General features: G+C 45.5%; 1 long non-coding RNA gene and 1 other non-coding gene across 2 annotated transcripts; both read right to left on the bottom strand.

The window, feature by feature from the left end:
- Positions 1–25258: 25258 nt before the first annotated feature.
- Positions 25259–122731, bottom strand: LOC130295576 (uncharacterized). Its single transcript, XR_008848917.1, has 4 exons — positions 122173–122731; positions 118367–118451; positions 54764–55153; positions 25259–26489 (listed from the first exon to the last, which is right to left on the bottom strand). It is a non-coding gene; the product is annotated as an uncharacterized LOC130295576 (long non-coding RNA).
- A 14270-nt stretch (positions 122732–137001) lies between these two features.
- LOC130295988 (U2 spliceosomal RNA) lies at positions 137002–137188 on the bottom strand. The gene has a single exon (XR_008849083.1). It is a non-coding gene; the product is annotated as a U2 spliceosomal RNA (small nuclear RNA).
- Positions 137189–144179: the final 6991 nt, after the last annotated feature.

Genomic DNA, 144179 nt, shown 5'->3' with positions numbered 1-144179 from the left:
ACAGTAAAGTTCCCAGATGCGGCCATCCTTTCATCCATTTGTCCTTCTGCATCTATTTTCCTGTTACTGTTATTATGTCGCCAAGTAATTAGACTACCTGGCCCAAAAATTATGGATTATAAAAGGGTAGCAGCATAAGGGAACATTACCGTATTTATCGGGGTGTACAACGCACCGGCCTATAACACGCACCCTCATTTTACCAAGGATATTTGGGTAAAAAAAGTTTTTACCCAAATATCCTTCATAAAATGAGGGTGCGTGTGTGTGCATGTGTGTACCCCGATACACTGCTTCTCAACCCACAGAGCCCCCAGGAAAGGCAGGGGGAGAGAGGCCATCGCTGCCTGCTTCTCTCCCCCAGCCTTTCCTGGGGTCTAGAGCCCTGCTACCGCCGCTTCTCTCCCCCTGCTATCGGCGCCGCTGCCCCTTCTCTCCCCCTGGCTATCGGTGCCGCTGTCCCATTGCCAGCGCCGATAGCCAGGGGGAGAGAAGCGGCGCCGGTAATGGGGCAACGGCACCGATAGCCAGGGGGGCTTAAGGGGCAGCGGCACCCATTGCCGTCGCCGCTGCCCCGTTGCCTCCCCCATCCCTAGTTGTATAATTACCTGTTGCCGGGGTCGGGTCCGCGCTGCTTCAGGCCTCCGGTGTGTGTCCCCTACATCATTGCTATGCGTTGCGAGACGCAATGACGAGTGATGTCACTCGTCATTGCGCCGCGCCATGCAGCGCATAGCAACGACGCAGGGAATGCACCCCGGAGGCCTGAAGCAGCGCTGACCCGACCCCAGCAACAGGTAATTATACAACCGGGGATGGGGGAGGCAACAGGGAAGCGGCGCCGGCAATGGGTGCCGCTGCCCCTTCTTTCTTTCTTTCTACCTCCTCCCCTACAGCCTGCCTGTCCATCTCCAAAAATAGCCTTTTAATAATTATACGTTCCTCCTTTGCATTGAAAAAAAGCAAACAGTAAAGTTGCCAGATGCGGCCATTCTTTCATCCATTTGTCCTTCTGCATCTATTTTCCCAAACCACGCACTCATACTGTTATTATGTCGCCAAGTAATTAGACTAACTGGCCCAAAAATTATGGATTATAAAAGGATAGCAGCATAAGGGAAAAATACACATTTTGAACCCAAAAACCCATTTGAGTTTTTAAGTTCAAAATACAGGCCTACCTTCTCCCCTACAGCCTGCCTGTCCATCTCCAAAAATACCCTTTTTAATAATTATACGCTCCTCCTTTGCATTGAAAAAAAGCAAACAGTAAAGGTGCCAGATGCGGCCATCCTTTCATCCATTTGTCCTTCTGCATCTATTTTCCCAAACCATGCACTCATACTGTTATTATGTCGCCAAGTAATTAGACTACCTTGCCCAAAAATTATGGATTATAAAAGGATAGCAGCATTAGTGAAAAATACACATTTTGAACCCAAAAACCCATTTGAGTTTTTAAGTTCAAAATACAGGCCTACCTCCTCCCCTACAGCCTGCCTGTCCATCTCCAAAAATACCCTTTTTAATAATTATACGCTCCTCCTTTGCATTGAAAAAAAGCAAACAGTAAAGTTGCCAGATGCGGCCATCCTTTCATCCATTTGTCCTTCTGAATCTATTTTACAAAACCATGCACTCATACTGTTATTATGTCGCCAAGTAATTAGACTACCTGGCCCAAAAATTATGGATTATAAAAGGATAGCAGCATAAGGGAAAAATACACATTTTGAACCCAAAAACCCATTTGAGTTTTTAAGTTCAAAATACAGGCCTACCTCCTCCCCTACAGCCTGCCTGTCCATCTCCAAAAATACCCTTTTTAATAATTATACGCTCCTCCTTTGCATTGAAAAAAAGCAAACAGTAAAGTTGCCAGATGCGGCCATCCTTTCATCCATTTGTCCTTCTGCATCTATTTTCCCAAACCATGCACTCATACTGTTATTATGTCGCCAAGTAATTAGACTACCTGGCCCAAAAATTATGGATTATAAAAGGATAGCAGCATTAGTGAAAAATACACATTTTGAACCCAAAAACCCATTTGAGTTTTTAAGTTCAAAATACAGGCCTACCTCCTCCCCATCAGCCTGCCTGTCCATCTCCAAAAATACCCTTTTTTAATAATTATGCACTCTTCATTTGCTTTGGAAAAACAAACAGTTAAGTTGCCATATGCTGCTATCCTTTCATCGATTTGTGCTTCTACACCTATGTTCCCAAACCATCATACACTCATACTGTTTTCACTTTGCCAAGTTATCGGACAACCTGGCCCCAAAATTATGGATTATAAAAGGATAGCAGCATAAGGGAAAAATACACATTTTGAACCCAAAAACCCATTTGAGTTTTTAAGTTCAAAATACAGGCCTACCTCCTCCCCTACAGCCTGCCTGTCCATCTCCAAAAATAGCCTTTTAATAATTATACGCTCCTCCTTTGCATTGAAAAAAAGCAAACAGTAAAGTTGCCAGATGCGGCCATCCTTTCATCCATTTGTCCTTCTGCATCTATTTTCCCAAACCACGCACTCATACTGTTATTATGTCGCCAAGTAATTAGACTACCTGGCCCAAAAATGATGGATTATAAAAGGATAGCAGCATAAGGGAAAAATACACATTTTGAACCCAAAAACCCATTTGAGTTTTTAAGTTCAAAATACAGGCCTACCTCCTCCCCTACAGCCTGCCTGTCCATCTCCAAAAATACCCTTTTTAATAATTATACGCTCCTCCTTTGCATTGAAAAAAAGCAAACAGTAAAGTTGCCAGATGCGGCCATCCTTTCATCCATTTGTCCTTCTGCATCTATTTTCCCAAACCATGCACTCATACTGTTATTATGTCGCCAAGTAATTAGACTACCTGGCCCAAAAATTATGGTTTATAAAAGGAGAGCAGCATTAGTGAAAAATACACATTTTGAACCCAAAAACCCATTTGAGTTTTTAAGTTCAAAATACAGGCCTACCTCCTCCCCTACAGCCTGCCTGTCCATCTCCAAAAATACCCTTTTTAATAATTATACGCTCCTCCTTTGCATTGAAAAAAAGCAAACAGTAACGTTGCCAGATGCGGCCATCCTTTCATCCATTTGTCCTTCTGCATCTATTTTCCCAAACCATGCACTCATACTGTTATTATGTCGCCAAGTAATTAGACTACCTGGCCCAAACATTATGAATTATAAAAGGATAGCAGCATTAGTGAAAAAAACACATTTTGAACCCAAAAACCCATTTGAGTTTTTAAGTTCAAAATACAGGCCTACCTCCTCCCCTACAGCCTGCCTGTCCATCTCCAAAAATACCCTTTTTAATAATTATACGCCTCTCCTTTGCATTGAAAAAAAGCAAACAGTAAAGTTGCCAGATGCGGCCATCCTTTCATCCATTTGTCCTTCTGCATCTATTTTCCCAAACCATGCACTCATACTGTTATTATGTCGCCAAGTAATTAGACTACCTGGCCCAAAAATTATGGTTTATAAAAGGATAGCAGCATTAGTGAAAGATACACATTTTGAACCCAAAAACCCATTTGAGTTTTTAAGTTCAAAATACAGGCCTACCTCCTCCCCTACAGCCTGCCTGTCCATCTCCAAAAATACCCTTTTTAATAATTATACGCTCCTCCTTTGCATTGAAAAAAAGCAAACAGTAAAGTTGCCAGATGCGGCCATCCTTTCATCCATTTGTCCTTCTGCATCTATTTTCCCAAACCATGCACTCATACTGTTATGTCGCCAAGTAATTAGACTACCTGGCCCAAAAATTATGGATTATAAAAGGGTAGCAGCATAAGGGAACATTACCGTATTTATCGGGGTGTACATCGCACCGGCCTGTAACACGCACCCTCATTTTACCAAGGATATTTGGGTAAAAAAAGTTTTTACCCAAATATCCTTCATAAAATGAGGGTGCGTGTGTGTGCATGTGTGTACCCCGATACACTGCTTCTCAACCCACAGAGCCCCCAGGAAAGGCAGGGGGAGAGAGGCCGTCGCTGCCTGCTTCTCTCCCCCTGCCTTTCCTGGGGTCTAGAGCCCTGCTACCGCCGCTTCTATCCCCCTGCTATCGGCTCCGCTGCCCCTTCTCTCCCCCTGGCTATCGGTGCCGCTGTCCCATTGCCAGCGCCGATAGCCAGGGGGAGAGAAGCGGCGCCGGTAATGGGGCAACGGCACCGATAGCCAGGGGGGCAGCGGCACCCATTGCCGGTGCCGCTGCCCCGTTGCCTCCCCCATCCCTAGTTGTATAATTACCTGTTGCCGGGGTCGGGTCCGAGCTGCTTCAGGCCTCTGTTGTGCGTCCCCTGCATCATTGCTATGCGTTGCGAGACGCAATGACGAGTGACGTCTCTCATCATTGCGCCGCGCCATGCAAAGCATAGCAACGACGCAGGGAATGCACACCGGAGGCCTGAAGCAGCGCTGACCCGACCCCAGCAACAGGTAATTATACAACCGGGGATGGGGGAAGCAACGGGGCAGCGGCGCCGGCAATGGGTGCTGCTGCCCCTTCTTTCCCCCTGTCTGTCGACATCGCTGCCCCATTGCCGGCGCCGTTTCTCTCCCCCTGGCTATCGGCGCCGGCAATGGGGCAGCGGCACTGATAGCCAGGGGGAGAGAAGGGGCAGCAGCGCCGATAGCAGGGGTAACCATCATACACTCATACTGTTTTCACTTTGCCGAGTTATCGGACAACCTGGCCCCAAAATTATGGATTATAAAAAGGATAGCAGCATAAGGGAAGAATACACATTTTGAACCCAAAAACCCATTTGAGTTTTTAAGTTCAAAATACAGGCCTACCTCCTCCCCTACAGCCTGCCTGTCCATCTCCAAAAATACCCTTTTAATAATTATACGCTCCTCCTTTGCATTGAAAAAAAGCAAACAGTAAAGTTGCCAGATGCGGCCATCCTTTCATCCATTTGTCCTTCTGCATCTATTTTCCCAAACCATGCACTCATACTGTTATTATGTCGCCAAGTAATTAGACTACCTGGCCCAAAAATTATCGATTATAAAAGGATAGCAGCATAAGGGAAAAATACATATTTTGAACCGAAAAACCCATTTGAGTTTTTAAGTTCAAAATACAGGCCTACCTCCTCCCCATCAGCCTGCCTGTCCATCTCCAAAAATACCCTTTTTTTAATAATTATGCACTCTTCATTTGCTTTGGAAAAACAAACAGTTAAGTTGCCATATGCTGCTATCCTTTCCTCGATTTGTGCTTCTACACCTATGTTCTCAAACCATCATACACTCAAACTGTTTTCACTTTGCCAAGTTATCGGACAACCTGGCCCCAAAATTATGGATTATAAAAGGATAGCAGCATAAGGGAAAAATACACATTTTGAACCCAAAAACCCATTTGAGTTTTTAAGTTCAAAATACAGGCCTACCTCCTCCCCTACAGCCTGCCTGTCCATCTCCAAAAATACTCTTTTTAATAATTATACGCTCCTCCTTTGCATTGAAAAAAAGCAAACAGTAAAGTTGCCAGATGCGGCCATCCTTTCATCCATTTGTCCTTCTGCATCTATTTTCCCAAACCATGCACTCATTTTGTTATTATGTCGCCAAGTAATTAGACTACCATGCCCAAAAATTATGGATTATAAAAGGATAGCAGCATTAGTGAAAAATACACATTTTGAACCCAAAAACCCATTTGAGTTTTTAAGTTCAAAATACAGGCCTACCTCCTCCCCTACAGCCTGCCTGTCCATCTCCAAAAATACCCTTTTTAATAATTATACGCTCCTCCTTTGCATTGAAAAAAAGCAAACAGTAAAGTTCCCAGATGCGGCCATCCTTTCATCCATTTGTCCTTCTGCATCTATTTTCCTGTTACTGTTATTATGTCGCCAAGTAATTAGACTACCTGGCCCAAAAATTATGGATTATAAAAGGGTAGCAGCATAAGGGAACATTACCATATTTATCGGGGTGTACAACGCACCGGCCTATAACAGGCACCCTCATTTTACCAAGGATATTTGGGTAAAAAAAGTTTTTACCCAAATATCCTTCATAAAATGAGGGTGCGTGTGTGTGCATGTGTGTACCCCGATACACTGCTTCTCAACCCACAGAGCCCCCAGGAAAGGCAGGGGGAGAGAGGCCATCGCTGCCTGCTTCTCTCCCCCTGCCTTTCCTGGGGTCTAGAGCCCTGCTACCGCCGCTTCTCTCCCCCTGCTATCGGCGCCGCTGCCCCTTCTCTCCCCCTGGCTATCGGTGCCGCTGTCCCATTGCCAGCGCCGATAGCCAGGGGGAGAGAAGCGGCGCCGGTAATGGGGCAACGGCACCGATAGCCAGGGGGGCTTAAGGGGCAGCGGCACCCATTGCCGTCGCCGCTGCCCCGTTGCCTCCCCCATCCCTAGTTGTATAATTACCTGTTGCCGGGGTCGGGTCCGCGCTGCTTCAGGCCTCCGGTGTGCGTCCCCTACATCATTGCTATGCGTTGCGAGACGCAATGACGAGTGATGTCACTCGTCATTGCGCCGCGCCATGCAGCGCATAGCAACGACGCAGGGAATGCACCCCGGAGGCCTGAAGCAGCGCTGACCCGACCCCAGCAACAGGTAATTATACAACCGGGGATGGGGAGGCAACAGGGAAGCGGCGCCGGCAATGGGTGCCGCTGCCCCTTCTTTCTTTCTTTCTACCTCCTCCCCTACAGCCTGCCTGTCCATCTCCAAAAATAGCCTTTTAATAATTATACGCTCCTCCTTTGCATTGAAAAAAAGCAAACAGTAAAGTTGCCAGATGCGGCCATCCTTTCATCCATTTGTCCTTCTGCATCTATTTTCCCAAACCACGCACTCATACTGTTATTATGTCGCCAAGTAATTAGACTACCTGGCCCAAAAATGATGGATTATAAAAGGATAGCAGCATTAGTGAAAAATACACATTTTGAACCCAAAAACCCATTTGAGTTTTTAAGTTCAAAATACAGGCCTACCTCCTCCCCTACAGCCTGCCTGTCCATCTCCAAAAATAGCCTTTTAATAATTAAACACTCCTCCTTTGCATTGAAAAAAAGCAAACAGTAAAGTTGCCAGATGCGGCCATCCTTTCATCCATTTGTCCTTCTGCATCTATTTTCCCAAACCATGCACTCATACTGTTATTATGTCGCCAAGTAATTAGACTACCTTGCCCAAAAATTATGGATTATAAAAGGATAGCAGCATTAGTGAAAAATACACATTTTGAACCCAAAAACCCATTTGAGTTTTTAAGTTCAAAATACAGGCCTACCTCCTCCCCTACAGCCTGCCTGTCCATCTCCAAAAATACCCTTTTTAATAATTATACGCTCCTCCTTTGCATTGAAAAAAAGCAAACAGTAAAGTTGCCATATGCGGCCATCCTTTCATCCATTTGTCCTTCTGCATCTATTTTCCCAAACCATGCACTCATACTGTTATTATGTCGCCAAGTAATTAGACTACCTGGCCCAAAAATTATGGATTATAAAAGGATAGCAGCATAAGGGAAAAATACATATTTTGAACCCAAAAACCCATTTGAGTTTTTAAGTTCAAAATACAGGCCTACCTCCTCCCCTACAGCCTGCCTGTCCATCTCCAAAAATACCCTTTTTAATAATTATACGCTCCTCCTTTGCATTGAAAAAAAGCAAACAGTAAAGTTGCCAGATGCGGCCATCCTTTCATCCATTTGTCCTTCTGCATCTATTTTCCCAAACCATGCACTCATACTGTTATTATGTCGCCAAGTAATTAGACTACCTGGCCCAAAAATTATGGTTTATAAAAGGAGAGCAGCATTAGTGAAAAATACACATTTTGAACCCAAAAACCCATTTGAGTTTTTAAGTTCAAATACAGGCCTACCTCCTCCCCTACAGCCTGCCTGTCCATCTCCAAAAATACCCTTTTTAATAATTATACGCTCCTCCTTTGCATTGAAAAAAAGCAAACAGTAAAGTTGCCAGATGCGGCCATCCTTTCATCCATTTGTTCTTCTGAATCTATTTTCCCAAACCATGCACTCATACTGTTATTATGTCGCCAAGTAATTAGACTACCTGGCCCAAAAATTATGGATTATAAAAGGATAGCAGCATAAGGGAAAAATACACATTTTGAACCCAAAAACCCACTTGAGTTTTTAAGTTCAAAATACAGGCCTACCTCCTCCCCTACAGCCTGCCTGTCCATCTCCAAAAATACCCTTTTTAATAATTATACGCTCCTCCTTTGCATTGAAAAAAAGCAAACAGTAAAGGTGCCAGATGCGGCCATCCTTTCATCCATTTGTCCTTCTGAATCTATTTTCCCAAACCATGCACTCATACTGTTATTATGTCGCCAAGTAATTAGACTACCTTGCCCAAAAATTATGGATTATAAAAGGATAGCAGCATTAGTGAAAAATACACATTTTGAACCCAAAAACCCATTTGAGTTTTTAAGTTCAAAATACAGGCCTACCTCCTCCCCATCAGCCTGCCTGTCCATCTCCAAAAATACCCTTTTTTAATAATTATGCACTCTTCATTTGCTTTGGAAAAACAAACAGTTAAGTTGCCATATGCTGCTATCCTTTCATCGATTTGTGCTTCTACACCTATGTTCCCAAACCATCATACACTCATACTGTTTTCACTTTGCCAAGTTATCGGACAACCTGGCCCCAAAATTATGGATTATAAAAGGATAGCAGCATAAGGGAAAAATACACATTTTGAACCCAAAAACCCATTTGAGTTTTTAAGTTCAAAATACAGGCCTACCTCCTCCCCTACAGCCTGCCTGTCCATCTCCAAAAATACCCTTTTAAATAATTATACGCTCCTCCTTTGCATTGAAAAAAAGCAAACAGTAAAGTTGCCAGATGCGGCCATCCTTTCATCCATTTGTCCTTCTGCATCTATTTTCCCAAACCATGCACTCATACTGTTATTATGTCGCCAAGTAATTAGACTACCTGGCCCAAAATTTATGGTTTATAAAAGGATAGCAGCATTAGTGAAAGATACACATTTTGAACCCAAAAACCCATTTGAGTTTTTAAGTTCAAAATACAGGCCTACCTCCTCCCCTACAGCCTGCCTGTCCATCTCCAAAAATACCCTTTTTAATAATTATACGCTCCTCCTTTGCATTGAAAAAAAGCAAACAGTAAAGTTGCCAGATGCGGCCATCCTTTCATCCATTTGTCCTTCTGCATCTATTTTCCCAAACCATGCACTCATACTGTTATTATGTCGCCAAGTAATTAGACTACCTGGCCCAAAAATTATGGATTATAAAAGGGTAGCAGCATAAGGGAACATTACCGTATTTATCGGGGTGTACATCGCACCGGCCTGTAACACGCACCCTCATTTTACCAAGGATATTTGGGTAAAAAAAGTTTTTACCCAAATATCCTTCATAAAATGAGGGTGCGTGTGTGTGCATGTGTGTACCCCGATACACTGCTTCTCAACCCACAGAGCCCCCAGGAAAGGCAGGGGGAGAGAGGCCGTCGCTGCCTGCTTCTCTCCCCCTGCCTTTCCTGGGGTCTAGAGCCCTGCTACCGCCGCTTCTATCCCCCTGCTATCGGCGCCGCTGCCCCTTCTCTCCCCCTGGCTATCGGTGCCGCTGTCCCATTGCCAGCGCCGATAGCCAGGGGGAGAGAAGCGGCGCCGGTAATGGGGCAACGGCACCGATAGCCAGGGGGGCTTAAGGGGCAGCGGCACCCATTGCCGTCGCCGCTGCCCCGTTGCCTCCCCCATCCCTAGTTGTATAATTACCTGTTGCCGGGGTCGGGTCCGCGCTGCTTCAGGCCTCCGGTGTGCGTCCCCTACATCATTGCTATGCGTTGCGAGACGCAATGACGAGTGATGTCACTCGTCATTGCGCCGCGCCATGCAGCGCATAGCAACGACGCAGGGAATGCACCCCGGAGGCCTGAAGCAGCGCTGACCCGACCCCAGCAACAGGTAATTATACAACCGGGGATGGGGAGGCAACAGGGAAGCGGCGCCGGCAATGGGTGCCGCTGCCCCTTCTTTCTTTCTTTCTACCTCCTCCCCAACAGCCTGCCTGTCCATCTCCAAAAATAGCCTTTTAATAATTATACGCTCCTCCTTTGCATTGAAAAAAAGCAAACAGTAAAGTTGCCAGATGCGGCCATCCTTTCATCCATTTGTCCTTCTGCATCTATTTTCCCAAACCACGCACTCATACTGTTATTATGTCGCCAAGTAATTAGACTACCTGGCCCAAAAATGATGGATTATAAAAGGATAGCAGCATTAGTGAAAAATACACATTTTGAACCCAAAAACCCATTTGAGTTTTTAAGTTCAAAATACAGGCCTACCTCCTCCCCTACAGCCTGCCTGTCCATCTCCAAAAATAGCCTTTTAATAATTAAACACTCCTCCTTTGCATTGAAAAAAAGCAAACAGTAAAGTTGCCAGATGCGGCCATCCTTTCATCCATTTGTCCTTCTGCATCTATTTTCCCAAACCATGCACTCATACTGTTATTATGTCGCCAAGTAATTAGACTACCTTGCCCAAAAATTATGGATTATAAAAGGATAGCAGCATTAGTGAAAAATACACATTTTGAACCCAAAAACCCATTTGAGTTTTTAAGTTCAAAATACAGGCCTACCTCCTCCCCTACAGCCTGCCTGTCCATCTCCAAAAATACCCTTTTTAATAATTATACGCTCCTCCTTTGCATTGAAAAAAAGCAAACAGTAAAGTTGCCATATGCGGCCATCCTTTCATCCATTTGTCCTTCTGCATCTATTTTCCCAAATCATGCACTCATACTGTTATTATGTCGCCAAGTAATTAGACTACCTGGCCCAAAAATTATGGATTATAAAAGGATAGCAGCATAAGGGAAAAATACATATTTTGAACCCAAAAACCCATTTGAGTTTTTAAGTTCAAAATACAGGCCTACCTCCTCCCCTACAGCCTGCCTGTCCATCTCCAAAAATACCCTTTTTAATAATTATACGCTCCTCCTTTGCATTGAAAAAAAGCAAACAGTAAAGTTGCCAGATGCGGCCATCCTTTCATCCATTTGTCCTTCTGCATCTATTTTCCCAAACCATGCACTCATACTGTTATTATGTCGCCAAGTAATTAGACTACCTGGCCCAAAAATTATGGTTTATAAAAGGAGAGCAGCATTAGTGAAAAATACACATTTTGAACCCAAAAACCCATTTGAGTTTTTAAGTTCAAAATACAGGCCTACCTCCTCCCCTACAGCCTGCCTGTCCATCTCCAAAAATACCCTTTTTAATAATTATACGCTCCTCCTTTGCATTGAAAAAAAGCAAACAGTAACGTTGCCAGATGCGGCCATCCTTTCATCCATTTGTCCTTCTGCATCTATTTTCCCAAACCATGCACTCATACTGTTATTATGTCGCCAAGTAATTAGACTACCTTGCCCAAAAATTATGGATTATAAAAGGATAGCAGCTTTAGTGAAAAATACACATTTTGAACCCAAAAACCCATTTGAGTTTTTAAGTTCAAAATACAGGCCTACCTCCTCCCCTACAGCCTGCCTGTCCATCTCCAAAAATACCCTTTTTAATAATTATACGCTCCTCCTTTGCATTGAAAAAAAGCAAACAGTAAAGTTGCCAGATGCGGCCATCCTTTCATCCATTTGTCCTTCTGCATCTATTTTCCCAAACCATGCACTCATACTGTTATTATGTCGCCAAGTAATTAGACTACCTGGCCCAAACATTATGAATTATAAAAGGATAGCAGCATTAGTGAAAAAAACACATTTTGAACCCAAAAACCCATTTGAGTTTTTAAGTTCAAAATACAGGCCTACCTCCTCCCCTACAGCCTGCCTGTCCATCTCCAAAAATACCCTTTTTAATAATTATACGCCTCTCCTTTGCATTGAAAAAAAGCAAACAGTAAAGTTGCCAGATGCGGCCATCCTTTCATCCATTTGTCCTTCTGCATCTATTTTCCCAAACCATGCACTCATACTGTTATTATGTCGCCAAGTAATTAGACTACCTGGCCCAAAAATTATGGTTTATAAAAGGATAGCAGCATTAGTGAAAGATACACATTTTGAACCCAAAAACCCATTTGAGTTTTTAAGTTCAAAATACAGGCCTACCTCCTCCCCTACAGCCTGCCTGTCCATCTCCAAAAATACCCTTTTTAATAATTATACGCTCCTCCTTTGCATTGAAAAAAAGCAAACAGTAAAGTTGCCAGATGCGGCCATCCTTTCATCCATTTGTCCTTCTGCATCTATTTTCCCAAACCATGCACTCATACTGTTATGTCGCCAAGTAATTAGACTACCTGGCCCAAAAATTATGGATTATAAAAGGGTAGCAGCATAAGGGAACATTACCGTATTTATCGAGGTGTACATCGCACCGGCCTGTAACACGCACCCTCATTTTACCAAGGATATTTGGGTAAAAAAAGCTTTTACCCAAATATCCTTCATAAAATGAGGGTGCGTGTGTGTGCATGTGTGTACCTCGATACACTGCTTCTCAACCCACAGAGCCCCCAGGAAAGGCAGGGGGAGAGAGGCCGTCGCTGCCTGCTTCTCTCCCCCTGCCTTTCCTGGGGTCTAGAGCCCTGCTACCGCCGCTTCTATCCCCCTGCTATCGGCTCCGCTGCCCCTTCTCTCCCCCTGGCTATCGGTGCCGCTGTCCCATTGCCAGCGCCGATAGCCAGGGGGAGAGAAGCGGCGCCGGTAATGGGGCAATGGCACCGATAGCCAGGGGGGCAGCGGCACCCATTGCCGGTGCCGCTGCCCCGTTGCCTCCCCCATCCCTAGTTGTATAATTACCTGTTGCCGGGTCGGGTCCGAGCTGCTTCAGGCCTCTGTTGTGCGTCCCCTGCATCATTGCTATGCGTTGCGAGACGCAATGACGAGTGACGTCTCTCATCATTGCGCCGCGCCATGCAAAGCATAGCAACGACGCAGGGAATGCACACCGGAGGCCTGAAGCAGCGCTGACCCGACCCCAGCAACAGGTAATTATACAACCGGGGATGGGGGAGGCAACGGGGCAGCGGCGCCGGCAATGGGTGCTGCTGCCCCTTCTTTCCCCCTGTCTGTCGACATCGCTGCCCCATTGCCGGCGCCGTTTCTCTCCCCCTGGCTATCGGCGCCGGCAATGGGGCAGCGGCACTGATAGCCAGGGGGAGAGAAGGGGCAGCAGCGCCGATAGCAGGGGTAACCATCATACACTCATACTGTTTTCACTTTGCCGAGTTATCGGACAACCTGGCCCCAAAATTATGGATTATAAAAAGGATAGCAGCATAAGGGAAGAATACACATTTTGAACCCAAAAACCCATTTGAGTTTTTAAGTTCAAAATACAGGCCTACCTCCTCCCCTACAGCCTGCCTGTCCATCTCCAAAAATACCCTTTTTTTAATAATTATGCACTCTTCATTTGCTTTGGAAAAACAAACAGTTAAGTTGCCATATGCTGCTATCCTTTCCTCGATTTGTGCTTCTACACCTATGTTCTCAAACCATCATACACTCATACTGTTTTCACTTTGCCAAGTTATCGGACAACCTGGCCCCAAAATTATGGATTATAAAAGGATAGCAGCATAAGGGAAAAATACACATTTTGAACCCAAAAACCCATTTGAGTTTTTAAGTTCAAAATACAGGCCTACCTCCTCCCCTACAGCCTGCCTGTCCATCTCCAAAAATACTCTTTTTAATAATTATACGCTCCTCCTTTGCATTGAAAAAAAGCAAACAGTAAAGTTGCCAGATGCGGCCATCCTTTCATCCATTTGTCCTTCTGCATCTATTTTCCCAAACCATGCACTCATTTTGTTATTATGTCGCCAAGTAATTAGACTACCATGCCCAAAAATTATGGATTATAAAAGGATAGCAGCATTAGTGAAAAATACACATTTTGAACCCAAAAACCCATTTGAGTTTTTAAGTTCAAAATACAGGCCTACCTCCTCCCCTACAGCCTGCCTGTCCATCTCCAAAAATACCCTTTTTAATAATTATACGCTCCTCCTTTGCATTGAAAAAAAGCAAACAGTAAAGTTCCCAGATGCGGCCATCCTTTCATCCATTTGTCCTTCTGCATCTATTTTCCTGTTACTGTTATTATGTCGCCAAGTAATTAGACTACCTGGCCCAAAAATTATGGATTATAAAAGGGTAGCAGCATAAGGGAACATTACCGTATTTATCGGGGTGTACAACGCACCGGCCTATAACACGCACCCTCATTTTACCAAGGATATTTGGGTAAAAAAAGTTTTTACCCAAATATCCTTCATAAAATGAGGGTGCGTGTGTGTGCATGTGTGTACCCCGATACACTGCTTCTCAACCCACAGAGCCCCCAGGAAAGGCAGGGGGAGAGAGGCCATCGCTGCCTGCTTCTCTCCCCCTGCCTTTCCTGGGGTCTAGAGCCCTGCTACCGCCGCTTCTCTCCCCCTGCTATCGGCGCCGCTGCCCCTTCTCTCCCCCTGGCTATCGGTGCCGCTGTCCCATTGCCAGCGCCGATAGCCAGGGGGAGAGAAGCGGCGCCGGTAATGGGGCAACGGCACCGATAGCCAGGGGGGCTTAAGGGGCAGCGGCACCCATTGCCGTCGCCGCTGCCCCGTTGCCTCCCCCATCCCTAGTTGTATAATTACCTGTTGCCGGGGTCGGGTCCGCGCTGCTTCAGGCCTCCGGTGTGTGTCCCCTACATCATTGCTATGCGTTGCGAGACGCAATGACGAGTGATGTCACTCGTCATTGCGCCCCGCCATGCAGCGCATAGCAACGACGCAGGGAATGCACCCCGGAGGCCTGAAGCAGCGCTGACCCGACCCCAGCAACAGGTAATTATACAACCGGGGATGGGGGAGGCAACAGGGAAGCGGCGCCGGCAATGGGTGCCGCTGCCCCTTCTTTCTTTCTTTCTACCTCCTCCCCTACAGCCTGCCTGTCCATCTCCAAAAATAGCCTTTTAATAATTATACGCTCCTCCTTTGCATTGAAAAAAAGCAAACAGTAAAGTTGCCAGATGCGGCCATCCTTTCATCCATTTGTCCTTCTGCATCTATTTTCCCAAACCACGCACTCATATTGTTATTATGTCGCCAAGTAATTAGACTACCTGGCCCAAAAATTATGGATTATAAAAGGATAGCAGCATAAGGGAAAAATACACATTTTGAACCCAAAAACCCATTTGAGTTTTTAAGTTCAAAATACAGGCCTACCTCCTCCCCTACAGCCTGCCTGTCCATCTCCAAAAATACCCTTTTTAATAATTATACGCTCCTCCTTTGCATTGAAAAAAAGCAAACAGTAAAGTTGCCAGATGCGGCCATCCTTTCATCCATTTGTCCTTCTGCATCTATTTTCCCAAACCATGCACTCATATTGTTATTATGTCGCCAAGTAATTAGACTACCTTGCCCAAAAATTATGGATTATAAAAGGATAGCAGCATTAGTGAAAAATACACATTTTGAACCCAAAAACCCATTTGAGTTTTTAAGTTCAAAATACAGGCCTACCTCCTCCCCATCAGCCTGCCTGTCCATCTCCAAAAATACCCTTTTTTAATAATTATGCACTCTTCATTTGCTTTGGAAAAACAAACAGTTAAGTTGCCATATGCTGCTATCCTTTCATCGATTTGTGCTTCTACACCTATGTTCCCAAACCATCATACACTCATACTGTTTTCACTTTGCCAAGTTATCGGACAACCTGGCCCCAAAATTATGGATTATAAAAGGATAGCAGCATAAGGGAAAAATACACATTTTGAACCCAAAAACCCATTTGAGTTTTTAAGTTCAAAATACAGGCCTACCTCCTCCCCTACAGCCTGCCTGTCCATCTCCAAAAATACCCTTTTAAATAATTATACGCTCCTCCTTTGCATTGAAAAAAAGCAAACAGTAAAGTTGCCAGATGCGGCCATCCTTTCATCCATTTGTCCTTCTGCATCTATTTTCCCAAACCATGCACTCATACTGTTATTATGTCGCCAAGTAATTAGACTACCTGGTCCAAACATTATGAATTATAAAAGGATAGCAGCATTAGTGAAAAAAACACATTTTGAACCCAAAAACCCATTTGAGTTTTTAAGTTCAAAATACAGGCCTACCTCCTCCCCTACAGCCTGCCTGTCCATCTCCAAAAATACCCTTTTTAATAATTATACGCCTCTCCTTTGCATTGAAAAAAAGCAAACAGTAAAGTTGCCAGATGCGGCCATCCTTTCATCCATTTGTCCTTCTGCATCTATTTTCCCAAACCATGCACTCATACTGTTATTATGTCGCCAAGTAATTAGACTACCTGGCCCAAAAATTATGGTTTATAAAAGGATAGCAGCATTAGTGAAAGATACACATTTTGAACCCAAAAACCCATTTGAGTTTTTAAGTTCAAAATACAGGCCTACCTCCTCCCCTACAGCCTGCCTGTCCATCTCCAAAAATACCCTTTTTAATAATTATACGCTCCTCCTTTGCATTGAAAAAAAGCAAACAGTAAAGTTGCCAGATGCGGCCATCCTTTCATCCATTTGTCCTTCTGCATCTATTTTCCCAAACCATGCACTCATACTATTATTATGTCGCCAAGTAATTAGACTACCTGGCCCAAAAATTATGGATTATAAAAGGGTAGCAGCATAAGGGAACATTACCGTATTTATCGGGGTGTACATCGCATCGGCCTGTAACACGCACCCTCATTTTACCAAGGATATTTGGGTAAAAAAAGTTTTTACCCAAATATCCTTCATAAAATGAGGGTGCGTGTGTGTGCATGTGTGTACCCCGATACACTGCTTCTCAACCCACAGAGCCCCCAGGAAAGGCAGGGGGAGAGAGGCCGTCGCTGCCTGCTTCTCTCCCCCTGCCTTTCCTGGGGTCTAGAGCCCTGCTACCGCCGCTTCTATCCCCCTGCTATCGGCGCCGCTGCCCCTTCTCTCCCCCTGGCTATCGGTGCCGCTGTCCCATTGCCAGCGCCGATAGCCAGGGGGAGAGAAGCGGCGCCGGTAATGGGGCAACGGCACCGATAGCCAGGGGGGCTTAAGGGGCAGCGGCACCCATTGCCGTCGCCGCTGCCCCGTTGCCTCCCCCATCCCTAGTTGTATAATTACCTGTTGCCGGGGTCGGGTCCGCGCTGCTTCAGGCCTCCGGTGTGCGTCCCCTACATCATTGCTATGCGTTGCGAGACGCAATGACGAGTGATGTCACTCGTCATTGCGCCGCGCCATGCAGCGCATAGCAACGACGCAGGGAATGCACCCCGGAGGCCTGAAGCAGCGCTGACCCGACCCCAGCAACAGGTAATTATACAACCGGGGATGGGGAGGCAACAGGGAAGCGGCGCCGGCAATGGGTGCCGCTGCCCCTTCTTTCTTTCTTTCTACCTCCTCCCCAACAGCCTGCCTGTCCATCTCCAAAAATAGCCTTTTAATAATTATACGCTCCTCCTTTGCATTGAAAAAAAGCAAACAGTAAAGTTGCCAGATGCGGCCATCCTTTCATCCATTTGTCCTTCTGCATCTATTTTCCCAAACCACGCACTCATACTGTTATTATGTCGCCAAGTAATTAGACTACCTGGCCCAAAAATGATGGATTATAAAAGGATAGCAGCATTAGTGAAAAATACACATTTTGAACCCAAAAACCCATTTGAGTTTTTAAGTTCAAAATACAGGCCTACCTCCTCCCCTACAGCCTGCCTGTCCATCTCCAAAAATACCCTTTTTAATAATTATACGCTCCTCCTTTGCATTGAAAAAAAGCAAACAGTAAAGTTGCCATATGCGGCCATCCTTTCATCCATTTGTCCTTCTGCATCTATTTTCCCAAACCATGCACTCATACTGTTATTATGTCGCCAAGTAATTAGACTACCTGGCCCAAAAATTATGGATTATAAAAGGATAGCAGCATAAGGGAAAAATACATATTTTGAACCCAAAAACCCATTTGAGTTTTTAAGTTCAAAATACAGGCCTACCTTCTCCCCATCAGCCTGCCTGTCCATCTCCAAAAATACCCTTTTTTTAATAATTATGCACTCTTCATTTGCTTTGGAAAAACAAACAGTTAAGTTGCCATATGCTGCTATCCTTTCCTCGATTTGTGCTTCTACACCTATGTTCTCAAACCATCATACACTCATACTGTTTTCACTTTGCCAAGTTATCGGACAACCTGGCCCCAAAATTATGGATTATAAAAGGATAGCAGCATAAGGGAAAAATACACATTTTGAACCCAAAAACCCATTTGAGTTTTTAAGTTCAAAATACAGGCCTACCTCCTCCCCTACAGCCTGCCTGTCCATCTCCAAAAATACTCTTTTTAATAATTATACGCTCCTCCTTTGCATTGAAAAAAAGCAAACAGTAAAGTTGCCAGATGCGGCCATCCTTTCATCCATTTGTCCTTCTGCATCTATTTTCCCAAACCATGCACTCATTTTGTTATTATGTCGCCAAGTAATTAGACTACCATGCCCAAAAATTATGGATTATAAAAGGATAGCAGCATTAGTGAAAAATACACATTTTGAACCCAAAAACCCATTTGAGTTTTTAAGTTCAAAATACAGGCCTACCTCCTCCCCTACAGCCTGACTGTCCATCTCCAAAAATACCCTTTTTAATAATTATACGCTCCTCCTTTGCATTGAAAAAAAGCAAACAGTAAAGTTCCCAGATGCGGCCATCCTTTCATCCATTTGTCCTTCTGCATCTATTTTCCTGTTACTGTTATTATGTCGCCAAGTAATTAGACTACCTGGCCCAAAAATTATGGATTATAAAAGGGTAGCAGCATAAGGGAACATTACCGTATTTATCGGCGTGTACAACGCACCGGCCTATAACACGCACCCTCATTTTACCAAGGATATTTGGGTAAAAAAAGTTTTTACCCAAATATCCTTCATAAAATGAGGGTGCGTGTGTGTGCATGTGTATACCCCGATACACTGCTTCTCACACCACAGAGCCCCCAGGAAAGGCAGGGGGAGAGAGGCCGTCGCTGCCTGCTTCTCTCCCCCTGCCTTTCCTGGGGTCTAGAGCCCTGCTACCGCTGCTTCTCTCCCCCTGCTATCGGCGCCGCTGCCCCTTCTCTCCCCCTGGCTATCAGTGCCACTGTCCCATTGCCAGCGCCGATAGCCAGGGGGAGAGAAGCGGCGCCGGCAATGGGGCAGCGGCACCGATAGCCAGGGGGAGATAAGGGGCAGCGGCACCCATTGCCGTCGCCGCTGCCCCGTTGCCTCCCACATCCCTAGTTGTATAATTACCTGTTGCCGGGGTCGGGTCCGCGCTGCTTCAGGCCTCCGGTGTGCGTCCCCTGCATCATTGCTATGCGTTGCGAGACGCAATGACGAGTGACGTCACTCGTCATTGCACCGCGCCATGCAGCACATAGCAACAACGCAGGGGATGCACACCGGAGGCCTGAAGCAGCGCTGACCCGACCCCAGCAACAGGTAATTATACAACCGGGGATGGGGGAGGCAACGGGGCAGCGGCGCCGGCAATGGGTGCCGCTGCCCCTTCTTTCTTTCTTTCTACCTCCTCCCCTACAGCCTGCCTGTCCATCTCCAAAAAATACCCTTTTTAATAATTATACGCTCCTCCTTTGCATTGAAAAAAAGCAAACAGTAAAGTTGCCAGATGCGGCCATCCTTTCATCCATTTGTCCTTCTGCATCTATTTTCCCAAACCATGCACTCATACTGTTATTATGTCGCCAAGTAATTAGACTACCTGGCCCAAAAATTATGGATTATAAAAGGATAGCAGCATTAGTGAGAAATACACATTTTGAACCCAAAAACCCATTTGAGTTCTTAAGTTCAAAATATAGGCCTACCTCCTCCCCATCAGCCTGCCTGTCCATCTCCAAAAATACCCTTTTTTAATAATTGTGCACTCTTCATTTGCTTTGGAAAAACAAACAGTTAAGTTGCCATATGCTGCTATCCTTTCATCGATTTGTGCCTCTACACCTATGTTCCCAAACCATCATACACTCATACTGTTTTCACTTTGCCAAGTTATCAGACAACCTGACCCCAAAATTATGGATTATAAAAGGATAGCAGCATAAGGGAAAAATACACATTTTGAACCCAAAAACCCATTTGAGTTTTTAAGTTCAAAATACAGGCCTACCTCCTCCCCTACATCCTGCCTGTCCATCTCCAAAAATACCCTTTTTAATAATTATACGCTCCTCCTTTGCATTAAAAAAAAGCAAACAGTAAAGTTGCCAGATGCGGCCATCCTTTCATCCATTTGTCCTTCTGCATCTATTTTCCCAAACCATGCACTCATACTGTTATTATGTCGCCAAGTAATTGGACTACCTGGCCCCAAAATTATGGATTCTAAAAGGATAGCAGCATAAGGGAAAAATACACATTTTGAACCCAAAAACCCATTTGAGTTTTTAAGTTCAAAATACAGGCCTACCTCCTCCCCTACAGCCTGCCTGTCCATCTCCAAAAATACTCTTTTTTAATAATTATACGCTCCTCCTTTGCATTGAAAAAAAGCAAACAGTAAAGTTGCCAGATGCGGCCATCCTTTCATCCATTTGTCCTTCTGCATCTATTTTCCCAAACCATGCACTCATACTGTTATTATGTCGCCAAGTAATTAGACTACCTGGCCCAAAAAATTATGGATTATAAAAGGGTAGCAGCATAAGGGAAAATTACCGTATTTATCGGGGTGTACCACGCAACGGCCTATAACACGCACCCTCATTTTACCAAGGATATTTGGGTAAAAAAAGTTTTTTACCCAAATATCCTTCATAAAATGAGGGTGCATGTGTGTGCATGTGTATACCCCGATACACTGCTTCTCACCCCACAGAGCCCCCAGGAAAGGCAGGGGGAGAGAGGCCGTCGCTGCCTGATTCTCTCCCCCTGCCTTTCCTGGGGTCTAGAGCCCTGCTACCGCCGCTTCTCTCCCCCTGCTATCGGCGCCACTGCCCCTTCTCTCCCCCTGGCTATTGGTGCCGCTGTCCCATTGCCAGCACCGATAGCCAGGGGGGGATAAGGGGCAGCGGCACCCATTGCCGGCGCCGCTGCCCCGTTGCCTCCCCCATCCCTAGTTGTATAATTACCTGTTGCCGGGGTCGGGTCCGCGCTGCTTCAGGCCTCCGGTGTGCGTCCCCTGCATCATTGCTATGCGTTGCGAGACGCAATGACGTCTTCCGTTATTGCGCCGCGCCATGCAAAGCATAGCAACGACGCAGGGAATGCACACCGGAGGCCTGAAGCAGCGCTGACCCGACCCCAGCAACAGGTAATTATACAACCGGGGATGGGGGAGGCAACGGGGCAGCGGCGCCGGCAATGGGTGCAGCTGCCCCTTTTTTTCCCCTGTCTGTCGACACCGCTGCCCCATTGCCGGCGCCGTTTCTCTCCCCCTGGCTATCGGCGCCGGCAATGGGGCAGCGGCACTGATAGCCAGGGGGAGAGAAGGGGCAGCAGCGCCGATAGCAGGGGTAACCATCATACACTCATACTGTTTTCACTTTGCCAAATTATCGGACAACCTGGCCCCAAAATTATGGATTATAAAAGGATAGCAGCATAAGGGAAAAATACACATTTTGAACCCAAAAACCCATTTGAGTTTTGAAATTCAAAATACAGGCCTAGCTACTCCCCTTCACCCTGCCTGTCCATCTTTAAAGGGGTACTCCGGTTAAAAACTTTTTTTTTTTTTAAATCAACTGGTGCCAGAATGTTAAACAGATTTGTAAATGACTTCTATTAAAAAATATTAATCCTTCCTGTACTTATTAGCTGCTGAATACTACAGCAAAAATTATTTTCTTTTTGAAACACAGAACTGTCTGCTGACATCACGAGCACAGTGCTCTCTGCTGACATCTCTGTCCATTTTATGAACTGTCCAGAACAGCATATGTTTGCTATGGGGATTTCCTTTTACCCTGGACAGTTCTTAAAATGGAAAGAGATGTCAGCAGAGACCACTGTGCTCATGATGTCAGCAGAATTTCCACTGTAGTATTCAGCAGTTGTCAGCAGAATTTCCACTGTAGTATTCAGCAGAAAAAAGTTTTTCACAGGAGTACCCCTTAAACTCCTTGGGGACGGAGCCCATTATAACCCTAAGGACGGGAGCATTTTTTGCAATTCTGACCACTGTTACTTTAAGCATTAATAACTCTGGGATGCCTTTACTTTTCTTTCTGATTCTGAGATTGTTTTTCGGGACATATTCTACTTTATGTTAGTGGTAATTTTTTGTCGATTCTTGCATCATTTCTTGGTGAAAAATTCAAAAATTTGATGAAAAAATTGAAAATGTTGCATTTTTCTAACTTTGAAGCTCTCTGCTTGTAAGGAAAACAGACATTCCAAATAAATTATATATTGATTTACAAATACAATATGTCTACTTTATGTTTGCATCATAAAGTTGACATGTTTTTACTTTTGGAAAAAATCAGAGGGCTTAAAAGTTCAGAAGCAATTTTTCAGGGGCCAGTTCAGTTTTGAAGTGGATTTGAAGGGCCCTCATATTAGAAATACCCCATAAATTACCCCATTATAAAAACTGCACCACTCAAAGTATTCAAAATGACATTTAGTAAGTTTGTTAACCCTTTAGGTGTTTCACCGGAATAGCAGCAAAGTGAAGGAGAAAATTCAAAATCTTCATTTTTTACACTCGCATGCTCTTGTAGACCCAGTTTTTGAAATTTTACAAGGGAGAATAGGAGAAAAAGCCCCCCAAAATGTGTAACCCAATTTCTCTCAAGTATGGAAATGTCTCATATGTGTATGTCAAGTGTTCGGCGGGCGCAGTAGAGGGCTCAGAATGGAAGGAGCGACAATGGGATTTTGGAGAGTGAATTTTGCTGAAATTGTTTTTGGGGGCATGTCACATTTAGGAAGCCCCTATGGTGCCAGAACAGCAAAAAAAAAAACAAAACACATGGCATACTATTTAGTAAACTACACACCTCAAGGCACGTAACAAGGGGTCCGGTGAGCCTTAACACCCCACAGGTGTTTGACGACTTTTTTGTTAAATTCGGATGTGTAAATGAAAAAAAAAAATTCACTAAAGTGCAGTTTTTTTCCCCAAATGTACCATTTCTACAAAGGGTAATGGGAGAAAAATCCCCCCAAAATTTGGAACACAATTTCTCCCGAGTATGGAGATACCCCATATGTGGCCCTAAACTGTTGCCTTGAAATACGACAGGGCTCTGAAGTGCGCATTTGAGGCCTGAATAAGGAATTTTCAATAGGGGCGGACGCGGTTACAAGGACGGGGCTTGTCTCCACCAAAACCCTACAGCAGTGTTTCCCAAACAGGGTGCCTCCAGCTGTTGCAAGACTCACAGCCTGTCAGGACAGTCTATGGCTGTCCGGCAACACTGGGAGTTGTGGTTTTGCAACAGCTGGTGGCGCCGTTTAGGAAACACTGCCGTATGAGACGTTTTTCATTTTTATTGGGGGGGGGGGCGACGTGCAAGGGAGTGTATATGTAGCGTTTTATTTTTTATTATTTGTTAGTGTAGTGTTTTTAGGGTACATTCACACAGGCAGGGGTTCACAATAAGTTTCCTTGAAGGAAACCCACTGTAGATCCGCCTGTGTGAATGTATCCTGTACATTCACATGGGGGGGGGGCGCCCCAAACCTTCAGCGGTGGCAAAATGACAACTCCCAGAATGCACTGACAGACCGTACATGCTGGGAGTTGTAGTTTTACAACAGCTGTAGGCACACTGGTGGGGAATCACTGAGTTAGAAAACAGACTCTAGCTCAGTGATTCCAACCCATGTGCCTCCAGCTGTTGCAAGACTACAACTCCCAGCATTTACGGTCTGTCAGTGCACTCTGGGAGTTGTAGTTTTGCAACAGCTGGATGCACACGGGTTGGAATCACTGAGTTAGGAAACAGACTCTTGCTCAGTGTTTCCCAACCAGTGTGCCTACAGCTGTTGCAAAACTACAATTCCCAGCGTGGCCAGACAGTCAGGGATGCTGGGCATGTAGTTCTGCAATATCTGGCCCTTCAGATGTTGCAGAACTACAACTCCCAGCATGCCTGGACAGTCTGGGCATGCTAGGAGTTGTAGTTCTGCAACAACTGGGGAAGAACAGTTTGGAGACCGCTAAGTAGTGGCCTCCAAACTGTAGCCCTCCAGATGTTGCAAAACTACAACTCCAAGCATGCCCAGACTGTCCAGGCATGTTGGGAGTTGTAGTTCTGCAACATCTGAAGGGCCAGATATTGCAGAACTACACGCCCAGCATCCCTGACTGTCTGGGCATGCTGGGAGTTGTAGTTTTGCAACATCTGGAGGGCTACAGTTTGGAGACCACCATATAGTGGTCTCCAAACTGTGTCACTTCAGATGTTGCAAAACTACAACTCCCAGCATGCCCAGACAGTCAGTGAATGCTGAAATTTGTAGTTTTGAAACATCTGGAGGACCACAGTTTAGAGACCACTACACAGTGGTCTCCAAACTGTGACCCTCCAGATGCTGCAAAACTACAACTCCCAGCATGCCCAGACAACCTTTGGCTGTGTGGGCTTGCTGGGAGTTGTAGTTTTGCAGCTTATAGAAGGCCACAGTGAAGATCACTTATAGCAATCTTCACTGCAGCCTTCTCCGCCGCACTTTCCGGCCGCCGTTCTTCCTGCTTGCGCCACTGCTACGGGATGCCGCCTCCGAAGGTCCGGGTAAGCCGGGCCATGCTCCCCCCTCTCCGCTCGTGTTCCCCCGCTCTGTACCGACTTCCGATCGGTGGCCAGGGCGGGGGAAATTAACTCTAACCCCCTAGCTCTGCTACATACACACACTCACACACCTGCCTCTGCTACATACACATACTAACACATATACATAGACCTAACAGCGATATCTTCTTGTCTCTCCCTGCACATACAGTGGTATATTCTTAGCTGTGGTCACCATGGTTACACTACACAGGTGCAATCTCCTGCACTCATCAAGAGCAGCTGGGGAGTTTGAATTTTACACAGTTTGAAGTCTGAACAGTGCCGGAAGTATTTCACCTGCACTATAACCTGATGTATTTTCCAGTTGAATCAGGTTAGACTGCGGGTGAAGGGGTGATCATAAGTGGTCTATAATCATTTCATTTTTTTTAAAAGGTACATGAAAAAGATTTTAAGTATCACAGAGATAATCTGACTGGCGACAAAAGCATAGTAATCTCCGCAATCCAAATGGAAAATTAAATGCATGATTTAGAGCATCTTGCTAAGTGCAGTCCAAGATGGCTTTAAAAATATGGTCATCCCGCAAGATTTCTGTCGGTAAATGAAATGTACGCAGTTAATAAATTTGTGTGTACTAAATATGTCACTCCAAGGTACACCAAAACTTACACATCTGGAGGAAATGTGCGCAAAAAAAGACGCAAAAAAAAACAGCTTGCGCAAAACTTTGCGCAAAAAATTAAACACAATGTGTGTAAGAACTCCCTTCTCCAATTTCCCCAAATAGCAGGGGGGTGAAAGATATTGTAGGGAAAGTGTATAAAGAAAAAAGGGGGAGGTGTAGAATGCATTTGACTGATTTCACATTGGGGTGACCAAAACTAGGCAACCAGTACTACTCGCCAAGTTCGCACAAAAAAAGTCCCCTCCAGGAGCTCACAATTTATCAAAACCTGTGCAGAGGAAATGTTGCCCAGTTGCCCATAGCAACCAATCAGCTTGCTTATTTTATTTTTAACAAGGCCTCTGCAAAATTAATTTTAATCTGACAATGAAAATTAATCTGATTGGTTGCTATTGGCAACTGGTCAACTTTTCCTTTGCACAGATTTTGATAAATCTCACCAAAAATCTCTAAAGGATGAAAGATGATACTCTTCCTGTACATAGGTTTTGATAAATATCCCATGTGTCTAGAAGTTCAGCACTGAGGCCATTGAAATGATTGTGTTAGTTACATGAATCTGGTGTTAATAGTGAGAAATGTATAGAAAAACATGTAGTGTCCTACCTGTGCCGTCCATCAGATGAATGTTGCTGCATCCTAGGAGTTTGTTAAAAGGGAATAGAAAACAGAGCTATTTGTTTCCAAAAACAGCACCATACCTGTCCTCATGTTGTATGTAATATTACAAGTTTTCTCCATTCCCTTTTGAAGAATTGAGCAGCGATATCACACACAACATTAGGACAGAGGTGGTGCAGTTTTCAGAAGAAATCAGCTCTGATTTTCTCATCCTGGATTACCCCTTTCAACTTCTCTTTGCTGAATGTTTTCTTTATCCTGTCCTAGGCATTTTGAAGGCATGCTAGGAACCAATCTTCTTGGTTTGTTGGTTGTATTCGGCTGCTCCTGGCCATCCTCCCTCTGATCCTTGAAATGTCTTGTCTTCTTTGTTGCCTGATTATAAGAAAGGCAAAGATATAGCTAATCCCTTGTGAGGTCACATGTGTGATGTCACCAACCTTGTCTCACAGTTCTATAAGCGAGGGAAGAAATGTAAAAAAACACACACACATATAATATATATATAGATAGATACTTGTCTCTATTGCTATGGAAAAGGGTAATTTTTGAATTTTTCTGCCATTTTCTTCTACATAGTAGTTCTATTCTGCATGCTTTAATATATATATATATATATATATATATATATATATATATATATATATATATATATATATATATATATATAACTCAATCTGGGAGATTTATCAAAACCTGTGCAGAGGAAAAGTTGCCCAGTTGCCCATAGCAACCAATCAGATCACTTATTTCATTTTGCAGAGGCCTTCCTAAAAATGAAAGAAGCGATCCGATTGGTTGCTATGGGCAACTCAGCAACTTTTCCTCTGGACAGGTTTTGATAAATCTCCCCCAATGTGTGTATGTGTGTACGTTCCGGCATCACGTCCAAACGGCTAAAGATATTAACATGAAACTTGGTACACATGTTACTTATATGTCAACAACAAACATAGGATAGGTGATTTAACCCTTACTCACCCCCATTTGCCAGGGGAGGGGTTTATGCTTAAAGTCCCATACAAGTCAATGGGAAATGTGTGTTCCCACATAACTTCAAGAGATATTTCAATACCTGGTACACATATTACTGGTCAGGATAGGAGGTCAGGATATGAGGACAGGAAAGGAGGATGGGATAGGAGGTCGGGATAGGAGGATGGGATAGGAGGACAAGGATAAGAGGTCGGGATAGGAGGTCGGGATAGGAGGTCGAGATAGGAGGACGAGATAGGAGGACGGGATATGAGGACAGGATAGGAGGATGGGATATGAGAACGAGATAGGAGGAAGGGATAGGGGACGGGATAGGAGGTCGAGATAGATGGACTGGATAGGAGGTCAGGATAGGAAGTCGGGATAGGAGGTCGAGATAGGAGGACGGGATAGGAGGACAAGATAGGAGGACGAGATAGGAGGACGGGATAGGAGGTCGAGATAGGAGGTCGGGATAGGAGGTTGGGATATGAGGATGGGATATGGGGTTGGGATATGACAACAATATATGAGGAGGGGATATGAAATCAAAAGCTTCCTCCTTTGTTTATTTTCCTCCCCAACAAGGATTAGAAAGGAAAAACCGGGCAATGCCGGGTATTCAGCTAGTATATATATATATATATATAAAACTCAATGGGAGAGATTTAACAAAACTTGTGCAGAGCAAGAGTGGTGCAGTTGCCCTTGGCAACCAATCAGATTGCTTCTTTCATTTTACAGAGGCCTTTTAAAAAAAGGAAAGAAGCAAGCTGATTGGTTGCTATGGGCAACTGGGCAACTTTTCCTGTGGACAGGTTTTGATAAATCTCCCCCAATGTGTGTGTGTGTATGTATGTGTGTATGTTCCAGCATCACGTCCAAACGGCAAAAGATATTAACATGAAACTTGGCACACATGTTACTTATATGTCAACAACAAAGATAGGATAGGTGATTTAACCCTTACTCAACCCCATTTGCCAGGGTCAGGGTTTTTGTTTAAAGTCCCATACAAGTCTATGGAAAATATATGTTACTGCATAACTTTTGAAATGGCTGGAGATATTTCGATAATACCCTTAACTACCCCATTTGTGAGGGTCAGGGTTTTTGTTTAAACCCCTCACGACGAGTGACGTACATGTACGGCGCCACGAAGTGTCACTTGGCATGCGGCGACGTACATGTACGGCGCGGGGTTCCGGGAGCGCCGCGTCACCGGTAGCGGTGATCGGGCCGGGATGACTGCTGTTATCCAACAGCAGGCATCCCGGCACATCGCCGAGGGGGTACTGAGACCCCCCCATGACCGCGATGGGCGCCAATCGCAGGTCAATTCAGACCTGCGATCTGCGCGATTCCGGGTCATACGGGTCACTGGTGACCCGGTGACCTGGAAAATAAGAGGGTTCGGGGGTGTCCGAGACACTCTTGATCCCCCTGAAGGGATAGGTGCCACCCCTCCTATCCCTGCTATTGGTCGGCCGAGCAACCGACCAATAGCAGACCGTGGGAAGAGGGGGGGGTTAAAGTTCGGTTTCCCCGCTTTGCCCACCTATCGGTGTCCGGGCAAAATGGGGGAACTGTCCAGGGACCGGCGCCGAAGGTCCCTTACCTGGATCCCGGAGCGCGATCCTCCATGCGGGGATCCACCACGTGCAGTGGCAGCAGCAATTCATCCGGGTCCTGCCAGGTGAGTTGTTGCCTAGCAACATCCGGAGGACCACAGTTTACAGAGGGGTTCAGGTTGTAGATCACTATACAGTGGTCTCAAACTGTAGACCTCCAGATGTTGCAAAACTACAACTCTCAGCATGCCCAGACAGCAGTTTGCTGTCTGGGCATGCTGCGAGTTGTAGTTTTGCAACATCTGGAGGGCCACCGTTTAGAGACCACTGGACAGTGATTTACAACCTGAACCCCTCTAAATCTTGCAAAACTACAACTCCCAGCATTCAGGAACAGCATAAGGCTGTCTTGGCATGCTGGGAGTTGTACTTGCGTGCCTCCAGCCGTTGCATAACTACATCTCCCAGCATGCCCTTCCGCAATCAGTACATGCTGGGAGTTGTAGTTTTACAACAGCTGGAGGCACACTGGTTGGAAAATACTGAGTTAGGTCATAGAACCTAATTCAAGGTTTTCCAACCAGTTTGCCTCCAGCTGTTGCAAAACTACAACTCCCCGCATGCATGGTCTATCAGTGCATGCTGGGAGTTGTAGTTTTGCCCCCCCTCCCATGTGAATGTACAGGCTACATTCACACTGGCGGCAGATTACAGTGAGTTCCCCGCTTCAAGTTTGAGCTGAGGCAAATTTTCTGCCACAGCTCAAACTCCTAGCGGGAGACTCAGTGTAATCTGCCTCCAGTGTGAATGTAGCCTGTACATTCACATGGGAGGGGGGGCAAAACTACAACTTCCAGCATGCACAGACAGATCATGCATGCTGGGAGTTGTAGTTTTGCAACAGCTGGAGGCACACTGGTTGGAAAATACTGAGTTAGGTCATAGAACCTAATTCAAGGTTTTTCAACCAGTGTGCCCCCAGCTGTTGCAAAACTACAACTCCCAGCATGAATGGTCTGTCAGTGTATGCTGGGAGTTGTAGTTTTGACCCCCCTCCCATGTGAATGTACAGGCTACATTCAGACTGGCGGCAGATTACAGTGAGTTCACCGCTTCAAGTTTGAGCTGCAGCAAATTTTCTGCCGCAGCTCAAACTCCCAGCGGGAGACTCAGTGTAATCTGCCTCCAGTGTGAATGCAACCTAAAAACACTACACTACACTAACATAAAATAAAGAGTAAAACACTACATATACACACATACACTGCCCCCCCTACCACCCCCCTTCCCCAATAAAAATGAAAAACTTATTGTACGGCAGTGTTTCTAAGATGGAGCCTCCAGCTGTTGCAAAACGAAAACTCCCAGCATTTCTGGACAGCAATTGACTGTCCAAGCATGCTGGGAGTTTTACAACAGCTGGAGGCACCCTGTTTGGGAATCACTGGCATAAAATACCCCTATGTCCCTAATTCAGGCCTCAAATGCGCATGGCGCTCTCACTTTGAAGCCCTGTTGTATTTCAAGGCAACAGTATAGGGTCACATATGGGGTATCCCTGTACTCGGGAGAAACTGCCTAACAAATTTTGGGGGGCTTTTTCTCCTTTTACCCCTTCTGAAAAGGAACAGTTGGGGTCTACACCAGCATGTTAGTGTAAAAAAATTAACATTTTTACACTAACATGCTGGTGTTGCCCTATACTTTTCATTTTCACAAGAGGTAAAAGGGAAAAACGCCCCCCAAAATTTGTAACGCAATTTCTCCCGAGTACGGAGATACCCCATATGTGGGCACAAAGTGCTCTGGGGCACACAACAAGGCCCAGAAGGGAGAGTGCGCCATGTACATTTGAGGTGATTTGCACAGGGGTGGCTGATTGTTACAGCGGTTCTGACAAAACACACCCACATGTGACCCCATTTTGGAAACTACACCCCTCACGGATTTTCCTTACAAGCAGAGAGCTTCAAAGTTAGAAAAATGCAAAATTTAAATTTTTTTCATCAAATTTGGGGATTTTTCACCAAGAAAGGTTGCAAGTTACCACAAAAATTTACCACTATGCTAAAGTAGAATATGTCACGAAAAAACAATCTCAGAATCAGAATGATAAGTAAAAGCATTCCAGAGTTATTAATGTTTAAAGTGACAGTGGTCAGATTTGCAAAAAAGGGCTTCGTCCTAGAGGTGAAAATGGGCTGCATTAAAGTCCCATGCAAATCATTGGGAAATGTATTCCCACATAACTTCCGTACAGCTGAATATATTTAAATAATACCTGGTACACATATTACTTGTATGTCAAATAAAAAGATATGATAGTTAAATTAACCCTTACATACACCCTTATATAAAAGATGGGTTTTTGTTTCAAGTCCGATGCAAGTATATGGAACTTCCAGTACCTTACTCCACAAGCTCCGTTCTGCATCTCCTGGTGAATGTGTCAATCCGGCTTGCAAGCCATACCCCATCTCACATAGACAAGCCCACATTTTAAGCCCCACTCCTTATATTATCTACCCTTATTGTGCATCGGTCTGGCTTGCAAATCACGCCCAGTCCCACAAAGCCACGTCCCCTTCTATTTTCAGCTTACAATATCTTCATCACAAATCAGTCCCATCTGAGGACAGGATATGAGGATGGGACATAAGGAAGGGATATGAGGTTGGCATATGAGGACAGGGTATGAGGATGGGATATAAGGATGGTATATGAGGTCGGGATACAAAGACGGGAAATGGGGACAGGATATGAGGATGGGATATAAGGTTGGGATATGAGGACAGAATATGAGAATGGAATATGAGGAAGGGATAGGAGGTCGAGATATGAGGACAGGATTTGAGGATGGGATATGAGGATAGCATATAAGGTTGGGATATGAGGACAGGATATGAAGTCGGGATATGAGGACAGGGTATGAGGTTTTTTTTACATAAGGACGGGATATGAGGTCAGATAGGAGGTGGGAATATGAGGACAGGATATAAGGATGGGATATGAGGTTGAGATATGAGGACAGAATAAGAGAATGGAATATGAGGACAGGATAGGAGGTCGAGATATGAGGACAGGATTTGAGGATGGGATATGAGGATAGCATATAAGGTCGGGATATGAGGACAGGATATGAAGTCGGGATATGAGGACGGGATATGAGGTTGGGACATAAGGACGGGATATGAGGTCAGCATATGAGTATGGGATATGAGGATAGCATATGAGGACAGGATATGAGGATGGGACATAAGGACGGGATATGAGGTTGTGATATGAGGATGGGATATGAGGACAGGATATGAGGTCGGGATATGAGGATGGGATGTGAGGACGGGATATGAGAATGGGATATGAGGTCAAGATAGGAGGTGGGAATATGAGGACAGGATATAAGGATGGGATATGAGGTTGAGATATGAGGACAGAATATGAGAATGAAATATGAGGACGGGATAGGAGGATGGGAGATAAGGACGGGATATGAGGATGGGATATGAGGACAGGATATGAGGTCGGGATAGGAGGACGGGATATTAGGTCTGGATAGGAGGACAGCATATGAGGAAGGCATACGAAGTCGGGATATGAGAATGGGATATGAAGACAGGATATGAGGTCGGGATATGAGGACAGGATAAGAGGATGGGATATAAGGTCGGGATATGAGGTAGGGATATGAAGACAAGATGTGAGGACGGGATGTGAGGTCGGGATATGAGGACAGGATATTAGGTTGTGATAAGAGGATGGATATGAGGACAGGATATGAGGTTGGGATACACTAATGCTCTTCTCACTTTGCCAAGTTATCGGACAACCTGGCCCAAAATTATAGATTATAGAAGGATAGCAGCATAAGGGAAAAATACACATTTTGAACCGAAAAACCCATTCAAAATACAGGCCTACGTCCTCCCCTTCAAGCTGCCTGTCCATCTCCAAATATACCCTTTTTAATAATAATAATACACTCCTCCTTTGCATTGAAAAAAAAGCAAACAGTAAAGTTGCCACATGCAGCCATCCTTTCATCTATTGGTCCTTCTGCACCTATTTTCCCAAACCATGCACTCATACTGTTCTAATTTTTAGGTTGTGATAAGAGGATGGATATGAGGACAGGATATGAGGTTGGGATACACTAATGCTCTTCTCACTTTGCCAAGTTATCGGACAACCTGGCCCCAAAATTATAGACTATCAAAGGATAGCAGCATAAGGGTAAAATACACATTTTGAACCCAAAAACCATTTGAGTTTTTAAGTTCAAAATACAGGCCTACCTCCTCCCCTTCAGCCTGCCTGTCCATCTCTAAAAATAACCTTTTTAATAATTATACGCTCCTCCTTTGCATTTAAAAAAGCAAACAGTAAAGTGGCCAGATGCAGCCATCCTTTCATCCATTTGTCCTTCTGGCACCTATTTTCCCAAACTATGCACTCATACTGTTATCATGTCGCCAAGTTATTAGACTACCTGGCCCAAAAATTATGGATTATAAAAGGGTAGCAGCATAAGGGGAAATTACCGTATTTATCGGGGTATACCACACACCGGCCTATAACACGCACCCTCATTATACCAAGGATATTTGGGTAAAATAAAGTTTTTTACCCAAATATCCTTCATAAAATGAGGGTGCTTGTGTATACCCCAATACACTGTTTCTGACCCCACAGAAGCCCCCAGGAAAGACAGGGGGAGAGAGGCCGTCGCTGCCCGCTTCTCTCCCCCTGCCTTTCCTGGGGTCTAGAGCCCTGCTACTGCCGCTTCTCTCCCCCTGCTATCGGCGCCGCTGCCCCTTCTCTCCCCCTGGCTATCGGTGCCGCTGCCCCATTGCCTGCGCCGATAGCCAGGGGAGAGAAGCGGCGCCGGCAATGGGGCAGCGGCACCGATAGCAAAGGGGAAAGAAGGGGCAGCGGCACCCATTGCCGGCGCCGCTGCCCTGTAGCCTTCCCCATCCCTGGTTGTGTAATTACCTGTTTCCAGGGTCAGGTCCACGCTGCTTCAGGCCTCCGGTGTGTGTCCCCTGCGTCATTGCTATGCGCTGCGAGACGCAATGACGAGTGACGTCACTCGTCATTGCGCCGCGCCATGCAACGCGCAGCAACGACGCAGGTTATGCACACCGGAGGCCTGAAGCAGCCCTGACCCGACCCCAGCAACAGGTAATTATACAACCGGGGATGGGGGAGGCAACGATGCAGCGGCGCCGGCAATGGGTGCCGCTGCCCCTTTTCTCCCCCTGTCTGTCGGCGCCGCTGCCTCATTACCGGCACCGCTTCTCTCCCCCTGGCTATCGGCGCCGGCAATGGGACAGCGGCACCGATAGCCAGGGGGAGAGAAGGGGCAGCGGCGCCGATAGCAGGGTCTCTGCACCTGCAAAAGCCGCTGCAATTCCATCATTTAAAGCGCCCGCTTTAAATCACTGAACTGCAGCGGCTTATCGGCGTATAACACGCAGATAGACTTTAGGCTAAAAATTTCAGCCTAAAAAATGTGTGTTATACGCCGATAAATACGGAACACATTTTGAACCGAAAAACCCATTTGAATTATTACGTTCAAAATACAGGCCTACCTCCTCCCCGCTGCCCCTTCTCTTCCCCTGGCTATCGGTGCCGCTGTCCCATTGCCAGCGCCGATAGCCAGGGGGAGAGAAGCGGAACCGGTAATGGGGCAACGGCAACGATAGCCAGGGGGGGATAAGGGGCAGCGGCACCCATTGCCGGCGCCGCTGCCCCGTTGCCTCCCCCATCCCTAGTTGTATAATTACCTGTTGCCGGGGTCGGGTCCGCGCTGCTTCAGGCCTCCGGTGTGCGTCCCCTGCATCATTGCTATGCGTTGCGAGACGCAATGACGTGTGACGTCTCTCGTCATTGCGCCGCGCCATGCAAAGCATAGCAACGACGGAGGCCTGAAGCAGCGCTGACCCGACCCCAGCAACAGGTAATTACACAACCGGGGATGGGGGAGGCAACGGGGCAATGGGTGCCGCTGCCCCTTCTTTCCCCTGTCTGTCGACGGTGCTGCCCCATTGCCGGCGCCGTTTCTCTCCCCCTGGCTATCGGTGCCGGCAATGGGGCAGCGGCACTGATAGCCAGGGGGAGAGAAGGGGCAGCAGCGCCGATAGCAGGGGTAACCATTATACACTCATACTGTTTTCACTCTGCCAAGTTATCGGACAACCTGGCCCCAAAATGATGGATTATAAAAGGATAGCAGCATTAGTGAAAAATACACATTTTGAACCCAAAAACCCATTTGAGTTTTTAAGTTCAAAATACAGGCCTACCTCCGCCCCTTCAGCCTGCCTGTCCATCTCCAAAAATACCTTTTTTTAATAATTATACACTCTTCGTTTGCTTTGGAAAACAAACAGTTGAGTTGCCATATGCTGCTATCCTTTCATCGATTTGTGCTTCTAAACCTATGTTCCCAAACCATCATACACTCATACTGTTTTCCCTTTGCCAAGTTATCGGACAACCTGGCCCCAAAATTATGGATTATAAAAGGATAGCAGCATAAGGGAAAAATACACATTTTGAACCCAAAAACCCATTTGAGTTTTTAAGTTCAAAATACAGGCCTACCTCCTCCCCTACAGCCTGCCTGTCCATCTCCAAAAATACCCTTTTTAATAATTATACGCTCCTCCTTTGCATTGAAAAAAAGCAAACAGTAAAGTTGCCAGATGCTGCCATCCTTTCATCCATTTGTCCTTCTGCATCTATTTTCCCAAACCATGCACTCATACTGTTATTATGTCGCCAAGTAATTAGACTACCTGGCCCAAAAATTATGGATTATAAAAGGGTAGCAGCATAAGGGAACATTACCGTATTTATCGGGGTGTACCACGCATCCGCCTATAACACACACCCTCATTTTATCAAGGATATTTGGGTAAAATAATTTTTTTACCCAAATATCCTTCATAAAATGAGGGTGCGTGTGTGTGCATGTGTATACCCCGATACACTGCTTCTCACCCCACAGAGCCCCCAGGAAAGGCAGGGGGAGAGAGGCCGTCGCTGCCTGCTTCTCTCCCCCTGCCTTTCCTGGGGTCTAGAGCCCTGCTACCGCCTCTTCTCTCCCTCTACTATCGGCGCCGCTGCCCCTTCTCTTCCCCTGGCTATCGGTGCCGCTGTCCCATTGCCAGCGCCGATAGCCAGGGGGAGAGAAGCGGAACCGGCAATGGGGCAACGGCAACGATAGCCAGGGGGGGATAAGGGGCAGCGGCACCCATTGCCGTCGCCGCTGCCCCGTTGCCTCCCCCATCCCTAGTTGTATAATTACCTGTTGCCGGGGTCGGGTCCGCGCTGCTTCAGGCCTCCGGTGTGCGTCCCCTACATCATTGCTATGCGTTGCGAGACGCAATGACGAGTGATGTCACTCGTCATTGCGCCGCGCCATGCAGCGCATAGCAACGACGCAGGGGATGCACCACGGAGTCCTGAAGCAGCACTGACCCGACCCCAGCAACAGGTAATTATACAACCGGGGATGGGGGAGGCAACAGGGAAGCGGCGCCGGCAATGGGTGCCGCTGCCCCTTCTTTCTTTCTTTCTACCTCCTCCCCTACAGCCTGCCTGTCCATCTCCAAAAATACCCTTTTTAATAATTATACGCTCCTCCTTTGCATTGAAAAAAAGCAAACAGTAAAGGTGCCAGATGCGGCCATCCTTTCATCCATTTGTCCTTCTGCATCTATTTTCCCAAACCATGCACTCATACTGTTATTATGTCGCCAAGTAATTAGACTACCTGTCCCAAAAATGATGGATTATAAAAGGATAGCAGCATAAGGGAAAAATACATATTTTGAACCCAAAAACCCATTTGAGTTTTTAAGTTCAAAATACAGGCCTACCTCCTCCCCATCAGCCTGCCTGTCCATCTCCAAAAATACCCTTTTTTAATAATTATGCACTCTTCATTTGCTTTGGAAAAACAAACAGTTAAGTTGCCATATACTGCTATCCTTTCATCGATTTGTGCTTCTACACCTATGTTCCCAAACCATCATACACTCATACTGTTTTCACTTTGCCCAGTTATCGGACAACCTGGCCCCAAAATTATGGATTATAAAAGGATAGCAGCATAAGGGAAAAATACACATTTTGAACCCAAAAACCCATTTGAGTTTTTAAGTTCAAAATACAGGCCTACCTCCTCCCCTACAGCCTGCCTGTCCATCTCCAAAAATACCCTTTTTAATAATTATACGCTCCTCCTTTGCATTGAAAAAAAGCAAGCAGTAAAGTTGCCAGATGCGGCCATCCTTTCATCCATTTGTCCTTCTGCATCTATTTTCCCAAACCACGCACTCATACTGTTATTATGTCGCCAAGTAATTAGACTACCTGGCCCAAAAATGATGGATTATAAAAGGATAGCAGCATAAGGGAAAAATACACATTTTGAACCCAAAAACCCATTTGAGTTTTTAAGTTCAAAATACAGGCCTACCTCCTCCCCTACAGCCTGCCTGTCCATCTCCAAAAATACCCTTTTTAATAATTATACGCTCCTCCTTTGCATTGAAAAAAAGCAAACAGTAAAGTTGCCAGATGCGGCCATCCTTTCATCCATTTGTCCTTCTGCATCTATTTTCCCAAACCATGCACTCATACTGTTATTAAGTCGCCAAGTAATTAGATTACCCTGCCCAAAAATTATGGATTATAAAAGGATAGCAGCATTAGTGAAAAAAAACACATTTTGAACCCAAAAACCCATTTGAGTTTTTAAGTTCAAAATACAGGCCTACCTCCTCCCCTACAGCCTGCCTGTCCATCTCCAAAAATACCCTTTTTAATAATTATACGCTCCTCCTTTGCATTGAAAAAAAGCAAACAGTAAAGTTGCCAGATGCGGCCATCCTTTCATCCATTTGTCCTTCTGCATCTATTTTCCCAAACCATGCACTCATACTGTTATTATGTCGCCAAGTAATTAGACTACCTGGCCCAAACATTATGAATTATAAAAGGATAGCAGCATTAGTGAAAAATACACATTTTGAACCCAAAAACCCATTTGAGTTTTTAAGTTCAAAATACAGGCCTACCTCCTCCCCTACAGCCTGCCTGTCCATCTCCAAAAATACCCTTTTTAATAATTATACGCTCCTCCTTTGCATTGAAAAAAAGCAAGCAGTAAAGTTGCCAGATGCGGCCATCCTTTCATTCATTTGTCCTTCTGCATCTATTTTCCCAAACCACGCACTCATACTGTTATTATGTCGCCAAGTAATTAGACTACCTGGCCCAAAAATGATGGATTATAAAAGGATAGCAGCATAAGGGAAAAATACACATTTTGAACCCAAAAACCCATTTGAGTTTTTAAGTTCAAAATACAGGCCTACCTCCTCCCCTACAGCCTGCCTGTCCATCTCCAAAAATACCCTTTTTAATAATTATACGCTCCTCCTTTGCATTGAAAAAAAGCAAACAGTAAAGTTGCCAGATGCGGCCATCCTTTCATCCATTTGTCCTTCTGCATCTATTTTCCCAAACCATGCACTCATACTGTTATTAAGTCGCCAAGTAATTAGATTACCCTGCCCAAAAATTATGGATTATAAAAGGATAGCAGCATTAGTGAAAAAAAACACATTTTGAACCCAAAAACCCATTTGAGTTTTTAAGTTCAAAATACAGGCCTACCTCCTCCCCTACAGCCTGCCTGTCCATCTCCAAAAATACCCTTTTTAATAATTATACGCTCCTCCTTTGCATTGAAAAAAAGCAAACAGTAAAGTTGCCAGATGCGGCCATCCTTTCATCCATTTGTCCTTCTGCATCTATTTTCCCAAACCATGCACTCATACTGTTATTATGTCGCCAAGTAATTAGACTACCTGGCCCAAACATTATGAATTATAAAAGGATAGCAGCATTAGTGAAAAATACACATTTTGAACCCAAAAACCCATTTGAGTTTTTAAGTTCAAAATACAGGCCTACCTCCTCCCCTACAGCCTGCCTGTCCATCTCCAAAAATACAATTTTTAATAATTATACGCTCCTCCTTTGCATTGAAAAAAAGCAAACAGTAAAGGTGCCAGATGCGGCCATCCTTTCATCCATTTGTCCTTCTGCATCTATTTTCCCAAACCATGCACTCATACTATTATTATGTCGCCAAGTAATTAGACTACCTGGAACAAAAATTATGGATTATAAAAGGATAGCAGCATAAGGGAACATTACCGTATTTATCGGGTGTACCACGCATCCGCCTATAACACACACCCTCATTTTATCAAGGATATTTGGGTAAAATAATTTTTTTACCCAAATATCCTTCATAAAATGAGGGTGCATGTGTGTGCATGTGTATACCCCGATACACTGCTTCTCACCCCACAGAGCCCCCAGGAAAGGCAGGGGGAGAGAGGCCGTCGCTGCCTGCTTCTCTCCCCCTGCCTTTCCTGGGGTCTAGAGCCCTGCTACCGCCGCTTCTCTCCCCCTGCTATCGGCGCCGCTGCCCCTTCTCTCCCCCTGGCTATCGGTGCCGCTGTACCATTGCCAGCGCCGATAGCCAGGGGGAGAGAAGCGGTGTCGGCAATGGGGCAGCTGCACCGATAGCCAGGGGGAGATAAGGGGCAGCGGCACCCATTGCCGTCGCCGCTGCCCCGTTGCCTCCCCCCATCCCTAGTTGTATAATTACCTGTTGCCGGGGTCGGGTCCGCGCTGCTTCAGGCCTCGGGTGTGCGTCCCCTACATCATTGCTATGCGTTGTGCGACGCAATGACGAGTGATGTCACTCGTCATTGCGCCGCGCCATGCAGCGCATAGCATTGACGAAGGGGATGCACTCCGGAGGCCTGAAGCAGCGCTGACCCGACCCCAGCAACAGGCAATTATACAACCGGGGATGGGGGAGGCAACAGGGAAGCGGCGCCGGCAATGGGTGCCGCTGCCCCTTCTTTCTTTCTTTCTACCTCCTCCCCTACAGCCTGCCTGTCCATCTCCAAAAATACCCTTTTTAATAATTATACGCTCCTCCTTTGCATTGAAAAAAAGCAAACAGTAAAGGTGCCAGATGCGGCCATCCTTTCATCCATTTGTCCTTCTGCATCTATTTTCCCAAACCATGCACTCATACTGTTATTATGTCGCCAAGTAATTAGACTACCTGGCGCAAAAATTATGGATTATAAAAGGATAGCAGCATAAGGGAAAAATACACATTTTGAACCCAAAAACCCATTTGAGTTTTTAAGTTCAAAATACAGGCCTACCTCCTCCCCTATAGCCTGCCTGTCCATCTCCAAAAATACCCTTTTTAATAATTATACGCTCCTCCTTTGCATTGAAAAAAAGCAAACAGTAAAGTTGCCAGATGCGGCCATCCTTTCATCCATTTGTCCTTCTGCATCTATTTTCCCAAACCATGCACTCATACTGTTATTATGTCGCCAAGTAATTAGACTACCTGGAACAAAAATTATGGATTATAAAAGGATAGCAGCATTAGTGAAAAATACACATTTTGAACCCAAAAACCCATTTGAGTTTTTAAGTTCAAAATACAGGCCTACCTCCTCCCCTACAGCCTGCCTGTCCATCTCCAAAAATACGATTTTTAATAATTATACGCTTCTCCTTTGCATTGAAAAAAAGCAAACAGTAAAGTTACCAGATGCGGCCATCCTTTCATCCATTTGTCCTTCTGCATCTATTTTCCCAAACCATGCACTCATACTGTTATTATGTTGCCAAGTAATTAGACTACCTGGCCCAAAAATTATGGATTATAAAAGGGTAGCAGCATAAGGGAACATTACCGTATTTATCGGGTGTACCACGCATCCGCCTATAACACACACCCTCATTTTATCAAGGATATTTGGGTAAAAGAATTTTTTTACCCAAATATCCTTCATAAAATGAGGGTGCGTGTGTGTGCATGTGTATACCCCGATACACTGCTTCTCACCCCACAGAGCCCCCAGGAAAGGCAGGGGGAGAGAGGCCGTCGCTGTCTGCTTCTCTCCCCCTGCCTTTCCTGGGGTCTAGAGCCCTGCTACCGCCGCTTCTCTCCCCCTGCTATCGGCGCCGCTGCCCCTTCTCTCCCCCTGGCTATCGGTGCCGCTGTACCATTGCCAGCGCCGATAGCCAGGGGGAGAGAAGCGGTGTCGGCAATGGGGCAGCTGCACCGATAGCCAGGGGGAGATAAGGGGCAGCGGCACCCATTGCCGTCGCCGCTGCCCCGTTGCCTCCCCCATCCCTAGTTGTATAATTACCTGTTGCCGGGGTCGGGTCCGCGCTGCTTCAGGCCTCTGGTGTGCGTCCCCTACATCATTGCTATGCGTTGTGCGACGCAATGACGAGTGATGTCACTCGTCATTGCGCCGCGCAATGCAGCGCATAGCATTGACGAAGGGGATGCACTCCGGAGGCCTGAAGCAGCGCTGACCCGACCCCAGCAACAGGTAATTATACAACCGGGGATGGGGGAGGCAACAGGGAAGCGGCGCCGGCAATGGGTGCCGCTGCCCCTTCTTTCTTTCTTTCTACCTCCTCCCCTACAGCCTGCCTGTCCATCTCCAAAAATACCCTTTTTAATAATTATACGCTCCTCCTTTGCATTGAAAAAAAGCAAACAGTAAAGGTGCCAGATGCGGCCATCCTTTCATCCATTTGTCCTTCTGCATCTATTTTCCCAAACCATGCACTCATACTGTTATTATGTCGCCAAGTAATTAGACTACCTGGCCCTAAAATTATGGATTATAAAAGGATAGCAGCATAAGGGAAAAATACATATTTTGAACCCAAAAACCCATTTGAGTTTTTAAGTTCAAAATACAGGCCTACCTCCTCCCCATCAGCCTGCCTGTCCATCTCCAAAAATACCCTTTTTTAATAATTATGCACTCTTCATTTGCTTTGGAAAAACAAACAGTTAAGTTGCCATATGCTGCTATCCTTTCATCCATTTGTGCTTCTACACCTATGTTCCCAAACCATCATACACTTATACTGTTTTCACTTTGCCAAGTTATCGGACAACTTGGCCCCAAAATTATGGATTATAAAAGGATAGCAGCATAAGGGAAAAATACACATTTTGAAACCAAAAACCCATTTGAGTTTTTAAGTTCAAAATACAGGCCTACCTCCTCCCCAACAGCCTGCCTGTCCATCTCCAAAAATACCCTTTTTAATAATTATACGCTCCTCCTTTGCATTGAAAAAAAGCAAACAGTAAAGTTGCCAGATGCGGCCATCCTTTCATCCATTTGTCCTTCTGCATCTACTTTCCCAAACCATGCACTCATACTGTTATTATGTCGCCAAGTAATTAGACTACCTGGCCCAAACATTATGAATTATAAAGGGATAGCAGCATTAGTGAAAAATACACATTTTGAACCCAAAAACCCATTTGAGTTTTTAAGTTCAAAATACAGGCCTACCTCCTCCCCTACAGCCTGCCTGTCCATCTCCAAAAATACCCTTTTTAATAATTATACGCTCCTCCTTTGCATTGAAAAAAAGCAAACAGTAAAGTTGCCAGATGCGGCCATCCTTTCATCCATTTGTCCTTCTGCATCTATTTTCCCAAACCATGCACTCATACTGTTATTATGTCGCCAAGTAATTAGACTACCTGGAACAAAAATTATGGATTATAAAAGGATAGCAGCATTAGTGAAAAATACACATTTTGAACCCAAAAACCCATTTGAGTTTTTAAGTTCAAAATACAGGCCTACCTCCTCCCCTACAGCCTGCCTGTCCATCTCCAAAAATACGATTTTTAATAATTATACGCTTCTCCTTTGCATTGAAAAAAAGCAAACAGTAAAGTTACCAGATGCGGCCATCCTTTCATCCATTTGTCCTTCTGCATCTATTTTCCCAAACCATGCACTCATACTGTTATTATGTCGCCAAGTAATTAGACTACCTGGCCCAAAAATTATGGATTATAAAAGGGTAGCAGCATAAGGGAACATTACCGTATTTATCGGGTGTACCACGCATCCGCCTATAACACACACCCTCATTTTATCAAGGATATTTGGGTAAAAGAATTTTTTTACCCAAATATCCTTCATAAAATGAGGGTGCGTGTGTGTGCATGTGTATACCCCGATACACTGCTTCTCACCCCACAGAGCCCCCAGGAAAGGCAGGGGGAGAGAGGCCGTCGCTGTCTGCTTCTCTCCCCCTGCCTTTCCTGGGGTCTAGAGCCCTGCTACCGCCGCTTCTCTCCCCCTGCTATCGGCGCCGCTGCCCCTTCTCTCCCCCTGGCTATCGGTGCCGCTGTACCATTGCCAGCGCCGATAGCCAGGGGGAGAGAAGCGGTGTCGGCAATGGGGCAGCTGCACCGATAGCCAGGGGGAGATAAGGGGCAGCGGCACCCATTGCCGTCGCCGCTGCCCCGTTGCCTCCCCCATCCCTAGTTGTATAATTACCTGTTGCCGGGGTCGGGTCCGCGCTGCTTCAGGCCTCTGGTGTGCGTCCCCTACATCATTGCTATGCGTTGTGCGACGCAATGACGAGTGATGTCACTCGTCATTGCGCCGCGCAATGCAGCGCATAGCATTGACGAAGGGGATGCACTCCGGAGGCCTGAAGCAGCGCTGACCCGACCCCAGCAACAGGTAATTATACAACCGGGGATGGGGGAGGCAACAGGGAAGCGGCGCCGGCAATGGGTGCCGCTGCCCCTTCTTTCTTTCTTTCTACCTCCTCCCCTACAGCCTGCCTGTCCATCTCCAAAAATACCCTTTTTAATAATTATACGCTCCTCCTTTGCATTGAAAAAAAGCAAACAGTAAAGGTGCCAGATGCGGCCATCCTTTCATCCATTTGTCCTTCTGCATCTATTTTCCCAAACCATGCACTCATACTGTTATTATGTCGCCAAGTAATTAGACTACCTGGCCCTAAAATTATGGATTATAAAAGGATAGCAGCATAAGGGAAAAATACATATTTTGAACCCAAAAACCCATTTGAGTTTTTAAGTTCAAAATACAGGCCTACCTCCTCCCCATCAGCCTGCCTGTCCATCTCCAAAAATACCCTTTTTTAATAATTATGCACTCTTCATTTGCTTTGGAAAAACAAACAGTTAAGTTGCCATATGCTGCTATCCTTTCATCCATTTGTGCTTCTACACCTATGTTCCCAAACCATCATACACTTATACTGTTTTCACTTTGCCAAGTTATCGGACAACTTGGCCCCAAAATTATGGATTATAAAAGGATAGCAGCATAAGGGAAAAATACACATTTTGAAACCAAAAACCCATTTGAGTTTTTAAGTTCAAAATACAGGCCTACCTCCTCCCCAACAGCCTGCCTGTCCATCTCCAAAAATACCCTTTTTAATAATTATACGCTCCTCCTTTGCATTGAAAAAAAGCAAACAGTAAAGTTGCCAGATGCGGCCATCCTTTCATCCATTTGTCCTTCTGCATCTACTTTCCCAAACCATGCACTCATACTGTTATTATGTCGCCAAGTAATTAGACTACCTGGCCCAAACATTATGAATTATAAAAGGATAGCAGCATTAGTGAAAAATACACATTTTGGACCCAAAAACCCATTTGAGTTTTTAAGTTCAAAATACAGGCCTACCTCCTCCCCTACAGCCTGCCTGTCCATCTCCAAAAATACCCTTTTTAATAATTATACGCTCCTCCTTTGCATTGAAAAAAAGCAAACAGTAAAGTTGCCAGATGCGGCCATCCTTTCATCCATTTGTCCTTCTGCATCTATTTTCCCAAACCATGCACTCATACTGTTATTATGTCGCCAAGTAATTAGACTACCTGGAACAAAAATTATGGATTATAAAAGGATAGCAGCATTAGTGAAAAATACACATTTTGAACCCAAAAACCCATTTGAGTTTTTAAGTTCAAAATACAGGCCTACCTCCTCCCCTACAGCCTGCCTGTCCATCTCCAAAAATACCCTTTTTAATAATTATACGCTCCTCCTTTGCATTGAAAAAAAGCAAACAGTAAAGTTGCCAGATGCGGCCATCCTTTCATCCATTTGTCCTTCTGCATCTATTTTCCCAAACCATGCACTCATACTGTTATTATGTCGCCAAGAAATTAGACTACCAGGCCCAAAAATTATGGATTATAAAAGGATAGCAGCATTAGTGAAAAATACACATTTTGAACTCAAAAACCCATTTGAGTTTTTAAGTTCAAAATACAGGCCTACCTCCTCCCCTTCAGCCTGCCTGTCCATCTCCAAAAATACCTTTTTTAATAATTATACACTCTTCGTTTGCTTTGGAAAACAAACAGTTAAGTTGCCATATGCTGCTATCCTTTAATCGATTTGTGCTTCTACACCTATGTTCCCAAACCATCATACACTCCTACTGTTTTCACTTTGCCAAGTTATCGGACAACCTGGCCCCAAAATTATGGATTATAAAAGGATAGCAGCATGAGGGAAAAATATACATTTTGAACCCAAAAGCCCATTTGAGTTTTTAAGTTCAAAATACAGGCCTACCTCCTCCCCTACAGCCTGCCTGTCCATCTCCAAAAATACCCTTTTTAATAATTATAAGCTACTTCACTGCATTGAAAAAAATCAAACAGTAAACTTGCCATATGCGGCCATCCTTTCATCGAATTGTGCTTCAACACCTATGTTCCAAAACCATCATACACTCATACTGTTCTCACTTTAACAAGTTATCGGAGTACCTAGCCCCAAAATTATGGATTTTAAAAGGATAGCAGCATAAGGGAAAAATACACATTTTGAACCCAAAAATCCATTTGAGTTTTTAAGTTCAAAATACAGGCCTACCTCCTCCCCTTCAGCCTGCCTGTCCATCTCTAAAAAATAGCCTTTTCCGAAATCATCCTACACTAATACTGTGCTCTTGCCGCAAAGTTTTTGGTCTACCTTTCCCAAAAATTATGGATTATATAAGGGTAGCAGCATATGGGAAAATTACACATTTTGAACCCAAAAACACATGAGGGTTTTCAAGTTCAAAATGTAGGCCTCCTCCTCCCCTTCAGCCTTCCTCTCCATCTCCAAAATTGGACTTTTTACCAATTTTACACTCCTTTGCTTTGAAAAAAGTATCCATATGTTGCCATCCTTTCATCCATTTGTCCTTCTACACAGATTTTCCCAAACCATCCTACACTCATACTCTTCTCATTTCATCAAATTATTAGAATACCTGGCCCAAAAAATTATGGATTATGAAAGGGTAGAAGCATAATGGAAAATTACATATTTTGAACACAAAAACCCATTTGAGTTTTTAAGTTCAAAATACAGGCCTACTTTCTCCCCGTCAGCCTGCCTGTCCATCTTTAAAGGGGTACTCCGGTGAAAAACTTTTTTTTTTTAAATCAACTGGTGCCAGAAAGTTAAACAGATTTGTAAATGACTTCTATTAAAAAAATATTAATCCTTCCTGTACTTATTAGCTGCTGAATACTACAGCAAAAATTATTTTCTTTTTGAAACACAGAACTGTCTGCTGACATCACGAGCACAGTGCTCTCTGCTGACATCTCTGTCCATTATGAACTGTCCAGAACAGCATATGTTTGCTATGGGGATTTCCTTTTACCCTGGACAGTTCCTAAAATGGAAAGAGATGTCAGCAGAGACCACTGTGCTCATGATGTCAGCAGAATTTTCACTGTAGTATTCAGCAGTTGTCAGCAGAATTTCCACCGTAGTATTCAGCAGAAAAAAGTTTTTCACCGGAGTACCCCTTTAACTCCTTGGGGTCGGAGCCCATTATAACCCTAAGGACGGGAGCATTTTTTGCAATTCTGACCACTGTCACTTTAAGCATTAATAACTCTGGGATGCCTTTACTTTTCATTCTGATTCTGAGATTGTTTTTTCGTGACATATTTTACTTTATGTTAGTGGTAATTTTTTGTCGATTCTTGCATCATTTCTTGGTGAAAAATTCCAAAATTTGATGAAAAAATTGAAAATGTAGCATTTTTCTAACTTTGAAGCTCTCTGCTTGTAAGGAAAACAGACATTCCAAATAAATTATATATTGATTTACAAATACAATATGTCTACTTTATGTTTGCATCATAAAGTTGACATGTTTTTACTTTTGGAAAACATCAGAGGGCTTAAAAGTTCAGAAGCAATTTTTCAGGGGCCAGTTCAGTTTTGAAGTGGATTTGAAGGGCCTTCATATTAGAAATACCCCATAAATAACCCCATTATAAAAACTGCACCCCTCAAAGTATTCAAAATGACATTCAGTAAGTTTGTTAACCCTTTATGTGTTTCACAGGAATAGCAGCAAAGTGAAGGAGAAAATTCAAAATCTTCATTTTTTACACTCGCATGTTCTTGTAGACCCAGTTTTTGAAATTTTACAAGGGGGAATAGGAGAAAAAGCCCCCCAAAATGTGTAACCCAATTTCTCTCAAGTATGGAAATGCCTCATATGTGTATGTCAAGTGTTCGGCGGGCGCAGTAGAGGGCTCAGAAGGGAAGGAGCGACAATGGGATTTTGGAGAGTGAATTTTGCTGAAATGGTTTTTGGGGGCATGTCACATTTAGGAAGCCCCTATGGTGCCAGAACAGCAAAAAAACAAAACACATGGCATACTATTTTGGAAACTACACCCCTCAAGGCACATAACAAGGGGTCCAGTGAGCCTTGACACCCCACAGGTGCTTGACGACTTTTTTGTTAAATTCGGATGTTTTAAAGAAAAAAAAAAAATTCCACTAAAGTGCAGTTTTTTCCCCCAAATGTACCAATTCTACAAAGGGTAATGGGAGAAAAATCCCCCCAAAATTTGTAACACAATTTCTCCCGAGCACAGACATACCCCATATGTGGCCCTAAACTGTTGCCTTGAAATACGACAGGGCTCTGAAGTGCGCATTTGAGGCCTGAATAAGGAATTTTAAATAGGGGCGGACCCGGTTACAAGGACGGGGCTTGTCTCCACCAAAACCCTACAGCAGTGTTTCCCAAACAGGGTGCCTCCAGCTGTTGCAAGACTCACAGCCTGTCAGGACAGTCTATGGCTGTCCGGCAACACTGGGAGTTGTGGTTTTGCAACAGCTGGAGGCGCCATTTAGGAAACACTGCCGTATGAGACGTTTTTCATTTTTATTGGGGGGGGGGGGGGGGGGGCGACGTGTAAGGGGGTGTATATGTAGTGTTTTATTTTTTATTATTTGTTAGTGTAGTGTTTTTAGGGTACATTCACACAGGCAGGGGTTCACAATAAGTTTCCTTGAAGGAAACCCACTGTAGATCCGCCTGTGTGAATGTACCCTGTACATTCACATGGGGGGGGGGGGCCCAAACCTTCAGCGGTGGCAAAATGACAACTCCCAGAATGCACTGACAGACCGTACATGCTGGGAGTTGTAGTTTTACAACAGCTGTAGGCACACTGGTGGGGAATCACTGAGTTAGGAAACAGACTCTAGCTCAGTGTTTCCCAACCAGTGTGCCTACAGCTGTTGCAAAACTACAATTCCCAGCGTGGCCAGACAGTCAGGGATGCTGGGCATGTAGTTCTGCAATATCTGGCCCTTCAGATGTTGCAGAACTACAACTCCCAGCATGCCTGGACAGTCTGGGCATGCTAGGAGTTGTAGTTATGCAACAACTGGGGAAGAACAGTTTGGAGACCGCTAAGTAGTGGCCTCCAAACTGTAGCCCTCCAGATGTTGCAAAACTACAACTCCAAGCATGCCCAGACTGTCCAGGCATGTTGGGAGTTGTAGTTCTGCAACATCTGAAGGGCTAGATATTGCAGAACTACACGCCCAGCATCCCTGACTGTCTGGGCATGCTGGGAGTTGTAGTTTTGCAACATCTGGAGGGCTACAGTTTGGAGACCACCATATAGTGGTCTCCAAACTGTGCCACTTCAGATGTTGCAAAACTACAACTCCCAGCATGCCCAGACAGTCAGTGCATGCTGAAAGTTGTAGTTTTGCAACATCTGGAGGACCACAGTTTAGAGACCACTACACAGTGGTCTCCCAACTGTGACCCTCCAGATGTTGCAAAACTACAACTCCCAGCATGCCCAGACAGCCTTTGGCTGTGTGGGCATGCTGGGAGTTGTAGTTTTGCAGCTAATAGAAGGCCACAGTGAAGATCACTTATCGCGATCTTCACTGCAGCCTTCTCCGCCGCACTTTCCGGCCGCCGCTCTTCCTGCTTGCGCCACTGCTACGGGATGCCGCCTCCGAAGGTCCGGGTAAGTCGGGTCATGCTCCCCCCTCTCCGCCCGTGTTCCCCCGCTCTGTACCGACTTCCGATCGGTGGCCAGAGCGGGGGAAATTAACTCTAACCCCCCGCCCCCCTCCTGCCATTGGTGGTCAGCCTGACCGACCAATGGCAGAGGATAGGAGGGGGTGGCAACACTGCCACCTCGCTCCTATCCTTTAGGCTGGTCGGAGTTGGCTTTGACAGCTCCGGTCAGTCTTATTTTACGGGAGATCGGGTCTGAATTGACTTGCGATTTGCTGCGATTGCCAATATGGGGGGGGTCTAAGGACCCCCCTAGGCATTGCCACGGGATGCCTGCTGATAGATATCAGCAGTCATCATGGTCCGATCACCGCCAGGCGAGCGGCAGTGATCGGAAATGCCGAGGGCGTATGGATACGCCCTCCGCTCTTAAGTGACGGGACACGAGGGCTTATGCATACGGAGTTAAAAATAGCCTTTTTCCCAAACCATCCTACACTCATACTTTTTTCGTGTAAACCGATGACCTGAACCTAAAAATTATCAATATTGCCAAGTCAAAAATGATAAAGATGGCTAAGTCATCGGACTACTTGGCCCAAAAATTATTGAATATAAAAGGATAGTAGCATAAGGGAAAATTACATATTTTGAACTCAATACTTATGTGGGTATTTGTATAATTTAACATATTGCTAAATAATTTAACAACATAAGCTTAAAAAGTGAAGTCAAATTTTCCAGTATGTTATTCCTCAAGAGGCACTGGTTTAACCAGTTGGAGACGCAGGGTGTACAAGTACGCTCCCATTCCTGGAAATGTCCACTAGCCCCACAAAGATTAAAGCGGTGGCTGCGCAGGTAATGGTACGTTCCATCCATTCTAGGAAAAAATGTGTCTACATTCCCGCAAGAATGTCTGGCTGGTTATCATGGCAACAGAAAGCTAGTGGATAGCTTTCTGTCTTCTCAGTATGGGAGCCTGTAAGGTCCAGTGCTAGCCTGGACCATACAGGGAACTGTCATAACAGTTATACCATACTGCAGTAAATTTGTACTGCAGTATAGTATAACAGGTGAAAAGTGTGAAAATAAAATGTTTTTCAATAAACAGTGTAAAAAATTATATAAATACCCCTTTTCTAATAAAGCCCTGTATTACTAAATAATAAAAAAAAAAACTATACATAATAGGTATTGCCACATTCATAATGACTTTTACTTTAAAATGATGTTATTTGTCCCGCACAGTAAACATTGGTAACAAAAAACCCTACATAAAAATGCAAAATTTGCTAATTTTGTTTTAAAAACTGGAATAAAAAGGATCAAAAGGTAACATGTGTCCCAACAATAATACTAATAAAAAGTATGGCTTGTCCTGCAAAAAATAAGCCCTTACACAATGAGGTTGGATGAAAATTAAAAAGTTATGGCCACACAAACAGGGAAACCACGTGATTTAATGAGATAAAAAGACATTCACCTACACCACTCTTGATGAATACCCCCCCCCCAGTAAATAGACCCAGAAGGGCATGACTCTGTTCATTACATAAGAAAAGAATTATAAAACGGGCAGCGCTTATCCAAACAGTCACTTATGCCATTTATGTAGTAGAACTCGGTATATAGAGAGGGACACAGTTGACACGACACCTGTTGAGCCAAGACAATGGGGGACATATATCATTAGGTGTCTATTGTAGACACAGTTCTACCCTTTACACTGCTTGTCTAATTTACACTCTTGCTCAAGATTTACTAAAGTTGTGCATGTACTTTGATAAATTTTGTGCAAATAAAGAAAGGCCCCCCTCGCTCTACTGTGCATCCTTCTCTACCTCACACGGTACACTGCTCACTGCTCATAGCTAGAAGTGCTGGAGCAGCAGTGTGCGCCGAACAAAACTTTGCAGAATAGTAAAATCATAATTCTTTATCAAGTACACAGAGGGGAAGATTATCAAAGAATTTTGCGTAAAAAAAACTATTTTGGCGCAAAAAGTATCGACCACATTTTCAAAGAGCTTTGTGCCGCGGTTTACGCTGTTCATGTCAGTTTTGTAAAAGTGGGTGTGTCCACGTATATTGTCTGCTTAATATGATATTTTCAAAGGGGTGAGAGTCCAGTTTACATCAAAACTTTCACACCAGCTTTTTGATGTGTAGAAATCAAAGAAATGGTTGTAGTTTTATTGTTTCGTTGACTTTTTTCTTTTTTTTGGGGGGGGGGGGGGGAGGTGTCATGTAAGTAATTATTAAAAATTTATATATATATATATATATATATATATATATATATATATACTTTTATATATTTTTTTCTTGGTCACTGCACCTGCACTCACATTTAAGCTCAGAAAGGTTTTATTTATACAGTTATTGCTTGTCTGGGCACTAGTAACCATGGAATATTTCGTGAGATGTTTCCACCAGAATTTTCTTGGATGTAAAAGTTGGCACAAAAATTGCCGATTTTGGCACCAAACTCGGCAATTTTGGCATAAAAAAATCTCATGGTTGCAACAAAAAAATATTTTGGTGCAAAAAAAATAAACAAAAGTGGCACAAAAATGAATTTTCACATATTTTCAAAGCAACAAAAGAGACCTTTGAAAATGTGAGGAGAAAAAAAAGGTGTGAATAATAACAGTAGTTTTTGAGAATCTCCCCCAGAATGTCTGGGTTTAAAAAATATGTAATTTTGCTGAATAATCTGTCCCCTTAACTCTAAATCAGTGTTTACCAACCAGAATGCCTCCAAGTTTTGCAATACTTGGCATGCTGGGAGTTGAAGTTCTGCAAAAGCTGGAGGCACCCTGTTAGCAGAAATTAGTGTGCAACATGGGTATGTAGCAGAGCTGAATGTGATTATGTGTAAGCATGACCACACACACACTCAACATTGTTACATACACCTGATCACACACTCAGGTCTGCTAAATACACCTGATCACACACTCAGCTCTGCCTAATATACACACTCACACACTCAACTCTGCTACATACACACAACCACTCAGCACTGCTACATGCACACATTCACATACTCAGCTCTGCTACATACATACATTCACACACTCAGCTCTGCTACATGCACACACACACTCAGCTTTGCTACATATACACACTCACACACTCAGATCTGCTACATACACACAATCACACACTCAACTTTGCTACATACACACACTTACACACTTAGCTCTGCTACATACACACACTCACACACTTAGCTCTGCTACACACGCACTTATACACTCAGTTCTGCTACATACACACTCACACACTCAACTTTGCTACATACACACACTTACACACTCAACTCTGCTACATACACACATTCACACACTCAAATCTGCTACATACACACACTCAACTTTGCTACATAAACACACTCAGCTCTGCTACATACACACATTTACACATTCAACTCTTCTACATACACACACTCACACTCAACTCTGCTCCATATACACACTCAGCTCTGCTACATACACACACTCACACACTCCACTCTGCTACATACACTCACACACTCAACTCTGCTACATACACACAACCAAACACTCAGCACTGCTACATACACACATTCACATACTCAGCTCTGCTACATACATACATTCACACACTCAGCTCTGCTACATGCACACTCACACACTCAGCTCTGCTACATATACACACTCACACACTCAACTTTGCTACATACACACACTTACACACATAGCTCTGCTACATACACACACTCACACACTTAGCTCTGCTACACACACTCTTATACAGTCAGTTCTGCTACATACACACTCACACACTCAACTTTGCTACATACACAAATTCACACACTCAAATCTGCTACATACACACACTCAACTTTGCTACATAAACACACTCAGCTCTGCTACATACACACATTTACACATTCAACTCTTCTACATACACACTCACACTCAACTCTGCTCCATATACACACTCAGCTCTGCTACATACACACACACTCCACTCTGCTACATACACACACTCACACATTCAACTCTGCTACATACACACACTCACACTCAACTATGCTGCATATACATACTCAGCTTTGCTACATACACACATTCACACTTAACTCTGCTACATACACACATTAACACACTCAACTCTGCTACATATACACACTCAGCTCTGCTACATACACACATTCACACACTCAGGTCTGCTACATTCACACTCTTACATACTCAGCTTTGCTACATACACACACTTACACACTCAGCTCTGCTACATGCACATACTCACACACTCATTTCTGCTACATACACACACTCGACTCTGCTACATACACTCACTCAACACTGCTACATACACACACTTACAAACTCAGCTCTATTACACACACTCAACTCTGCTACATACACACACTCAAACACTCAACTCTGCTACATACACACACTCACGCACTAAACTCTGCTACATACATTCACACACTAAACTCTGCTACATACACACACACTCAACTCTGCTACATACACACATTCACACACTCAACTCTGCTATATATACACACTCAGCTCTGCTACATATACACATTCACACACTCAACTCTGCTACATACACTCAGTCACACACTCAGCTCTGCTACATACACACACTTACACACTCAGCTCTGCTACATACACACACTCACACACCTGCCTCTGCTACATACACATACTAACACATATACATAGACCTAACAGCGATATCTTCTTGTCTCTCCCTGCACATACAGTGGTATATTCTTAGCTGTGGTCACCATGGTTACACTACACAGGTGATATCTCCTGCACTCATCAAGAGCAGCTGGGGAGTTTGAATTTTACACAGTTTGAAGTCTGAACTGTGCCGGAAGTATTTCACCTGCACTATAACCTGATGTATTTTCCAGTTGAATCAGGTTAGACTGCGGGTGAAGGGGTGATCATAAGTGGTCTATAATCATTAAATTTTTTTTAAAAGGTACATGAAAAAGATTTTAAGTATCACAGAGATAATCTGACTGGCGACAAAAGCATAGTAATCTCCGCAATCCAAATGGAAAATTAAATGCATGATTTAGAGCATCTTGCTAAGTGCAGTCCAAGATGGCTTTAAAAATATGGTCATCCCGCAAGATTTCTGTCGGTAAATGAAATGTACGCAGTTAATACATTTGTGTGTACTAAATATGTCACTCCAAGGTACACCAAAACTTACACATCTGGAGGAAATGCTCCACCAGAATGTGCGCAAAAAAAGACGCAAAAAAACAGCTTGCGCAAAACTTTGCGCAAAAAATTAAACACAATGTGTGTAAGCACTCCCTTCTCCAATTTCCCCAAATAGCAGGGGGGTGAAAGATATTGTAGGGAAAGAGTATAAAGAAAAAGGGGGGAGGTGTAGAATGTATTTGACTGATTTCACATTGGGGTGACCAAAACTAGGCAACCAGTACTACTCGCCAAGTTCGCACAAAAAAAGTCCCCTCCAGGAGCTCACAATTTATCAAAACCTGTGCAGAGGAAATGTTGCCCAGTTGCCCATAGCAACCAATCAGCTTGCTTATTTTATTTTTAACAAGGCCTCTGCAAAATTAATTTTAATCTGACAATGAAAATTAATCTGATTGGTTGCTATTGGCAATTTGTCAACTTTTCCTTTGCACAGATTTTGATAAATCTCACCAAAAATCTCTAAAGGATGAAAGATGATACTCTTCCTGTACATAGGTTTTGATAAATATCCCATGTGTCTAGAAGTTCAGCACTGAGGCCATTGAAATGATTGTGTTAGTTACATGAATCTGGTGTTAATAGTGAGAAATGTATAGAAAAACATGTAGTGTCCTACCTGTGCCGTCCATCAGATGAATGTTGCTGCATCCTAGGAGTTTGTTAAAAGGGAATAGAAAACAGAGCTATTTGTTTCCAAAAACAGCACCATACCTGTCCTCATGTTGTATGTAATATTACAAGTTTTCTCCATTCCCTTTTGAAGAATTGAGCAGCGATATCACACACAACATTAGGACAGAGGTGGTGCAGTTTTCAGAAGAAATCAGCTCGGATTTTCTCATCCTGGATTACCCCTTTCAACTTCTCTTTGCTGAATGTTTTCTTTATCCTGTCCTAGGCATTTTGAAGGCATGCTAGGAACCAATCTTCTTGGTTTGTTGGTTGTATTCGGCTGCTCCTGGCCATCCTCCCTCTGATCCTTGAAATGTCTTGTCTTCTTTGTTGCCTGATTATAAGAAAGGCAAAGATATAGCTAATCCCTTGTGAGGTCACATGTGTGATGTCACCAACCTTGTCTCACAGTTCTATAAGCGAGGGAAGAAATGTAAAAAACACACACACATATAATATATATATATAGATAGATACTTGTCTCTATTGCTATGGAAAAGGGTAATTTTTGAATTTTTCTGCCATTTTCTTCTACATAGCAGTTCTATTCTGCATGCTTTAATCTATATATCTATCTATATATATGTGTGTATGTGTGTACGTTCCGGCATCACGTCCAAACGGCTAAAGATATTAACATGAAACTTGGTACACATGTTACTTATATGTCAACAACAAACATAGGATAGGTGATTTAACCCTTACTCACCCCCATTTGCCAGGGGCGGGGTTTATGTTTAAAGTCCCATACAAGTCAATGGGAAATGTATGTTCCCACATAACTTCAAGAGATATTTCAATACCTGGTACACATATTACTGGTCAGGATAGGAGGTCGGGATATGAGGACTGGAAAGGAGGATGGGATAGAAGGTCGGGATAGGAGGACGGGATAGGAGGATGGGATATGAGAACGTGATAGGAGGAAGGGATAGGGGACTGGATAGGAGGTCGGGATAGGAGGTCGAGATAGGAGGACGGGATAGGAGGTCAAGATAGGAGGTCGAGATAGGAGGTCGAGATAAGAGGTCAAGATAGGAGGTCAAGATATGATGACGAGATAGGAGGTCGGGATAGGAGGTTGGGATATGAGGATGGGATATGGGGTTGGGATATGACAACAATATATGAGGAGGGGATATGAAATCAAAAGCTTCCTCCTTTGTTTATTTTCCTCCCCAACAAGGATTAGAAAGGAAAAACCGGGCAATGCCGGGTATTCAGCTAGTATATATATATAAAACTCAATGGGGGAGATTTAACAAAACTTGTGCAGAGCAAGAGTGGTGCAGTTGCCCTTGGCAACCAATCAGATTGCTTCTTTCATTTTACAGAGGCCTTTTAAAAAAAGGAAAGAAGCAAGCTGATTGGTTGCTATGGGCAACTGGGCAACTTTTCCTGTGGACAGGTTTTGATAAATCTCCCCCAATGTGAGTGTGTGTATGTATGTGTGTATGTTCCAGCATCACGTCCAAACGGCAAAAGATATTAACATGAAACTTGGCACACATGTTACTTATATGTCAACAACAAAGATAGGATAGGTGATTTAACCCTTACTCAACCCCATTTGCCAGGGTTAGGGTTTTTGTTTAAAGTCCCATACAAGTCTATGGAAAATACTGCATAACTTTTGAAATGGCTGGAGATATTTCGATAATACCCTTAACTACCCCCATTTGTGAGGGTCAGGGTTTTTGTTTAACCCCTTCACAACGAGTGATGTACATGTACGGCGCCACGAAGTGTCACTTGGCGCGCGGCGACGTACATGTACGCCGCGGGGTTCCGGGAGCGCCACGTCACCGGTAGCGGATGACGTCACCGGTTATCTAACAGCAGGCATCCCAGCACATCGCCGAGGGGGGTACTGAGACCCCCCCATGACCGCGATGGGCACAAATAGCAGGTCAATTCAGACCTGCGATCTGCGCGATTCCGGGTCATACGGGTCACTGGTGACCCGGAAAATAAGAGGGATCGGGGGTGTCTGAGACACTCTTGATCCCCCTGAAGGGATAGGAGTTTGGTGGCAAGGGTGCCACCCCTCCTATCCCTGCTATTGGTCGGCCGAGCAACCGACCAATAGCAGACTGGGGGAGGGGGGGTTAAAGTTTGGTTTCCCCGCTTTACCCACCTATCGGTGTCCGGGCAAAATGGGGGAACTGTCCAGGGACCGGCGCCGAAGGTCCCTTACCTGGATCCCGGAACCCGGAGCGCGATCCTCCATGCGGGGATCCCCCATGTGCGGCGGCGGCAACAATTCATCCAGGTCCTGCCAGGTGAGTTGTTGCCTAGCAACATCCGGAGGACCACAGTTTACAGAGGGGTTCAGGTTGTAGATCACTATGCAGTGGTCTCAAACTGTAGACCCCCAGATGTTGCAAAACTACAACTCTCAGCATGCCCAGAAAGCAGTTTGCTGTCTGTGCATGCTGCGAGTTGTAGTTTTGCAACATCTGGAGGGCCACAGTTTAGAGACCACTGGACAGTGATTTACAACCTGAACCCCTCTAAATCTTGCAAAACTACAACTCCCAGCATTCAGGAACAGCATAAGGCTGTCTTGGCATGCTGGGAGTTGTACTTGCGTGCCACCTGCCGTTGCATAACTACATCTCCCAGCATGCCCTTCCGCAATCAGTACATGCTGGGAGTTGTAGTTTTGCAACAGCTGGAGGCACACTGGTTGGAAAATACTGAGTTAGGTCATAGAACCTAATTCAAGGTTTTTCAACCAGTGTGCCCCCAGCTGTTGCAAAACTACAACTCCCAGCATGCATGGTCTGTCAGTGTATGCTGGGAGTTGTTGTTTTGACCCCCATCCCATGTGAATGTACAGGCCACATTCACACTGGAGGCAGATTACAGTGAGTTCCCCGCTTCAAGTTTGAGCTGCAGCAAATTTTCCGCCGCAGCTCAAACTCCTAGCGGGAGACTCAGTGTAATCTGCCTCCAGTGTGAATGCAACCTAAAAACACTACACTACACCAACATAAAATAAAGAGTAAAACACTACATATACACACATACACTACCCCCCCTACCACCCCCCTTCCCCAATAAAAATGAAAAACTTATTGTACGGCAGTGTTTCTAAGATGGAGCCTCCAGCTGTTGCAAAACAAAAACTCCCAGCATTTCTGGCCAGCAATTGACTGTCCAAGCATGCTGGGAGTTTTACAACAGCTGGAGGCACCCTGTTTGGGAATCACTGGCATAAAATACCCCTATGTCCCTAATTCAGGCCTCAAATGCGCATGGCACTCTTATTTTGAAGCCCTGTTGTATTTCAAGGCAACAGTATAGGGTCACATATGGGGTATCACTGTACTTGGGAGAAACTGCCTAACAAATTTTGGGGGGCTTTTTCTCCTTTTACCCCTTATGAAAAGGAACAGTTGGGGTCTACACCAGCATGTTAGTGTAAAAAAATAAACATTTTTACACTAACATGCTGGTGTTGCCCTATACTTTTCATTTTCACAAGAGGTAAAAGGGAAAAACGCCCCCCAAAATTTGTAACGCAATTTCTCCCGAGTACGGAGATACCCCTTATGTGGGCGCAAAGTGCTCTGGGGCACACAACAAGGCCCAGAAGGGAGAGTGCGCCATGTACATTTGAGGTGATTTGCACAGGTGTGGCTGATTGTTACAGCGGTTCTGACAAAACACACCCACATGTGACCCCATTTTGGAAACTACACCCCTCACAGATTTTCCTTACAAGCAGAGAGCTTCAAAGTTAGAAAAATGCGAAATTTAAAATTTTTTCATCAAATTTGGGGATTTTTCACCAAGAAAGGTTGCAAGTTACCACAAAAATTTACCACTATGCTAAAGTAGAATATGTCACGAAAAAACAATCTCAGAATCAGAATGATAAGTAAAAGCATTCCAGAGTTATTAATGTTTAAAGTGACAGTGGTCAGATTTGCAAAAAAGGGCTTCGTCCTAGAGGTGAAAATGGGCTGCATTAAAGTCCCATGCAAATCATTGGGAAATGTATGTTCCCACATAACTTCCGTACAGCTGAAGATATTTCAATAATACCTGGTACACATATTACTTGTATGTCAAATAAAAAGATATGATAGTTAAATTAACCCTTACATACACCCTTATATAAAAGATGGGTTTTTGTTTCAAGTCCCATGCAAGTATATGGGACTTCCAGTACCTTACTCCACAAGCTCCGTTCTGCATCTCCTGGTGAATGTGTCAATCTGGCTTGCAAGCCACACCCCATCTCACATAGACAAGCCCACATTTTAAGCCCCACTCCTTATATTATCTACCCTTATTGTGCATCGGTCTGGCTTGCAAATCACGCCCGGTCCCACAAAGCCACGTCCCCTTCTATTTTGAGCTTACAATATCTTCATCACAAATCAGTCTCATCTGAGGACAGGATAGGAGGATGGGACATAAGGAAGGGATATGAGGTCGGGATATGAGGACAGGATATGAGGATGGGCTATAAGGATGGTATATGAGGTCGGGATATAAAGAGGGGATGTGGGGATAGGATATGAGGATGGGATATAAGGTCGGGATATGAGGATGGGATATGAGGTCAAGATAGGAGGTGGGAATATGAGGACAGGATATAAGGATGGGATATGAGGTTGAGATATGAGGACAGAATATGAGAATGGAATATGAGGACGGGATAGGAGGTCGAGATATGAGGACAGGATTTGAGGATGGGATATGAGGATAGCATATAAGGTCGGGATATGAGGACAGGATATGAAGTCAGGATATGAGGACGGGATATGAGGTTGGGACATAAGGACGGGATATGAGGTCAGCATATGAGGATGGGATATGAGGATAGCATATGAGGACAGGATATGAGGATGGGACATAAGGACGGGATATGAGGTTGTGATATGAGGATGGGATATGAGGACAGAATATGAGGTCAGGATATGAGGATGGGATGTGGGGATGGGATAGGAGGATGGGATATTAGGTCTGAATAGGAGGACAGCATATGAGGATGGCATACAAGGTCGGGATATGAGAATGGGATATGAGGACAGGATAGGAGGTCGGGATAAGAGGATGGGATATAAGGTCGGGATATGAGGTAGGGATATGAGGACAAGATGTGAGGACGGGATGTGAGGTCGCGATATGAGGACAGGATATTAGGTCGTGATAAGAGGATGGATATGAGGACAGGATATGAGGTCGGGATATGAGGAAGGGATATGAGGATTGGATTGGAGGTCAAGATAGGAGGTCGGGATAGGAGGTCGAGATAGAAGGATGGGATATGGGGACGGGATATGAGGACGGGATAGGAGGACGGAATAGGAGGTCGGTATAAGAGGTCAGAATAGGAGGACGGGATAGGACGACGGGATAGGAGGCTGAGATATGATGACGGGATAGGAGATTGGGATATGAGGACGGGATATGGGGTTGGGATATGACAACAATATATGAGGACGGGATATGAAGTCAAAAGCTTCCTCCTTTGTTTATTTTCCTCCCCAACAAGGATTAGGAAGGAAAAACTGGGCAATGCTGGGTATTCATCTATTATATATATATAAAACTCAATGAGGGAGATTTATCAAAACTTGTGCAGAGCAAGAGTGGTGCAGTTGCCCATGGCAACCAATCAGATTGCTTCTTTCATTTTACAGAGGCCTTATTAAAAACGGAAAGAAGAAAGCTGATTGGTTGCTATGGGCAACTGAACAACTTTTCCTGTGGACAGGTTTTGATAAATCTCCCCCAATGTGTGTGTGTATGTATGTGTGTATATGTTCCAGTATCACGTTTAAACGGCAAAAGATATAAACATGAAACTTGGCACACACGTTACTTATATGTCAACAACAAAGATATGATAGGTGATTTAACCCTTACTCAACCCCATTTGCCAGGGTCAGGGTTTTTGTTTAACCCCTTCATGACCCAGCCCATTTTCACCTTCATGACCTGGGCATTTTTTGAAAATCTGACCACTGTCACTTTAAACATTAATAACTTTGGAATGCTTTTACTTATCATTCTGATTCCGAGATTGTTTTTTTGTGACATATTCTACTTTATGTTATTGGTAAAATTTCACTGATATTTGTATCCTTTCTTGGTAAAAAATCTAAAAATTTCATGAAAATTTTGAAAATTTAGCATTTTTCTAACTTTGAAAGTCTCTGCTTGAAAGGAAAATGGATATTCCAAATAAATTACATATTGATTCACATATACAATATGTCTACTTTGTGTTTGCATAAAAAAATTGACAAGTTTTTACTTTTGGAAGACACCAGAGGGCTTCAAAGTTCCGCAGCAATTTTCCAATTTTTCTCAAGATTTTCAAAATCGTAATTTTTCAGGGCCCAGTTCAGGTTGGAAGTGGATTTTAAGGGTCTTCATATTAGAAATACCCCATAAATGACCCCATTATAAAAACTGCACCCCCCAAAGTATTCAAAATGACATTCAGTAAGTGTTTTAACCCTTTAGGTGTTTCACAGGAATAGCAGCAAAGTGAAGAAGAAAATTCTAAATCTTCATTTTTTACACTCGCATTTTCTTGTAGACCCAATTTTTGAATTTTTACAAGGGGTAAAAGGAGAGAAATCACCCTAAAATTTGTAACCCAATTTCTCTCGAGTAAGGAAATACCTCATATGTGTATGTAAAGTGTTCGGCGGGCGCAGTAGAGGGCTCAGAAGGGAAGGAGCAACAGTGGGATTTTGGAGAGTGAGTTTTTCTGAAAGGGTTTTTGGGGGGCATGTCCCATTTAGGAAGCCCCTATGGTGCCAGAACAGTGGACCCCCCCCACATGTGACCCCATTTTGGAAACTATACCCCTCATGGAATTTAATAAGGGGTGCAGTGAGCATTTACACCCCACTGGCGTTTGACAGATATTTGAAACAGTGGACTGTGCAAATCAAAAATTTTATTTTTCATTTTCACAGACCACTGTTCCAAAAATCTGTCATACACCAGTGGGGTGTAAATGCTCACTGCACCCCTTATTAAATTCCGTGAGGGGTGTAGTTTCCAAAATGGGGTCACATATGGATATTTATTGTTTTGCGTTTGTCAGAACTGCTGTAACAATCAGCCACCCCTGTGCAAATCGCCTCAAATGTACATGGCGCACTCTCCCTTCTGGGCCTTGTTGTGCGCCCCCAGAGCACTTTGTGCCCACATATGGGGTATCTCCGTAGTCGGGAGAAATTGCGTTACAAATTTTGGGGGTCTTTTTTCCCTTTTACCTCTTGTGAAAATGAAAAGTATAGGGCAACACCAGCATGTCAGTGTAAAAAATTTATTTTTTTACACTAACATGCTGGTGTAGACCCCAACTTCACCTTTTCATAAGGGGTTAAAGAAGAAAAAGCCCCCCAAAATTTGTAAGGCAATTTCTCCCGAGTACGGCGATACCCCATATGTGTCCCAAAACTGTTGCCCTGAAATACGACAGGGCTCCAAAGTGAGAGAGCGCCATGCGCATTTGAGGCCTGAATTAGGGATTTGCATAGGGGTATTCTATGCCAATGATTCCCAAACAGGATGCCTCCAGCTGTTGCAAAACTCCCAGCATGCCTGGACAGTCAATGGCTGTCCGGCAATACTGGGAGTTATTATTTTGCAACAGCTGGAGGCTCCGTTTTGGAAACAGTAGCGTACCAGACGTTTTTCATTTTTTGGGGGGAGGGGGGCTGTGTAGGGGTATGTGTATATGTAGTGTTTTTAACTTTTTATTTTAGGTTAGTGTTAGTGTAGTGTAGTGTTTTTAGGGTACAGTCACATGGGCAGAGGTTCACAGCAAGTTTGCCGCTGGAAGTTTGAGCTGCAGTGCAAAATTTGCGCCATCTCAAACTTGCAGCACTCACTGTAAACCTCCGCCCATGTGAGTGTACCCTGTACATTCACATTGGGGGGGGGGGGGGGGGTCAAACATCCAGCTGTTGCAAACTCCGAGCATGCCCTTTGGCTGTCCGTGCATGCTGGGAGTTGTAGTTTTGCAACAGCTGGAGGAACGCTGGTTTGGAAACACTAAGTTAAGTAATAAACTTTCAAGTGTTTTGCAACCAAACTTATTGTTTCCAAACCAGTGTGCCTCCAGCTGTTGCAAAACTACAACTCCCAGCATGCATGGTCTGTCAGTGCATGCTGGAAGTTATAGTTTTGCAACAATTGCAACAGCTGGAGGCACTGAGGTAGGAAACGGACAATGTTTCCCAACTAGTGTGCCTCCAGTTGTTGCAAAACTACAACTCCCAGCATGCCCAGACTGCCCAGACTGCCCAGGCATGCTGGAAGTTGTAGTTCGGCAATATCTGAAGGATCAGATGTTGCCGAACTACAACTTCCAGCATGCTTGGGCAGTCTGGGCATGCTGGAAGTTGTAGTTTTGCAACATCTGGAGGTCCACAGTTTGGAGACCACTGTATAATGGTCTCCAATCTGTGCTCTTCCAGATGTTAGAGAACTACAACTCCCAGCATGCCTGGACAGACTGAGCATGCTGAGATTTGTAGTTTTGCAACATCTGGAAGAGCACAGATTGGAGACCATTATACAGTGGTCTCCAAACTGTGGACCTCCAGATGTTGCAAAACTACAACTCCCAGCATGCCCAGAAAGCCAAAGGCTGTCTGGGCATGCTGGGAGTTGCAGTTTTGAAACTCTCAGAGGCAGCAGTGAGATCGCTTTACGGCGATCTCACTGCTGCCAATGAAGATGCCGCCCTGCTGCCGGAAACTCACCTCCGGGACGCAGCGCAGCCAGGACCGCATGGAGGACGCCGGGACCGCCGGGACCGCTCGGGACACCGCTCGGACGGGTAAGTGATGCCGGGGGACGGGTCAGGGACACTTAGCAGAGCGGTGTGTGTCCCGATCCCCGTGATCGGGACTCACACACCGCGCTGCTAAGTATTTTCATAGCGAAACGCTTCTATCAGCTAGTCAGATTTGACCAGCTGATAGCAGCGATCGCTGGGGGGGGTGGGGGATGAAACCCCCCGTGGTCGCACGGTAAGATGGCTGGCTATCAGTGATAGCCACTATCTTTCCGGGCGCTGCGGGGTGCCGCGAGTAGCGGCAGTAATGTTCATGACGTACCTGTATGTCATGGGTCGGGAACACCTTGCCATCCATGACGTACAGGTATGTCATATGTCGGGAAGGGGTTAAAGTCCCATACAAGTCTATGGAAAATATATGTTACTGCATAACTTTCCAAAATCACGTGTTACTTTTATGACCACTTAAACTATAGGATAGTTAATTTATCCCTTAACTACCCCCATTTGTCAGGGTCGGGGTTTTTGTTTAAAGTCCCATGCAAATCATTGGGAAATGTATGTTCCGACATAACTTCCGTACAGCTGGAGATATTTCAATAATACCTGGTACACATATTACTTATATGTCAAATGAAAAGATATGATAGTTAAATTAACCCTTACATACACCCTTTTTTTTAAATAAAAGATGGGTTTTTGTTTTAAGACCCATTCAAGTATATGGGACTTCCAGTACCTTACTCCACAAGCATCTCCTGGTGAATGTGTCAATCTGGCTTGCAAGCCATACCCCATCTCACATAGACAAGCCCACATTTTAAGCCCCACTCCTTATATTATCTACCCTTTTATGTGCATCGGTCTGGCTTGCAAATCATGCCCAGTCCCACAAAGCCATGTCCCCTTCTATTTTCAGCTTACAATATCTTCATCACAAATCAGTCCCATCTGAGGATAGGATATGAGGATGGGATATAAGGTCGGGATATGAGGATGGGATATGAGGTCAAGATAGGAGGTGGGAATATGAGGACAGGATATAAGGATGGGATATGAGGTTGAGATATGAGGACAGAATATGAGAATGAAATATGAGGACGGGATAGGAGGATGGGACATAAGGACGGGATATGAGGTTGTGATATGAGGATGGGATATGAGGACTGGATTGGAGGACGGGATATTAGGTCTGGATAGGAGGACAGCATATGAGGATGGCCTATGAGGTCGGGATATGAGAATGGGATATGAGGACAGGATATGAGGTCGGGATATGAGGACAGGATAAGAGGAGGGGATATAAGGTCGGGATATGAGGTAGGGATATGAGGACAAGATGTGAGGACGGGATGTGAGGTCGGGATATGAGGACAGGATATTAGGTCGTGATAAGAGGATGGATATGAGGACAGAATATGAGGTTGGGATACACTAATACTGTTCTCACTTTGCCAAGTTATCGGACAACCTGGCCCCAAAATGATGGATTATAAAAGGATAGCAGCATAAGGGAAAAATACACATTTTGAACCCAAAAACTAGGAATCGACCGATATAGTTTTTTTAGGGCCGATACCGATAATCGGTGGAGGTTAGGGCCGATACCAGAATATCGGTATAAGTTATTGGCTATTTATCCCCCCTCGACACCGCTGCAGGTCATTGATTTAAAGCGGGCGCTTTAAATCAATGCACTGCAGTGGCTTTTGCGGTGCCATAGGCCGCCGCCACCCGCTTCTCTCCCCCTACCTGTCAGGGTGGTCCGGGCCATCCATCCTTCCTGTAGTGTCCGGTGTGAGGTGTTTTTTTGCGCCCCCGTGGATCCATGCGTCCGCTCCTCCCCCAGCTCTCCAAACATTTCCGAAGCTAGAACTGGGGGAGGGCAGAACAAGGGGAGGGAGGAGGTTTACGCCCCCTCCCTCATCTCCCCTCACTGAGCTCGGCTGGACGCAGATCTCTACGGCACGCCCCCTCCCTGAGTACATAGATCTCCACGGCAGGTCCCCTCCCTCATCTCCCCTCCCTGAGGACGTAAATCTCCACAGCAGGTCCCCTCCCTCATCTCCCCGAGCTGAGGACGTAGAGCAGTGCTCCCAATGTGCTCTATGTGTAAAGGGGGACATGCTGCACGGGCTAAAGGGGGACATACTGCACGGGCTAAAGGGGGATATACTGCATGGGCTAAAGGGGACATACTGTATGGGCTAAAGGGGACATACTGTATGGGCTAAAGGGGGACATACTGCATGGGCTAAAGGGGACATACTGCATGGGCTAAAGGGGACATACTGCATGGGCTAAAGGGGACATACTGCATGGGCTAAAGGGGACATACTGTATGGGCTAAAGGGGGACATACTGTTCAGGCTAAATGTTCCCCTTTAGCCCGTGCAGTATGTCCCCTTTTAGCCCATACAGTATGTCCCCCTTTAGCCGGTACAGTATGTCCCCCTTTAGCCCATACAGTATGTCCCCCTTTAGCCCATACAGTATGTCCCCCTTTAGCCCGTACAGTATGTCCCCCTTTAGCCCATACAGTATGTCCCCCTTTAGCCCGTACAGTATGTCCCCCTTTAGCCCGTGCAGTATGTCCCCCTTTAGCCCATACAGTATGTCCCCCTTTAGCCCATACAGTATGTCCCCCTTTAGCCCATACAGTATGTCCCCCTTTACACATAGAGCTCATTGGGAGCACTGCTCTATGTCCTCAGCTCGGGGAGATGAGGGAGGGGACCTGCCGTGGAGATTTACGTTCTCAGGGAGGGAAGATGAGGGAGGGGACCTGCCGTGGAGATCTATGTCCTCAGGGAGGGGGCGTGCCGTAGAGATCTGCGCCCAGCCGAGCTCAGGGAGTTGAGGGAGGGGGCGTGAACCTCCTCCCTCCCCTTGCTCTGCCCTCCCCCAGTTCTAGCTTCGGAAATGTTCGGAGAGCTGGGGGAGGAGCGGACGCATCGATCTACGGGGGCGTAAAAAACCACCTCACACCGGCGGCATTCCGGGTGGAGGGTGAACCGGTCCGGGCTGTCCTTCTCCGGCGGTCATCTTTTCCACTTCGGGCAGGCTCCGGCCTAGTACGCTGCATAGACGCCGCTGCGCAGTGACGCCCGTGCGCAGCGACGCACCTGACTTCACGGCGTAGCGGCGTCTATGCAGCTACTAGGCCGGAGCCTGCCCGGAGTGGAGAAGATGACCGCCGGAGAAGAAGGACAGCCCGGACCGGTTCACCCTTCACCCGGAACGCCCCCGGACACTACAGGAACGATGGATGGCCCGGACCACCACCATTACAGGTAAGTTGAATTTTTTTAATTGACTCGGAGGGTGGGGGAGGGGCCCGACCGGTATAGCGGTATGGGCTAAAATCCATATCGGTATACCGCCCAGCATCACGGTGGGGGTGAGACGCGGTGCGGTGGGTCGGGGGGGTGGTCGCGGTGCGGTGGGTCGGGGGGGCATTCGCTGTGCGGCGGGTCGGGGGGGGGGGGTGGTGGTCGCGGTGCGGTTGGGGCGGCGCGGGGGCGGGGCATTATCGGCTTATCGGCAAGGTATCGGCAAAATCGTGATTATCGGCCGATAATATCGGCCATACCGATAATCGGTCGATCCCTACCAAAAACCCATTCAAAATACAGGCCTACGTCCTCCCCTTCAACCTGCCTGTCCATCTCCAAATATACCCTTTTTAATAATAATAATACGCTCCTCCTTTGCATTGAAAAAAAGCAAACAGTAAAGTTGCCACATGCAGCCATCCTTTCATCCATTTGTCCTTCTCCACCTATTTTCCCAAACCATGCACTCATACTGTTCTCATTTTGCCAAGTTATCGGACAACCTGGCCCCAAAATTATGGACTATCAAAGGATAGCAGCATAAGGGAAAAATACACATTTTGAACCCAAAAACCCATTTGAGTTTTTAAGTTCAAAATACAGGCCTACCTCCTCCCCTACAGCCTGCCTGTCCATCTCCAAAAATAGCCTTTTAACAATTATATGCTCCTCTTTAGCTTTGAAAAAAAGCAAACAGTAAAGTTGCCATATGCTGCTATCCTTTCATCCATTTGTCCTTTTACACCTATTTTCCCAAACCATCATACACTCATACTGTTATCTTGTCGCCAAGTTATCGTACTACCTGGCCCAAAAATGATGGATTATAAGAGGGTAGCAGCATAAGGGAAAATTACACATTTTCAAACCGAAAAACCCATGAGGGTTTTCAGGTTCATAATGCAGGTCAGTAAAGTTGCCATATGCTGCCATCCTTTCATTTATTTGTCGGCACTGGTTTAACCAGTTGAAGACGTAGGGTGTACAGGTACGCTCCCATTCCTGGAAATGTCCACTAACCCCACAATGAGTAAAGCGGTGAATGCGTTCCATTCATTACAGGAAAAATTGTGTCTATATTCCCGCAATATTATCAACGCGACCTGGCTGATTACCATGGCAACAGAAAGCCAGTGGATAGCTTCCTATCTTCTCAGTATGGAAGCCTGTAAGGTCCAGTCCTAGCCTGAATTGTACAGGTGAACTGTCATAGCAGTTATACTATACTGCAGTTAAGTTGTACTGCAGTATAGTTTAACCCCTTAAGGACTGAGCCCTTTTTCACCTTAAGGACTCGGCCATTTTTTGCAAATCTGACCACTGTCACTTTAAACATTAATAACTATGGAATGCTTTTAGTTATCATTCTGATTCCGAGATTGTTTTTTCGTGACATATTCTACTTTAACGTAGTGGTAAAATTTTTTGGTAACTTGCATCCTTTCTTGGTGAAAAATCCCAAAATTTCATGAAAAATTTGAAAATTTTGCATTTTTCTGACTTTGAAGCTCTCTGCTTGTAAGGAAAATGGATATTCCAAATAATTTTTTTTTTATTCACATATACAATATGTCTACTTTATATTTGCATCATAAAATTGATGAGTTTTTACTTTTGGAAGACACCAGAGGGCTTCAAAGTTCAGCAGCAATTTTCAAATTTTTCACAAAATTTTGAAACTCGCTTTTTTTCAGGGACCAGTTCAGGTTTGAAGTGGATTTGAAGGGTATTAATATTAGAAATACCCCATAAATGACCCCATTATAAAAACTGCACCCCAAAGTATTCAAAATGACATTCAGTCAGCGTTTTAACCCTTTACGGGTTTCACAGGAATAGCAGCAAAGTGAAGGAGAAAATTCACAATCTTCATTTTTTACACTCGCATGTTCTTGTAGACCCAATTTTTTAATTTTTGCAAGGGGTAAAAAGGAGAAAATTTTTACTTGTATTTGAAACCCAATTTCTCTCGAGTAAGCACATACCTCATATGTCTATGTAAAGTGTTCGGCGGGCGCAGTAGAGGGCTCAGAAGGGAAGGAGCGTCAAATGGTTTTTGGGGGGCATGTCACATTTAGGAAGCCCCTATGGTGCCAGAACAGCAAAAAACCCCACATGGCATACCATTTTGGAAACTAGACCCCTCGGGGAACGTAACAAGGGGTAATGTAAACCTTAATACCCCACAGGTGATTCACAACTTTTGCATATGTAAAAAAAAAAAAAAAATTTTTACCTAAAATGCTTGGTTTCCCTAAAGTTTTACATTTTTAAAAAGGGTAATAGCAGAAAATACCCCCCAAAATTTGAAGCCCAATTTCTCCCGATTCAGAAAACACCCCATATGGGGGTGAAAAGTGCTCTGCTGGCGCACTACAGGTCTCAGAAGAGAAGGAGTCACATTTGGCTTTTTTGAAGGAAATTTTGCTCTGGGGGCATGCCGCATTTAGGAAGCCCCTATGGTGCCAGGACAGCAAAAAAAAAACACATGGCATACCATTTTGGAAACTAGACCCCTCGGGGAACGTAACAAGGGGTAAAGTGAACCTTAATACCCTACAGGTGTTTCACGACTTTTGCATATGTAAAAAAAAATAAAAAAATGTACCTAAAATGCTTGGTTTCCAAAAAAATTTACATTTATACAAAGGGTTAAAGCAGAAAATACCCCCCAAAATTTGAAGCCCAATTTCTCCCGATTCAGAAAACACCCCATATGGGGGTGAAAAGTGCTCTGCTGGCGCACTACAGGTCTCAGAAGAGAAGGAGTCACATTTGGCTTTTTGAAAGCAAATTTTGCTCTGGGGGCATGCCGCATTTAGGAAGCCCCTATGGTGCCAGGACCGCAAAAAAAGCCCACATGGCATACCATTTTGGAAACTAGAGCCCTCGGGGAATGTAACAAGGGGTTAAGTGAACCTTAATACCCTACAGGCGTTTCACAACTATTGCATATGTAAAAAAAATTAAAAAATTTTACCTAAAATGCTTCTTTTCCCAAAAACTTTACATTTTTAAAAAGGGTAAAAGCAGAAAATACCCCCCAAAATTTGAAGCCCAATTTCTCCCGAGTACGGCGATACCCCATATGTGACCCTTAACTGTTGCCTTGAAATACGACAGGGCTCCAAAGTGAGAGCGCCATGCGCATTTGAGGCCTAAATTAGGGATTGCATAGGGGTGGACATAGGGGTATTCTACGCCAGTGATTCCCAAACAGGGTGCCTCCAGCTGTTGCAAAACTCCCAGCATGCCTGGACAGTCAACGGCTGTCCGGCAATACTGGGAGTTGTTGTTTTGTAACAGCTAGAGGCTCCGTTTTGGAAACCGTGGCGTACCAGACGTTTTTCATTTTTATTGGGGAGGGGAGGGGGGCTGTGTAGGGGTATGTGTATATGTAGTGTTTTTTTACTTTTTATTTTATTTTTTGTGGTAGTGTAGTGTAGTGTTTTTAGGGTACAGTCACACGGGCGGGGGTTCACAGTAGTTTCTCGCTGGCAGTTTGAGCTGTTGCAGAAAATTTGCTGCAGCTCAAACTTGCAGCCCGATACTTACTGTAAGCCTCCGCCCATGTGAGTGTACCCTGTACATTCACATTGGGGGGGACATCCAGCTGTTGCAAAACTACAACTCCCAGCATGCGCTGACAGACTGTACATGCTGAGAGTTTTAGTTTTGCAACAGCTGTAGGCACACTGGTTATGTATCACGGAATTTGTGACCTTACTCAGTGTTTCAAAACCAGTGTGCCTCCAGCTGTTGCAAAACTACAACTCCTAGCATGTACGGTGCATGGTGTAAGGTGACTGCTGGGAGTTGTAGTTTGCAACAGCAGGAGGCACACCGGTCGTGAAACACTAAGTTAGGTAAAAAAAAAAAACTCTAAGTTTCACAACCAGTGTGCCTTCAGCTGTTGCAAAACTACAACTCTCAGCAGTCACCGACAGCCAACGGGCATGCTGGGAGTTGTAGTTATGCAACCAGCAGATGCACCACTACAACTCCCAGCATGCACTTTAGCTGTTTGTGCAAGCTGGGAGTTGTAGTTTATACAACAGCTGAAGGTACACTTTTCCATAGAAAAAATGTGCCTCCAGCTGTTGCAAAACCATAAGTCCCAGCATGCCCATAAGGGAATGCTGGGAGTTGTGGTGGTCTGCCTCCTGCTGTTGCATAACTACAGCTCCCAGCATGCCCTTTTTGCATGCTGGGAGCTGTTGCTAAGCAACAGCAGGAGGCTGTAACTCACCTCCTGCTGCTGCTTCATCACAGGATTGTCCCTCGCCGCCGCCGTCGCTCCTGGGGCCCTGATCCCAACAGGGGCGTCGGGGATCGGGGTCCCCAGCACCTGGGGTGCACGTCCCGCACCCGCTCACGTCCTCCGGAAGAGGGGCGGAGCGGGTGCGGGAGTGACACCCGCAGCAGGCGCCCTGATTGGTCGGCCGGTAATCCGGCCGACGAATCAGGGCGATCGTGAGGTGGCACCAGTGCCACCTCACCCCTGCACTCTCTGGCTGTTCGGGGCCGTCAGAGACGGCCCCGAACAGCCAGTAATTCCGGGTCACCGGGTCACTGGAGACCCGATTGACCCGGAATCGCCACAGATCGCTGGACTGAATTGTCCAGCGATCTGCGGCGATCGCCGACATGGGGGGGCATAATGACCCCCCTGGGCGATATGCCAGGATGCCTGCTGAACGATTTCGGCAGGCATCCGGCTCCAGTCCCCAACCGGCTAGCGGTGGGGACCAAAATTCCCACGGGCGTATGGATACGCCCTGCGTCCTTAAGGACTCGGGATGCAGGGCGTATCCATACGCCCTGCGTCCTTAAGAGGTTAACAGGTAAAAAGTGTGAAAATAAAATGTTTTTCAATAAAAAGTGTAAAAAACTATATAAATGTCCCTTTTCTAATAAAGCCCTGTATTATAAAATAATAATTAAATAAAGTTATTTATCCCGCACAGTTAACACTATTAAAAAAAAGAAAAACCCTACATAAAAAGACTCTCTCCTAGGACTGTATCCACCTTTTCCAGCCCACCTGAGCACCTGAAAGCTATGCTAATTTATGCAGGCTAAAGTCAGCACCTGAAAGCTGAACTAATTCATGCAGGCTAAAGTCAGCAACTGCCGAGCTGAGGAGTTTGTGACGAATGAAATCACTGTAAGTTCGCTCATCTCTACACATGATTTAATAAGGTAAAAAAACGTTCACCTACACCACTCTTGATGAATACCCCCCAGTAAATAGACCCAGAAGGGCATGACTCTGTTCATTATGTAAGAAAAGAATTACAAAACGGGCAGCGCTCATCCAAACAGTCACTAATGCCATTTATGTAGTAGAACTCACCTGGTGTATATGGAGGGACACAGTTGACACGACACCTGTTGAGCCAAGACAATGTATGTAGGCACTCCCTTCTCCAATTTCCCCAAATAGCAGGGGAGTGAAAGATATGGTAGGAAAAGAGTATGAAAAGGGGGAGGTGTAGAATGCATTTGACTGATTTCACATTGGGACTAACCGGCAGGCATCAGCGGAAGTAAGGAGGCGGCAAAGGAGCAGCGGTGGAGGCAGCCGTGAAGATCAGTGGTAAGTGATCTTCACTGCTGCCTTCTAGGAGTTGCCAAACTACAACTTCCAGCATGCCCAGAAAGCCAAAGGATGTCTGGGCATGCTGGAAGTTGTAGTTTTGCAACATCTGGAGGGCCACAGTTTGGAGACCACCATACAGTGGTGCCCAAGCTGTAGTCCTACAGATGTTGCAAAACTACCACTCCAAGCATGCCCAGACATGCTGGGAGTTATAGTTCTGTAACATCTGGCCCTTCAGATGTTGCAGAACTACAGCTTCCAGCATGCCTGGACAGTCTCACTACTTATATATACCGGCAGGGGGTATATATTTATTAATGCGCCGGCGGGGGGTATATATTTATTAATGCGCCGGCGGGGGGTATATATTTATTAAATGCGCCGGCAGGGGGTATATATTTATTAATGCGCCGGCGGGGGGTACATATGTATAAATGTGCCGGCAAGGGAATTTATGTATAAATGTGCCGGGGGGGTATATATGTATAAATGCACCGGCGGGGGTCATATCTTTATTAATGTGCTGCAGGGGGCATATTATAAATGCACTGGGGGGCTAGATATATAGGCTATATGTCTGCCCCCCCCCCCCTGCAGCACTATATATATCTTGCCCCCACAGCGCAATGGTAATTTTTAAATCTCTCGCTGCGAGCCCTGAATGGCCCCTCGGTATCGGCCGCAGGGTTGCAGAGTGCTATCAATCCCTCAGCCCCTGTACTACAACCCCATCATGGAACAGACTCTGTTCCATGATGGGGTAGTAGTACAAACACTAATGTAGCCTCCCCAGCTGTCTGCAGACTCCCGCAGCCGGGGAATTACTACTCCGATCATGGAAATAAGTCTGTTCCATAATGGGAGTAGTAGTAGTCCCTCAGCACTGCAGGAGTCTGCTGATGTCACCTCAGAAATAACGGATATTATAAACCAGGTGCAAACGGATGACATAAAGGCTCATCCGTTTGCCATAGACTTCAATGTTAAAAATAACGGCCGTTAATTTATCCGTTTCTTGTGACAGAAGAAAAATTAGTGCATGTGCCGTTAATTCTTCCATCACAATTAACGTCCGCTAGTCATGACGGACTATAATGGGTCATAACGGATAATCAAAAAATCCCGTAGACTTTAATGGGATTTTGTAATGGACGTTTAACATCCTTTTTTAAAGCTTTTCTAACGGACGTTTATAACAGATGAATTTTTATAGTGTGAAAGCAGCCTTAGTGTTAGCCCCAAAAACAGCTAGCGCTGACCTCCAAATATTACCCTGGTACCCATCGCCCCAGGGGTGCCGAGAAGCGACGGTACCAAAAGGGCCAGATCGTCAAACATGGCGCTCCTGGGCCTAGGCAATAACAGGCTGACATATCTTAGGCTGGGCAGGACCAATAATAATGGTCCTCGCCCACCCTGGTAATGTCAGGCTGTTGCTGCTTGGTTGGTATCTGGCTAATTTATTTATATTGGGGGGGGGGGGGGGGGGACTGAATTGCTAAACAATTTCATACATGTGAAGACAAGACCTACATAAAGGACTTGAAGGAGAAGGGGGCGGGGAAGGAACATAAAAGATACCAAAACTGAAGAGTGCATCAAAAATGCCAACAAATAATAATGGATTTTGGTCCACAATGAAATAAAATAAAGTACCCGCCGCGCCACCCCCCGACCCGCCGCACCGCACCCCCCACCGTGATGCTGGGCGGTATACCGGTATGGATTTTTGTCCATACCGCTATACCGGTCGGGCCCCTCCCCCACCCTCCGAGTCAATAAAAAAATTTAACTTAATGGGGGTGGTCCGGGCCATCCATCCTTCCTGTAGTGTCCGGGGGCATTCCGGGTGAAGAGTGAACCGGTCCGGGCTGTCCTTCTTCTCCGGCGGTTATCTTCTCCACTCCGGGCAGGCTCCGGCCTAGTACACTGCATAGACGCCGCTACGCCGTGACGTCAGGTGCGTCGCTGTGCACGGGCGTCACTGCGCAGCGGCGTCTATGCAGCGTACTAGGCCAGAGCCTGCCAGGAGTGGAGAAGATGACCGCCGGAGAAGGACAGCCCGGACCGGTTCACCCTCCACCCGGAACGCCCCCGGACACTACAGGAGGGAAGAATGGATGGCCCGGACCACCCTGACAGGTAGGGGGAGAGAAGCGGGTGGCGGCGGCGGCCTATGGCCCCGCAAAAGCCACTGCAGATCATTGATTTAATGCGCCCGCTTTAAATCAATGATCTGCAGCGGTGTCGCAGGGGGTAAATAGCCGATAACTTATACCGGAATATGGGTATAAGTTATCGGCTATGGGCCCTAACCTGCACCGATTATCGGTATCGGCCCTAAAAAAACGATATCGGTCGATCCCTAGTACCTAGCTTGAACCTCTTATATGGTATTAAAAAAACGATCATATACCAATGGTAATAAATGTATGGCAATTTAGTGTAGTACTATTTGCTGCATACTTTATTTCCCTCATTTGATGCCCTCTTTTTTCCCAATTTAGTGTAGTGTAGAGTACTGTTGTGTAAAAAGCAAAATAATATATTCTACAATCAGATATCAAAAACAAATGTTCACACAATGGAATTCCACACGGAGCATTGATATTAATGGGATTTTGCTGCATGGTTTACACAGCGGAATTTCCACTGCAGATGCTTCTGCTGCACAAATCCTGATTTTGCAGTCTGCAAAAAATGGGCGTGTCTATTCTTTCTGCAGAGTCTGCACAGAAATGCATTGCCATCTAGGAGATGCAGCATTTCCGAGCAGTCCTAGCGCTGGCTTGTTCTGCCAGCGTTCCGCTGTCGGGGAAATGTCTGCACAGAATTTTTCCATGTGGACATTGCCTGTGTGAACGTAGCCTTATGGTATAATGAAATTAGGGAGGTATTATCTTACAGAGTAATTAAAAAGTATGTAATATGGTATTATATGGTAAAAGATGATAATATGCACGCTCATATGGAGCGTGCGTGCATATGCCATAATTAACAAAAACAGAGTATATTCATGGTAAATATATATAAATATATATATATATATATATGAAACTCAATGTGTGTGTGTGTGTGTGTGTGTGTATGTATGTATGTTCCAGCATCACCAAATGGCTAAAAATATTAAAATGAAACTTGGTATACATGTTACTTGTATGTCAACAACAAACATAGGATAGGTAATTTAGGTTTTTGTTTAAAGTCCCATACAAGTCTATGAGAATTACGGTATATGTTACTGCATAACTTCCAGCTGGAGATATTTTGATGATACTTGGTCACATGTTACTTTGTTCACAAAAAATATAGGATAGTTAATTTAACCCTAACCTACCCTTATTGCGAGGGTCAGGGTTTTTGTTTAACCCCTTAAGGACACAGGGTTTTTCCATTTATGCACTTTCGTTTTTTCCTCATCACCTTCTAAAAACCAATTTTGCACATACAGACCCATATAAGGGCTTTTTTTTTGCGCCACCAAATGCAATTTATAATGACATCAATCACTTCACCACAACATTTTTGACGAAACCACAAAAAAAAAAATATTTGTGGGGCAAAATTGAAAAACAAAAAAGCAATTTTTGATAATTTTGTGGGCTTCCGATTCTATGTAGTGCACTTTTCGTTAAAAATGACACCATGGGGGAGATTTATCAAAACCTGTGCAGAGGAAAAGTTGCTGAGTTGCCCATAGCAACCAATCAGATCCCTTCTTTCATTTTGCAGAGGGCTTGTTAAAAATGAAACAAGAAATCTGATACGGGTACGCAAAGTGCAATTTTGGACTTTTGAATTTTTTTACGTGTACGCCAAGCATATCAAACCCAAAGGTTAACATGGGCCAAAAAAAACAAGGTTTAAGTTTATGTGGGCCGCATCAAAAAAAATAAAATTTAACTTTACTATATGTATCAAGACCCCAACCCCCCTGTACAATAACCCAACCCCCCCTGCACAAGACCCCATGTCCTCCCTGCACAACACCCCATGTCCCCTGTGCACAACAAGCCATGCCCCCCTGCACAAGACCTCATGCCCCCCTACACAAGATCCCATGCCCCCTTTGCACAAGATCCCATGCCCACCCTACACAAGACCCCATGCCTCCATGCACAACACCTCATGACCCCTTCACATGACCCCATGACCCCTTCACATGACCCCATGCCCCTTTTGTACAGCACTCCATGCCCCTTTGCACAAGACCCCTTGCCTCCCTGCACAAAAACCCATGCCCTCCTTTGCACAAGACCCCATGCTCACCCTACACAAGACCCCATGCCCCCCTGCAAAACACCCCAGGACCCCCTTCACAAGACCCCATGACCCCCCTTCACAAGACTCCATGCCCCTTTGCACAAGACCCCATGCCCCTCCTTCACAAGACCCCAGGCCCCTTTTGGACAACACCCCATGCCCCTTTTGCCCCCATGACCCCCCTGCACAAGACCCCATTCCCTGTTTAAAAAATAAATAAATAAAACAACAATATTAGCATTAATATTTACTTTTCTCACCTTGTCAATCTGGTGTCCTGTGTCTATAGCCGCAATGGTGCCGTCCGCAGCATGTGTCAGAACTCCTTTAAGGAGCAGCCTGATGACGTCACATCAGGACATGACGTTGACCTCTGCGCACCTCCATCCTCTCCTGGACCGCCTCCAACAGCTCCTTGACTGCCTCTGACAGCCTCCATCCTCTTCTGGACCGCTTGTCAGCTACTGGACTGCCTCCAACTTCTCTTGGACCGCCTCCACCATCCTTCAACCGCTCCTGGACAGCCTCTGACTTTTTTATTTTATCTCTGCCCGTTTCCAGGTAACCAGAGCAATGAATATCTTTGCCGGGCCAGAAAGATATTCATTGTGGGCCGCATGTTTGACACCCATGGTGTATGCTATTGATTGTGAAGTTTAATTAACATTATGTTTTATAGTTCGGACATTTACACACGCGGTAATACCACATATGTTTATTTTTATTATGTTTACGTATTTCTTATATGGAATTTTGGAAAAGGGGGTGATTCAAACTTTTAATATGGAAGTGGTTAATGGGTGTTTTTTAAAACTTTTTTTTTTTTTTTACACTTTTAGTCCCCTTAGGGGACTTTTAGGAGGAATCGGTAGATTCCTCATACAGATCAATGTGGTTTAGCCAGGCTATATCAATCACAGAAGAAGAAGAAGAAAACAGAATGCTCCAATGTGTAGAACGATTTGACGGTAAAAAAAGGGGGTGACCCTTTAATGAAAGGACTCACCAGATATAGTTGTGCTAGGATAGAGGCACAACAATCCGATGTGGACTGCAGCTATATCCCGCCCAGGCAACAGCGTGGGAATAAGAACGGCAGAGTTTTCACACCAGCCAGGTGTGAGGGGATGAGGGATAGATGATAGCGCTGTCCACAAGCTGGATGGGTAACTTTTATTCACATGTAACACGTTTCAAGGACGCTCCGTCCTTTTCCTCAGACATGCTAAATATACAAAAAAACAACACATATATACTCATTTGGTTATAGGAACCGGAAATGACATCACAAATTAATTAGCATAAAATGACGTTTTTCCATGTGATCCAAGATAATATAAAAAAAAAACTTTTCTTTAAAAATTCTTTATATACATGGATAAATAAATAAATAAGACTCCGAACCTATCATTGAAATGTTTTATCTATTGTCTCATTTAATCCCCTTGGCCACAAGGAGTTAAGGGAATAAATCCAAAAGGATTCCCTATTCACAAATTTTTGAAAGCGGTCATCATATTCTAAAGGGATACTTTCCAAGATAGTTAGTTTCAAACAATTGTGGTTACTGTTGTGTAAAGCTGTGGTGTGTCTTGATACACTATGTAGTATAACATTGTTTTTGATATTATATCTATGTTTATTTATGCGGGCACGTACAGTTTGTACCGTGCGGCCCACATACTGAAGCCCACACTCACATGTAAGGAGATAAATAACAAAGGAATCGGAGCAGTTAAATTTTTCTTTCAAAGAAAAAACTTTGCCTGTAGAGAAAGATGTTACTGAATCACAGGGAGGAAACGCAATCCATTCGCAGCACAGACAGCGTTTGTTATCGCAGCGGAATGTACCAATCATGGTAGGTTTACAAAAATTTGGTTTGATAATTTTATTTTTTAGTTTGCTTGGGGCTAAATGATTTCTTAATGTTTTTGATCGTCTGAATGTTAGGGTAGGACGTTTTGGGATTAATAATTTTAAAATAGGATCCGTCATATTAATTGGCCAGTATTTATTTAATATGTTTCTTATTTTGTTTGTGGCATTGTTAAAAGTAGTAATAAAATTAAATTTGGGTGTATTGTTTTGTTTTTGTTTTAGCTCATATTTAATTAAATCAGTCTGTTTTAGTCCCTCTACTCTTTTATATGTGTTTGTTAATATTCTTTTAGGGTATTTTTTTTTTCTTTAAAACACTTACCGTATATACTCGAGTATAAGCCGACCCGAGTATAAGCCGAGACCCCTAATTTCAACCCAAAATCCCAGGAAAAGTTATTGACTCGAGTATAAGCCTAGGGTGGGAAATACCTCATCCCCCCCTGTCATCATCCAGACCCGTCATTAACATCCTCATCATCCCCTTGTCATCATCCCACACATCCCCCCTTCATCATCCCCTTGTCATCATCCCACACATCCCCTTATCATCCCACACATCCCCCCTTCATCATCCCCTTGTCATCATCCCACACATCCCCTTATCATCCCACACATCCCCCCTTCATCATCCCCTTGTCATCATCCCACACATCCCCCCTTCATCATCCCCTTGTCATCATCCCACACATCCCCCCTTCATCATCCCCTTGTCATCATCCCACACATCCCCTTATCCCACACATCCCCCCTTCATCATCCCCTTGTCATCATCCCACACATCCCCTTATCATCCCACACATCCCCCCTTCATCATCCCCTTGTAATCATCCCACACCCCCCCCCTTCATCATCCCCACCCCCCTTCATCATCCCCACACCCCCCCCCCCCTTCATCATCCTCTTCTCATCATTCGCCCTCAGTGGTCTTCAACCTGCGGACCTCCAGAGGTTTCAAAACTACAACTCCCAGCAAGCCCGGGCAGCCATCGGCTGTCCGGGCTTGCTGGGAGTTGTAGTTTTGAAACCTCCGGAGGTCCGCAGGTTGAAGACCACTGCGGCCTTCAACATGCGGACCTCCAGAGGTTTCAAAACTACAACTCCCAGCAAGCCCGGGCAGCCATCGGCTGTCCGGGCTTGCTGGGAGTTGTAGTTTTGAAACCTCCGGAGGTCCGCAGGTTGAAGACCACTGCGGCCTTCAACATGCGGACCTCCAGAGGTTTCAAAACAACAACTCCCAGCAAGCCCGGGCAGCCATCGGCTGTCCGGGCTTGCTGGGAGTTGTAGTTTTGAAACCTCCGGAGGTCCGCAGGTTGAAGACCACTGCGGCCTTCAACATCATCCAGCCCCCTCTCACCCCCTTTTAGTTCTGTACAGTACTCACCTCCGCTCGGCGCTGGTCCGGTCCTGCAGGGCTGTCCGGTAAGGAGGTGGTCCGGGCTGCTATCTTCACCGGGGGCGCCTCTTCTCCGCGCTTCCGGCCCGGAATAGAGCCGTTGCCTTGACAACGACGTATCTGCGTCGTTGTCAAGGCAACGTGACTATTCTGAGGCCGGGCCCGAAGCGCTTAGAAGAGGCCTCCCCGGTGAAGATAGCAGCCCGGACCACCTCCTCACCGGACCACCTCCTTACCGGACAGCCCTGCAGGACCGGACCAGCGCCGAGCGGAGGTGAGTACTCAGAACTAAAGGGGGTGAGAGGGGGCTGGATGATGTTGAAGGCCGCAGTGGTCTTCAACCTGCGGACCTCCGGAGGTTTCAAAACTACAACTCCCAGCAAGCCCGGACAGCCGATGGCTGCCCTGGCTTGCTGGGAGTTGTAGTTTTGAAACCTCTGGAAGTCCGCAGGTTGAAGACCACTGCGGGTGGGGAAGTTCACTCGAGTATAAGCCGAGGGGGGTGTTTTCAGCACGAAAAATCGTGCTGAAAAACTCGGCTTATACTCGAGTATATACGGTATATGTAATTTTTGATTGTTCTTTAAAATCCTCGGAGGAAGTACAATTTTTTCTTATCCTCTGGTACTGTCCGTAGGGGATATTTGTAAGCCAAATGTGGTCTATCGCCAGACGAGAGGCTGTGCGATGGGCACACGTTTCGCACCAAGCTATGCAAATTTATATATGGGTCTATTTGAGAGTGTGTCCATCGCACAGTCTCCCTGGTATTTTAATAGTAATATTATGTATTTTAAGAGAATTATAGATGATCTGTTTATTTTGTGGAAGGGGTCACGGGAAGAAGCTTTTGAATTTGTTGAATTTTTAAACAAAAATGATTGGGGTCTTAACCCCTTAAGGACACATGACGTTCTCATACGTCTCCATTTCCAAGTCCTTAAGGACACATGACGTATGAGAACGTCATGTGTTTTACCGGCCCCCCGCAACCATCTGGAGCGGAGATGGTCCCCGATGCCTGCTGAAATCGTTCAGCAGGCATCGGGGCATATCGCCCAGGGGGGTCATGATGACCCCCCATGTCGGCGATGGCCGCAGATTGCTGGACAATTCAGTCCAGCGATCTGCGGCGGATTCCGGGTCAATCGGGTCTCCAGTGACCCGGTGACCAGGAATTATTGGCTGATCGGGGCCGTCAGAGACGGCCCCGAACAGCCAGAGCCAGCAGGGGTGAGGTGGCACTGGTGCCACCTCACGATCGCCCTGATTCGTCGGCCGGATTACCGGCCGACCAATCAGGGCGCCTGCTGCGGGTGTCACTCCCGCAACCCGCTCCGCCCCTCTTCCGGAGGACGTGAGCGGGTGCGGGACGTGCACCCCGGGTGCTGGGGACCCCGACCCCCGGGGCCCCTGTTGGGATCGGAGCTCCAGGAGCAGCGGCAGCGACGACGAGGGACTGACCTGTGCAGCGAGGATCGTTGGAGGTGAGTGACAGCCTCCTGCTGTTGCTTAGCAACAGCTCTCAGCATGCAAAAAGGGCATGCTGGGAGCTGTAGTTATGCAACAGCAGGAGGCAGACCACCACAACTCCCAGCATTCCCTTATGGGCATGCTGGGACTTGTAGTTTTGCAACAGCTGGAGGCACATTCTTTCTATGGAAAAGTGTACCTTCAGCTGTTGTGTAACTACAACTCCCAGCTTGCTCAATGAGCTAAAGTGCATGCTGGGAGTTGTAGTGGTGCATCTGGTGGTTGCATAACTACAACTCCCAGCATGCCCGTTGGCTGTCGGTGACTGCTGAGAGTTATAGTTTTGCAACAGCTGAAGGCACACTGAGTTAAGTAGCAAACCAGTGTGTCTCCAGCTGTTGCATAACTACAATCCCCAGCATCCCCAGCCAAAGTAGTATGCCTCCAGCTGTTGCATAACTACAAGACCCAGCATGCCCTTCCGCTGTCCGTACATGCTGGGGGTTGTAGCTTTTGCAACAGCTGAAGGCACACTGGTTGCAGAATACTGAGTTTGTTACCAAACTCGGTGTTTCACAACCAGTGTGCCTCCAGCTGTTGCAAAACTACAACTCCCAGCATGCACTGATAGACCGTACATGCTGGGAGTTGTAGTTTTGCAACAGCTGGATGTCCCCCCCCCCCCCCCCAATGTGAATGTACAGGGTACACTCACATGGGCGGAGGATTACAGTAAGTATCGGGCTGCAAGTTTGAAGTGCGGCAAAATTTCTGCCACAAGCCCAAACTGCCAGCGAGAAACTACTGTGAACCCCCCGCCCGTGCGACTGTACCCTAAAAACACTACACTAACACAAAATAAAATAAAAAGTAAAAAACACTACATATACACATACCCCTATACAGCCCCCCTCCCCTCCCCAATAAAAATGAAAAACGTCTGGTACGCCACTGTTTCCAAAACGGAGCCTCCAGCTGTTGCAAAACAACTACTCCCAGTATTGCCAGATAGCCGTTGACTGTCTAGGCATGCTGGGAGTTTTACAACAGCTGGAGGCACCCTGTTTGGGAATCACTGGCGTAGAATACCCCTATGTCCACCCCTATGCAAGTCCCTAATTTAGGCCTCAAATGCGCATGGCGCTCTCACTTTGGAGCCCTGTCGTATTTCAAGGCAACAGTTTAGGGTCACATATGGGGTATCGCCGTACTCGGGAGAAATTGCCTAACAAATTTTGGGGGGTATTTTCTGCTATTACCCTTTTTAAAAATGTAAAATTTTTGGGAAAAGAAGCATTTTAGGTAAAAAAAATATATATTTTTTTACATATGCAAAAGTCGTGAAACACCTGTAGGGTATTAAGGTTCAAACTACCCCTTGTTACGTTCCCCGAGGGGTCTAGTTTCCAAAATGGTATGCCATGTGTTTTTTTTTTTTGCTGTCCTGGCACCATAGGGGCTTCCTAAATGCGGCATGCCCCCAGAGCAAAATTCGCTTTCAAAATGCCAAATGTGACTTCTTCTCTTCTGAGACCTGTAGTGCGCCAGCAGAGCACTTTTCACCCCCATATGGGGTGTTTTCTGAATCGGGAGAAATTGGGCTTCAAATTTTGGGGGGGTATTTTCTGCTAATACCCTTTTTAAAAATGTAAACATTTTGGGAAAACAAGCATTTTAGGTAAAATTTTATTTTTTTTTTTTACATATGCAAAAGTCGTGAAACACCTGTAGGGCATTAAGGTTCACATTACCCCTTGTTACGTTCTCCGATGGGTCTAGTTTCCAAAATGGTATGCCATGTGTTTTTTTTTTGCTGTTCTGGCACCATAGGGGCTTCCTAAATGCGGCATGCCCCCAGAGCAAAATTTCCTTCAAAAAAGCCAAATGTGACTCCTTCTCTTCTGAGACCTGTAGTGCACCAGCAGAGCACTTTTCACCCCCATGCGAGGTGTTTTCTGTATCGGGAGAAATTGGGCTTCAAATTTTGGGGGGTATTTTCTGCTATTACCCTTTTTAAAAATGAAAAATTTTTGGGAAACCAAGCATTTTAGGTAAAAAATATATATAGTTTTTTTACATATGCAAAAGTCGTGAATCACCTGTAGGGTATTAAGGTTCACTTTACCCCTTGTTACATTCCCTGAGGGGTCTTGTTTCCAAAATGGTATGCCATGTGTTTTTTTTTTTTTGCTGTCCTGGCACCATAGGGGCTTCCTAAATGCGGCATGCCCCCCAAAAACCATTTGTCGCTCCTTCCCTTCTGAGCCCTCTACTGCGCCCGCCAAACAATTAACATAGACATATGAGGTATGTCCTTACTCGAGAGAAATTGGGTTTCAAATACAAGTAAAAATTTTCTCCTTTTTATCCCTTGCAAAAATTCAAAAATTGGGTCTACAAGAACATGCGAGTGTAAAAAATTAAGATTTTGAATTTTCTCCTTCACTTTGAGGCTATTCCTGTGAAACACCTAAAGGGTTAAAACAATTATTGAATGTCATTTTGAATACTTTGGGGTGTGTAGTTTTTATAATGGGGTCTTTTATGGGGTATTTCTAATATGAAGGCCCTTCAAATCCACTTCAAACCTGAACTGGTCCCTGAAAAATAGCGAGTTTGAAAATTTTGTGAAAAATCGGAAAATTGCTGCTGAACTTTGAAGCCCTCTGGTGTCTTCCAAAAGTAAAAACTCATAAATTTTATGATGCAAACATAAAGTAGACATATTGTATATGTGAACCCCAAAAAAATATATTTTGAATATCCATTTTCCTTACAAGCAGAGAGCTTCAAAGTTAGAAAAATGCAAAATTTTCATTTTTTTCATCAAATTTTGGGATTTTTCACCAAGAAAGGATGCAAGTTACCATAAAATTTTACCACTATGTTAAAGTAGAATATGTCACGAAAAAACAATCTCGGAATCGGAATGATAACTAAAAGCATTCCAGAGTTATTAATGTTTAAAGTGATAGTGGTCAGAATTGCAAAAAACGCTCCGGTCCTTAAGGTGTAAAATGGCCTGGTCCTTAAGGGGTTAATTTCACTATGAAATTTTCTTTTAATTCTACAGATGTCAGATCGCCGCGGTGCCGCTGCTGGGGAGCCCTGGGATCCCCGCTGCAGCACCGCGCTATCATTACAGCACAGAGAGAGTTCGCTCTGCACGTAATGATGTGCGGTACAGGGGCCGGAGCATCGTTAAGTCACGGCCCCGCCCCTCGTGATGTCACAGCCCGCCCCTTTCAATACAAGTCTATGGGAGGGGGCGTGGCGGTTGTCACGCCGCCTCCCATAGACTTGCATTAAGGGGACGGGGGGCGGCGCCATGACATCACGCGGCTCCGTCCCCTGTATCGCCCGTCATTACGCACTGAGCGAACTCGCTCTGTGCTGTAATGATAGCGCGGTGCCGCAGCGGGGATCCCGGGGGTCCCCAGCAGCGGGACCGCGGCGATCTGACATCTTATCCCCTATCCTTTGGATAGGGGATAAAATGTCTAGGGGCGGAATACCCCTTTAAGGACAATTTTATTTTTACGCTTTCGTTTTTTCCTCCTCCCCTTCAAAAAATCATAACTCTTTTATATTTTCATCCACAGACTAGTATGAGGGCTTGTTTTTTGCGCGACCAGTTGTCCGTTGTAATGCCATCACTCACTTTACCATAAAATGTATGGCGCAACCAAAAAAATACTATTTGTGTGAGGAAATTAAAAAGAAAACCGCAAATTTTGGAAGGTTTTGTTTTCACGCCGTACAATTTATGGTAAAAATGACATGTCTTTTTTATTCTCTGGGTCAATACAATTAAAATGATACCCATGATTATACACATTTCTATTACTGTTGCGCTTAAAAAAAATCGCAAACTTTTTAACCAAATTAGTACGTTTAAAATCCCCCTATTTTGAAGACCTATAAATTTTTCATTTTTCTGTATAAGCGGTGGTATGAGGGCTCATTTTTTGCGCCGTGATCTGTACTTTATTAATACCATATTTGCTTATAAAAAACTTTTTTTTACATTTTTTTATAATTATTTTTGGGAATAAAATGTTATAAAAAGCAGCTATTTTGAACTTTTTTTTTTTTACGTTCACGCCGTTCACCGTACGGGATCATTTAAATTTTATTTTAATAGATCGGATATTTACTCATGCGGCGATACCAAATATGTATATAAAATAATATTTTTTACACTTTTTGGGGGTAAAATAGGGAAAATGGGGCAATTTACGTTTTTATTGGGGGAGGGGGTTTTTCACATTTTTTTTAACTTAATTTTTTTACTTTTTTTACTTCTATTTTTACACTCATAGGGGACTATTTATAGAAACCATTCGATTGCTAATCCTGTTCAGTGCTATGTATAGGACATAGCACTGATCAGCATTATCGGTCATCTTCTGCTCTGGTCTGCAGGAAGGCAGATCAGAGCAGAAGACTCCCGGAAGGCAGCAGAGGCAGGTGAGGGGACCTCCATCTGCCGTGCAGGATGATCGGATCGCCGTGGCAGCGCTGCGGGCGATCCGATCGTCCTGTTAAGTGACCGCGATGCTGCAGATGCCGTGATCTGCATTGATCACGCATCTGAGGGGTTAATGGCGGACATCCGCGGGATTGCGGGTGTCCGCCATTACCGGCGGGTCCCTGGCTGCGATCCACAGCCGGGACCTGCCGCACATGATGCCGGCATCGCTCCGATGCCAGCGGCTATGCTCAGGACGTAAATGTACATCCTGGTGCGTTAAGTACCACATCACCAGGACGTACATTTACGTCCTGCATCGTTAAGGGGTTAAAGAAAAAAATTACCCCAAAAAATATTAACAAACGCATATAAAAGAGTAGAGGGACTAAAACAGACTGATTTAATTAAATATGAGGTAAAACAAAAACAAAAAAATACACCCAAATTAAATTTTATTACTACTTTTAACAATGCCACAAACAAAATAAGAAACATATTAAATAAACACTGGCCAATTATTATGACGGATCCTATTTTAAAATCATTAATCCCAAAACGTCCTACCCTAACATTCAGACGAGCAAAAACATCAAGAAATCATTTATTCCCAAGCAAACTAAAAAATAAAATTATCAAACCAAATATTTGTAAACCTACCATGATTGGTACATTCCGCTGCGCTAAAAAACGCTGTCTGTGCTGCGAATGGATTGCGTTTCCTCCCTGTGATTCAGTAACATCTTTCTCTACAGGCAAAGTTTTTTCTTTGAAAGAAAAATTTAACTGCTCCGATTCCTTTGTTATTTATCTCCTTACATGTGAGTGTGGGCTTCAGTATGTGGGCCGCACGGTACAAACTGTACGTGCCCGCATAAATAAACATAGATATAATATCAAAAACAATGTTATACTACATAGTGTATCAAGACACACCACAGCTTTACACAACAGTAACCACAATTGTTTGAAACTAACTATCTTGGAAAGTATCCCTTTAGAATATGATGACCGCTTTCAAAAATTAGTGAATAGGGAATCCTTTTGGATTTATTCCCTTAACTCCTTGTGGCCAAGGGGATTAAATGAGACAATAGATAAAACATTTCAATGGTAGGTTCGGAGTCTTATTTATTTATTTATTTATCCATGTATATAAAGAATTTTTAAAGAATTTTTTTTTTTATATTATCTTGGATCACATGGAAAAACGTCATTTTATGCAAATTAATTTGTGATGTCATTTCCGGTTCCTATAACCAAATGAGTATATATGTGTTGTTTTTATGTATATTTAGCATGTCTGAGGAAAAGGACGGAGCGTCCTTGAAACGCGTTACATGTGAATAAAAGTTACCCATCCAGCTTGTGGACAGCGCTGTCATCTATCCCTCAGCCCCTCACACCTGGCTGGTGTGAAAATTCTGCCATATCAATCACAGAGCCGGGACAGCCTCAGAAGGGGAGGCAAGCCCTACGGGTACGCCCACAGTGTATTGCACTCCGGGGGGGGGGGGGCAATCCACTCCACTGGACCACCAGGGATGGTTTAAATGTCCCTTTAGACGCTGCTGTCAACTTTGACAGAGGCGATCTAAAGGGTTAATAGCCGCCTGCGGCTATGTCGGTTAATAACGGCAGCCCCCAGCTACAGGAATCAGCTGGTGGCCGGCCGTTATGATGCAGCCTGAGTCATACACCGCTTGCGGTCTCATGACAAGCCGGCTCGTCCTTAGACAGCAACCGGTTAAAGTCCAGTAAAAATAATACTTGGTCACATGTTACTTATATGTCAAATAAAAATATATAATAGTTAAATTAACCCCTACCCCGATATGTGAAGGATGGGGATTTTGTTTCAATTCCCATGCATGTATTTAGGACTTCTGGTACCTTACTCCACAATCTCCGCTCTGCATCTCCTGAAAAATGCGTCAGTCCGGCTGGCAGGCCACATTCCATACCCCATCTTGCTCTAGACACGCCCACCATTTAAGCCACACCCATTTTATTTTCAGCTTACAATATCTTAACCACAACGCAGCCCCCCCTGAGGACAAGATATGAGGATTAGAAATGAGGATTAGATATAAGGACAGGATATGGGTCGGCATATGAGGTCGGGATATGGGGATGGGATATGAGGTCGGGATATGGGGACAGCATATGAGGTCGAGATATGAGGGCGGGATACGAGGTCGGAAAATGGAGACGGGATCTGAGGACGGGATATGAGGTCAGGATATGAGGACAGGATATGAGGTTGGGATATGGGGACGAGATATGGGGACAGGATATAGGGATGGGATATAAGGACAGAATATGGAGGTCAGGATATGGGGACAAGATATGGTAACAGGATATGAGGTTGGAATAGGAGGAAGGGATTTGGGGTCGGCATATGAGGAGGGGATATGGGGTCAGGATTTAAGGATGGGATATGAGGACAAAAGCTTCCTCCTATGTTACTTTTCCTCCCCCACAAGGATAAGGTAGGAAAAACTGGGCAGCACCGGGTACTCAGCTAGTTAATACCAGGAATGGCATGTATGACATTATTTCACTATAGGCTGCTTTTTTTCCCGGCACATCGCCTAGGGGTGGCCTGAGACCCACCCATAACAGCAATCGCTGTTTTTCAGGGCCAAGCTGGTGACCCAATGGATCGGAAAATAAGGGTGACCGGTGCTGTCTGAGACAGCACCTATTACCCTGAAGGGATTGGAGTGAGGTGGCAGGGGTGCCACCCCTCCTATCCTTGGCATTGGTTAGTCAGGAGGGAGCGGGGGCAAAATTTAGTCCCTCCACTGGTAGTCCAGGAAGAGCAGGGGAGGGTGAAGATCAGCGGCAGGCAGCTCAACCCTGGCAGGCAAAGATCAGCGGCACTGCCATCCTGACAGGAGGCGTCGTTGATGCGGAAGAGGTCCTCAAAGATCTGGGAGCCACAGTTTGGAGACAACTGTGCATAGTATCTAAACTGTGGCCCTCCAGATTTTTCAAAACTACAACTCCCAGCATGTCCAGACAGCCATTTACTCTCTGAATATGCTGGGATTTGTAGTTTTGCAAGATCTGAAGGGCCAGAGTTTGGAGATCACTGTGCAGTGGTCTCTAAACTGTGGCTGTCCAGATCTTGCAAAACTACAAATCCAAGCATGCCCAGACAGCCGTTTGTTGTCTTCGCATGCTGAGATTTATAGTTTTGCAAGATCTGGAGGGCTACAGTTTGCAGATCACCGTACGGTGGTCTATAAACTGTAGCCCTCCAGATCTTGCATAACTACAACTCCAAGCATGCACAAACAGCAAACGGCTGTCTGAGCATGCTGGAAGTTGTAGATGCGTGCCTCCAGCCTATTGCATATCTAAAAATCCCGAAATTAGGTCTCAAATGCACATGGCACTCTCTCAAATCTAAGCCTTGTCATATTTCAAGGCAACAGTTTAGGGCCACATATGAGGTATTTCCAGACTCGGGAGAAATTGCCTTAAAAATGTTGGTAGCTTTTTCTTCTATTACCCCTTATGAAAAGGAAAAGTTTTTACACTAACATGCTGGTGTTGCCCCATACTTTTTATTTACACAAGAAGTAAAAGGGAAAAAAAGACCCCAAAATTTGAAACACAATTTCTCCTAAGTACGGAAATACCCAATATGTGGACGTAAAGCGATCTGCGAGCACACAACAAGGCTCAGGAGTGAGAGCGCACCATATACATTTGAGGCCTAAATTGATGATTTGCACAGGGGTGGCTGATCATTACAGCGCTTCTGACATAAATGCAAAAAACAAAACACCCACATGTGGCCTATCTGTCGGGGACATTTTATGCCGCACATAAAGCTCTCTCAACTGTGCCAACAGCCGGAAAGCTGGGCTGCCCTAGCTCTTTTAATACGGACACCATGCTTCACTAATATATGCCTAACCATGCATTTATGAGCTTCCCTTGAGTAGGGACATTTTCTGTTACATTTTTCTTAAAAGAATTGTCCAGGGTGGATTTAATATCTTCCACCACCACTACATCATTCAGAAGGGATGGATTCATTCTCCATTGCCACTGCAGCGCATATGAAGAGGGAATCAGAATAGTGATGGTTACCAATGCATGATCTGAGAAACTTATCATATCAATAGTAGCGCATTGCATTATCTTGAGGTCATGATGCTTCCGAAAAAAATAATCTAACCTAGAGTACATATGTATCATATCATGTGCATAGGCCTCTGCACTGGAGTCTGAGTGAATTTGGGGAGGGTACCCTGATTCTGGGGGGAGATTTTAATGTAGCTCTTGAGCCTCACGAGTCAGACTTTCAACGTTGAGGCGTATTGGTACACTTCTCCATGAACATCGATTTATGGACGCGTGGCGCATTTGACATCCTGGAGAGCGTAATTATTCTTTATATTCTACGATACATGATATGTACTCTAGGTTAGATATTTTTTTTCTGAAGCATCACGACCTCCAGATATTACAATGCGTTACTATTAATACCATAAGTTTCTCGGATCATACATTGGTAAGAATCAGAGGGGAATTAGCTCAGAAGAGGCAGGAGGTCCGCTCTCTGATGCTGGATAAGGACAAAGCTACGCTTACCAAATGCAGACGGCAATTTTATGAGTACGGAAATAAATGTGGGAGGACCCTGCCAGGGGCACTACAAAAACAACAAGCAAGATCTTATATACCTTCTATAGGCACTCGCTCACACTCTGTGGTGCATCTCTCTATGGAAATCCCTAATTTTCGGGATATAGTACAAGACTATATTGCTTCTTCGGGTATGCTTCCTCTTTGTGAATAGGATGTAATCAACTTGGAGAATCCGATATCTGCAGAAGAATTACAAAGGGCAGTTGAATTTTCTCAGTTAAATATTCCCCTGGGATACTATCAGACTTTTCTTGATATTCTCTCACCACACTTTCTACGGGCTTTTAATGCACTGGCTAAGGGAACCAACTTACCAGCTGATTCTACGCGTGCTCACGTGGTGGTGTTACCAAAAGAGGGAAAGGATACGTCCACATGTGCTGGGTTTTGCCCTATATTCCTGCTTAATGTGGACCTAAATCTTTTTGCTAAAGGTACTGGCGACGCTTATGGGAGTAGTTCACTCAGACCAAGCAGGGTTTATGATGAGAGGGAAGCATGGGATAATACCATGAAAGCAATTAATCCGGATCCACATTGCAAAATCGGCAGCTATACCTGCCATGTTACTTTCAACAGACGCCGAAAAGGCATTTGATCGTGTTCATTTTTTAAAATTTTTTTTGGGAAGAGACACTCAGATTTATACAGTCGTGTTTTTAAATTGGATAATGGCTCTATACTCCTCACCAACAGCATGTGTAAGGATGAACCACATACTCTCAGGGGACTTCTCAATACATAACGGCACTGGACAGGGGTGTCCCCTGTCCCCACTGATTTTTATTCTCACCATGGGACCACTAGTGTAAAATCAGGTGGTCGCCTGATATTGCAAGGATACAGATAAGGCATCCTATCCCCTTAAGGACTCAGACCATTTTGGCCTTAAGGACTCAGACAATTTAATTTTTACGTTTTCATTTTTTCCTCCTCGCCTTCTAAAAATCATAACTCTTTTATATTTTGATCCACAGACTAGTATGAGGGCTTGTTTTTTGCGCGACCAGTTGTCCTTTGTAATGACATCACTCATTATATCATAAAATGTATGGCGCAACCAAAAAACACTATTTTTATGGGGAAATTAAAACGAAAAACGCAATTTTGCTAATTTTGGAAGGTTTTGTTTTCACGCCGTACAATTTATGGTAAAAATGACATGTGTTCTTTATTCTGAGGGTCAATACGATTAAAATGATACCCATTATTATATACTTTTATATTATTGTTGCGCTTAAAATAAATCACAAACTTTTTAACCAAATTAGTACGTTTATAATCCCTTTATTTTGATGACCTCTAACTTTTTTATTTTTCCGTATAAGTGGCGGTATGGGGGCTCATTTTTTGCGCCATGATCTGTACTTTTTTTTGATACCACATTTGCATATAAAAAACTTTTAATACATTTTTTATAATTTTTTTTTAAATAAAATGTATTAAAAAAGTAGGAATTTTGGACTTTTTTTTTTTTTTCGTTCACGTCGTTCACCGTACGGGATCATTAACATTTTATTTTAATAGTTCGGACATTTACGCACGCGGTGATACCAAATATGTCTATAAAAAATGTTTTTTACGCTTTTTGGGGGTAAAATAGGAAAAAACGGACGTTTTACTTTTTTATTGGGGGAGGGGATTTTTCACTTTTTTTTTACTTTTACTTTTACATTTTTTTACATTTTTTTTTACACTTGAATAGTCCCCATAGGGGACTATTCATAGCAATACCATGATTGCTAATACTGATCTGTTCTATGTATAGGACATAGAACAGATCGGTATTATCGGTCATCTCCTGCTCTGGTCTGCTCGATCACAGACCAGAGCAGGAGACGCCGGGAGCCGGACGGAGGAAGGAGAGGGGACCTCCGTCCGGCGTTCTGAATGATCGGATCCCCGCAGCAGCGCTGCGGGCGATCCGATCGTTCATTTAAATCGCGAACTGCCGCAGATGCCGGGATCTGTATTGATCCCGGCACCTGAGGGGTTAATGGCGGACGCCCGCGAGATCGCGGGCGTCAGCCATTGCCGGCGGGTCCCTGGCTGCGATCAGCAGCCGGGATCAGCCGCGCATGACACGGGCATCGCTCCGATGCCCGCGGTTATGCACAGGACGTAAATGTACGTCCTGGTGCGTTAAGTACCACCTCACCAGGACGTACATTTACGTCCTGCGTCCTTAAGGGGTTATGCTGATGACCTTTTGTTTTTAATCACCAAACCACGGATTTCCCATCCTGTCCTCATGAAAGAACTGGAATGTTTTTCAAAGCTCCCGAATTTTAAGATAAACTATTCTAAATCAGAGCCATTAAATGTATCCCTTAGAAGATGATGATCTTACCAAAATTTCTTCACGCTTTCCAATGACTCCCAATTCTGCTCTTGAATCTCTTCAAAATAAGTTTGTATGGGGAGGGAAAGTGGTGAGATTGAAAAGGGCTGCTCTCTGTAGCCCAAAGGCGGCTGGAGGGATTGGCTTTCTGGACATGCGGTCCTATTTTTAAGCTGTATTGTTAACACGAGGGGTTGACTGGTGTTGCCATGCTCACAGCAAGCCATGGGTGGAGCTAGAACAATCATTTACTAAAATCCTGCTTTGCTGTTTGCCTTGTGTCCTACCAACAAAGTACGGCCATTGCGTTTGACCCCCATTTTGGGTCCCACATTGGGGGCATGCGCAGATAGAAAAAGCAGGGTTTGTTTGTTTACTACAAATTCCCTTATCACGCCAGTGTTGGGCAGTCCTTCATTCTCCCCGAGCTTGAATGACCCGGTCTTTCAAGCCTGGATAACAGCGGGTAAATTTCGGGTTGGACATCTTTTGCACGAACAGGATTGGTTGACCAGCTCCGCTTCGATGGAGGTGGTGGACCCATGCCCGCTGGGATAATGGAGGACTGCCTAACTGCGCCATTGTTTGTTGACTTTTCCCTTGCCTTCTGCATTTGTTTCCCTATTAACAGTGATGGAGGTGCTTTGCTCAGGGGATGGCTCTGTGAGACACTCGGTGTCCAGAATTTATGAGGTGTTGATGTTTCCCCCGGACCGGGGACCCCTGAGTTTTATTTCTAAGTGGGAGGTGGACCTACAGATCTCTCTGACCCCCGTGCAGAGGTCTCAGTTTTACACCAGTCCACGATTAGTTCCCAATCCTAGGAAGCTAGATATAAAATCTTATCTAGGTGGTACAGAGTGCCAACTCAACCTCATGCCATGTGGTCACATGTAGAGTCTGCTTTCTGGCGTTGTGGGGACGCAGAGGGCTTTTTTGGTCATGTCCTCTGTTGACCCAATTTTGGGAGGGGGTAACACGAATCATAAAGGCTGCAACAGGCATGAAAATAGATCTGTCCCCAGCTCTTTTTCTTCTTCATCACTGTGAGGTACCCATTAAGATATATAAGAAGCCTCTTTTGAGGTTTCTAGTTATGTCCGCTAGAGCCTGTGTTCCAATTCTTTGTAAAAAAAATCTAATGCTCCATCTTTGTCTCTCTGGGTTTCCAAGTTAAATGATTTAATGACTCTTTAAAATTTGACTTCTTTTATCCATGATGCCGGTGAACAGTTTCAGCAAACATGGTATGCCTGGAGGGAATTCTGTGAGACGTCAGAATATAAGAATATAGAGGGTTTTCCCTGACAAGCTTTTCTATAAGGATGCTCTTTATGAGTTAAGCAAGTATGAGATTAGGTCCTAGCGTCCTCCTTTTTCTTTGCGATATATGATAAGCTGGACCTAGTGCTGAGGGAGAAGAGGGGTTTGGGGTGGGGTTTTTTTTCGGGGCCTAACTGGGCATGGGGGGGGTTAGGGATTGGGGTTGGTTATTTATATGTCTTCAGAGGGGTGGAATAGGGAAGAGAGTGGCGATTATATTTCATCAAGTTGTTGTTGAGGAGATTGCTGTATTGTTTTATTTCTCTGAAATGGAATGTTTTGTCTTGGATTATTCCTTTATTGATGTTATAGGGGAGGCCCTTCTGGCCTAGTGTACCACCCTTTTGGAGACTAAAAAGTTACATAAAGATAAAAAAAAAAAAGATATGATAGCTGCAGATGACGTTACACACCTGAAGGATGGCGGATGAACCCTTTGGATCATAGGAGCACAGGTAATGTTAAGACATACCTGTGCATTGGACTACTAAACAGGCAGGAGAGATTGGCTGATTGTCTGGCACCTAATGATGAGTTAATCTACCTAGGGCATGTTTGACCGGGAGGACCACGAGGAAGGGTGTTGCCTTATTATCCTCCTGAGGACGGTGCTGCTGCACCGAAAACTAGTAGAGGGGGTCAATATTATTGGTTTTAATTCACAATACAGCAATCATAGAACAGTGACTGCAGACCCCAGTACCTAAGATTTGTGGGTATATCCCAACTGTATATACATAAATAAATGGAGCAGTCCTGCCATGCTAGGGGTATAAGATGAAAGATGAAGAATAGAATATTAAAGAGATAGTAGATGAAGAGTTGTGTCAAATATTAAACATTTATTAGTAGGGATCGACCGATTATCTGTTTGGCCGATATTATCAGCCGATAATCACGATTTTGGGCATTATCGGTAATTACCTTGCCGATAAGCCGATAATGCCCCGCCCCCGCACCGCCCCCCTACCCGCCGCAACGCACTGCGACGGCCCCCCACCCCCCACCCACCGCATCGCGTCGCACCCCCCATCGCACCACCCGGCCCCATTGCCTCCCCCATCCCGGTTTTATAATTACCTGTTCCCGGGGACCATGCTACTTCTGGCTCCTGCTGCATCCTGCGTTACACTGTGCGCAATGACGAGTGACGTGACGTGTGCGACGTCACCGTCAGTGCGCACAGTGACAGCTCAGGAGGACGCCACCGGAGCCAGACGTAGAGTGGACCCCGGGCCCCGGGAACAGGTAATTATAAAACTGGGGATGGATGAGGCAATGGGGCCGGGGCGGAGCGGTGGGGGGTCGCGGTGCGGCGGGTCGGGGGGCGGTCGCGTTGCGGTGGGTCGGGGGGGCGGTCGCGGTGCGGCGGGTCGGGGGGCGGTCGCGGTGCGGCGGGTCGGGGGGGGCGGTCGCGGTGCGGCAGTGGGGGGAGCGATGGCGGTGACAGGACTCAGGACCCCCGGACAGGCAGGGGGAGAGAAGCGGGTGGCGGCGGCGGCCTATGGCACCGCAAAAGCCACTACAGTTCATTGATTTAAATCGCCCACTTTAAATCAATGATCTGCAGCGGTGTCGCGGGGGGATAAATAGCCGATAACTCATACCGGAATATCGGTATAAGTTATCGGCTATCGGCACTAACCTCCACCGATTATCGGCCCTAAAAAAACGATATCGGTTGATCCCTATTTATTTGATTACATTAATTACAATAGTTTCATAGTGAGGTCCTCGGCAGTGCCCTTGCTTCGGACGACACACAAATAATATTAACCATATATTAAAAAATGAGTAAAATACAATTGGGGCTAATATTGCACTAGAGGGATATATGGGAGAGAAGGTGTCAAGCAATAGTCCAGGGGATGACGGTGACCTATTTCTGTGGATGATAGGTAATGAAAGTAATAGTCTTGTAATAGTCACATAGCATACATAGCACTGATAGGGTTAATCCACAGTAGTTTTGGCGCTCGGCGGCGCTGTAGGCTTTCAGAAATTAGACCACTTTCCCTGTCTGCGCAGGGTTTACTTAAAATAGATGCGCGTAATAGCGCTGCAGGCGTATCAGGTTATATACAGTTGTGCAAGATGCGCTCTCCTATACCCCGGCGGCACGGGGACAAAATACAAGAAGAGGTCAATGAAGAACGGGCACTATGTGCCTCTTACCGGCTCCTCTGAATTTGAATGCGCGTGTCAGCGCTGGAGGTCCTCCGGTGCCTGCCATCTGTGACCCGGCAGCATGGGGAAACAGGAGCAGGAGAGGGATGGAGGTCCGATGTGAGATGACGTTGCTGGCTGTAGCGCTGGGAGCCGGTGCTGTCTGCGGCTGATTAGCGGTGACTGTTCGGGACTCTGCTGTGGTAATAGAATGCTCTGATGTGTCCCGGTCTCTGTGCAAGTAAGCAGTCTGTACCAGACGCGTTTCAGGGAGCCACGGTAGGGATAAAAGACTGAATCAGTCTTTTATCCCTACCAGTTTCTTCTGCTTCCAGAGGAATTTAGAGAACAGAGGCAGTATAGAGGCAAAAAATGCTTCCGGCAGGGCTTTTTTTCAGGAGAACATTACATTGAAGCCATGATATGAGGGTGATATCGTACTCCTCCAGTAAGGATGGTATGTCATGTAAAAGTGGTTTGTAGTTGGCATCATAGAGAGTGCCCATCTCTGCTGTGATGTGGACACCTAGATATTTGAGGGAAGTGGGAGCCCAGGCAAACTGAGACTGAGATTTGAGCATGGAGGTTTTAGAAGATGGGAAGGAGACATTCAGAAGCTCCGACTTTTATTAGACACCCCCCCCCCAACCCACCGAAACCCCCAGCCCCCCCCCCCTCCGCACGCGACACCGCTGCAGATCATTGATTTAAAGCGGGCGCTTTAAATCAATGAACTGCAGCAGCTTTTGCAGTGTCAGAGACTGCCTCCGCCACCCACTTCTATCCCCCTGCCTGTCCGGGGGTCCTCCTGAGTCGTATCACCGCAACCGCCGCACCTCCCACCGCACCGCCCCGGTCCCATTGCCTCCCCCATCCCCGGTTTTATAATTACCTGTTCCCGGGGCCCGGGGTCCACACTACATCTGGCTCCGGTGGCGTCCTCCTGAGCTGTCACTGTGCGTGCTGACAGAGAGGTCGCGTTGAGGACGTCACTCGTCATTGCACAGCGTAACACAGGACGCAGCAGGAGCCAGAAGTAGCGTGGACCCCGGGAACAGGTAATTATAAAACCGGGGATGGGGGAGGCCATGGGGCCGGGGCGGTGCGGCGGGTGGTGCGGCGCGGTGTGGGCGGGGGCCATTATAGGATTGTCGGCAAGGTAATTGCCGATACCAGTAACGCCCAAAATCATGAATATCGGACGATAAAATCGGCCAAACCGATAATCGATCGATCCCTACTTCTAGAGACTGCTTAGGGAGAGGGGTACCCTGGAACAGTGAGGAGCACAGGATTTGTGAGATGGGGGTAGTAAGATATCTTGAAACTCCTTGTAATAAAGTAGTCGTAGTCTGTCTGGACTAGGGCTTTTTCCGGGGGGGGGGGGGGGGGAGGAGAGCACTACTTTTACCTCTTCTGGTGTAAAAGGGGTGAGAAGCTCTGCAGACATGTCCTCATGCAGTTGAGGAAGCGATAGAACTTTAAGGAACTGCTCAATCAGCAAATTCCGCTCACTCACTTTGGATGGAGGACTTTTATCGTTAAGGTTGTATAATTTGGAGTAGATCCGCTGGAAAGCAAATTCAATGTCTGGTGTGGAGGTGCTAAGAGCGCCACCAGTGGTTCTCACCTCATGAATGTGTTGCTTATTGTCATGAGCGTAGATGCGGTGCCTGAAATGTAAGTATGCTTTGGATGATTTATGGTTGAGAAGTTTTTCTCAGAGGAAGCATAGTTCTTTCTGGGTGTCTGCTGTATGTGAGGCTTTGTGGATCCTCTCCAATGCAGCTATTTATTGCAAAAGGGAGTCATTCTCATGCTGGCTAGCTTTCGTTAGTTTAGAGCCCCAGGATATGAAAATTCCCATAATGCAGGCTTTGTGGGCCTCCCATATGACTGGTACAGGCGGGCCAGAGTCACAATTCAGCTTGAAATAGGAATCAAGATGAGACTGAATATCTGAGACGGCCTGTGGGTTCTCTAGAATGTGTTCATTTAGGCACCATCTCCAGGTTTAGAGGTGGTTTTAGAAAGGAGAAGACAGAGGTGAACAGGAGCATGGTCAGAGAAATAACATCAATACCTGTGGCTGTGAGGTGTGGTAAGAGAGAAGAATGGACAAACAAGTAGTCCAGTCTCTGGTAAGAGTTATGAGCTGCTGAAAAGTGCAAGTAGTCTTTGACGGAAGGATTCTGCAGGTGCCAGGCATCTATGAGAGATGAAACTGAAACCAAAACCATAATTTAGCAACTTATTCTGTAGGTCCATACGATTACAGAGATACCAAATGTTTATGTAAACATTTGTTAACCCCTTTAGGCCAATTTTCATTTTTACATATTCATGTTTTTTTGTTTTCTCCATATTTAGTTATTAACCCCTTAAGGACCATGCCCGTTTGACCTTAAGGACCAGGCCAATTTTAGTTTTGCATTTTCGTTTTTTCCTCCTCTCCTTCTAAAAATCGTAACTCTTTTATATTTTCATCCGCAGACTATATTATGAGGGCTTGTTTTTTGCACGACCAGTTGTCCTTTGTAATAACATCACTCATTTTACCATAAAATATATGGCGCAACCAAAAAACTACTATTTATGTGGTGAAATGAAAAAGAAAAACGCAATTTTGGTAATTTTGGAAGGTTTCGTTTTTACGCCGTACAATTTATGGTAAAAATGACATGTGTTCTTTATTCTGTGGGTCGATACGATTAAAAAGATAACCATGATTACATACTTTTCTTTTATTTTTGTGCTTAAAAACAAATAGCAAACTTTTAAAACCAAATTAGTACGTTTAATCACGGCATCTGAGGGGTTAATGGCAGACATCCGTGCGATCACAGATGTCGGCCATTACCAGAGGCTCCTTGGCTGCTATCAGCAGCCAGGACCTGCCGCGCATGACCCGAGCATCGATCCAATGTTCGCGGTCATGTACAGGACTTAAATGTACATCCTGGTGCATCAAGTACCGCCGCACCAGGACGTACATTTACGTCCTTGGTCGTTAAGGGGTTAAAGTGTACCTGTTGTCAACAAAAACTTTTTAGACAATGTAGATAATACCATTATATGCGTATTTGTAATATACATTGGTTAAAAAATAAGGAGATTTTTTAATGCTTACCGTAAAATCTCTTTCTCGAAGGATCCATTGGGGGACACAGACCATGGGTGTATGATGATGTCTCTAGGAGGTATGACACTATGGCAACAAAAAAAGTCGGCTCCTCCCAGCAGGATATACCCGCCTCCAGGCCCTGAGCTAATCAGTTTTAGTACCAGAGCAATAGGAGAGGACCGACAGGTCAAGGAAAAAACACGAACTGTTCAAGAACCAGAAGAAGAAGCATAACTAAACACACCCTTGGAGAGAGAACCAAAGAGAAACCCAAAAGGGTGGGAGCTGTGTCTCCCAATGGATCCTTCGAGAGAGAGATTTTACGGTAAGCATTAAAAAATCTCCTTTTCTCTATCGACTCCATTGGGGGACACAGACCATGGGATGTACCAAAGCCGTCCCTTGGGTGGGCAGATAATCAGTCAGGCAGGCGGCTGTTCCACTGCCGCCTGCAGCACTTTACGGCCCAGACTAGCATCAGCCGATGCAAAGGTATGAACCTGGTAGAACCTCGAGAAAGTGTGCAAAGATGACCAAGTAGCCGCCTTGCAAATCTGCGAGGCCGAGGCTTTGTTCTGGAGAGCCCAGGATGCACCAACAGAACGGGTAGAATGAGCCACAACCCTGATGGGAGGAATCTTCCCCATACAGCGATAGGCTTCCAAAATGGCAGACCGGATCCACCAAGAAATGGTGGCCTTGGAAGCAGGTTGTCCCTTACGACCTTCCGTAAGGACGAAAAAGGAATCGCACTGACGAAATGAAGAAGTGATAGAGAGATAGGACCTAACAGTGAATCACTAGAAACGGAGAACAGCAGGAGAGAGCTGCCAATTCAGACACTCTCCGAATGGAGGTGATCGCAACAAGAAACGCCACTTTCCAAGAAAGGAGGCGCAGGGACACCTCCCTAAGGGGTTCAAAAGGTTCACCTTGGAGGACACCCAGAACCAGATTCAAGTCCCAAGGGGGAGAAGGTGACCGATAAGGAGGGGCAGCATGCGCCACTCCTTGAATGAAGGTCTGGACATGAAAATTAGAAGCCAGAGGACGCTGGAAAAGAATAGAAAGGGCCGAAACCTGACCCTTAAGGGAACTGAGAGACAACCCAATCCCGACTGCAAGAAGGAGATAAGACGGGGAACAGAAAAAGTAACAGGAGAGACAGAGGAGATCTGTCCCATCGAGAGAGAATCGCCAGTTGAAGGGGGCGGTAATGAAACTGGGCAAAGGGTACGGCCTCCATGGCCGCTACCATCCGACCCAAGACTTCCATGCAAATGTGGATGGAAACTGGGACCTGGGCCCGAAGGGAGAGGACTACTGACAGGAGAGTCAGACGTTTGTCCGGCAGAAGGCAAATCCGGGCAGATGGCCGTGTTGAATTGAAGTCCCAAGAAGATCAGAGACTGGGTGGGATAGAGGTCAGACTTGTCCCGGTTGACCATCCACCCGAAGCGATCCAAGGTCTGTAGAGTGAGATCCACATTCTCCAGAGTCTGGGAGCCTTGATGAGAAGGTCGTCCAGGTAAGGGATCACTGAGACTCCTCTCGACCGCAACAGGGCTATCACTGGCGCAAGGATCTTGGTAAAGACCCGAGGAGCAGTGGCCAGACCAAAGGGGAGGTCTACGAATTGAAAATACCCCTCCGGAACCGCAAAGCGGAGGTACCGCTGATGGCCGGGAAATATTGGAACATGGAGGTAGGCATCCTTGATGTCCACCGAAGAAAGAAACTCCCCTTGTTTGATGGATGCCACTACTGAATGGAGATATTCCATTCGGAAGTGGCGGATGAGAAGATGACGGTTGAGACGCTTGAGGTCCAAGATTGGCCACACAGAACCGCCCTTCTTGGGGACCACAAAAAGATTGGAATAGAAACCCCAAAAACGTTCCCCTGGAGGGACGGGGACAATAACTACTTGGAGAAGTAGGGACTGGAGGGCCTCCCGAAACTGCTTCGCCAGAGAAGGAGACCGGGGGGCCCGGGACTGAAAAAAATCGATCCCTCGGAAGGGAGGCAAATTCGATTCGGTATCCGTTGGACACCACGTCCCTGACCCAAGAGTCCTGAATGTGTGTGGTCCAGATGTCTCGAAGAAGTAAGAGACGACCTTACACCGGAGAAAAAAATCTGCGGGTGGGGGCATCACTTCATGCGGAAGTGGGTTTGCGGTTGCCCTATTTGGCCACAAAACGTCCGGAACGGTTGGTGTCTGATTTCCAAGACGGGCGCGCCCGGAACGAGGGAGCAGTCTTGTTCCGCGAAGGCGCCTGCCCAGACCCCTTATAGGGGCCAAAAGTCCGGCATTAACCCTCTAGACACCGCAATCAAAGTTGATTGCGGCATCTAAAATGAAATTGAAAGCATCCTGGCAGCTCAGCGGAGCTGATCGGGACTATTGCGATGAAATCGCGATGTCTCAATCAGCTAAATGGACAGTGGAGGGTCCTTACCTGCCTCCTCGCTGGACGATCGGTCCTCTGTTGCTCCCAGCCGTCCATGCAGGCTGAAGCAGTAGAGCACTGATAACACTGATAGATGCTATGCTATTGCATTGCATTGAACAGTGTATGCAATCAAAAGATTGCATGGTATAGCCCCCTATGGGGCTTAAAAAAAAGTTAATATATGTGAATAAGCCCCTCCCCTAATATGAGCCCTCATGTAGCCCTGTGTGTATGTAGCCCCTATGGGGGCTATAACATTGCAAAAAAAAAAAAGTGGATAAAGATGATTTAACCCTTTCCCTAATAAAATCATCCCCCTTTACCCATAAAAAAAACAAAAACTGTGTAACTAAAAATATTTATGGAATAAAAACTGATGGAATAAAGACTTTCTGCACGGATACACAGGTGAGTGCGGTTCCTCTCTCTGCATATTACAGTAGCGCTTTGTGCTCTTCTACCTGCACTACGAGTTTTAGCAGCCTCTTTAACCTCACGCCAATCAAACTGTGTGTGCTACCAGTGCAATCTACGCACTACACCCTTGCAGTGCCGGACACGACAGTCTGTATCTCCTACAAACACAATAATAGAAAGGTATGTAAAGATGGGCATCATTTTAATTGTATTGACCCAAAGAATGAAGAAACTTAATTTTTACTGTAAAGTGTACAATGTGAAAACTAAACCCTCCAAAATTAGCAAAATTGTGTTTTTTATTAAAATTTCCTCACTAAAAAACTGTATTTTTGGGTTCATCGTACATTTTATGGTAAAATGAGAGGAGCTTTTATAAGTACAATTGGTCACGCAGAAAAACAAGCCCTCATATGGGACTGTGGATGGAAATATAAAAGAGTTATGGATTTTAGAAGGCGAGGAGGAAAAAAATGAAAATGCAAAAACAAAATTAGCATTGTTCTTAAGGTCAAACTGGACTTGGTCCTTAAAAGGGGTTAAACATACTAATTTTGGTGCATGTAATTATAATTTTTTTTAAGGGTGTCTTTTTTACCGAAAGGTGCACTGCGTAGAAACGAAAGCCTTAAAAAGTTGCTAAATGGTCTTTTTTTTTATTTTTTATTTCACCCCACAAATAAGTTTTTTTTTTGTTTTGCCGCAGATTATGTTACAAAATAAGTGATGTCATTATAAAGTAAACTTATTGGCGCAAATAAAAAGCCCTCATATGGGTCTGTAGGTGCAAAATTGAACGCGTTATGATTTTTAGAAGGGGAGGAGGAAAGAACGAAAATTGCCCTTAAGAGTTCTTAACCCCTTAAGGACATAGGGCGTATCCATACGCCCCCGTTTCCAAGTGCTTAAGGACCGAGGGATGGATACGCCCTGAGCATTTCCGGCCCCCGCCGCTAGCCAGAGGGGAGCCGGGGCCGGATGCCTGCTGAAATCGTTCAGAAGGCATCCCGGCATATCGCCCAGGGGGGTCATTATGTCCCCCCATGTCGGCGATTGCCGCAGATCGCTGGAAAATTCAGTCCAGCGATCTGCGGCGGATTCCGGGTCAATGGGGTCTCCAGTGACCCGATGACCCGGAATTACTGGCTGATCAGCCAGAGCCAGCAGGGGTGAGGTGGCACTGGTGCCACCTCACGATCGCCCTGATTCGTCGGCCGGATTCCCGGCCGACCAATCAGGGCGCCTGCTGCGGGTGTCACTCCCGCACCCGCTCCGCCCCTCTTCCGGAGGACATGAGCGGGTGCGGGCAGAAGACCCCGGGTGCTGGGGACCCCGATCCCCGGCGTCCCTGTTGGGATCGGGGCCCCAGGAACGACAGCGGCGGCGGGACTGACCTGTTCCCTGAGCAGCAGCAGGAGGTGAGTGACAGCCTCCTGCTGTTGCTTAGCAACAGATCCCAGCATGCAAAAAGGGCATGCTGGGAGCTGTAGTTATGCAACAGCAGGAGGCAGACCACCACAACTCCCAGCATGCCCTTATGGGCATGCTGGGACTTGTAGTTTTGCAACAGCTGTAGGCACATTCTTTCTATGGAAAAGTGTACCTTCAGCTGTTGTATAACTACAACTCCCAGCTTGCACAATCAGCTAAAGTGCATGCTGGGAGTTGTAGTGGTGCATCTGGTGGTTGCATAACTACAACTCCCAGCATGCCCGTTGGCTGTCGTGACTGCTGAGAGTTGTAGTTTTGCAACAGCTGAAGGCACACTGAGTTAAGTAGCAAACCAGTGTGTCTCCAGCTGTTGCATAACTACAATCCCCAGCATCCCCAGCCAATGTAGTATGCCTCCGACTGTTGCATAACTACAAGACCCAGCATGCCCTTCCGCTGTCCGTACATGCTGGGGGTTGTAGCTTTTGCAACAGCTGAAGGCACACTGGTTGCAAAACACTGAGTTTGTTACCAAACTCGGTGTTTCACAACCTGTGTGTCTCCAGCTGTTGCAAAACTACAACTCCCAGCATGCACTGATAGACCGTACATGCTGGGAGTTGTAGTTTTGCAACAGCTGGATGTCCCCCCCCCCCCAATGTGTACACTCACATGGGCGGAGGATTACAGTAAGTATCCGGCTGCAAGTTTGGGCTGCGGCAAATTTTCTGCCGCTGCTCAAACTGCCAGCGAGAAACTACTGTGAACCCCCAGCCCGTGTGACTGTACCCTAAAAACACTACACTACCACAAAATAAAATAAAAAGTAAAAAACACTACATATACACATACCCCTACACAGCCCCCCTCCCCAATAAAGATGAAAAAAGTCTGGTACGTCACTGTTTCCAAAACTGAGCCTCCAGCTGTTGCAAAACTACAACTCCCAGCATGCACTGCTAGCCCGTACATGCTGGGAGTTGTAATTTTGCAACAGCTGGATGTTCCCCCCCCCCCCCCCCCAATGTGAACGTACAGGGTACACTCACATGGGCGGAGGATTACAGTAAGTATCCGGCTGCAAGTTTGAGCTGCGGCAAATTTTCTGCTGCAGCTCAAGCTGCCAGCGAGAAACTACTGTGAACCCCCGCCCGTGCGACTGTACCCTAAAAACACTAAAAGCATTCCAGAGTTATTAATGTTTATAGTGACAGTGGTCAGAATTGCAAAAAATGCTCTGGTCCTTAAGGTGAAAAAGGGCTCGGTCCTTAAGGGGTTAAGGTTTCAAATTATGTGGTATCACTGTGTGCGTAAATGTCTGAACTATTAAAATATGACATTAAGAAAACCGTAAGGTCAGTGTCATTGAATGTGTCATTATTAGAAACAGAAGCCCCCAAAATTTACAAAATAGAATTTATTTGCCCCACAAATATTTATTTTTTTGTTTCACAATAGATTTTGTGATAACATTTGTGATGTTATTACAAAGTACAGTTAGTGAAGCCAAAAAAGGAGCCTTTTATGAGTTTGTAGGTGTAAAATGTAAAAGGCTATTACAAAGCAAAGAGGAAAAAAATCAAAAATCCCAATGTCCTTAAGGGGGGTTACATTTTATTTTAATAGTTTGGACATTTCCACACGCGGCAATACCAAATATTTTTGTTAATCTAATTTTTTTCACTTGTAAAATGGAAAAGAGGGTTATTTATTATTTCATTGGGGTGGAAGCTTTTTTACTTATATAAACATTTTTTTTTCCTCTTAACTCCATTGGAGAATATTTATAGCAGTCATTAGATTATGCATAGGCATAGTAGTGATAAGTAATATCGGAGATCTGCTTCTATGGTCTGCCAGAAAAAGATTGCCAAAGTGGGCCAGGAGCAGGTGAGAGGAGATTTGGCTGCCATCTTGACTCATTATACCCCAGAGATTGTGCAGTGGGTGGTCTGATGGTGATATGGTGGCCTCATATTTTCTGTTATGCTTCAGAAGCCGTGATCAGTATTGATCATGGCATCTGAAGGGTTAATATAGGGTATCAGCATGATGGCTGATGTCTGCCATTAGCCGCAGCTCTATAAAGTAAACAGCTACTGCGCTCGATTCATAATCCAGTAGAGACTCAGGACATACATGTACGTCCTGGTGCGCCAAGTACCATGCAGCCAGAGTGTACAGTAACGTCCTCTGTTCTCTAGGACCTGTGGCCTCCCCAGACATTGTGACTTTTTAATACCCCTTAAAATCTTAGGGCGCCCTAAATCTACCAATGTTCTTAGTTAAAAAAAATTCTTCCTCCCCCATTCTTGAGATATGAAGGTTTTTGGATCCTCTCTGACTGACAGTGAATCTGTCAGATGAGCATACCCTTCATTACAATACTGTGTTCTGATGCTGCAGTGAGGGGCTGTGATTTACATAGGGGGTGAGCTGGAGCTGATTGTGTGATTTCAGAGTAGGATGTTGTCAGATCTCTTACAGCACCCTGCAAGTGTAAGGGATGACTACTTGAATGTACACAACATGGGCTCTAAACTGCCAAGACCAAAGAATGATTTGTAGTGTAAGGGTCCTGGCACTGTGGAGTCCACGGTTTGTACATTCCAGTGCAGAGCTATTGCTCCTGTTCTGTACACCTGCCAGGACCTGCAGCCTACAATACAAGTCTTTTAGTGCACAGGACTGGGAGCCGGGATCTGGTGCTGCACTCGCTCCTTCTTGGGGAGCTGAAACAACATGGAGGAGCACAACGGATCACAAATCCCCCCTTACCCCATCCTGCAATCACCCTGCTGTGATGCTATCTAGTCCCCCACTACTTTACCTACTTCCTACTTAAGGGAAACACTCTTCCCCCTAGTGTCGAGGCTCAGACAATCAGATTCAAGAAGAGCTTGTCTCAGAATTAGGTAGATAGAGCTGAGGGAGACCAGATGACAGGGAGTCAGGTACATAAATATATGAGGAAGAGAGCGCATGCTCTTGAAACGCGTATGACAAGGGAGGGTGTCGGTTTTACCGTGGAAAGTTTGTTTGTCGGATTCGGACAAAAATAAAGCTGCAACTTTTTATCCAAGTGCTGGATCAGTTTCTACTTTCTTCGTTGACATAAATATATGTTTTGTTTTACTTTCATGTCACCCCTAACAATATATAAAGTTTTTTTTAGCATCTGGATAACCCCTTAAAGGGGTATTCCGGGATTTTTTTTTTATTTGACTATGCTACAGGGGCTGTAAAGTTAGTGTAGTTCATAATATATAGGTTTTCTTATTTGATTTATTTTTAAACAGCATACAAAATGACTGTTGTCTCAGATTTTTCCCAGGTTGCAATCACTAGTCAGCTGATGACAGGGAGCCTGTCTGCTTCAATGGCTTGAGCAATCGCTTGGTGGGAGTGAGCTCAATCTGCAACTAATGCAACAGCTGTAGGCACCCTGATTGAAAACACAGGTCTTTTGAATGGATGCAGCTCATTTATGTTTTAATGGGTCGGGTGGCTGATGTGTGGGAGGGAAGAAAATGGAATTATAGGATTTGTAGGCAAAGAAGAAAACTCAAACAGGAAATACCAGTTCACAAAAAGCTAGCCACAGTGTTATGGTAATCTCACAACATAGCCATTTAGCCCCAAGACAAGCGCAGATCCTTCCTAAGCATGTCCATTACTGTCTGGCAGGTACGTACTAAAATCACCTTATGGTGGATAACCCCTTTAATTCTTTTAGAATGCTGTGCATTTCTTGTGCTTCTCCTTTTATTTTCTATATTAAATCTCCATATTCTGAGCCCTATAACCATACCTCCCAACCATCCCAGATCCGGCAGGACATTCCCGCTATTGGCCCCCACATGTCCCGCATTTAACTGTAAATGCCTCTTAATGAGGCGTCTGTAGTTAAATGCGGTGCTCGGTGGAAGGTTTGACAGAGCCATTGGCTCCTCACCCTGTCAATCACTCTTGTGCTCGCTGGCTCAAGTTAGCCAGAGAACACAAGAGGCCAGGCTGAGCTCTTCCTGCTTCTGCGAACGAGTGACTTCATCAGATGCCGGAGCACAGAGGAAGAGAAAGGAAGAGCCCATGCTAAGGAAGCCCCCGCCGCCGGAGCCGCTGGGAAGAGGGTTAAAGAGTCGCAGAAGGTAAGCATCCAGGAGGGGGAGGGGAAGGGCACTGCTACTGACTACCATGTGGGGGAAACTGTCTGGTACCATGAATGGCTTCCAGAGGAATGTGTTTCCCAACCAGGGTGCCTCCAGCTGTGCAAAACTACAACTCCCAGCATGCCCAGACAGCCAAAGGCTGTCCATGCATGCTGGGAGTTGTAGTTTTGCAACAGCTGGAGGCACCCTGGTTGGGAAACACTGATCTAGGAGCACAAAGTCTGAGCTAAACTTTCAGGCCATAATATTAGTCAATGTATAGAATATTTCTTCGAAGCTAGATGGCTAAAGCTGATGAATAAGGGGAAAGAATTCTGCATCTTTATGCCACAATCTCATCATGTCATACTGAGGAGCGCCTAAGGTCCTGGCAAATGCCCACCTACAGCTCCATGCATATGTTGAGGCCAGTTGGTGCAACACCTGATGGTAGTGGTGTAAGTGCAATCTTTAAAAGTTATCCTCTATATATAGGGTAGGAGACAGGGCTGCCATCAGAGATTTCTGGCCCCCTTACACAGGTAAAGGCCGGGGTTCGCTTCAACCTAGTGGCCTGTCCCTGAGTCTGCCCCCAGGGACCCCCCCCCCCCCCAATTGATTTTTCTAATTATACATTTTTAATTAGATTACAGCAGAGGGTAGTGCAGTAAAACACTGTGCTGCAAAGTATGTAACTGCGCCACACTCTGCTATAATCAAATATACCCTATTCTGAATACTGTAAAACTGCCCTAAAAATTTGTGAATATTCCCACATACTGGGGGAGATTTATGAAAACCTGTGAGAGGAAAAGTAGAGAAGTTGTCCATAGCAACCAATCAGGTGGCTTTTTTAACCTGTTGGGGACCACGGGCGTATGGGTACGCCTTTGAGTCCTGGTACTTAATCTGTTGGGGACGAAGGGCGTATGCATACGCCCTTGCGTCCTGTTACTTAAGGACAAAGGGTGTATGCATACGCCCTTGCGTCCTGGTACTTAAGGACAAAGGGCGTATCTATACGCCTGTGGGAATTTTGGTCCCTGCCGTGCGCCGGGTGGGGACCGGACCGGGGTGACTGCTGATATCAATCAGCAGGCACTCCGTGCAAATGCCCAGGGGATCATTAGACCCCCCCCATGTCGGCAATCGGCGCAAATCGCAAGTGAATTCACACTTGCGATTTGCGCCGATTCCGGGTCATACAGGTCTATGGTGACTAAGACACCTGCGATCCCCCTGAAGTGATAGGAGTGAGGTGGCAGGGGTGCCACCCCTCCTATCCCTGCTATTGGTGGTCACCAATATTGGTGGCGACCACCATTAGCAGATCGGGGGCGGGGGGGTTAACTTTCGTTTTCCCCGTCCTGCCCACCCACAATAAGCGGCGCAGAACGGAGAAACCGGCGGGGACCGGCGCCGAAGATCCACTTACCGATCCGGAGGCTGCGGGCGACGGTGATCGGCGATGTCGTGCGGCAGAAGAGGACGGCTCCCTGGATCCTACGGAAGCCGGTAAGTTGCCTAGCAACATCTGGAGGGCTACAGTCTGAGACCATTATACAGTGGTCTCTAACCTGTAGCCCTCCAGATGTTGCAAAACTACAACTCCCAGCATGCCCAGACAGCTGTTTGGGCATGCTGGAATATCTAGTTTTGCAACAGCTGGAGGACTGAAGTTTGAGACCATTATACAGTGGTCTCTAAACTGTATCCCTCCAGATCTTGCAAAACTACAACTCCTAGCATTCCCAAACAGCTGTTTGCTGTCTGGGCATGCTGGGATTTGTAGTTTTGCAACATCTGGAGGGTCACAGTTTGGAGCTCACTGTGCAGTGTTCTATAAACTGTAGCACTCCAGATGTTGCAAAACTGCAAATCCCAGCATGCCCAAACAGCAAACAGCTGTCTCAGCATGCCGGAAGTTGTAGTTAAGTACCTCCAGCTGTTGCATAACTACATCTCCCAGCATGCTCTTCGGTGATCAGTACATGCTGGGGAGTTGTAGTTTTGCAACAGCTGGAGGCACACTGGTTGGAAAATCCTGAGTTAGGTAACAAAACCTAACTGAAGGTTTTCCAATCAGTGTGCCTCCAGCTGTTAAAAAAATACAACTCCCAGCATGCACGGTCTGTCAGTGCATGCTGGGAGTTGTAGTTTAGAAACAGCTGGAGGTTTGCCCCCCCCCCCCCCCATGTGAACGTACAGGGTACATGGGCAGGTTTACAGTAAGTTTCCTGCTTCAAGTTTGGGCTGCGGCTAATTTTTCGCCGCAGCGCAAACTCCTAGCGGGAACTCACAGTAACACGCCAGTGCGAATGTACCCTAAAAACACTACACTATACTACCACATAATAAAGGGTAAAACACTACATATACACCCCCTTACACTGCCCCCCCCCCCCAATAAAAATTTAAAACGTATTGTACCGCAGTGTTTCCAAAACGGAGCCTCCAGCTGTTGCAAAACAACAACTCCCAGCATTTCTGGACAGCCACTGACTGTCCAGGCATGCTGGGAGTTTAGCAACAGCTAGAGGCACCCTGTTTGGGAATCACTGGCGTAGAATACCCCTATGTCCACCCCTATGCAATCCCTAATTTAGTACTCAAATGCGCATGGCGCTCTCTCATTTTGGAGCCCTGTCGTATTTCAAGGAAACAGTTTAGTGCCACATATGGGGTATTTCCGTACTCGGGAGAAATTGCACTACAAATTTTGGGGGGCTTTTTCTCCTTTTACCCCTTATGAAAAGGAAAAGTTGGGGGTTACACCAGCCTGTTAGTGTAAAAAAAAAAAGAAAATTTACACTAACATGCTGGTGTTGCCCCATACTTTTTATTTTCACAAGCAGTAAAAGGAAAAAAAGACCCCCAAAATTTGTAACGCAATTTCTCCTGAGTACGGAAATACCTCATATGTGGGGCGTAAAGTGCTCTGCGGGTGCACGACAAGGCTCAGGATTGAGAGCGCACTATGTACATTTGAGGCCTAAATTGGTGATTTGCACAGGGGTGGCTGATTTTACAGCTGTTCTGACATAAACGCAAAAAAATAAATACCAACATGTGACCCCATTTTGGAAACTACACTCCTCACGGAACGTGACAAGGGGTATAGTGAGCATTAACAACCCACAGGTGTTTGCCAAATTTTCCTGAAAATTGGATGGGAAAAAGGAAAAAAATAATTTTTTCACTAAAATGCTGGTGTTACCTTAAATTTTTCATGTTCACAAGAGAAAATAGGAAAAAAGCCCCCCAAAATTTGTAACCCCATTTCTTCTGAGTAAGAAAATACCCCATAGGTGGATGTAAAGTGCTCTGCGGGCAAACTACAATGCTCAGAAGAGAAGGAGCACCATTGGGATTTTGAAGAGAAAATTTGTCTGGAATTGAAGGCAACGTGTTTACAAAGCCCCCATAGTGCCAGGACAATGGACCCCCCCCACATGTGACCCCATTTTGGAAACTAAACCCCTCACGTAATGTATTAAGGGGTGCAGTGAGCATTTACGCCCCACAGGTGTCTGACAGATTTTTGGAACAGTGGTCTGTGAAAATGAAAAATTGTATTTTTCATTTGCACAGCCCACTGTTCCAAAGATCTGTCAAACGCCAGTGGGGTGTAAATACTCACTGCACCCCTTATTAAATTCTGTGAGGGGTGTAGTTTCCAAAATGGGGTCACATGTGGGGGGGTCCACCGTTCTGGCTCCACGGGGGGCTTTGTAAACGCACACGGCCCCTGACTACCATTCCAAACTAATTCTCTTTCCAAAAGCTCAATGGCGCTCCTTCTCTTCTGAGCATTGTAGTTCGCCAGCAGAGCATTTTACGTCCTAACGTAGGGTATTTCCATACTCAGAAGAGATGGGGTTACAAATTTTGGGGGGCATTTTCTCCCATTACCCTTTGTAAAAATGGTAAATTTGAGGAAAAAACTGCACTTTAGTGAAAACATTTTTTTTTTTCATTTACACATCCGATTTTAACGAAAAGTCGTCAAACACCTGTGGGATGTTAAGGCTAACTGGACCCCTTGTTACGTGCCTTGAGGGGTAAAGTTTCCAAAATGGTATGCCATGTGGGGTTTTCTGCTGTTCTGGCACCATAGGGGCTTTCTAAATATGACATGCCCCCAAAAACCATTTCAGCAAAATTCACTTTCCAAAATCCCATTGTCGCTCCTTCCCTTCTGAGCCCTCTACTGCGCCTGCCGAACACTTGACATACACATATGAGGTATTTCCTTACTCGAGAGAAATTGGGTTACAAATTTTGTGGGACTTTTTCTCCTATTACCACTTGTAAAAATTCAAAAACTGAGTCTACAAGAACATGCGACTGAAAAAAATGATTTTGAATTTTCTCCTACACTTTGCTGCTATTCCTGTGAAACACCTAAAGGGTTAACACACTTACTGAATGTCATTTTGGAAACGTTGAGGGGTGCAGTTTTTATAATTGGGTCATTTATGGGGTATTTCTAATATGAAGGCCCTTCAAATCCACTTCAAAACTGAACTGGTCCCTGAAAAATTCAGATTTTGAAAATTTTGCAAAAAATTGAAAAATTGCTGCTGAACTTTGAAGCCCTCTGATGTCTTCCAAAAGTAAAAACATGTCAACTTTATGATGAAAATATAAAGTAGACATATTGTATATGCGAATCAATATATAATGTATTTGGAATGTCTATTTTCCTTACAAGCAGAGAGCTTCAAAGTTAGAAAAATGCAAAATGTTCAAATTTTTCATCAAATTTTCAAATTTTTCACCAAGAAATGATGCAAGTATCGACGAAAATTTACCACTACCATGAAGTAGAATATGGAATCAAAAGCGAATGACCAGGGAGTCAGGAGTTTGTCTGGCGCAGAGAGGAACCATCAGACAGCCAAGTAAAATCAATGGATTTATTAGATGCAACGCGTTTCGCTGCGCATGCGCAGCTTCCTCAGGCATGATGCCTGAGGAAGCTGCGCATGCGCAGCGAAACGCGTTGCATCTAATAAATCCATTGATTTTACTTGGCTGTCTGATGGTTCCTCTCTGCGCCAGACAAACTCCTGACTCCCTGGTCATTCGCTTTTGATTCCACACCTATCCAGGAGGGCTGCAGTGGACCTGCCTTCATATCTCTTCTGCTCCTAACCTTGTTGTGTGTGGGCGCACAACCAACTTTGGTAAGCGGCTTGGGAATCACCTTCCCCTACCCCCACCTGCAAGATCTACTGATCCCGCACATGAGGCGCCTTCCTTCCTTTCTCTAGATGAAGTAGAATATGTCACGTAAAAACAAATTTATAAGTAAAAGCATCCCAGAGTTATTAATGCTTAAAGTGACAGTGGTCAGGGGGGGGGTTAAGGACCAAGGGCGTACCTGTACGCCTGTGAGAATTTCGACCCCTGCCTCTAGCCAGACGGGGATCGGAACGGGATGCCTGCTGAAATCATTCAGCAGGCATCCTGTGCAAATGCCTGGGGGGTCCTTAGACCCCCCATGTCGGCTATCGCCGCAAATCGCCAATCGATTCAGATCGTCGATTTGCGGCGATTCCGGGCTGATCGGGTCTTTGATGACCCGAAAGCCCGGAAAATAGGGATGATCGGAGCTGTCAGAGACAGCCCCGATCATCCTAAAGGATAGGAGCGAGGTGGCAGGGGTGCCACCTCCTCCTATCCCCTGCGATTGGCCGGTCAGGACTGACCGGCGAATCGCAGGGGCGGGGGTGAAAGTTAATTCCCCCCGCTCTGCCCGCCCCTGGATGTCGGGGCAGAGCGGGGAAAGATGGCGGCAAAGTGCGGGGGCAGTGGATGCAGCGGGGAATGCCGGCGCTGGTTACCTGGGTTCACGCGGGGGCCAGGGACGATGGACCAGTGGTTGACAGGAGACGGCAGGCAAGTGGAGGCAGGCAAGTGGCGGCAATGTCCCAGATGCAGCAGTGAAGATTGCCGTAAAGTGATCTTCACTGTTGCTTTTAGGAGTTTCAAAACTACAACTTCCAGCCTTTGGCTGTCTGGGCATGCTGGGAGTTGTAGTTTTGCGACCACTGTCCTTCCAGAGGTTGCAAAACTACAACTCTCAGCATGCCCAGACTGTCCAGGCATACTGGGAGTTGTAGTTCTGTAACATCTGGCCCTTCAGATGTTTAAGAACTACAACTCCCATCATGCCTGGGCAGTCTCAGCATGCTGGAAGTTGTAGTTTTGCAACATCTGGAAGGGCACTGTTTGGAGACCACTATACAGTGGTGTCCAAACTGTAGCGCTCCAGATGTCAATTCAAAGCATGCCAAGATTGTCCATGCATGCTAGGAGTTGTAGTTCGGCAACATCTGGCCCTTCAGATGTTGCCAAACTACAACTCCCAGCATGCCTGGGCAGTCTGGGCATGCTTGGAGTTGAAGTCTTGCAACATCTGGAGGGATATAGTTGGAGACCACTACATAGTGGTCTCCAAATTGTTCTCCTCCAGTTCTTGCATAACTACGACTCCCAACATGCCCTTCGGCTGTCTGTGCATGCTGGGAGTTGTAGTATTGCAACAACTGGAGGCACACTGGTTGGGAAACATTGTCTGTATCCTAACTCAGTGTTTCCCAACCTGTGTGCCTCCTGCTGTTGCAAAACTATAACTGCCAGCATGCACTGACAGACCATGCATGCTGGGAGTTGTAGTTTTGCAACAACTGAAGGCACATGGGTTAGGAAACACTGAGTTAGGAAACAGACAGTGGTGCGGAAACACTTCGTTAGTCTGTTACCTAACTCAGTGTTTCCCAATCCCAGCTTCCAGCTGTTGCATACAACTACAACTCCCAGCATGCACGGTATGTCAGTGCATGCTGGGAGTCGTAGTTTCCCCCCCCCCCCCACGTGACTGTACAGTGTACATTCAAACGGGCGGGGGTATACAGCAAGTTTCTTGCTTCAAGTTTGAGATGCGGCACATTTTCCGCTGTAGCGGGAAACTCACTGTAAATTCCCGCCTGGGTGAACGTACATTAAAAACACTACACTACACTAACCCTAAATGAAGAGTAAAACACTACATATACACTACACCCTTACACTGTCTCCGACCCCCCCCCCCCCCCCAATAAAAATAAAAAACGCCTTGTACGGCAATTTTTCAAAAACGGAGCCTCCAGCTTCCAGTATTCCCGGACAGCCATTGACTGTCATGTTGGGAGTTTTGCAACAGCTGGGGCACCCTGTTTGGGGAAAACTGACGTACAGCATTTTTGGTGGAGGAGACAAGTGAAACGATTGCATCCGGGTACACCCTTATGAAAATCCCTAATCCAGGCCTCAAATGCGCATGGCGCTCTCTCACTACAGATCCGTCGTATTTCAAGGAAACAGTTTACGGCCACATATGGAGTATCTCCGTACTCGGAAGAAATTGCACTACCAATTTTCCCCTTATGAAATGGTAAAGTTGGGGTCTACACCAGTATGTTAGCGCAATTTTTTTTTTTTTTACACTAACATGCTGGTGTTGCCCCATACTTTTCATTTTCATAAGAGGTAAAAGGAAATAAAGATCCCCAAAATTTGTAACACAATTTCTCCCCCACAGCCCCCACACACACACATACACAGCCCCCATATACACAACCGCCATATACACATACACAGCCCCCTATACTCATACACAGCCCCATATACACATACACAACCGCCATATACACATACACAACCCCCATATACACATACACAACCCCCCATATACACATCCCCCATATACACATACACAGCCCCCACACACACATGCACAGACCAATATACACATACACAACCCTCATATACACATATACAGCCCCCATATACACACATACACAGCTCCCACACACACACATACACAGCCCTCACACACACATACACAGCCCCCATATTCACATACACAGCCACCACACACATACACAGCCCCCACACACACACATACACAGCCCCCATATTCACATACACAGCCCCCACACACATACACAGCCCCCACACACACACATACACAGCCCCATATACACATACACAGCCCCCATATACACATACACAGCCCCCACACACACACATACACAGCCCCCATATACACATACACAGCCCACACACACACATACACAGCCCACACACACACATACACAGCCCCCATATTCACATACACAGCCCCCATATACACATACACAGCCCCCATATACACATACACAGCCCCCATAAACACATACACAGCCCACACACACACATACACAGCCCCCATATTCACATACACAGCCCCCATATACACATACACAGCCCCCATATACACATACACAGCCCCCACTCACACATACACAGCCCCCATATTCACATACACAGCCCCCACACACATACACAGCCCCCACACACACACATACACAGCCCCCATATACACATACACAGCCCCCACACACACATACACAGCCCCATATACACATACACAGCCCCCATATACACATACACAGCCCACACACACACATACACAGCCCCCATATTCACATACACAGCCCCCACACAAACATACACAGCCCCCATATACACATACACAGCCCCCTATACTCATACACAGCCCCATATACACAGCCCCCATATACACATACACAGCCCACACACACACATACACAGCCCCCATATTCACATACACAGCCCCCACACAAACACACACAGCCCCCATATACACATACACAGCCCCCATATACACATACACAGCCCCCACTCACACATACACAGCCCCATATACTCATACACAGCCCCCATCTACACATCCCCCCAAACACACACATACACAGCCCCCATATACACATACACAGCCCCCATACACACATACACAGCCCCCACACACACATACACAGCCCCATATACTCATACATAGCCCCCATATACACATACACAGCCCCCACATACACAGCCCCCATACACACATACACAGCCCCCACACACACATACACAGCCCCATACACATATACACTGCCCCATACACATATACACTGCCCCATACACATACACTGCCCCCATACACATACACTGCCATACCAGAACAGAACAAAACCCCATACCGCGACTGAATAAAAACGCTATACCAGAACAGAAACATACCACCATACCGTGACTGAATAACACTGCCATACCAAAACAGAACAATATCGCCATACCGTGACTAAATAACAATGCCATACCAAAACACAACAATACTGCCATACCTTGACTAACACTGCAATAACATACCGTGACTGAAGATGCAGTAGATATTTCTCACACATGCACGTTTTATATATTTATATATATATATATATATATATATATATATACATACATACACACACACACACACACACACATCAGCGTTTCCCAACCAGGGTGCCTCCAGCTGTTGCAAATCTACAACTCCCAGCATGCCCAATTGCAGTTTTACAACAGCTAGAGGCACCCTGAGAAACATTGGTCTATGTGTGTGTCTGTGTGTGTAAATATCAGTGTTTCCCAACCAGTGTGCCTACAGCTGTTGCAAAACTACAACTCCCACCATGCCCAATTGCAGTTTTGCAACTGCTTGGGGCACCCTGAGAAACAATGGTGTGTATATGTGTATATATATATATATATATATATATATATATATATATATATATGAATCACCGTGAAAATTCTAGCACAGGACGACTTCTAGTGCGGTGCAAAGTGTCCCCCAGTATGCCACACTGGATCCCCATAAAACTTCCTCCTCTAGGAAACAGCACCCAACACGAAGTCCAGGTATTATGCAGGCTACAAGGTTTTTATTTGCATCAGAGCATAAAGTGCGATGTTTCGGCTAGCAAGCCTTTTTCAAGCAATGCTTGTAGTCTGCATAATACCTGGACTTCGTGTTGGGTGCTGTTTCCTAGAGGAGGACGTTTTATGTGTGTGTGTGTGTGTATATATATATATATATATATATATATATATATATATATATACACATACATCCATACATACATACATACACAGAAAATCTGCAGCACTCCAGGCCCAATAATTAAGATTCTACCATATGTGACTGAACTTGCATCTCCATCTCAAACAGGCAGCGCCACAGAAGATCACAACTTTTTTCCTGCACCTTTCTCATAGTGAGGAAGAATACACAATGACATCAGTGACTACAGGTGACGTCTTCTCTATAGTGAGGAGAATACACAATGACATCAGTGACTACAGGTGACGTCTTCTCTATAGTCTTCCCTTATCTAATTCAGATGGTACATACCAGTGGGTCCAGCTAAATCTTCTCTTTGCAGAACTTGACGCCCAGATGGCATTGGTTCATTACTTTGTCAGCGGAGTCTGATCCTCTATATGAAAATGATAATTAATATAATGCTGCCAAACACGGACTTCTCTGAAAATAATACTACCACACACTTTATCCTCTGAATAGAATACAATCGCACACTGTACCCTCAAGATATATAATACTACTACACACTGTGCTCTCTGAATATAATACTACTGAACACTGCGCTCTCTGAAAATAAACATGCCACACACTGTACTCTCTGAATATAATACTACTGAACACTGCACTCTCTGAAAATAAACCTGCCACACACTGTACTCTCTGAATATAATACTACTGCACACTGTGCTCTCTGAATATAAACCTGGCACACACTGTACTCTCTGAATATAATACTACTGCACACTCTGCTCTCTGAATATGATACTACTGCACACTGCACTCTCTGAATATGATACTACTGCACACTGTGCTCTCTGAATATAAACCTGGCACACACTGCACTCTCTGAATATTAAACTACTGCACACTCTGCTCTCTGAATATGGTACTACTGCACACTGCACTCTCTGAATATGATACTACTGCACACTGCGCTCTCTCAATATAATACTACTGCACACTGTGCTCTCTGAATATAAACCTGGCACACACTGTACTCTCTGAATATAATACTACTGCACACTGCACTCTCTGAATATGATACTACTGCACACTGCGCTCTCTGAATATAAACCTGGCACACACTGTACTCTCTGAATATAATACTACTGCACACTCTGCTCTCTGAATATGATACTACTGCACACTGCACTCTCTGAATATGATACTACTACACACTCTGCTCTCTGAATATAAACCTGGCACACACTGCACTCTCTGAATATTAAACTACTGCACACTCTGCTCTCTGAATATGGTACTACTGCACACTGCACTCTCTGAATATGATACTACTGCACACTGCGCTCTCTCAATATAATACTACTGCACACTGTGCTCTCTGAATATAAACCTGGCACACACTGTACTCTCTGAATATAATACTACTGCACACTGCACTCTCTGAATATGATACTACTGCACACTGCGCTCTCTGAATATAAACCTGGCACACACTGTACTCTCTGAATATAATACTACTGCACACTCTGCTCTCTGAATATGATACTACTGCACACTGCACTCTCTGAATATGATACTACTACACACTCTGCTCTCTGAATATAAACCTGGCGCACACTGCACTCTCTGAATATTAAACTACTGCACACTCTGCTCTCTGAATATGGTACTACTGCACACTGCACTCTCTGAATATGATACTACTGCACACTGCGCTCTCTGAATATAATACTACTGCACACTGTGCTCTCTGAATATAAACCTGGCACACACTGTACTCTCTGAATATAATACTACTGCACACTGCACTCTCTGAATATGATACTACTGCACACTGCGCTCTCTGAATATAAACCTGGCACACACTGTACTCTCTGAATATGATACTACTTCACACTCTGCTCTCTGAATATGATACTACTGCACACTGCGCTCTCTGAATATGATACTACTGCACACTGCGCTCTCTGAATATGATACTACTGCACACTGTGCTCTCTGAATATAATACTACTGCACACTGCGCTCTCTGAATATGATACTGCTGCACACTGCGCTCTCTGAATATGATACTACTGCACACTGCGCTCTCTGAATATGATACTACTGCACACTGCACTCTCTGAATATGATACTACTGCACATTGTACCCTCTGAATGGTACTACTGCACAATGTACCTTTGGAATATAATAATACCACACACTATACCCTCTGAGTATAATACTGCCACAGATTGTATCCCCTATATATAACACTACCACACACTGCGCTCTCTGAATATGATACTACTGCACATTGTACCCTCTGAATATGATACTACCACACAATGTACCTTTGGAATATAATAATACCACACACTATACCCTCTGAGTATAATACTGCCACAGATTGTATCCTCTATATATAACACTACCACACACTGCACTCTCTGAATATGATACTATTACATACTGCGCCTCTGAATATAACCTTGTCATACATTAAACCTTATATGATACACCATACCTCACCCTCACATATAGTGATAATGCCTCCTGACCTGTGCAGGGGTAATACGCACAGTGATGTCACAGTACAGCGATGAAACACCCAATAATGTCACAATACAGGGATAATATATACAGTGATGTCACAGTGCAGGGATAATACACACAGTGATGTCACCGTACAGAGATAATACACACAGTGATGTCACAGTACAGCGATGAAACACCCAATAATGTAACAATACTGGGATAATATATACAGTGATGTCACAATACAGGGATAATACAAACAGTGATGTCACAGTACATGGATTATACACACAGTGATGTCACAGTACAGGGATAATACACACGATGATGTCACAGTACAGGGATAATACACACAGCAACATCACAGTACAGGGATAATACACACAGCAATATCACAGTACAGGGATAATACACAGTGATGTCACCGTACAGAGATAATACACACAGTGATGTCACAGTACAGGGATAATACAAACGATGATGTCACAGTACAGGGATAATACACACAGTGATGTCACAGTACAGTGATAATGCACACAGTGATGTCACAGTACAGTGATAATGCGCACAGTGATGTTACAGTACAGTGATAATGCACACAGTGATGTCACAGTACAGTGATAATGCACACAGTGATGTCACAGTACAGGGATAATACACACAGTGATGTCACAGTACAGGGATAATACACACAGTGATGTCACCGTACAGAGATAATACACACATTGAGGTCACAGTACAGGGATAATACACACGATGATGTCACAGTAGAGGGATAATACACACAGTGATGTCACAGTACAGTATAATGCACACAGTGATGTCACAGTACAGTGATAATGCACACAGTGATGTCACAGTGCAGGGATAATACAAACAGTGATGTCACAGTACAGGGATAATACACACAGTGATGTCACAGTGCAAGGATAATACACACAGTGATGTCACCGTACAGAGATAATACACACATTGGGGGAGATTTATCAAAACCTGTGCAAAGGAAAAGTTGACCAGTTGCCCATAGCAACCAATCAAATCGCTTCTTTCATTTTGCAGAGGCCTTGTTAAAAATGAAAGAAGTGATCTGATTGGTTGCTATGGGCAACTGGGCAACTTTTCCTCTGCACAGGTTTTGATAAATCTCCCCCATTGAGGTCACAGTACAGGGATAATACACATGATGATGTCACAGTACAGGGATAATACACACAGTGATGTCATAGTACAGGGAAACTGCACACAGTGATGTCACAGTACAGGGATAATACCCACAGTGATGTCACCATACAGAGATAATACACACAGTGATGTCACAGTACAGGGATAATACACACAGTGATGTCACAGTACAGGGATAATACCCACAGTGATGTCACCATACAGAGATAATACACACAGTGATGTCACAGTACAGGGATAATACACACAGTGATGTCATAGTACAGGGAAACTGCACACAGTGATGTCACAGTACAGGGATAATACACACATTGATGTCACCATACAGAGATAATACACACAGTGATGTCATAGTACAGGGATAATACCCACAGTGATGTCACCATACAGAGATAATACACACAGTGATGTCATAGTAGAGGGATATACACAGTACAGGGTTAGAACTCACAATGGGGTGAGGATTGGCAGGGGTCAGGGCACAGTATTTATAGTGTTACCTATGTAACCTGCCTGTCATGCCATCATCCACTGTTCACCTGCACTCTGGTCCTTCCTCTGACCCCAGCAGGCCTCCGTATGAGTCTATGATCACATGACCAGCAGGGGAGGAGCTGAGCTGGAGGTTGAGATCGCTGTGTGTATGGCAGTGTTTCCCAAGCAGGTGCATACAGATATAGCAAAACTACAACTCCCAGCATATCCAGACAGCTTTTGGCTATCTGGGCATGCTGGGAGCTGTGGTTTTCAACAGCTGGATGCACACTGCTTGGGAAACACTGCTATAGGAAGGCAGTGAAGGGGTCCATATGTGTACACATAGGACACAACAGAGCAGGTATATTTCCCCTCCCCTGGATCTCCACTGATGGCAGGAGCGGCTCACAGTTGGGGGCCCGGCTGTATGAGTCATCTGTGACTGTGGGGACTCATAATGATGCGCACAGTCCTGAAGCCGCCGGCCACCGCGGTGCCTGTCACAGGAGGGGGGGGAGGGGTGTTCAGCGGTCGGGATTGCTGCCCCCATGAAAAGTGCCTTATAGGAAAAACCGGCCCTGGCTGCAGCGCAGTGGACCGGTGGGGCTAAAGGGCTAGCTGCTTTGGGCCCCCAGGAATACCCCATACACATACACTGCCCCAGGGGTCAAGTCCTGGAAAAAAAAGGGGGGGGGGGGTTGTATGCACAGCCGAGATCGCAGGGGTCCCCAATGGCGGGACCCCTGCGATCAGACATCTTATCCCATATCCTTTGGATAGAGGATAAGATGTCTAGAGGAGGAGTACCCTTTTAAAGGAGTACTCTGGGGCAGTATTCCTGCTCCGTCCTGCCCGGGCTGCAAAAAAAAATGAAAATAAACCATCTCTCACCTTCCTGGGTTCCCGCGGAGCGCCACTACAGCTGATCGGTCCTCCGGTCCATCCTCTTCATACTTCCGGGTGTAACGAAGCGTCACATGGCGCTCAGCCAATCGCCGCCGCGATGTTCTGCCTCGGCCCATAATAGGCTGAGCGCCATGTGACGATTCGTTCACACGGAAGTATGAATAAGATGGACCGGAGGACCCATCAGCTGTAGTGGCGCTCCGCGGGAACCCAGGAAGGTGAGAGATGGTTTATTTTCATTTTTTTGCAGCCCGGGCAGGACGGAGCAGGAAAACTCTGCACCAGAGTACTCCTTTAAGTACCAGGGCACCAAGATGTATATTTACATCCAATGGGGGAGATTTATTAAAACCTGTGCAGAGGATAAGTTGACCAGTTGCCCATAGCAGCCAATCAGATCGCTTGTTTATTTTTTTAAAAGGCCTCTGAAAATGAAAGCAGCGATCTGATTGGTTGCTATGGGCAACTGCTCCACTTTTCCTCTGCACAGGTCTTTATATATCTCCCCCAATGTTCTTAAGGGGTTATCATTCTGATAATACACTGTAACAAAAACCTCCTCATGTCCCTATCATCATGATAACACACTGTAAGAAACCTCCTCATGTAATCTTCTTAGAATTGGGGTGACACACTGTAACATGCCTCCTCCTCATGTAATCACCTTACTACTGGGGTGACACACTGTAACAAACCTCCTCCTCATGTAATCACCTTACTACTGGGGTGACACACTGTAACAAACCTCCTCCTCATGTAATCACCTTACTACTGGGGTGACACACTGTAACAAACCTCCTCCTCATGTAATCACCTTACTACTGGGGTGACACACTGTAACAAACCTCCTCATCATGTAATCTCCTTACTACTGGGGTGACACACTGTAACAAACCTCCTCATGTAATCTCCTTACTACTGGGGTGACACACTGTAACAAACCTCCTCATCATGTAATCTCCTTACTACTGGGGTGACACACTGTGACAAAACTCCTCCTCATGTAATCTCCTTACTACTGGGGTGACACACTGTAACAAACCTCCTCCTCATGTAATTACCTTACTACTGGGGTGACACGCTGTAACAAACCTCCTCCTCCTGTAATCACTTTACTACTGGGGTGACACACTGTAACAAACCTCCTCCTCCTGTAATCACTTTACTACTGGGGTGACACACTGTAACAAATCTTCCATGTAATTACCTTACTGGGGTGACATGTCTCCTCCAGCTCCGCCCCGCCTCCTCCACAGCATCACACAGGTCCTTCAACCACGATCTTCCCTCTCCACCACAGCTAAGCTCCGCCCCAACATGTGATGGTGACATCATCACAGGTCCTACATCTCCAGCATCTAGCAGTCTGGGCCAGGGGAGGAGACGGAGGGAGGGTAAGAACAGAGAGGATGGTCCTGCAGGACTAATGTAAGGAACAGCATTCCTCCTGTGGAAAATGCAAAGGAACGCTGTTCCTGCAGGACTCGAGCCCTCCACTGCCCCCATACACATACACTGCCCCATACCATACACACTGCCCCCATACACACACACTGCCCCATACCATACACACTGCACCATACACATACTCTGCCCCATACACATACACTGCCCCATACCATACACACTGCCCCCATACACAGCCCCCATACACATACACTGCCCCATACCATACACACTGCCCCATACCATACACACTGCACCATACACATACACTGCCCCATACACATACACTGCCCCATACCATACACACTGCCCCATACCATACACACTGCACCATACACATACTCTGCCCCATACACATACACTGCCCCATACCATACACACTGCCCCCATACACAGCCCCCATACACATACACTGCCCCATACCATACACACTGCCCCATACCATACACACTGCACCATACACATACACTGCCCCATACACATACACTGCCCCATACCATACACACTGCCCCATACCATACACACTGCCCCCATACACATACACTGCCCCCATACACCGCCCCATACACATACACTGCCCCCATATACATACACTGCCCCCATACTCATACACTGCCCCCATACTCATACACTGCCCCATACACATGTACTGCCCCCATATACTCACATGCACTGCCCCCCATACACAGCCCCCATACACATACACTGCCCCATACCATACACTGCCCCATACCATACACACTGCCCCATACACATACACTGCCCCATACACATACACTGCCCCATACCATACACTGCCCCCAAATACACACACATACAGAGCCCCCATATACACACATACACAGCCCCATAGAAAATACACTGCCCCATACACATACACTGCCCCCATCTACACACACATACACAGCCCCCATATACACTGCCCCATACACATGTACTGCCCCCATATACTCACATGCACTGCCCCCCATACACTGCCCCTATGTACACGCACATACACAGCCCACATATATACTGCCTCATACACATACACTGCACCATACACATATACTGCCCCTATATACACACATACACTGCCCCATACCATACACACTGCCCCATACACATACACTGCCCCATACACATACACTGCCACATACACATACACACTGCCCCGTACCATACACTGCCCCATACACATACACTGCCCCATACCATACACTGCCACATACACATACACTGCCCCATACACATACACTGCCCCCATATACATACACTGCCCCCATACACATACACTGCCCCATACCATACACACTGCCCCCATACACAGCCCCATACCATACACTGCTACATACACATACACTGCCCCATACCATACACACTGCCCCATACCATACACACTGCCCCATACCATACACTGCCCCATACACATACACTGCACCCATACACATATACTGCCCCATACCATACACTGCCCCAATACACATACAATGCCCCCCATAAGCATACAATGCCCCCCATACACATACACTGCCCCCATACACATGCACTGCCCCCATACACATACACCGCCCCCATACACATACACTGCAACATACACAGACACTGCCCCCATACACAGACACTTCCCCCATACTCATACACTGCCCCCATACTCATACACTGCCCCATACCATACACACTGCCCCATACACATACACTGCCCCCATACACATACACTGCCCACATACACTGCCCCCATACACATACACTGCCCCATACACATAAACTGACGACATACACTGTCCCATACACATACACTGCCCCCATACCTTACACACAGCCCCATACATATGCACTGCCCCATACACATATACTGCCCCTATATACACACACGTACACAACCCCATGCACACATACACTGCCCCTATAAACACACACGTACACAACCCCATACACACATACACAGTCCCATACCATATAAACTGCCCCATACACATGCACTGCCCCATACACATACACTGCCCCATACACATACACAGCCACCATATACACACATACACAGCCCCCATACACAAAAACAGCCCCATACCATATACACTGCCCCTATATACACACATAGACACAGCCCCCACACACAGTCCACCATACACACAAACACAGCCCCCCACACACACATACAGCCCTGTACCATATACACTGCCCCATACATATACACTGCCCCCATACACTGCCCCATACACATACACTGCCCCCATACACATACACTGCCCCATACCATACACACTGCCCCATACACTTACACATACACCCATACAAATATACTCGCATACACAGCCCCATATACTCACCTACACTGCCCCATACACATGCACTGCTCCCATACACATACACTGCCCCCATATACACACACATACAGAGCCCCCATATACACACATACACAGCCCCATACAAAATACACTGCCCCATACACATACACTGCCCCCATCTACACACACATACACAGCCCCCATATACACTGCCCCATACACATGTACTGCCCCCATATACTCACATGCACTGCCCCCCATACACTGCCCCTATGTACACGCACATACACAGCCCACATATATACTGCCTCATACACATACACTGCACCATACACATATACTGCCCCTATATACACACATACACAGCCCCATACCATATACATAGCCTCATACACATACACTGCCCCTATATACACACACAGCCATACACATACACTCAGGACCAGTTTTAGATTTAATGTGGCGCTGGGCAAAATTAAAAGTGGGGCCGCAAAAGCCAAACAAGTTAGATTTTATTGTGAAACGACTGATGTCATTACAAAGTAAAATTGGTAGTGCATAAAACAAGCGCTTGTAGGGGTCTGTAGGTGGAAAACTGAAAGCGTTATGGTTTTTAGAAGGTGGGGAGGAAAAAACAAAAGTGCAAAAACGGAAAAACGCTGAGTCCTGAAAGGGTTAAATGATCAGGAGCACAAGCCACAAAGCGTATGTCCCTGTAGACACAATATTTGCTAGACACACAATACCGCTATATTGTTCCAAATTAAAAACCACAATAAAAAGACCAATATTCTGACATACAATAACATATACTGTAGTGGTAGATACCAACTATACACTGGCACCCTGCAGATCGAATGAGGCCGGGTTCACATATGTCAGGCGTGCACTGGAGGGAAACTAATGCTAGAACTGATCCCATTTATTTGAATGGGGCAGTTCACAATCATCCAGCGTCTTAATTTTGACACCGGATTGTTGGACACACCGGAGAGGGAGGTTTGGATTACACCCCCTGAAAAACACTACTGTGCGTGTGTGTATGTATATATATGTATCATAGGAAAGAAAAATAAAAAAAATATATATATATATATATATATATATTTCCCAACCAGAGTGTATCCAGCTGTTGCAAAACTACAACTCTCAGCATGCTGGGATTTGTAGTATTCCAACAGCTGGAGGCACCCTGGTTGCGAAACATTGATATATACACACACATGCATAAATCAGTGTTTCCCAACCAGGATGCCCCCAGCTATTACAAAACTATCAATCCCAGCATGCCCAAATAGCCTAAACAGCTGGAGGCACCCTGTTTGGGAAACACTGTTAACAATATATATATATATATATATATATACAAAGTCCCGAAATCACAGCACCAGTCAGGTCATGGATCTTGAAATACTGGATTATTTTATTCTTCCCCACAGCAAATGCAACGTTTCGGAAGTAGTAGCCTTTATCAAGCATAATGCAAATACAAAATGTGCATATATATATATATATATATATATATATATATATATATATATATATCACAGATACATTTCATTGGCTACAACTCATGTGATACAAATGTATAATTATCTAAAAACGCACCTCTATTTAAATTAAATTGGAGCAATGCTCTGTTAATCACAGTGATGTCAAGTTGACATAGCATCCGTCTATATACAATACAATCAATACACATATAAAGTGCCCTGTGCCATATGACATACAGTGCTATATAGTGTTATATAGGTACCTTCAGTATCAGCCAAATATATAACTCGATCGCACCCAGAACATGCCGATCGCTGCCATCTCCGTTCTCATTCTTGTTTGTATACAAAGCGACTGCGCATGCGTCGGAAAAGTTCCTACGTATCAGCGCATCACTTCCGCTCTCGATCGCTCACAGTAATGTGTGCTGATCAGGTGCGCGTAATGCCCTTACCCACACTAATCACCATTTGTGTTCTGCGGCTGCGCAAACGGGTCCGACGATCGTGTTATCACACTGGACATATCGCAATCCAGCCGGCCGGCTGTGCATGCGCATTGTAACCAAACACTTGTAACCTAGCAAATCATGTTTGAATAGTACAACAGTAAATGCTGACATCAAATTATCATGCAACTGATATTTTATTTCTAGATGACATGAATGAGGGCATATATTAGAAAAAAAAATAATATATAAGAGGATGGCTGCAATGGCTGCGATCTTGGCTGTAGTGAAGGTCCCCACGCATTTGCTGTGGGGAAGAATAAAATAATCCAGTATTTCAAGATCCATGACCTGACTGGTGCTGTGATTTCGGGACTTTGTTTATATATATATATATATATATATATATATATATATTCTTTTATTTTATTGAAGAGCTGAGGTATGTGCTCTCAAGTCACCCAAGTGCAAGTATTCACACAAAATACCGTGCACAAGGATGCGGTCTATCGCAAGCCCTTTTTTTACACTTGATCTTAGCCAAAAGGCCCAGAGGTGATAACCGGTAAAGGGGTGGAACCAACCATGCCCCCTTCATGAGCACTCACACTACTTATAGGGAAGAAAGGAAGGCTGGCAGGCGGCCTCCCATGCATAGGAAAGGAGGGAGGCAGGCAGTCTCCCATACACTCTCTGGGTGGGTGGCAGTCAGCCACCCGTACATACAGCACAGGCTAAATCCACATCATTGCTTAAAAGAAGGACAGAAGTCCATTCCACTCTGATGGAGCAATAAGCAATGCAATCCATACCCTGGCTTTTACAGGAACCCCTGTAATTGTGTAATTCACATTTCTTGCCACAAGATGGCAGTGGTGTTTTAAAATCTTGAACGCTGTGCACAGCTAACTCCGTACTATTGAAATTGCTCAGTGTCTGTCAGACAGACTGGTATTTAGACTCTTCTATCTAGTTAGTTCCGGTGCCCTGCTGCAGCTCGGGCACGGGAGTTACTAACTAAGCGGGGACACTGGCACAGCGTTATTATTAAAACATAATCCTCCCTTACTTTAAAGGAAGGGAGGATTACGTTTTATATCATGAAAAACTATTTCGGAAACTATGTCGGAGTTAGCTGTGCACAGCGTTCAATATTTTAAAACACCACTGCCATCTTGTGGCAAGAAATGTGAATTACACAAGTCAAGAAATATTTTAAAGAAGCATTAATAAAAGTAAATTTTTAGGGGATCTTTAGTCAGGGTTAATCCTGAGGGGATTTATTTCCCCAAGTAGGTTGTTCATTAATAAGTCGGCCCAGAGATCCCTAGGGGATTTAGCTAGTGTAGGTTTTCGTGACATATTCTACTTTAACATAGCGGTAAATTTTTGTGGTTACTTGCATCACAAAATGTCATGAAAATTTAGAAAATTTTGCATTTTTCTAACTTTGAAACTCTCTGCTTGTAAGGAAAATGGATATTCCAAATACATTTTATATTGATTCACAAACACAATGGGGGAGATTTATCAAAGGATTTAGACTGATTTTTCATGTCTAAATTTGTCGCACAGAAAGTCGCAGTCTAAATATGTGCGACTTTTCTGCGACTTTTGCTCTAGAGGAATTTTAGAACATGATGCATGCAAGTCTATTTTAGACAGAAATGCATTGGAAAATGCATTGGTGCTGAATTTATCAAGTGCGACTTTTGTGCGACAAGTCGCATCTGCCCAAAATACGCTGAAATGTCAGACCATGCTGGAGCAGGACTAAATGCAGTTTAAGCTGTAGACCCTGAAGTCTGAGCACAGAATTTATCAAGGGCTGTGAGACCTTTGATAAATTAGGAGCACAATAGACAGGAGACTACCACATACGCTGGTCTATAAGCATACCCAGAATAGACTAGATTAGTAAATGTCCCCCAATATGTCTAATTTATGTTGGCATCATAAAATTGACCAATTTTTTACTTTTTGAAGACATTAGAGGGCTTCAAAGTATAGCAGCAATTTTCTAAATTTTCATGAAAATTTTAAAATCTGAATTTTTAAAAGACCAGTTAAGTTTGAACTGGATTTGAGGGGCCATTCTGTGAGAAATACCCCATAAATGACCCCATTGTAGAAACTACACCCCTCACAGTTTTCAAAATGACATTCAAAATGTGTGTTAACCCTTTAGGTCTTTCACAAGAATTGCAGCAAAGTGGAGGAGAAAAATCAAAATCTGCATTTTTTACACTAACATATTCTTGTAGCCCCATTTTTTTCATTTTTAAAAGTGGTAAAAGGAGAAAAGCCCCCCAAAATTTGTAGCTCAATTTCTCTCGAGTACGTAAATACATCATATGTTGACATAAAGTGCTTTGTGGGCTCACAACATGGCTCAAGAGGGAAAGAGCAACTGTAGGATTTTTTTAAACAAATTTTGCTGTCATGGTTTTTGGGGCCATGTTGCATTTAGGAAGCCCCCATGGTGCCAGAACAGCAAAAAAAACATATGGCATACTATTTTGGAAACTACACCCCTCAAGGAATGTAACAAGGGGTATAGTGAGCCTCAACACCCCACAGGTGTTTGGCGACTTTGCGTTGAAGTTGGGTGTAAAAATGGAAAATTAGATTTTCTCTATCGGCTCCATTGGGGGACACAGACCATGGGTGTATGCTGCTGTCTCTAGGAGGTATGACACTATGGCAACAAAAAAAAGTCGGCTCCTCCCAGCAGGATATACCCGCCTCTAGGCCCTGAGCTAATCAGTTTTAGCTTAGTGTCTGAAGGAGGTGGACATGGTCTGGAATTCTCCAGACCAGGTCTTCTGTTTCTTATTTTTCCTAGTTAGGGTATGTGTTAGTTTTTTATTCCGTTTTCTTTCATGTTTTCAGGTGGGGACTCAGGAACTGCGGCTCACTGTTTCCTCATTGTGATTGAGGGGGCACAGACATTGCGTATATGCGCTGTTCACCCCCTCTCGCCAACGGTCAGCGTCTGGGGTTGTACCTCATGGGTCCGGGTCCCCCTATTCCCTGCTCGCTTTGCTCGCACATGGTAGCTCAGCGTGATGCAGGTAACAGAAAGCTGACTGAAGACCTCACAGAAGACTCCATTAGGTAAGTACTTCTGATTGAGGTGAGTATATATTCTTCTCCCTTTAGGTGCTGACTTGCAACCTCTGGAGACCCTCATTTTTTGGCCCACCTTTCAGGGTCCAAGGGGCTGGCCTGTGTTAGGGGCTCTATCTTTTATTCTAAAAAAAGGGGCGAGCAATGGCATATTGGGAATGAATGGTTTACTTTATTATTATGCACATGTGTGTGTGTGTTATACTATGCGGCTGACAGCCGCGGCGCTTACTATGTGGCTGACAGCCGCGGCGCTTTTACTGTTCGGGCGCATGAAGCGCCGACTTACTTTCGATTTCGGCAGCAGACGACTGTCGGCGAATATGTGTATCGCCCGCTCACTTCCCGGTGGGCGCATATGCGGCTGACATGTGCGCCTGGGGCAAGGAGCGGGCGCCATTACTATTGTTCTTCTCGGCGGCCGGGGAGCTATAGCTCCGCCCACAGGGCCGCCGGAGCTCACTGGAGGCGCGGATTGTCCTCCAATCAGCGCCGTGCGTGCGATTTTCGGTGGCAGAGGCCAATCAGACAGGGCCCCTGCTCCAGGCACGCCCCTCTCTGGCTATTGGCTGGCCTGTTTCTCCCTCTCTATCTACACAGAGCGGAGTTCTCCTCACAGCAGCCACCACAGGGGACACAGACTCGGGTGAAATAGTTCTTTTTTCATTATGCTCGTACCCAGAATTGTTCCTCCCTCTAAACAGACAACTGGAGCGTTAGTTTCCTATTTGGTCTGTAAGAACTGTAATTCCAAAATACCTGGTTCTGCTGAACCCACTTGCTCTGCCTGCTCCTCTGCTGCCCCAGACCCCCTGGTACCCTCGGATGCTCTTTCAGTTCTGGTGGATTCGGCCGCCCCTCCAGCCTGGGTTTCTTCCCTATCCCAGTATATGGGCTGACTTGACTCAAGTCTCCCGTTCGGTGGCTGAGGCTTCTCGTGACGTGGTGTCTGCCTTGAAGAGGTCTGCCCTGTGCCAACCCTCTAAAGGGCCCCGCTCCTCTTCTCCACATACTTCACCCTCTCACAGGCGTACTAGGGGTGTATCTTCTGACTCTTCCATTGAGTCTTCAGGTAGACGTGGGTGCTCCCCTCGTGGGTCCCGCCCCCCCCCGTGTCATCTGGTCACAAACGTCGCTCCTCCAGAGGACGTTCCCGGAATCGCCACTCTGCCTCGCAAGAGTCGCGTACCCGGTCATGGACGCCCCCCACTTGTTCACATTCTCCTGGTGGATGAGGCTTTCGAATTGGCATCTGACTCGGAGGACCGCTCGGATACAGTTGAAATGGTGAACTCATTGGTTGCGGCCATAAGAGACACCTTTCACTTAGAGGACCCAGGATCTTCGGATGTGACTCCTGAAGTATCTTTTCATCATGCTAAACTGGCACCTCAAAGGTTCAGCTCTCACGCTGAATTTGACACCCTTCTGGAATCTGCATGGAAACATCCGGACAAGAGGCTCCCGGGAATGAAGAAGGTTCAGGTGCGTTACCCATTCGACAAGGACCTTGCCTCTAAGATGGTTTCCCCTCCCTTGGTGGATCCACCAATTTCCCGCCTCTCTAAGGCTACTACACTGTCGCTAGCAGATATGGCTGCTTTCAAGGATTCAACGGACAAGAAGGTGGAGTCCTTAGCGAAGTTTGCCTCTGAAGCAGCAGGCTCTTCTATGCTTCCCACCTTCGCCTCGGCTTGGGTGTCCAAGGCCCTATCGGTGTGGTGCTCAAAACTCCGTCAGGGTATCCAGGCGGGATCCCCCCAGAGGATCTGTCTGCTTTGGTTCTCCAATGCTCTAAAGCTGGGGACTTTCTGTGCACAGCTTCCATGCAGTCAGCCCGTTGTGCTGCCTTTGCTGTGGGTCACCTGGCGGCCCTCCGCCGTTCCATGTGGCTTAAGGCTTGGGATGTGGATGCGGATGCCGCTTCCAAAAGGTCTCTCACCGAGCTTCCTTTTACTGGTGCCCGTCTTTTTGGCAAGCGCCTTGACGAGATTATCTCTGAGGCGACGGTTGGCAAGAGTTCCTTGTTGCCTCAAAATAAGGCTCGCTCTACTTCCCAGAGGAAGTCCTCTTCCTTTCAGTCCTTTCGGACTTTTGGCCCTAATAAGGGGTCTAGGCAGGCGCCTTCGCGGGACAAGAAGGCTCCCTCATTCCGGGCTTGCCCGTCTTGGAAGTTGGACACCAACCGTTCCGGCCGTTTTGCGGCCAAATCGGGCAAACGCAAACCCACTTCTGCATGAAGTGATGCCCCCACCCGCAGATTTTTCTTGGGTGGGAGGTCGTCTCTTACTTTTTCGAGACATCTGGACCACACACATTCAGGACTCTTTGGTCAGGGACGTGGTGTCCAACGGATACCGAATGGAATCTGCCTCCCTCCCGAGGGATCGTTTTTTTCAGTCCCGGGCCCCCCGGTCTCCTTCTCTGGCGAAACAGTTTCGGGAGGCTCTCCGGTCCCTGCTTCTCCAGGGAGTTATTTTTGGGGTTTCTATTCCAATCTTTTTGTGGTCCCCAAGAAGGGCGGTTCTGTGCGGCCAATCCTGGACCTCAAGCGTCTCAACCTTCATCTTCTCATCCGCCACTTCCGATTGGAATCCCTCCGTTCGGTAGTGGCATCCATGGAACAAGGGGAATTTCTTTCTTCAGTGGACATCAAAGATGCCTACCTCCATGTTCCAATATTTCCCAGCCATCAATGGCTTTTTTTCCTATTACTCCTTGTGAAAATGAAAAATTTGGGATAACACCAGCATTTTAGTGAAGAAAATAAAATTTTTCACTTTCACGTCCAACTTTAATGAAAATTTGTCAAACACCTGTGGGGTGTTAAAGCTCACTATACCCATTCTTACATTCCGTGAGGGGTGTAGTTTCCAAAATGGGGTCACATGTGGGTATTTATTTTTGTGCGTTTATGTCAGAACCGCTGTAAAAGGTAAAAGGAGAAAAAGCCCCCCAAAATTTGTTGGGCAATTTTTACCGAGTACGGTAAAGTGAGAGAGCGCCATGCGCATTTAAGGCCTAAATTACGGATGCAAGAGTTAGACTTGCCTCGGATACCAAAATTACCCTACGGCAGTGTTTCGCAAACAGAGTGCCTCCAGCTGTTGCAAAACTCCCAGCATGCCTGGACAGTCAATGGCTGTCTGGCAATACTGGGAGTTGTTGTTTTGCAACAGCTGGAGACTACGTTTTAGAAACCGTGCCATACCAGAGGTTTCTCATTTTTATTGGGGGGGGGGGGGGGGGGACTGTGTAGGGGTATGTTTATAGGTAGTGTTTTTAGGGTACATTCAGACTGCCGGGGGATTACAGCGAGTTTCCTGCTGTGAGTTTGAGCTGCAGCAGAAAATTTCCTGCATCTCTAGCTTGCAGCGAGAGACTAACTGTAAACCCCCGCCCCTTGTGAATGTACCCTGTACATTCGCATGGAGGGGGGGCAAACCCCCAGGTACCGCCACCATCTTCTCCCCCCCCCCCCCTCTCTGCCTGACATCCAGGGGCGGGCAGAGCGGGGAATTTCCATGGTAACCCCTCCGCCTTTAACTGCCATTGGTCAGTAGTCATTACTAATGGCAGGGGATAGGGGGGGATGGCACCACTGCCACCTCGCTCCTATCCCTTAGGAGGATTGGGGCTGTCACTGACAAATCCTTTCATCCCTATTTTCCGGGCAATCGGGTCATCAGAGACCCGATCAGCCCGGAATTGCCACAAACGTCGATTTGCCGCCATGGCCGACATGGGGGGTTCTCAGGACCCTCCTAGGCATTTTCACAGGATGCCTGCTGAAAGATTTCAGCAGGCATCTCGGTCCGGTCCCCGACGGCTAGCGGCGGGGACCGAAATTCCCACGGGCGTATCCATACACCCTCAGTCCTTAAGGACTTTGAAACGGGGGCGTATGGGCACGCCCTCCATCCTTAAGGGGTTAAGATCTGCATATGAAAACAACACGCCTACCTTTGTTGCCTGCAGCCACCTCCCTGGCTGTCCGGACACGGAATCAAACCAACTGTAACGAGAAACTGAAAATAAACAGTATTCACCTGCATCCTTTTGGACTCTTTGCTGAATCAGGGTAATCTGACAACCCATGGTCGTGCTGTTGGTGCTTCTGGTTCTTCTGCTGTTTACACCTGGCAGTGGCATTGAATGACATTTAATAGAACTAAAGGTCCTGGGTGCAACAATCCTCCCATGAGGACCAGCCTCAACAGCTTTGTAGATTGCACTCATGTTTGCAACTCCATATACATTTTATTTTCTTCATACTTCTTTCTTCATACTTTTTTCTTTCTGTCATTCAGACTTTCATTCATTCTCACTCACTCACTCACTCACTCACTCACTTTAATTCATTTGTTCTCTCTCTCACTCACTCAATTACTCACTCAATCACTCACTCACTCTCTCTCTTACCCACTCACTCAGTCAGTCTCTCTCTCTTTCTTTCTTTTTTTTATTAATTTTTTTCCATCTTCTTCTTCTTCTTCAGACCCCATCATAGCACTAATGCTTATCCAATACCACCAGCAGATGGAGACACTCCATTGCAACATTGGTTGTGAGCAGCAGTCTCTAAAAACAAATGCCTCATGGCTGATTTCCCATCAATCAATGGATGGCAAATTTTGTTTTTATCATTCACTGACCACAGAACCAATGCATGGTCAAGCAACAGCAATGACGCACCCTTGTGAATAACCATGAGACCCTCACATCATTTAACAGGATTCAGCACCACCTGCAAGACAGCTACGTATCATGTCATGTCAAACCTGCACAGGTGTGCTAGATTAGTATTATTATTATTTTTTTAGTTTTTATGACATCAATCAGTGTGCAAACATGGTCAGTAAAACGCCAAATGGATAGACGTTCATAAACCAGTCAGTGCAACTCATTATTGTGGTCTCTAATTGTGGAACTCTTTTTTTTTTTGTGAGGATACGATGAGCTTATCCAATTAAGGAGGCCATTCAGCAGTACTGGGTCTGGACAGCAGCGGCACCTTCTGCAGCCAGACTGACTGACATGACAAGGCAGGCAACAGCTGCAGCAGCACCCACAGAGGATTAAATAAGAATCTGTCTTTTTTAACACTGGAATGGGGTGGTGCACTGTACCCGAAGATACTGCCATATCGGGTCAATGCATTGGGCGACGGAAGCAAGTTTCCAAATCGGCTCCCATTCTCAAAAATCCATTTAATTTATGGTCCCCAGATAGGGGACGTATCAGATATTAAACTGATAAGAACAGATTTTTGATTGAAAAAACCTTTATTACCAATCAATTGTCAATCACACAATAAATATATTCACCATAACAGAACTGACTTTTTTTTATCTATCTATCTATCTATCTATATATATATATACCGTATTTATCGGGGTATACCACGCACCGGCCTATAACATGCACCCTCATTTTACCAAGGATATTTGGGTAAAAAAAGTTTTTTACCCAAATATCCATGGTAAAATGAGGGTGCGTGTGTGCGCGTGTATACCCCGATAAACCCCCAGGAAAGGCAGGGGGAGAGAGGCCGTCGCTGCCCGCTTCTCTCTCCCTGCCTTTCCTGGGGTCTAGAGCGCTGCTGCCGGCCCTTCTCACCCCCTGGTTATCGGCGCCGACAGCCAGGGGGAGAGAAGGGGCAGCGGCACCCATTGCCGGCGCCGCTGCCCCATTGCCTCCCCCCATCCCCGGTGGCATAATTACCTGGGTCGGGTCCGCGCTGCTGCAGGCCTCCGGCGCGCGTCCCCTGCGTCGTTGCTATGCACGGCGCGGCGCATGACGTCAGTGCGCCGCGCCGTGCCGTGCATAGCAACAGGTAATTATGCCACCGGGGATGGGGGGAGGCAACGGGGCAGCGGCGCCGGCAATGGGTGCCGCTGCCCCTTCTCTCCCCCTGGCTGTCGGCGCCGCTTCTCTCCCCCTGGCTATCGGCGCCGGCACCGATAGTCAGGGGGACAGAACGGGCAGCGGCGCCGATAGCCAGGGGGTGAGAAGGGCCGGCAGCAGGGCTCTAGACCCCAGGAAAGTCAGGGGGAGAGAAGCGGGCAGCGACGGCCTCTCTCCCCCTGCCTTTCCTGGGGGTGTATCGGCGTATAACACGCACATAGACTTTAGGCTAAAAATTTTAGCCTAAAAAGTGCGTGTTATACGCCGATAAATACGGTATATATATATATATAGATATATAAAAAAAATTATTTTATTGAAGAGCTGAGGTATGTGCTCTTAAAGAGTAGCTATCCTCAACTAAAATGTCCATATTCCCCCTCCCCATCTTTCCCTACATCTATCCCTGTTTTTTTTATCCTCTTAAAACATTAGAACAATACCTTTTTCCACTCCTCTTCGGTAGCTCAGAGTTGAGCAGTCTCACGATTGCAGGAAGTCGGCGGGCGGGCCGACGTGACGTCATCTGAAGCCTCGCCGGCCACCACTTCCGCCCATCTTGCTGTATTCTGCGCTCAATGTCGGGAGCGCGCATACAGGCGCGCATACAGGCTGGGAGGGACGGCAGCCTCTGAGTCTCCTCCTTTCTGTTTGGTTTTGCACGTACCATTCAGAGAGGAGGAGAGTCTGAGAACGGAGCTGCTGTACTGTGCCCTGAGGGAATTTATAATATCAAAATGGTGGGTAGTACAATTGATTATATGCCCAAAACAATAAAAATAAAATTTCACAAAGCTGCAATCCCCAATGAATGACTGCAGACCGCAGTGCATTATAAATGGTGTGAATAATAGTGATTTTATCCCATTCAAAAATGATGCATCATTTTTGTAATGGAATAAAATCTCTTTTTTTTCACCATTTATACCAGTGGTCCCCAAACTGTGGCCCTCCAGATGTTGCAAAACTACAACTCCCAGCATGCCTGGACAGCCAACGGCTGTCCAGGCATGCTGGGAATTGTAGTTTTGCAACATCTGGAGGGCCACAGTTTGGGGACCACTGACCTATACTGCATTGCTGCGGTTTTATCGTGTACATGTGCTCACTGATTGCATATTTTATTGCATTAGGAACACCGCAGCAATTCAGGATAGGTGGTGATTAAAAAAAAAGATTTTATTCCATTCAAAAATTGTGCATATTTATTGATGGAATGAATTCACAATTTATATCACCATCTAGACTGTATTGCACATAACACCATAACCTCCCCCCAATGGAATAAATGTGCTTTTTTTGCTTACCATCTATACTGGAGTGATCCGGTGTTACTCAATAAAACCGCAGCACTACAATATAGATAGTGATCCAAAGTCCCAAATGAGTCCAAAATCTGAAATTTACCGTGCATACCATCCACACTCAATATATGATAATGAGCGTGCATAGCATGCAGGCTCAAAACATGATAATGAGAGTGCATAGCATGCATGCTCAATACCTGATATTGAGCATCCATAGCATGCACACTCAATACATAATAATAAACATGAATATTTTGAGCGTGCATAGCCTGCATGTTGAATACATGATATTGAGCATGCATAGCATGCACAGTAAGTATGATATTGAGCATGCATAGCATACACACTCAATACATGATAATGAGCGTGCATAGCATGCAGGCTCAATAAATTGTAATGAAAGTGTGTAGCATGTATGTGTAGCATACATTGAGTATCCATAGGATGCATACTCAATACATAATAATGAACGTTAATATATGAGTGTGCATAGCATGCATGCTCAATACATTATATTGAGCATGCATAGCATACACACTCAATACATGATAATGAGCGTGCATAGCATGCAGGCTCAATAAATTGTAATGAAAGTGTGTAGCATGTATGTGTAGCATACATTGAGTATCCATAGGATGCATACTCAATACATAATAATGAACGTTAATATATGAGTGTGCATAGCATGCATGCTCAATACATTATATTGAGCATGCATAGCATACACACTCAATACATGATAATGAACGTGAATATATGAGCGTGCATAGCATGCATGCTCAATACATGTTATTGAGCATGCATAGCATTCACAGTCAATACATGATATTGAGCATGCATAGCATGCACAATCAATACATGATATTGAGCGTGCATGGCATAAACACTCAATACATGATAATGAGCATGCATAGCATGCAGGCTCAATACATCGTAATGAAAGTGTGTAGCATGCATGCTCAATAAATGATATTTTGCATGCATAGCATGCACACTCAATACATAATTAACGTGAATATTTTGAGCGTGCATAGCCTGCATGTTCAATACATGATATTGAGCATGCAAAGCATACACAATCAATACATGATAATGAGCATGCATAGCATACATTTTCAATAAATGATATTGAGCATGCATAGCATACACACTCAAAAATGATATTGAGCATGCATAGCATACAGGCTCAATACATCATAATGAGAGTGCATAGCATGGATGCTCAATATATAATAATGAACATGAATATATGAGCGTGCATAGCATGCACAGTCAATACATGATATTGAGCATGCATAGCATACACACTCAATACATGATAATGAATGTGAATATATGACCGTGCATAGCATGCATGCTCAATACATGTTATTGAGCATGCATAGCATCCACAGTCAATACATGATATTGAGCGTGCATAGCATGCACAATCAATACATGGTATTGAGCGTGCATGGCATAAACACTCAATACATGATAATGAGCATGCATAGCATGGAGGCTCAATACATCATAATGAAAGTGTGTAGCATGCATGTTCAATATATTACATTGAGCATCCATAGGATGCATACTCAATACATAATAATGAACGTTAATATATGAGTGTGCATAGCATGCATGCTCAATACATGATATTGAACATGTATATCCTACACACTCAATACATTATAATGAGCGTGCATAGCATGCAGGCTCAATACATCATAATGAGAGTGCATAGCATGCACACTCAATACATAATAATTAGCGTGCTTATCTGATCAATACCTGATGTTGAGCGTGCATAGCCTGCACAGTCAGTACATGATAATGAGCCTGCATAGCTGAGTGTGCATAACATGCACACTCAATACATGATAATGAGTTTGCTTAGCTGAGCGTGCATAGCATGCAGGCTCAAAATATGATATTGAGCAGCCCTAGCTTGCTGTCGCTATAAATACAATGTGCATGTCACGATTCGGCTGGCAGGAGGTGGATCCTCTGTGCCAGAGAGGGATTGGCGTGGACCGTGCTAGTGGACCGGTTCTAAGTTACTACTGGTATTCACCAGAGCCCGCCGCAAAGCGGGATGGTCTTGCAGCGGCGGTAGTAACCAGGTCGTATCCACTAGCAACGGCTCAACCTCTCTGACTGCTGAAGATAGGCGCGGTACAAGGGAGTAGACAAGAGCAAGGTCGGACGTAGCAGAAGGTCGGGGCAGGCAGCAAGGATCGTAGTCAGGGGCAACGGCAGGAGGTCTGGAACACAGGCTAGGAACACACAAGGAAACGCTTTCACTGGCACGATGGCAACAAGATCCGGCGAGGGAGTGCAGGGGAAGTGAGGTATACATAGGGAGTGCACAGGTGAACACACTAATTAGAACAACTGCGACAATCAGTGGCGCAGTGGCCCTTTAAATCGCAGAGACCCGGCGCGCGCGCGCCCTAGGGAGCGGGGCCGCGCGCGCCGGGACAGGACCAACGGAGAGCGAGTCAGGTACGGGAGCCGGGGTGCGCATCGCGAGCGGGCGCCACCCGCATCGCGAATCGCATCCCGGCTGGAGGCGGTATCGCAGCGCACCCGGTCAGTGGATCTGACCGGGGCGCTGCAGTAGCGAGGATGTTGCGAGCGCTCCGGGGAGGAGCGGGGACCCGGAGCGCTCGGCGTAACAGTACCCCCCCCCCTTGGGTCTCCCCCTCTTCTTGGAGCCTGAGAACCTGAGGACCAGACTTTTGTCTAGGATATTGTCCTCAGGTTCCCAGGATCTCTCTTCAGGACCACAGCCCTCCCAATCAACCAAAAAAAATGTTTTCCCTCTGACCGTCTTGGAGGCCAGTATCTCCTTCACGGAGAAGATGTCAGAAGAACCGGAAACAGGAGTGGGAGAAACAAGTTTGGGAGAGAAACGGTTGATGATGAGTGGTTTAAGAAGAGAGACATGAAAGGCATTAGGAATACGAAGAGAAGGAGGAAGAAGAAGTTTGTAAGAGACAGGATTAATTTGGCACAAGATTTTGAAATGACCAAGATAGCGTGGTCCCAATTTGTAGCTGGGGACACGGAAGCGGACATATTTAGCGGAGAGCCATACCTTGTCTCCGGGAGAAAAAATGGGGGGAGCTCTTCTTTTCTTATCGGCAAACTTTTTCATGCGAGATGAAGCCTGTAAAAGAGAATTTTGGGTCTCTTTCCATATGGTGGAAAGATCACGAGTTACTTCATCCACAGCGGGCAAACCAGAGGGCAAGGGAGTAGGGAGGGGGGGAAGAGGGTGACGGCCGTACACCACGAAAAATGGGGATTTAGAAGAAGATTCAGAGACTCTGAAGTTGTACGAGAATTCGGCCCATGGTAGAAGATCTGCCCAGTCATCCTGGCGGGAGGAAACAAAATGCCGTAAATAGTCACCCAGGACCTGGTTAATTCTTTCTACTTGCCCATTGGATTGAGGATGATAAGCAGAATAGAAGTTTAATTTAATCTTGAGTTGTTTACAGAGAGCCCTCCAGAATTTTGACACGAATTGGACGCCTCTATCCGAGACGATCTGCGTGGGCAAACCGTGAAGACGAAAAATTTGTACAAAAAATTGTTTTGCCAACTGAGGCGCTGAAGGAAGACCAGGAAGAGGAATAAAATGTGCCATCTTGGAAAATCGATCAACGACCACCCAAACAACAGTGTTGCCACGGGATGGGGGTAAGTCTGTAATAAAGTCCATACCAATCAGAGACCAAGGCTGTTCGGGGACAGGCAGAGGATGAAGGAGACCAGCAGGCTTCTGGCGAGGAGTCTTATCCCGGGCACAGACAGTACAGGCCCGCACAAAATCAACAACATCCGTCTCCAGAGTCGGCCACCAATAGAAACGAGAGATGAGTTGCAAGGACTTTTTGATGCCCGCATGGCCAGCGAGGTGGGAGGAGTGACCCCATTTGAGAATCCCGAGGCGTTGGCGTGGAGAAACGAAGGTCTTCCCTGGAGGAGTTTGCCTGATGGAGGCTGGAGAAGTGGAGATCAGACAGTCAGGAGGAATGATGTGTTGCGGAGAGAGCTCTACTTCCGAGGCATCCGAGGAACGAGAGAGAGCATCGGCCCTAATGTTCTTGTCGGCAGGGCGAAAATGAATTTCAAAGTTAAAACGGGCAAAGAACAGAGACCACCTGGCCTGTCGAGGATTCAGCCGTTGGGCAGACTGGAGATAGGAGAGATTCTTGTGATCGGTGTAAATGATAACTGGAAATTTTGATCCCTCCAGCAGATGCCTCCATTCCTCAAGTGCCAATTTAATGGCCAGTAGTTCTCGATCCCCGATGGAGTAGTTCCTCTCCGCCGGAGAGAAGGTCCTAGAAAAAAAACCACAAGTAACAGCATGCCCGGAAGAATTTTTTTTGTAGAAGGACCGCTCCAGCTCCCACTGAGGAGGCATCAACCTCCAATAGGAAGGGTTTAGATGGGTCAGGTCTGGAGAGCACGGGAGCAGAAGAAAAGGCAGACTTGAGCCGTTTAAATGCGTCTTCCGCTTGAGGAGACCAGGACTTAGGATTGGCATTCTTCTTGGTTAAAGCCACGATAGGAGCCACAATAGTGGAAAAATGTGGAATAAATTGTCTGTAATAATTGGCGAACCCCAAAAAACGTTGGATAGCACGGAGTCCGGAGGGGCGTGGCCAATCTAAGACGGCAGAGAGTTTATCTGGGTCCATTTGTAGTCCCTGGCCAGAGACCAAGTATCCTAGGAAAGGAAGAGATTGACATTCAAACAGACATTTCTCCATTTTGGCATAAAGTTGATTGTCTCGAAGTCTCTGAAGAACCATGCGGACATGCTGGCGGTGTTCTTCTAAGTTGGCAGAAAAAATCAGAATATCGTCCAGATACACAACAACACAGGAATATAAGAGATCGCGAAAAATTTCATTAACAAAGTCTTGGAAGACGGCAGGGGCGTTGCACAGGCCAAAGGGCATGACCAGATACTCAAAGTGTCCATCTCTAGTGTTAAATGCAGTTTTCCATTCGTCCCCCTCCCTGATGCGGATGAGATTATAAGCACCTCTTAAGTCCAGTTTGGTAAAGATGTGGGCAC

Source organism: Hyla sarda, chromosome 11 (genome assembly GCF_029499605.1).
Source record: "Hyla sarda isolate aHylSar1 chromosome 11, aHylSar1.hap1, whole genome shotgun sequence".
In the NCBI taxonomy this organism is placed as follows: domain Eukaryota; kingdom Metazoa; phylum Chordata; class Amphibia; order Anura; family Hylidae; genus Hyla; species Hyla sarda.
Note: the sequence above shows the minus strand (reverse complement) of the source record. Positions and strands in the feature narration are given on the sequence as shown.